Source organism: Pseudophryne corroboree, chromosome 4 (genome assembly GCF_028390025.1).
Source record: "Pseudophryne corroboree isolate aPseCor3 chromosome 4, aPseCor3.hap2, whole genome shotgun sequence".
NCBI classification, from domain to species: domain Eukaryota; kingdom Metazoa; phylum Chordata; class Amphibia; order Anura; family Myobatrachidae; genus Pseudophryne; species Pseudophryne corroboree.
This window is the reverse complement of record NC_086447.1, coordinates 362084141-362228319: the sequence shown is the minus strand read 5'-3', so window position 1 is coordinate 362228319 and position 144179 is coordinate 362084141. Positions and strand designations below refer to the sequence as shown.

Sequence of the window (144179 nt, the reverse complement as noted above, 5' to 3'; positions counted from 1 at the left end):
CTTCCCCATGCTGGCGCTTTCCTGCATGTTTACGCCACTCCACAGACTTCCTTCTACATCTCAAACAATCCTGGCTTAACTATACCCTAGATAACGATAACCATAGTTCAGATCCACCACTGTTTTGGGGTGCTGCTAAGGCGGTACTTAGGGGACATGTTATGTCCTACACTCACTCCAAAAGGAAAAAAATTCACCTCACAACTGCGGACACAGAGTGCAGCACTCTCCTCCTCCTATAGACTATATAAACAACACGACACCCCTGCTCACAAGGATGCATATCTTTCAGCCAAGCTCATTTATGACACTTTTCTCGTTGAACGAGCTCAATTATCTTATGATTACCAGCAGAACAGGTTTCATAGGTGTGGCAATAAATCGGGCCAATTATTAGCTAATCTGATTAAAGGTCCCAGGTCTCGTACTTGGGTGAACGCCATTAATGTTTCAGGTAACATAATTTCGGATCCAGAAGCTATTTGCACCGAGTTTATGCGGTTCTATTGCTCCCTCTATACTAAGGGCCCGGATAATGCTGATGCTAGCCGCTCATTTCTTGAGGATGCCGATCTTCCCATCCTCTCCCAGGATGAAAGGGACCTCCTAGATAGCCCGATCACAGCTGAGGAAATTACTGAAAGTATCAAAAACCTGCCGAATAATAAGAGCCCCGGCCCTGATAGCTTTGGTGCGGAATTTTATAAGATGCTACGAGATGATTTAGCTCCTACCCTTGCATCCCTCTATAATCATATTCTCATCTCCAAACAGACCCCGATTAGGTTTAATGAAGCTAAGATTGGCGAAACCCGGTAAAGAGCCTTCCCTGCCTAGCTCTTACAGGCCGATATCCCTCCTTAATCAGGATTTCAAAATTCTGACCAAACTAATGGCTAACCGCCTACAACCGTGTCTCTCTCGCATTATCTGACCTGCACAGTTGGGATTCATTAAACATAGACAATCGGTGCTTGGCATTAGAGCTGTTTTGGCTGCTATCACCTACTCTCGCACGCACAAGCTTACGAACACCATTCTCATAAATCTGGACACTGAAAAGGCCTTCGACAAGATTGCATGGTCTCATCTTGACAAGAGTCCTACATTATCAGTGTTTCGTAGATAAATTCTGCAACCTTGTCACTTCCCTATATATTGTCCCTTCTGCGCAGGTGTTGGTTAACAATATATCCTCGGCTCCCTTTACTTTGGAAAATACGATTTTACTCACCGGTAAATCTATTTCTCGTAGTCCGTAGTGGATGCTGGGAACTCCGTAAGGACCATGGGGAATAGCGGCTCCGCAGGAGACTGGGCACAACTAAAGAAAGCTTTAGGACTACCTGGTGTGCACTGGCTCCTCCCTCTATGACCCTCCTCCAGACCTCAGTTAGGATACTGTGCCCGGAAGAGCTGACACAATAAGGAAAGGATTTTGAATCCCGGGTAAGACTCATACCAGCCACACCAATCACACCGTATAACTCGTGATACTATACCCAGTTAACAGTATGAAATATAACTGAGCCTCTCAACAGATGGCTCAACAATAACCCTTTAGTTAAACAATAACTATATACAAGTATTGCAGACAATCCGCGCTTGGGACGGGCGCCCAGCATCCACTACGGACTACGAGAAATAGATTTACCGGTGAGTAAAATCTTATTTTCTCTGACGTCCTAGTGGATGCTGGGGACTCCGTAAGGACCATGGGGATTATACCAAAGCTCCCAAGCGGGCGGGAGAGTGCGGATGACTCTGCAGCACCGAATGAGCGAACTCTAGGTCCTCCTCAGCCAGGGTATCAAACTTGTAGAATTTAGCAAATGTGTTTGACCCCGACCAAGTAGCTGCTCGGCAAAGTTGTAAAGCCGAGACCCCTCGGGCAGCCGCCCAAGAAGAGCCCACCTTCCTCGTGGAATGGGCTTTTACAGATTTAGGATGCGGCAGTCCAGCCGCAGAATGTGCAAGTTGAATCGTGCTACAGATCCAGCGAGCAATAGTCTGCTTTGAAGCAGGCGCACCCAACTTGTTGGGCGCATGCAGGATAAATAGCGAGTCAGTCTTTCTGACTCCAGCTGTCCTGGAAACATAGATTTTTAGGGCCCGGAGTACGTCCAGCAACTTGGAGTCCTCCAAATCACGAGTAGCCGCAGGCACCACAATAGGCTGGTTCAAATGAAACGCTGAAACCACCTTTGGGAGAAATTGGGGACGAGTCCTCAATTCCGCCCTATCCATATGGAAAATCAGATAAGGGCTTTTACAAGACAAAGCCGCCAATTCTGACACACGCCTGGCCGAAGCCAAGGCCAACAGCATGACCACTTTCCACGTGAGATATTTTAGTTCCACGGTTTTAAGTGGTTCAAACCAATGCGACTTTAGGAAATCCAACACCACGTTGAGATCCCAAGGTGCCACTGGGGGCACAAAAGGGGGCTGAATATGCAGCACTCCCTTAACAAATGTCTGAACTTCAGGTAGTGATGCCAGTTTTTTTTGGAAGAAAATCGATAGAGCCGAAATCTGGACCTTAATGGAACCCAATTTTAGGCCCATAGTCACCCCTGATTGTAGGAAGTGCAGAAATCGACCTAGCTGAAATTCCTCCGTTGGGGCCTTCCTGGCCTCACACCACGCAACATATTTCCGCCATATGCGGTGATAATGGTTTGCGGTCACTTCTTTCCAAGCTTTAATAAGCGTAGGGATAACTTCCTCCGGAATGCCCTTTTCCTTCAGGATCCGGCGTTCAACCGCCATGCCGTCAAACGCAGCCGCGGTAAGTCTTGGAACAGACAGGGCCCCTGCTGCAGCAGGTCCTGTCTGAGCGGCAGAGGCCATGGGTCCTCTGAGATCATTTCTTGAAGTTCTGGGTACCAAGCTCTTCTTGGCCAATCCGGAACAATGAGTATAGTTCTTACTCCTCTCCTTCTTATTAGTCTCAGTACCTTGGGTATGAGAGGCAGAGGAGGGAACACATACACCGACCGGTACACCCACGGTGTTACCAGAGCGTCCACAGCTATCGCCTGAGGGTCCCTTGACCTGGCGCAATATCTTTTTAGCTTTTTGTTGAGGCGGGACGCCATCATGTCCACCTGTGGCCTTTCCCACCGGTGTACAATCATTTGGAAGACTTCTGGATGAAGTCCCCACTCTCCCGGGTGGAGGTCGTGTCTGCTGAGAAAGTCTGCTTCCCAGTTGTCCACTCCGGGAATGAACACTGCTGACAGTGCTAACACATGATTTTCCGCCCATCGGAGAATCCTTGTGGCTTCTGCCATTGCCATCCTGCTTCTTGTGCCGCCCTGTCGGTTTACATGGGCGACCGCCGTGATGTTGTCTGACTGGATCAGCACCGGCTGGTGTTGAAGCAGGGGTTCTTGCCTGACTTAGGGCATTGTAAATGGCCCTTAGTTCCAGAATATTTATGTGTAGGGAAGTCTCCTGACTTGTCCATAGTCCCTGGAAGTTTCTTCCCTGTGTGACTGCCCCCCAACCTCGAATGCTGGCATCCGTGGTCACCAGGACCCAGTCCTGTATGCCGAATCTGCGGCCCTCTAGAAGATGAGCACTCTGCAGCCACCACAACAGCGACACCCTGGTCCTTGGAGACAGGGTTATCAGCCGATGCATCTGAAGATGCGATCCGGACCACTTGTCCAACAGATCCCACTGAAAGATCCTTGAATGGAACCTTCCGAATGGAATTGCTTCGTAAGAAGCCACCATCTTTCCCAGGACTCGCGTGCAGTGGTGCACCGACACCTGTTTTGATTTTAGGAGGTCTCTGACTAGAGATGACAACTCCTTGGCCTTCTCCTCCGGGAGAAACACTTTTTTCTGTTCTGTGTCCAGAACCATCCCCAGGAACAGTAGACGCGTTGTAGTAACCAGCTGCGACTTTGGAATATTCAGGATCCAGCCGTGCTGTTGTAGCACTTCCCGAGCTAGTGCTACACCGATCAACAACTGTTCCCTGGACCTCGCCTTTATAAGGAGATCGTCCAAGTACGGGATAATTAAAACTCCCTTTCTCCGAAGGAGTATCATCATTTCGGCCATTATCTTGGTAAATACCCTCGGTTCCGTGGACAGACCAAACGGCAACGTCTGGAATTGGTAATGACAGTCCTGTACCAGAAATCTGAGGTACTCCTGGTGAGGAGGGTAAATGGGGACATGCAGGTAAGCATCCTTGATGTCCAGTGATACCATGGAATCCCACTCGTCCAGGCTTGCAATCACCACCCTGAGCGATTCCATCTTGAACTTGAACCTTCTTATATAAGTGTTCAAGGATTTTAAATTTAAAATGGGTCTCACCGAACCGTCCGGTTTCGGTACCACAAACATTGTGGAATAGTAACCCCGTCCTTGTTGAAGGAGGGGTACCTTGATTATCACCTGCTGAGAATACAGCTTGTGAATCGCCTCCAGCACTACCTCCCTGTCCGGGGGAGCTGTCGGCAAGGCATATTTGAGGAAAGGGCGAGGGGGAGACGTCTCGAATTCCAGCTTGTACCCCTGAGATACTACTTGTATAATCCAGGGATCCACCCATGAGCGGGCCCACTGGTCGCTGAAGTTCTTGAGACGGGCCCCCACCGTACCTGGCTCCGCCTGTGGAGCCCCAGCGTCATGCGGTGGACTTAGAGGAAGCGGGGGAGGACTTTTGTTCCTGGGAACTGGCTGTATGTTGCAGCTTTTTCCCTCTACCTCTGCCTCTGGGCAGAAAGGACGCGCCTCTAACCCGCTTGCCTTTCTGGGGCCGAAAGGACTGTACCTGATAATACGGTGCTTTCTTTGGCTGTGAGGGAACATGGGGTAAAAATGCTGACTTCCCAGCTGTCGCTGTGGAAACGAGGTCCGAGAGGCCATCCCCAAACAACTCCTCACCCTTGTAAGGCAATACTTCCATGTGCCTTTTAGAATCTGCATCTCCTGTCCACTGCCGAGTACGGTTAGCAATATAGTGTCCCTGTCTAGGGTATCAATGTTTTCCGACAGGGAATCTGACCACGCAGCTGCAGCACTGCACATCCATGCTGAAGCAATAGCCGGTCTCAGTATAATACATGAGTGTGTATATACAGACTTCAGGATAGCCTCCTGCTTTCTATCCGCAGGCTCCTTTAGGGCGGCCGTGTCCGGAGACGGTAGTGCCACCTTTTTTGACAGACGTGTGAGCGCTTTATCCACCCTAGGGGATGTCTCCCAACGTGACCTGTCCTCTGGCGGGAAAGGGTACGCCATTAGTAACCTTTTAGAAATTACCAGTTTCTTATCGGGGGAAGCCCACGCTTCTTCACACACTTCATTTAATTCATCAGATGGGGGAAAAACCACCGCACACACACAGGGAATGCTCTGACTGAGGACAGGACCCCACAAAGCCCTTTGGGGAGACAGAGAGAGAGTATGCCAGCACACACCAACAGCGCTATATAACACAGGGATTTACACTATAACTGAGTGATTTTTCCCAATAGCTGCTTATATACACAATATTGCGCCTAAATTTAGTGCCCCCCTCTCTTTTTTAACCTATGTAGTCTGGAAACTGCAGGGGAGAGCCTGGGAGCGATCCTTCCAGCGGAGCTGTGAGGGAAAATGGCGCCAGTGTGCTGAGGGAGATAGCCCCGCCCCTTTTTCGGCTGACTTCTCCCGCTTTTTTCTATGTATATCTGGCAGGGGTATTTTACACATATATAGTCTCTATGACTATATTATGTGTTATTTGCCAGCCAAGGTACTCAATATTGCAGCCCAGGGCGCCCCCCCAGCGCCCTGCACCCATCAGTGACCGGAGTGTGAGGTGTGCATGGGAAGCAATGGCGCACAGCTGCAGTGCTGTGCGCTACCTTGATGAAGACCGAAGTCTTCTGCCGCCGATTTCCAGGACCCTCTTCTTGCTTCTGGCTCTGTAAGGGGGACGGCGGCGCGGCTCCGGGACCGGACGACCGAGGCTGGGCCTGTGTTCGATCCCTCTGGAGCTAATGGTGTCCAGTAGCCTAGAAGCCCAAGCTAGCTGCAAGCAGGTAGGTTCGCTTCTCTCCCCTTAGTCCCTCGTAGCAGTGAGTCTGTTGCCAGCAGATCTCACTGAAAATAAAAAACCTAAAATAAACTTTCTTTTTCTAAGAGCTCAGGAGAGCCCCTAGTGTGCATCCAGCTCAGCCGGGCACAAAATTCTAACTGAGGTCTGGAGGAGGGTCATAGAGGGAGGAGCCAGTGCACTCCAGGTAGTCCTAAAGCTTTCTTTAGTTGTGCCCAGTCTCCTGCGGAGCCGCTATTCCCCATGGTCCTAACGGAGTTCCCAGCATCCACTAGGACGTCAGAGAAAGAGGGACTAGACAGGGATGCCCTTTATCCCCCCGTCTCTTCAACTCAGCTTTAGAGCCCTTTTTGCGTTATATTACTAATCTATGTTTTTCGAGGTATATTAATAGGCACCCAGGAATTAAAAATCATAGCGTTTGCGGATGACATTCTCCTCTTTATCTCTAACCCTAAGCAATCTGTTCCAGCATTACAAGACGCTATAACGCGCTTCTCTTCCTTTGCTGGCTTTTCCATTAATGACGATAAATCAGAAGCCCTCGCTATATTCCGTAAAGCCACTTTAGGGTGGAACACCCCTTTTCCATTTCGATGGGCTTCTACCCACATCACATATCTAGGGGTCTTCTTACCTTCTGATCCTTCCCTTCTCTATTCCTTCTCCTTCTCTATTCCTACAACGTCCACCCTGTTCTCACGAAAATTCAAACTGAACTTTGTCTTTGGCGAAATTTACCGATCAATCTCCTAGGTCACTGCAACCTTATTAAGATGGCCAGTTTCCCGAAATTGCTTTATGTCCTCCAGATGGTCCCCATTATGCTTACAAAATCCGATATTTACCTCCTTAACTCGCACATCTCTAAATTCATATGGTCTAATAAACGGCCTAGAATTAGCTTTCTTAAATTGTCCCAGGCAGTGCAGAATGGAGGGATGAATCTGCCGGACATAGAGCAATATAATAGGGCGTGTCTCCTCCGCTTTGCCATGGACTGGCTCCAAGACACGAATGTTTTCACTGACTTGACATTGGACTCCCACTTTTGCGCTCCTCTATCCCTTAGCTATATTCTACATGCTAACAATGCTACACTGAAATTGTCTCACCTTGATAATCTACTTCTGACGTCCACAATCAAAGCATGGCGTATGTCTAGGAAATCATTGAGTCTACACTACTCTCATTCCCCATTCCTCCCTTTTACTGGCAATTAGAATTTTCAGAATGGACAGGCTTCCTTTCCCTTCACTATTTGGCGCTCTGCAGGAATTACACATATTCGCAATCTCCTGAACCTCCTTCATAAACCAATAACCAAATATAATATTAGCCCCCTTCATGGAGTTTACTATTTCCAGCCTCTCACTACGTACAATCTGTTCTGTCAAATTTACATAAATCAGACTTTCTTAGCCCTTTAGACACTCTTTTACATTCCGGCACATATTCTATCTCCACCATCTATGCCCGCATCAGCACAGATTTTACCTGTCACCGACTTAGCTCCCGTTCAAAAATGGTCTTCCTAGATACCTTCCATGTCCCCTGAAATGGTGATGGATAGTTTTACTGCCTCTCTGAAACTTATTCTAGCAAGTACCTACCAAGAAATGTCATACATGGTTCTACACAGGGCTTAAATATCTCCAAAAAGAAGCCATCTAATGGGTCTTTCCGACTCGGCAAAATGCACTAAATGCTCTGCACCAGTAGCTGATATTATGCATTGTTTCTGGCATTGACCTCACATACAAACCTTTTGGAGTGAGATACAGGTATATAGTTCTTCCGAGCTGGGTATACACTTTAATTGTACTGCCTCTTGGGCTCTCTTTGGACATATTCTTGACCAAACAACCATCCCTTCTTCGGATAAAAAACTGGTAGTTACAAGAGGTAGCACAATCCCAAAAAAGTTATCTCCGAGACACAATGCACATATTACAGGTACTGAAAGAAATTCAATGGGAAAATCATTTAATTCTTTGCACAAGTGATGTCAGATCATTGTATACATGCATTCCCCACACAAAGGGGTGTGAAGCAATAAGATTCTTCCTTTCTACAGAGACGTCGCTACCTAATGCACAAGTTAATTTTTTGGTGACCTGCATCAACTTTATTTTACATCACAATTTTTTTTGGAACAATGGAATTTACTATAACCAGATACAGGGGACCGCAATGGGTAGTTCTTTCGCACCGGGGTATGCGAATTTATATGTGTCAAAATGGGAAGAAGACCATATCTGGAACAATAACCCCTATTTACAGTATATACAAACCTGGAAGAGATACATAGATGACCTGTTTTTCATCTGGAATGGTCCACAACAAGAACTTCACAATTTTTTACAATATATTAATAACAACTCTTACAAATTGGAGTTTTCATCAGTCACCAGTGACACCATGGTCATATACCTCGACTTGGAGATTTTCATACAAAATGACACTATTCAAACAAGAACTCATACAAAGAACGTTAGTGGCAACAATACCATCTCTACGTGTAGTAATCATCACATCAATTGGATAAAGAACATCCCAGGCGGGCAATTTCGACAATTGAAAAGAAACTGTTTGCAGTTAGAAACCTTTAAGGAACAAGCAACACAGATGAAAAAGAAATTTCTCCACAGTGGATACAAAGAGGAAGCATTAAAGAAACAACTTGACAGGATTGCCAATTTAGACAGAAATGAGACTTTAAAGTATAAACACAGAGCACAAAAAGACTTTCAATTATCATTCATTACCCAGTTCAACAGCCAACATCTAGCATTTGAAAAAATATTAAACAGACATTGGCATATTTTAACACTGGACAAGGAACTAGCACCCATAATACAAGAGAAACCACGCATCATTTATAAAAAAGCAATCTCAATCAAACAGGAATTAGTAAAAAGCTTTATTCCCGAAGAGATCAGACAAAGAGAAGAAATTAAAGGCTTTTTCTCATGCTTAAAATGTTTACCATGCAGAGTGAAAAAACCATCAACTAAATCTGAAACAACGTTTACCTGCAATGCAACAAATAAAACCTATAAAGTAAAAGACAGAATAACTTGTGAAACAGAGGGAGTAATTTATCTCCTGCAATGCCCTTGTGGCCTACAATACGTTGGTCAAACTAAAAGAAAGCTCAAAATCCGTTTAGCAGAGCACATTTATAATATCAAAACAGGACTGCAAACTCATAGTGTATCTAAACACTTTGCAGACAAACACAATAAAGATCCCAGATTTTTATCATTTTTGGGGATACAACGAATCACATCTAATTGGAGAGGAGGAGACATAGTGGACAAGCTCAAAAGAGCAGAAGCGAAATGGACTTTTATTTTACAAACTCTGGAACCCACCGGTCTCAATATAGATTTTGATCTAAATTCCTTTTTATAATCTTTCTCATAATTGATTCATTAAAAATATTTCTCATAACAGATTATTTATTTTATATATTCACTTTTATTTTTACTTGCAAACACCTGTGTCTAATGAGTGAGAGAAAAGAATCTGATAATTTTATTCAGTTGTTTTTAACTTAACGAGCCTTCTCCAATCAAGCCAATTAAACAATAAAGCTATATAAAGAGATCCTATTGGGAAGTGTCTCTATCAGCCAGGATTAAGGACCAGCAAGTCCGAAACGCATTGGCAAAGAATTAATGAGTGAAGCCCTGACGTCATCTCGCCTGCGCCAAACAGGTGTGAAGACGGGCGCGCGTGTGCCAGCATCGGGACCAGCCGGCAGGACGTGATCCGCAAGAAAGAAGCACAGTCTGGACGTGACTAAAGGTAGGCAGCAATAGGGATAGCTAGTTAGACTTTCCCACTGCAGCCGCAGTACGGACCGAAGTGCCGGCATCTATAAAAAGGACTCCCGCACAGGACTCACATAAGCACGAAAGTGCTGTAAACATTTCTTTTTTTTTTTATCAATGTTTTTTATTTATTTTTTAATCACAAACATACAAAGCCAGATATGACAGCACATGTGAAGTCCAACATGAGTAGGAGTCAGGGCCGGCTCGAGGCATGTTCGACTCGAGCGGCCGCGCACGGCGCCACCCTTAAAGGGCGCCGCGCGCTGGAGCCGGCCCTGATCTCCCCTGCTGTCCTCCCTCCCGCTGTGTGCGCTGTGTGCGCTATGCGGCGCCGGCGTCTGATGTCAGACACCGGCGCCGCACAGCGCGCACAGTTCTGTGTCGGTCAGCGGCGCGCACAGCAGCACTCCCCCTCCCTCGGCACAGCAGGTACTGGGGGCATATGTGGCACTGTGGGGGGCATTTATCTGGCACTGTGGGGGGCATTTATCTGGCACTGTGGGGGGCATTTATCTGGCACTGTGGGGGCATTAATTTATCTGGCACTGTGGGGGGGGCATTTATCTGGCACTGTGGGGGCATTTATCTGTGCACTGTGAGGGGGCATTAATGTATCTGGCACTGTGGGGGCATTTCTGGCACTGTGGGGTCATGTATCTATCTGGGTCTGTGGGGGCATATCTGGCACTGGGGGGGGGGCATTGATGTATCTGGCACTGTGGCGGCATTTATCTGGCACTGTGAGGGGGCATTAATGTATCTGGCACTGTGGGGGCATTTCTGGCACTGTGGGGTCATGTATCTATCTGGGTCTGTGGGGGCATATCTGGCACTGGAGGGGGGGCATTGATGTATCTGGCACTGTGGCGGCATTTATCTGGCACTGTGAGGGGGCATTAATGTATCTGGCACTGTGGGGGCATTTCTGGCACTGTGGGGTCATGTATCTATCTGGGTCTGTGGGGGCATATCTGGCACTGGGGGGGGCATTGATGTATCTGGCACTGTGGCGGCATTTATCTGGCACTGTGAGGGGGCATTAATGTATCTGGCACTGTGGGGGCATTTCTGGAACTGTGGGGTCATGTATCTATCTGGGTCTGTGGGGGCATATCTGGCACTGGGGGGGGGCATTGATGTATCTGGCACTGTGGCGGCATTTATCTGGCACTGTGAGGGGGCATTAATGTATCTGGCACTGTGGGGGCATTTCTGGCACTGTGGGGTCATGTATCTATCTGGGTCTGTGGGGGCATATCTGGCACTGGAGGGGGGGCATTGATGTATCTGGCACTGTGGCGGCATTTATCTGGCACTGTGAGGGGGCATTAATGTATCTGGCACTGTGGGGGCATTTCTGGCACTGTGGGGTCATGTATCTATCTGGGTCTGTGGGGGCATATCTGGCACTGGGGGGGGCATTGATGTATCTGGCACTGTGGCGGCATTTATCTGGCACTGTGAGGGGGCATTAATGTATCTGGCACTGTGGGGGCATTTCTGGAACTGTGGGGTCATGTATCTATCTGGGTCTGTGGGGGCATATCTGGCACTGGGGGGGCATTGATGTATCTGGCACTGTGGCGGCATTTATCTGGCACTGTGAGGGGGCATTAATGTATCTGGCACTGTGGGGGCATTTCTGGCACTGTGGGGCCATGTATCTATCTGGGTCTGTGGGGGCATATCTGGCACTGGGGGGGGGGGGGGCATTGATGTATCTGGCAATGTGGCGGCATTTATCTGGCACTGTGACGGGGCATTAATGTATCTGGCACTGTGGGGGCATTTATCTGGCACTGTGAGGGGGCATTAATGTATCTGGCACTGTGGGGTCATTTATCTATCTGGGACTGTGGGGGCATATCTGGCACTGTGGGGGGCATTTATATATCTGGCACTGTGGGGGTATTTATGTATCTGGCACTGTGGGGGGCATTTATGTATCTGGCACTGTGGGGGGCATTTATATATCTGGCACTGTGGGGGGCATTTATGTATCTGGCACTGTGGGGGGCATTTATGTATCTGGCACTGTGGGGGCAATTATGTTTCTCGCACTGCTGGGGGGGCATGTCATGTGCATTTGGCACTGCTGGGGGGGCATGTCATGTGCATTTGGCACTGCTGGGGGGGCATGTCATGTGCATTTGGCACTGCTGGGGGGCATGTCATGTGCATCTGGCACGGCTGGGGGGCATGTTGTGTCTAGCTGGCACGGCTGGGGGGCATATCATGTAGTGTTCCCATGTCTCAGTGCAATACCTGGCGCAAAGTGTCTAACGTGCTCTGCCTGGCGCAAAGTGTCTAACGTGCTCTGCCTGGCGCAAAGTGTCTAACGTGCTCTGCCTGGCGCAAAGTGTCTAACGTGCTCTGCCTGGCGCAAAGTGTCTAACGTGCTCTGCCTGGCGCAAAGTGTCTAACGTGCTCTGCCTGGCGCAAAGTGTCTTAACGTGCTCTGCCTGGCGCAGTGTGTATAGGAGGTTCTACCTGGTGCAATGTGTATTAGCTGCACTACTGTGTGGTGTAATGCGAATTGCCACTATTATGTGGCCACGCCCCTTCCCCACGAAGCAACACCCCTAAATTTTTGATGCGTGATTTTGAACAAAGCAACAAGCATTACAGTATGTACATCATTTTGCCCTTCTAACTTAAATATGTGCCCTCCCAAATGCAAAATGTGCCCTCCCCGTGATCAGCACCCCTACCCTAAAAAAATCCTAGAGTGAACACTATCATGTGTAGCTGGCACTGCTGGGGGGCATATCATGTGTAGCTGGCACTGCAGCAGGGCATGTCCTGTCTATCTGGCACTGCTGGGGGGTATATCATGTCTATCTGGCACTGCTGGGGGGCATGTCGTGTAGCTGGCACTGCTGGGGGCATGTCATGTGTAGCTGGCACTGCTGCGGAGCATGTCATGTCTATCTGGCATTGCACTACTGTAGACATTATGGGTAGCTGGCACTATACTGGAGACATTGTGTGTAAGGAACACTACTGTAGCTGTTATGTGTAATGCTGCTAATTGTGTGCGTAGAGGGGGTGTGAAAATATATTTATTTATTTATAGTGTGATAATATGAAGTTGTGAGGCCCCGCCCACTTTTTTAGAGGCCATGTGCCCACTTTTCCAGAAGCGCACGCGCCGAAGGCGCGCGCATAGAGTATGGGGGGGGGGGGGGGGGGGGGCGCTTTTACATTTTCTCGCACAGGGTGCTAGTAGGCCTGGAGCCGGCCCTGGTAGGAGTTGACTGAATTAGATGTCAAGCAGAAATATAATGATGCATTAACAGTGCAACAGTGTATACAATGTCCTAATCATGTACTGCGGAATCCGGCAATGGACAAATATAAAATTAATAACCAACAGATAGAGGAAGAAGTAAAGTAGAACAAGAAGAGAGACAACACATTGAGACACATAGGGGATAACAAAGACACGGGTCAAGTTCCACTAATGGGAACGTTCCCAACACATCTGATTGACTATCGATCTACAGTAGAAATGATATATCCTATATATAGCAATAATACTCAGGCAGCCTCAGATTGTGGAGAGTGTAACTGCGACAATTCTATAGGGTTAGTAGTAACCATAGGCAGCCCTGTCCGCTCCCGAAATTTTTTCCACTTCAACCAAGAGTTCAGTACCGAGGGTGGTGAGGTAGTATAGTCACCTCCAGACGTTTCAAATAGAAAATGTTTATGTGTGCTGATAACAATGGCATGGAGAGTGGGTACATTTGGTGTTTTCCAAAGCTGTCCAATTGCAGCCTTAGTAGATATGAGGATATGGCCAGCAATATATCTATCACAACGCAATAGGTCAGGTGAAGTATAATGGAATAGGGCGAACATAGGAGTCATAGGGACCTCAACCCCCAACACCTCCCGGAGAAGAGAGAACACTTCGGTCCACAGCGACCTCAGAACAGGGCATTCCCAGAAAACGTGTAGAATGTTACCCACGTGACCACAATTCCTCCAGCACAACCGGGAGACCGAGGGCCAAATGGTATGGAGTCGCTGTGGAGTAAAGTACGCCCTTTGGCACAATTTAAAGTACATCTCAGAATGCTGAAGGCATCTCGAGATCCCAAAGCACCTCGAGGAGATGGAATCCCACTCTTCCTCCCGCAGGTCTATGGAGAGATCCCTCTCCCACTTCAGCTGCGAGGGAATCTTACCCCTTTTAGAGAGGAGAATTATATATTGGTACCATTTAGATATCCCACCGCCATGATCCGGGGAGGACAGTCTGAGACGAAGGGAGGCCGGAAGGGGGACGGGAGCCACCCCATCCCTCCCACATGACTGCAGCCAATGTCGGATCTGCAAGTATTTGAAGAAGTCGTGCCTCGGGATACCCGAGTTACTTAATAACCTAGAGAAGGGCACCAACCCTCCCTCTGAGCATAGGTCCCCTAAGTGCACAACCCCAGCCTCGATCCAAGTGTCCAATCCCAGGTTGGGTATGAGACTGGCAATAGTCCTAGTTTGTAAATCAGCCGAGGGCAACACGATTTTCGGATCAGACGCAGCTACCGTATGCCAGAGCTTCAGGGTACATCTAACCGACTCCCCCGGGCCCAGCCGCTTAGGGACACAGTAGGCGGGCAGTAGAAACATATCTCTCAAGTCGATCGAACCTAAGAAGGACCGTTCTATAAGGACCCATGGCTTGGGGCTGTGCACATCAAACCAATCTCGAGCCTGACTGAGAAGGCAGGCGGAGTGGTACGCCTCCAAATTAGGGTATGCCACCCCCCCGACCCCTTTAGGCAACATCAGGACCTGTCTAGCTATGCGGGGCCTAGACCCCTTCCATATATACTGAGAGATGATCATGTTAGCTTTCACCAGGAGAGGTCTGGGGAAGCTACGAGGTATAGCCCGGAACAAATACAGAAGTTTAGGGAGTAGTATCATCTTGGTCGCGGAGATTCGTCCTAGCCAAGATATTTCATGAAGGGACCATTCTTTTATCAATTTTTCAAAGGCGCTAAAGAGGGGTACATAGTTACAGTCATACAGGTCTCTGTCTAGGGAGAGGTGAATTCCTAAGTACTTAATGGATCTGACCTGCCAGGCATATCGGTATAGGTCTTTAAGTCGGGTCACAGTACGCGGCTGTATGTGAAGCGGTAGGGCTTCGGTTTTGGTTGTGTTCAACTTGTAGTATGAAATTCTGGAATATCGGTCCAGGATGGCATGGAGCGCAGTTAATGAGGCATCTGGGCGAGTTAAGCAGAGCAAGATGTCATCAGCAAATAAACTGATCTTGTGGGTCAAACCACCTATTTCTGGGCCTGTAATTGTTGGTTCAGTCCTAATTGTCTCAGCCAGCGGCTCAATAGCTAGAGCGAATATAAGGGGTGACAGGGGGTAGCCCTGTCTGGTTCCATTAGTGATATTAAAAACCCCTGACAAACAACCGTTAACAAACACCCTTGCAGAGGGGGCAGAGTACAGAGCAAAAACGGAATCCAAGAACCTCCCAACGAACCCAAATTTATCTAGAACAGCTCTCAGATATCCCCAGTGGAGTCTATCAAACGCCTTTTCGGCATCTAAAGAAAGTATAAGGAGGGGTGTTTTATGCGCATCACAGTGTTCAAGTATGTTAAACACCCTCCGGGTGTTGTCCGGGGCCTGCCTGCCCGGGACAAAGCCCACCTGGTCAGCAGCTATGAGGGAAGGAAGCAGAGGGGAAAGACGATTAGCGATTAACTTTGCAAAGAGCTTAACGTCTGTGTTCAACAAGGCTATAGGACGGTAATTTTGTACTGCTGTGGGGGGCTTGCCAGGTTTTGGAATGGCAACTATCTGCGCCTCAAGCATTTCTTTGGGAAACTTTCCCATGCCCGATGCCTCGTTGAAAACAGACAGCAGTAGGGGGGCCAATTCATTCTTATATGATTTATAGAAATTGGAAGGGAAGCCATCAGGGCCAGGGGCCTTGTCTTTCGGGAGACCAGAGATAGCTGCATCTAGTTATTCTAATGTCCAAGGGGAGCTAAGGGACAGGCCGGCCGCGGAGTCCAACGTCGGGAGGGAAATCTCTTTCAGGAACGACTGAATATCAACCTCTCTGGGTTGGGGGGTGGTCGGGTCAGACCTTAAATCATAGAGGTGGGAGTAGTACTCTGCAAAGGTGTTTGCTATATCATAGGGGTCAGATACCCTAGATCCCGTAGCGGAACAGACATAGTGTATCCTGGCCCTAGCTCGTTTGCTCTGCAGCTTCCGAGCCAAAATACGTCCCGCTTTATTGCCCAGTACATAGAACCTCTGGTTTAGTCTAGCAATATTGTGCTGCACATCCCTAAGTGAGAAAACGTTTACTCTTTCCCGGGCGGCTAATAAAAGCTTGTGGGTAGATTTATTGAGCGGGTTCGCTTTATGCAACGATTCCAGTCTGGCAGCCTCCTTATCAGCAAACAGGCGTTCCGCCTGTTGAGTGCATTTAAGTCTGGCAGCAGTCTGGATGGCTGAGCCTCGAATCACCGCTTTAAAAGAGCACCAGTTATTGAAGATCGAGGTATCTTCCGATTTGTTAGTGTCAAGATATAATTGTATAGATTGTCGAATAGTGCTAAGGGCATCAGGGTGATTGAGCAAAAACCTCCCCAGTCTCCAGGGCCCTGGGGGGATCCCACCTGCCTCCAACTCCCATATTACAATTACCGGGGAATGATCAGACCAGGTCATAGGCAATATTTTAATTTCTCGGATGGCCGTCAGGGTCTCCTTGTTCGTCAGGGCAAGGTCTATCCTGGAGTATGTGCAGTGTACATGCGAGTAGAAAGAATAATCCCGCTCTGTGGGGTGTTTAGTTCTCCAAGCATCGTATAGATCGAATTCCCCCAGTAACTGGCGGAGGCTAGGCCTCCCGTCCCGAGCATTCCGACCTCCCAACAGAGTGCTTCTAGTAGTACTAGATCTATCTAGCAGAGGGTCAACCACTAGATTAAAATCCCCCAAGATCATAACCGACCCCTTAGTGTGCTTTTGTATCAGGGAACAGAGTTTCCTACAGAAAGTGAGCTGACCAGAATTAGGGGCATAGCATGAGACTAGAGTGACCATAGTGTTTTCTAGTAACCCTATTAATATGAGATATCGACCCTCAGGATCTACTATCTGGGACTCTAATGTGAAAGTGCAGTTCAGGGAAAAGAGTATCGCTACTCCAGCCTTTTTTGTAGGGCCATTGGCCATATAGCAAGTAGGAAAACGGTTATCATGAAATTTAGGGGGATCCGATTTTTTGAAGTGGGTTTCTTGAACCGCAACAACATTCGCCTTCATTTTATAGAAGGAGGACAGCGCTAGTTTACGTTTCTGTGGGGAATTTAATCCCTTAACATTGAGTATAACTAACCTGACCATAACTGATTAGTACAGGAACAAATCAATTGCTGAATCCAACATCTAGGAACATAACCCTGAGGAAGACAAGACACATAGGGGAAACAAACAGGGGTAGACAAAAGAGATTTATGAAAAAGAGAAAGGAAACGGACCCCATAAAGATATGGGGCCATAGTAAGGCGCCAAAACATCCAGCGCCTCACCCTATGAAATAGAGAGGTTGGTGGCCAACCTCCCCGCAACCTAACAGTCGAGGATTGTATATCTCGGCGTATGTACACCCACACGGCCTACAACTCACATAGCCTAAGGGTTCAGGGCCGCAGAGACACACAATGCTGGTCAAATATATGAGAGCTATTACGATTAGATTACCAAACAGAGAATTAGTAGGAAAAAGACAAAAAATTAACTCTGTACTTCTCATACATAAGTACCTACTAGAATGCAATAGCTAACAAGCAGAGTAAAACAATACCTGTGGCAGTAGCCGACTTAAACCTCAAATGTAACAGTCTCTGCAGTTAACCTCCAGGCCCGGAACGGCAATCCAGGTAAAGGCACTTATGGCAAGTGAATGTGATCAGTATACCATTACTTCTCAACCGTCGACCAGTCCTGCTGGAGTCGATGGTCAGGAGAACTGGGCCCGGGGTCTCCCCCCAAATTCCATTTACGTAGAAGCTTCAGACCCTCATCAGCTGACGAGATGGCTATAGTAGAACCGTCTCTGGAGATCAACAGACGAGTGGGGAAGCCCCATCTATAAAGGATGCCAGCCTTCCGAAGAACAATAGTAACCGGGTGGAAGGAACGTCTTTTATTGAGAGTGTACTGCGACAAGTCTCCATATAGTTGAAGATTTCCCAAGGCTTCTGCCGTATCAGAGGATGGTCTAGCCGCCTTAAGCAAAGAATCTTTAATATGAAAGAAGTGAACCCGCATCAGAACATCTCTAGACGATCCCTCTGGGGCACCTCGGGCCTTAGGGATTCGATGAATTCGATCCAATAAAAGATCTGAGGAGCTGGCGGTAGGCAACAGTTTTTTGAAGATCTCCATAGTATAATCGTGGAGACTGCTATTAGAGATCGAGTCGGGGACCCCTCTGAGTTTCAGATTGTTCCTGCGCGAGCGATCTTCCAAATCCGCCACTTTATCGCGCAAGAAATTCACTTCACCCTCCAGGGTATCATGGGAGTCTATCAGCGAATTATGTGAGCCGACTACCTCGCTCATCTTAGTTTCCAACTGGTCTGTCCTCTCACCCAGGTCATCAATGGAGCTCTGGCAGGATTTCAACATGGCTCTGAACTCAGATGTCACGTCGTCCTTAAACTGATGTTGCAAAAGCTTCATACTGCCGACTGTTAAGGCTTCACCGTCCTCGAGGCGCGTTGAAGAGGATGCGTCACTGGAAGGGGGCTCAGAGGACAAAAGAGAGGACCGCTTGGTCTGAGGAGAGGGGCCCACCACAGGGGTTCCAGCTTCTGGGGGTTTGTTACGGAAAGGAGAGGGTTTAAAAAAGGCGACTTGATTGACCTGTTTGGAGGCTTTATGCTTCTTTGGAGGCATGGTTTCTGTTTTCACAGAGAATTGACGAATGCGGTATAGGGGGGGTACAGCTTTCTTCAATCCAGCAGTATAACGACCCGGTGTAGGTATGTATTAGCTAAAATGGTTGCGGGGAGGTATTAGGAGGACATTATGAGCGAAAAAATCACATCTCAGCGCCGCACGGGCAGGGCAATTGCACTAGATCAAGCAGCAATTATCGCCCCTATCCGGGAGTTATCAGCCGTAAAGATCAGCTCCTTAGTCTCAGGTGTGTAGATATGTATTGTAATGCGGAGCTATCCCTAGGAGCCCGGCTACGAATGGCCCAGTCAGCAGATTCACAGCAATGGACTACAGAGAGCCGTGGTTTCAGGGCTTCAGGGCCCCCACGCTGCCTCCGGGTTGGCACAGGGAGACTCAGGCAAGCAATCTGGGTTAGTAAATATAGTGCAGCTCCAGACACCAGCCCCAGGGTAAGGCTGCTAATGTGGTAGTATTGTGTCCCCCCCGGCGTCTCACTTAGGGCCACCTGCTGCGGCCGTCCGCCGATGGTGAATGCGGGCTGCGGTGGAGGGGATCAGGCCAGGGAAGCCGCTCACCTAGTCAGACGTCGCCGGGCTTCACGTCCTGCGCGCTGCTCCGTGGGTCCCGAGACCTAAGACGGCCGCCGCCCTGGGAGCTCCAGGTGTTCAGTGTTCGCGCTCCGTCCGTTGTCCCTTTCCCCCGCAGCGCAGCAGATCTCTGCAGCCCGGAGAGGGGGTCCAGTACCAGGGGATCCAAGCAGGGGCTCCTGGGTACGCTTCGGGAATCGGTGCGCCGCACGGCCCGCAGCGTGATGTTTAAAATTGAGGCCCCGGCTTCAGAGTGGTGGCTAGGCCGCAATCCGCGGGAGCCAGTATACCGGCTCCCCGATTCCGCAGCTCTAGACCACCGCAATGGGGGGTTCCCACCGTCACAGGGGCTGACTTTAGAGAGCACTTAAGGGGCAGGGAAGCGAATACAGGGGTTTAATTTCCACAAGTACAGAGGAGCTCCCTGTCCGTGCTTCCTCACAGTTCAGCCTCCAGGCCACGCCCCCGCTGTAAACATTTCTAATTAACCATTTCTTCTTTTTCCACAGGTGTTTGCAAAAAAATCTTTTATTATTTTTAATAATTCAATTCATTTTATATATTTAAGCGCTCCTGTCATTCCGTTTTAGTGCTTCTCTCAGCCATTGGAAGAAAATCCATTCTTCAGCAATGGATCCATGACACCCTTCCTACCCTGCCGATGGCTACTTCTCGACTGCTTTTCCTATTCACTATGGACTGGTTGGAAACGTCTCTTGATAAAGAGACTCTGACCCCAGCCTTGTTTCAATGTTGGGGGAAATTTATCCATAAATTGCCCACCACTAGGAAACTGGCCATTCAACGAAGCTTTCATTGCACTACATGTTACTGCCATCAATTATTGGATAATAGACCCCCAATCTCCCTTTCCTGAGTTTCCAACACCTTATGTCTCTTCCCCCTCTACCTCTTATCTTATTCTCTAGATTTTCTATATATTCTCTCTGATCTCTTTCTAAACTCCGTCTGCTACATTTACTACTGCTTTGATGGCTACTCCATGGATGGGTTGGCGGTCCTCCGGCTGTGGCAGGTATTGTTTCTTTTAGTTTTTTGTTTATGTTATGTTAAGCGCTCCCCACATGGGTGAATGGCTTTATATGTTTAACGTTAAATCAGACCATTCACAGATTACTTCGTGTTTGTTATTATCCCTATGATGGTCCGGTTTCTAATTTCTGTATTCTATGTTGGAAAATGGAAAATTTGAGGTTTTTGATAAGACTAGGCCTTTTGTATATTTCATGTTTCTATGACTGCATGTCATCTTTTTTCTTTGTACGGCTCTGTCTTATTTCATTCTGTATCTTGCATTAATATTTGTTCCTTACCTCAATAAAATATATATTGGGAAAAAAAAAGAAAAAGTGTATGGGTATCTGGTCCAAAGTGGTGACTCCCATGGTAGAAGGTGAAGCTCTGAGTCAGTGGGGCCCAACAGGGATTACCTGGGCCAAGGCTGGGCCCGTCAGACTCTGTTTACGTCCTACTCTAAATCAGGACCTGTGGACGGAATGTAATATGATGTAAATCACTATGCATTTATGTAGATTTTGCCTTCCAAAAAGATTTGTAGGTTAAAAACTTAAACTTACCATTACATGAATAAGAAAAAAAAGCAAAAGAGTTTGCAGTACCCCCGACCTTGAGAAAAAAGGCCCTGGGCTGTGGGTACCAGCCAGGTAAATAATAATTCAAATACTGCCTCTTTTTTAAATTAATATCATCTGATGTCTTAATTAAGTACAGTGCCATAGTTAAGTATGAGCGACCAGTGATGTCGCCAAGGGCACAGGACCCTGGGGGCAGCACTGTTGCTATCTCATCACTGCTGCATTTGGCTATGTAGGGTGCCTGGAATGGCACTCTGTGAGCAGTAGCGCTGCTGCAGTGCTGCACTGAACATTCTAAGGTCACTCCAGGCATGCACCCAGGTCATCCGAGTAGCTCTACACCTTCTTCTGCTGGCGGGCCCACTCTCTCACATGACATCATGTAATAATAGAGTAAGTATGTAATAGTAGCTTAGTAATGCCACCAAATAAAATACATCAAATATTGCCCCCTCATAAATAAATATTGTAGTGTCTTATAAACAGAGCCGGCCTTAACCAATATGCCCCCTAGCACCACTGGTGGTTCCACCTCTGACCTTGCATCTCTATCCCAGCACCATCACCCCTCACCCATAGCAGTCCTTATTTTGGTGTTTGTTCCCCCTGTATTTTAAATAAGAACAGTTTGCACATTTGGTGCACAGCCCAAAAAGGGGTGTGGTTTTGCTGCCAATTCCAATTACGCCACACAGTACTGCAACTTCATTCACAGTTGATCATGCGATAATGTTCATAATTCATATTACATCCCATAGTAGTATCACTTTACCTTATAAACGTTACTACTCACAGTAGAGCCTCTTATTCACATTACATCACACCCTATTGCTCTTTATTCACACAAGACGACACAGTAGTGCCCTTTCTATATGCAACGCCACATAGTAGAGCACCTTACACACATAATGCCACACATTAGTAATGCATTTATACACATAATTCCACACAGTAATGCCCCTTACACATATGAGACACATTATTAATGTCCTTATAAACATAATGCGCCTTACACATTATGACAACCTTTATTAATGCCCTTTTACACATAATGTCCCTTACACATAAGCCGCACATTATTAATGCCCTTATACACATAATGACACACATAGTGCCCCCTACAGATTTGCTGCACATTATTAGTGCCCCTATACACATAATGACACACATACAGTAGTACCCTGTAACGCATATGCCGCACATTATTAATGTCTTTATACACATAATGACACATATAGTGCCCCTTACACATATGTTACACATTATTAATGCATTTTTACACGACACACATAATGCTCCTTACACATATTCCGAACACTACTGCACAACCAACCCACTCACATGCACACAGCACTCACACTGCCGCTAACACTGTGACTTCTGCCTCTGCTTGGATACAGATGTGTCCTCATAAATATTGCCTCAATGCTAACATCTGGAACCTTTTTTTTAATGAAAATGCATCTTATTTGCATTGCTATGTGGCTAGGATGCACAAGCAGCTTCTGCTGATTAAAATGATATGCAGCATGCCTATATACTGTGACAGACTGTGGCTGTATCTGCATAAAAAATGCTACACACAGAATATAGGCATGCCGCATATCATTTTAATCAGCAGAAGCTGATGATGCCCCTAGGCATATCAAATGCCCTAGGCAATTGCCTAGTTTGCCTATGCCTATGGCCGGCTCTGCTTATAAATACAATATTAAAATAGTGGCCCCATTTGTAATAACAAACAAAAAATTCCCTAATTTAATACTTACAGGTTCCTCATTCCTGACTCCAGCTATCCATACTGTTACTACATTCCAGCAACACTGCGACAATGTCAACATTCTCATGTCGTCATGATGCATGTCGATCTAACATACCACACCCATTCCAAGATAAGACACAACCAATCAGAAGTTCAGCAGGTGATTGCAGTTATCTCAATGGCTTGAGGTCCCACTATTGATCACTGATTTATTTCTGTCCAGTGTGTTTAATGGTGACTATTATTACATCTGCCAATTTTTATCCAGAACTTTGGAAAATCGGAACAGCAAATTGTGGCAACTCATGTTTGATAATGGTGCTTTTTCTGCAGATTTAGCCTCTATTACAGGCCTGGCCAACCCGTGGCTCTCCAGTTGTTGTGAAACTACATGTCCCAGCGTAGACTCCCTCTGATCAGCAGGTAAATCATTCTGGGACTTGTAGTTTCACAACAACTTGAGAGCCACAGGTTGCCCGGGCCTATTACCTACAATATGCAACTCAATGGAAAATTTACAGAAAATGCTGTTGTTGTTTTTTAAATAGAGGCTAATAAATCTCCACCTGTGTGTTTCTCTGGAAAGTTGTCTATCACTGTCTTTCCCATATTATTCCCTGCCATGTCATTAAATACAAAATATATATGTGTAATACATGTGATCCAGATGTGTTCACTTTATGGAAAAGTCTCTGTACAAATTGCCAGATACAGGGTTGAGTATCCCTTAGCAAATACATTTTGGTTTTGGTGGCTCTTCCATATGGAAAGGATTACTATCACCCCTAAAGCCAAATAATAAGTATGAACTAATTTGGTTGCCAGGGATTTTTAAAATGCCATTACGTTCTTAAAATAAAACTGTCTGCTCTGTTTTTTTCATTCAATTTCAGTTTTAGGTGAATGCCACTGCAGTATTATATAGCAAACATCTGATGGTAGATTTTGATCAAAACTACCACTAACCGCAGTGACGTGACTAACCGCACTTTAGAAAAGGAAAAGGTGTCTTCACTACAGTATGAAAAAGTTTATCTACATGGAAGATAAGGTGTGGTGGGCTAAGGGGCCTGTAGAAAAATGCTGGATGAGGATGAATAATGGACCCTGATGTGCCATTGACTATCCTGGGCTGCAGAAGCTAATCACCACCTCAGAATCCAGCAGGTATGTCCACAATGGCACTTGGAATTCCCTGAGGGATGCTAAAATAATGCTGATCCACAGCTATGTAACTAGGCTGTTGGGTGATGCTTAGGTTTCGCTGCCCTGTACAGACTATGTTGATCCTGAATCTGGAAATATTCAGGACCTGTAAACCATGAAAAATCAGCGTGGTAAGTTCTCAATATTGTTGTGTCAAGCCAATCCGGGCTTGCTTTGTCATTGCATTGCTCCTGACACCACCCGCCACTGACCAACTGAAGACTGAGGCCAAAAGAGAACAAAGCCGTGAGGGTGCAGAGGTTCCTGCATCTTATTTGAATAGAGAAGAGATATCTGTACTGGCTGAGGTGGTTCCCGTGGGAGAAGAGACAGGTGCAGAGCCGGCGCTACCCGCTCAGCAAGGGGATGCAGTGCAGGGAGGCGCCGTGCTGAAGGGAGGCGCCGTCCTGCTCTGCAACCCCGCTGATGCTGGCAGCGTGTAGCGCGGCTCTCTCCCTGCATCCTTCCCCAGAGAGCGGCCTCAGGCCGACGGGTATCATTTTGGGGGCGTGGCCTAATCGCGGGAGGCGTTGCCACGCCCCCTTGTGAAAAAAGTTGTTGTTTTTTTATAACTTTGGCGTGTCGAGCAGGGTGTAGGGGTTCGGGGGGGGGGGGGGGGAGGAGTCCTGAGCCCTGAGCCAATTTGAGGGGGGAGTGTGATCACTTCCCCCCACTACCCAAATAGGCATTGGCTCAGCAGTAGCAGCAGCCTCACAGCACACTGCAGCATGTGCTGTGCTGCCAAGATGCGTGCTTATGCTGCTGTCCAGTAAGAAGGGAGGGGGTAGGGAGTGCGGTGGACCAGGGCCCCACCGGGCCCTCCATCAGTCCGTGGCCCGAGAAATTAGTACCCGTTCCCTCCCTCTCGGCATAACTGCCGACATCCTACAGAGCCGCTGCTGCGGGGGTAACGGCGCCTCCGAGAGACATGAGGAGAAGGCAGAGGAGGAGCAGCGCCGGAGTCGGGGACCTCCTGCAGGTACTGGGGCAGTGCTGTGGAGGGAATGAAGGATGTACCTGGCATAATATGTATAATAGGCTCTACCTGGCCGCATGTGTATAAGGTGCTCTCCTGTGTGGGTACTACTGTGCAGTGTAATGTGACTAACGGACACTACTGTGCAGTGTAATGTGACTAGTGGACACTACTATGCTGTGTAATGTGACTAGCGAACACTACTGTGCAGTGTAATGTGACTAAAGGGCATACTATGCGGTGTAATGTGACGAGTGAACAACACTGAGCTGTGTAATGTGACTAGCGAACACTACTATGGGGTGTAATGTGACTAACGGACACTACTGTGCAGTGTAATGTGACTAATGGACACTGCTATGAGGTGTAATGTGACTAGCGAACACTACTGTGCAGTGTAATGTGAATTGGTACTATTCTGTGGCCCCTATATTTTTGGCACTTCCCCCTGCTGGGGGAAGTGGCATGTGTAAAAGGGTGCTCTACCTGGCGCAAAGTGTAGAAGGGTGCTCTACCTGGAATAAGGTGTGACTGGCTCAACCTGGTGCAATATGTAAAAGGGGGCTGTATCTGGCGTAATGTATATAAGGGGCACTACCTGGCGTAATGTATATAAGTGGTAATACTGTGTGGCCTAATTTTGAATAATGTTGACTACTATGTGTCATAATTATTTTACGCCCCTATATTTTATGTCATTTTTTTATGACCCTATATTTATGGATCTTGAGGGGAGGGGGGGGCACCAAAATGTCTTGTTACAGCTCTGAGGGTAAGATCGGTCACATTTGTATATGTAGAAAGGCGCAAAATTGATAGTTTGCAGGAGGGCGCCGAACACCCTAGCACCGGCCCTGGACAGGTGCCTTCATTTCTGACCCTAGGAAGGATCAGCTGAAGCCATCTGAACAGGTGGGAGCCCCTCATAATTAAGCCCCCTTAGACCACCAGAGATCATCTGCACTAGCGGATACTAGGCCGCAGGCATAGTCAGGCCATAGGCCGGTGGGCTGCAAGCTTGTGCCCCATATAAGTGTCCTTGGGTACTAGGCCCAGGTCACTTTGTGTTATTAGCTAGGCAGGCATTAGGCCTGAGCAATATAAGTGACCCTGGGCATTAGGCACAGGTAGGTAGGCACTAGTCTGAGCCCATGAATAAGTGACTCTGGGCATTAGCATACCTCGCAACCTCTTTTGCCCATACATCGCAACCCAAAAAGGGGGTGTAGCATTAGGTGGAGGGGGTGTGACCTTCAGTGAGTGGCTACAGCCTTGCGGCATGGACCTCTCTCCTTCATTTTGGGGACATGCCAGTGATCCCCCGAGCAGCTGAGCAGCCCCCAGCTCACCTCCCTGCACGTGCATGTGGCATCTATTGCTTTGTAGAGCAGCAGGTGATCAAATGCTCCTTAAACTCCCCCCACAAACACACACACACCCGTGGGACACTGAGGCCTGCGAGTAGGACAAAGGAACAGTGTCCGAATAACGGGACTGTCCCACTAAAATCAGGACAGTTCGTCCCAGGTCAGTCAGCAATAATTAGTTAAGTGCGCATCAGGCCCATGCCCCCAGCATTAACTTGGGCATTAGGCCTTGGTTATTTACCCCTTAACGTCCTGGACAGTCAGAGCCCTCCACCAACCACCCCAGTAACTGTACTTGGACGTGGACAAGAAAGAAATATAAGTGAATTGAGTGCGGGTACGTGCGTATGTTCACAGCCACAAATCTCGGGAGAAGGCAGTCATACTGCATACAGTACGCTGCAAGGCTGTAACAGGACACACCTGTATGTATGAATTACATATGAAAACTATTCATTCCACACATTTCCACAGTACATTTATATACTTAAATATGTATTTTTTTGTTCTATCTTTATGATTTAATTAGATAAGGAATATTTATTTAAAGTATGTCCAATACAGTTTTGTTTTAAAGAAAAACACACACACAAAAAATAATTGATGGGCGGAACATCATTACCATTGATGATTGGAGCATCACGACTATCGCAACTTCAGTTTACCGACACGTTATCCACTCTGCAGCCTTTGCAGTTCCTCAGGGAATGTGAGGGTGCTTATTTACATCTCTCCAGCGGTAGCTAATGTCTGCAGCCGTGGGGTGGGAGCAGTGATTGACAGCACGGCAGGGACTGGAGGGGGATGGTACAAGAAAGCAGAGGGACTGTAGGTCACACTGAGAGCTGCAATTGAAGGAAGCTTCTCTTCCTGCAGCTGCACAATGAAGCTTTCTGACAGGTCACATCAGATGTGACCATGTCAAGAAAAGCCCAGCCTGGTGTGGTCACATCTGATGCAACCATGCAGGCAAATGGTTAATGGCCATATTCCTTGCGCAATACATATATATGGTATGCCATCACACCCTGTGTGTAACTGCAGATTCAGCACTCTCACAGAGTGAGATTGCTGTCACTCACAAAATAGTGGAGCTGCTAATTTACAGATTTGTGTGCTCATTAGAATACACACATGCAGTCTATGCAGCTGAAGGTCTGAGCAGTTATGTGGCACACCCATCCCACTCAGTGCCCACACCCATCCCACTGGGTTCCAACAGCTATCTCATTCCTTATTGTTAGGATTACTAGGTTTCTCTGTGTGTGCATACCTGAAATGAGGTCAGCTGAAGCCAGGTGAAAATTAAAACAAGGTTTATTGTAGAAAAGAACCAGTAAAATATCAGCACACAGAAACTGGATCCTTGATTAACATGGAACAGAACACAATGGCCCTCATTCCGAGTTGATCGGTCGCAAGGCGAATTTAGCAGAGTTACACACGCTAAGCCGCCGCCTACTGGGAGTGAATCTTAGCTTCTTAAAATTGCGAACGATGTATTCGCAATATTGCGATTACTAACTACTTAGCAGTTTCAGAGTAGCTCCAGACTTACTCTGCCTGTGCGATCATTTCAGTGCTTGTCGTTCCTGGTTGACGTCACAAACACACCCAGCGTTCGCCCAGGCACTCCCACCGTTTCTCCGGCCACTCCTGCGTTTTTTCCGGAAACGGTAGCGTTTTCAGCCACACGCCCCTGAAACGCCGTGTTTCCGCCCAGTAACACCCATTTCCTGTCAATCACATTACGATCGCCGGAGCGAAGAAAAAGCCGTGAGTAAAAATACTTTCATCATAGTAAAGTTACTTGGCGCAGTCGCAGTGCGAACATTGCGCATGCGTACTAAGCGGATTTTCACTGCGATGCGATGAAAAATACCGAGCGAACAACTCGGAATGAGGGCCAATATTCCCAGATAATTGTAATGGCTTGTTATAGAAACAGGGAGGATGATTATGCTCGAATATAGGTATAGTCCAGGTTAATTACAGAGGTGAAATAAACATGAAGAAATCCGGGTTTAAACCAAACAGGGGGAAAATAACATACCAAAACATAGTAATCAGGCAGGGGTGGAAACAGACTGCAAATAATAATAATACAGGAATGCAGATGTTGATCCAGCAGGGTTAGAAGTCTTGTTGCAAGGCATGTGTAACGGCAAACTGCAGGAAATGTCTCCAAAATGTAGGTATGGCAGAAGCAAGACAGGATAACTGGGGAGAGCCTAGTCACACTCCAGACGGAACCACAATGATCTGCACATGAATGCTGGTGAGCTGGAGCTAAATAGCAGCACAAGGTGTTGGCCACAGCTGCTCACAATCAGGTAATCAACCTGCAGGGACAGAGTGTGCAACTGCCATTCAGACCTAAGGCAGCAAGTGAGACCCCTAGAGGCAGGAATGAGATAATGCAAGGCAACACAAACACACAGACATTCCTAACATTATCCCCCCCTTAAACAGGCGGATTCCAGACGCCTAAAAGTTCACCTTCTCTTCTTTTTTCCTCTCCTCTTTTTGGGTTGCCTAGACCTATTTGAAGGTGTCACAAAGACACTACTCGGCAGTACAGGTCCATCAATTATAAGTCTAGGATCCTCCAGAAGCTCGCTCTCAGAATCAGAGCCACAACCCAACGGCAGTAGTGACCCCTTATTTTCTTGGATCGTATCAAGAGCGGATGGTAAATTTGTAGAAGCCAAACTTGCCGAGCAATCTGCGTGAACACCTAAAGACACGTGCCCACATCTCAAAAACTGAGGGTGCTGCCCACACTGCAAAGGCAGGTTCTCAGACGGGCACACTTTAACAGATTCATCCAGGAGAGCGAGGACAGTTGGTGGACTGAATCTTTCGGACACTGCCTTGAGGAAAGCGGGCAAATCTTGTAAAACTGGATCTTCCGCATCTATAAGACCATTTACCGACTTCAAGGCCCTCCCTCTGAACCTCATACATATGTTAGCAATGATATCAATAGGGGAAAAGTCATCAAAACTCAGATAATACTTGAAGAGAGCTAAACAGTGAGAGATATTTCCATAAAAGTAAGGCAGTTCCTCAACGACTCGGCTTTCCAAATTAGATGTTACATCAGGGAGGATAGACAACCGTGGCCTCTCAGACAAGATGGACTCTTCCTGCACCTTAGACAGGGAAGTCTCAGATGGCCCCGGCTGGGCAGACACCTCGGGCGAATCTTGGATCTCGGGCATGGCAGGCACCTCTATCTGGTGCTGGACAGGCAGAGCCCCCTCCTGGGGCTGGACAGGCAGAGCCCCCTCCTGGGGCTGGACAGGCAGAGCCCCCTCCTGGGGCTGGATAGGCCTTGGCACAACCTCTGGCAAGGCGGACACCTCTCGGACCTCTGGCAAGGCGGACACCTCTCGGACCTCTGGCAAGGCGGACACCTCTCGGACCTCTGGCAAGGCGGACACCTCTCGGACCTCTGGCAAGGCGGACACCTCTCGGACCTCTGGCAAGGCGGACACCTCTCGGACCTCTGGCAAGGCAGACTTGGATGACTGAGTGACCCTGAAAGACAAAATAACATTTGGACTGACCATTGACGCGGCCATCCTAATTTGCCCAATAGACGGAAAAACAGCATCCTCATGCCATGAGGCAAGGGCAGACAGGTCCTCATGCCGTGAGGCAAGGGCAACAGAGACCTCATGCCGTGAGGCAAGGGCAACAGAGACCTCATGCCGTGAGGCAAGGGCAACAGAGACCTCATGCCGTGAGGCAAGGGCAACAGAGACCTCATGCCGTGAGGCAAGGGCAACAGAGACCTCATGCCGTGAGGCAAGGGCAGCAGGGACCTCATGCCCGAAGGCAAGGGCAGCAGGGACCTCATGCCCAAAGGCAAGGGCAGCAGGGACCTCATGCCCGAAGGCAAGGGCAGCAGGGACCTCATGCCCGAAGGCAAGGGCAGCAGAGTCCTCATGCCCAAAGGCAAGGGCAGCAGAGTCCTCATGCCCAAAGGCAAGGGCAGCAGAGTCCTCATGCCCAAAGGCAAGGGCAGCAGAGTCCTCATGCCCAAAGGCAAGGGCAGCAGAGTCCTCATGCCCAAAGGCAAGGGCAGTAGAGTCCTTATCCCCTCCTGGGGTCGCTGGGCCGGACACCCCTCCCGGGGTCGCTGGGCCGGACACCCCTCCCGGGGTCGCTGGGCCGGACACCCCTCCCGGGGTCGCTGGGCCGGACACCCCTCCCGGGGTCGCTGGGCCGGACACCCCTCCCGGGGTCGCTGGGCCGGACACCCCTCCCGGGGTCGCTTGGCCGGACACCCCTCCTTTTGAAAATTGAGCACCACAGTGGCATAACGGAGCAGAATTAGGCACTATGGCAGAATGAGGAAAGCTCTTTTTAGGTTTGCGAGCAGGACATAATTGAATAAAATGTCCAGACCTGCCGCAATAAAAACAAAGTTTTTTATCCCTTCTGTGTCTTTTTTCTACCTCAGAGAGGCTGGGTCGTGGAGAGCTCCAGAACTTGCCTTTGCTTGGGATTGGAAAACAGCGGCCAGAATTGAGAGCACCAGACTCATTTTTCCCTTTTCCCCTGCGTCTCCTTAAAGGGAACTGGTAATCTTATTGAATATTCAGGCAGAGCAGACAATATCTCTGAAGACAGGGTTTGAATATTCTCCAGTTTCTCTCTGAAATCCAGTAGCAATGTAGAACCCACGAACGGCATAAACTCGAGAGGCAGGGAATTTTTTTTAAATGAAGCCATTTTATGGAATTCAGCTATACCTCAAACTCCTGCACACGTTTATTTGGGCAGATCATTCTGTTAGGATTACTAGGTTTCTCTGTGTGTGCATACCTGAAATGAGGTCAGCTGAAGCCAGGTGAAAATTAAAACAAGGTTTATTATAGAAAAGAACCAGTAAAATATCAGCATACAGAAACTGGATCCTTGATTAACATGGAACAGAACACAATATTCCCAGATAATTGTAACGGCTTGTTATAGAAACAGGGAGGATGATTATGCTCGAATATAGGTATAGTCCAGGTTAATTACAGAGGTGAAATAAACATGAAGAAATCCGGGTTTAAACCAAGCAGGGGGAAAATAACATACCAAAACGTAGTAATCAGGCAGGGGTGGAAACAGACTGCAAATAATAATAATACAGGAATGCAGATGTTGATCCAGCAGGGTTAGAAGTCTTGTAGCAAGGCATGTGTAACGGCAAACTGCAGGAAATGTCTCCAAGATGTAGGTATGGCAGAAGCAAGACAGGATAACTGGGGAGAGCCTAGTCACACTCCAGACGGAACCACAATGATCTGCACATGAATGCTGGTGAGCTGGAGCTAAATAGCAGCACAAGGTGTTGGCCACAGCTGCTCACAATCAGGTAATCAACCTGCAGGGACAGAGTGTGCAACTGCCATTCAGACCTAAGGCAGCAAGTGAGACCCCTAGAGGCAGGAATGAGATAATGCAAGGCAACACAAACACACAGACATTCCTAACACTTATATCCAGGAGGAGAGAAATAAGGTGGAATATTTAAATAATAGAATGGCAGGTGTCCACATTATTCAACAAGAACTGTTAAGCTAGGTACACACTGGTAGATTTTTCTTTTGGTCAGCCCGACAATCGGACGATTTTTCAGGAAATTGTAGGCATCAATATCTGAGCTACACACTTAAAGATTTTTTTTCCCAGTTACCAATTTTCTGCCACATTACGCAGCATTTGCATATGTCTGCCCACAAGTTGGATGATGTAGTGAGAGGAAAACATAGGAAATATGGGCAGATTATTGAGATTGTACACATACTGCTAGATATCGGGAGATGGTGGCAGATATTCTTGGTCTGGGCTGATAGATCAGAAAATCAATCGTTCATGTGTGTGGGCAATATTTTCCCGAATTATTGGCGAACGCCAACACGATCGTTCATACACACTATACAATAACTTTGGTCGTTCTTCCAATTATTGGCAAATCGGACCAATAATTGTATAGAGTGTACCTAGCTTTACTGCCTCACAGTGTATACCTGTATCACTATCTATATGTGTGACTGTGACAGAGTCCCCCTTCTCAAGTATTGCCCTGGAGAGCTAGCCTGGGGCAATGGGAGGCGTATCACTCAAAGTGCACCTTGCATCACAATGTATACTGATGGAGGGGGGTGGGGGGATACATTTATAGGAGTTGTGAGCAAGAGAACTGTATAAGTTTTGTTTGTTACTGAAATGTAAAAAATATATTATACAAATACAAATTGGAGATACAAAATATAAGTGAAAAATTTTTTACTGAACAACTATGCACCTCCGCTTTTCCTCACAGATAATTTCCATAGCCATGATTGCATGTTGACTAAAGCATCATGGCACTGCTTGGAAAATTGGCAAACAGGCAAATAATTTGGAGGGAGGCACCACATACAACTATAACATTTATTGAATGGTAATGCTTCCTGTTTTGATAAATATGCTCATTCCTGCTAGCCTGACACAGCTCTTATCACCTGACACAGCTCTTTCCTCACACATCTTATACTTGAATGGCTTTACCCTCTGACACAGCTTTACCTCCTGACACAGCTTTACCCCGACACAGCTCTTCCTTCACACATCTTATACCTGACATGGCTAATACCCCCGACACGGTTATACAACCTTACTAGGGACGTGCGATGAGGTTAATGGTTCAGGAGGCACTAGCTTGTACCAGACTCAGATTTACACACAATATACAGTATGAGCCCAAGTGTTCATGTGGTGCAGGTCCAGCATTATATACTGCTGGAAATTTGGTGAGTATTGATCAGAGATGTGCGGAAAAGATAGGCAGTGCCTCACCTCTCATAGACTTGTTACTCCAGAGTTTTGACTATAAAAATTATTAGAATATTACAAAGATACTTATAATATATTATTTGTGTTTTTCATATACTTAGATAGTAAAAACTCTGGCTTATACTGGAGTTTAACAGGAAAGGCTCTGCTTCACCTCACTGCACGTTACTGAACCTGACACGGCTTTGCCCCCTGACACAGCTCTATCCCTCACGCATCTTATGCAGTACCTGACATGGCTTTACCCCCTGACACATCTTATACCTGACACAGCTTTATTTTATAGTGAGGCAAATATGTTATATTTTCATCTTTACATTTCACAACTGCATTGTGCTGCATTTATAACATCCAGAATTGGAATAAAGCAGATCAGTGCAATTAAGCAATCAGTAGTTGCACACCTCCCAACTGTTCCTATTTGGACACTGCCCCACTGTCCCACCCTCGGGCCACAGTGTCCTGGTGGCGGGGCGGAGGGCAGTTGGGGTATCCTTTGAATGTCTGTTGCTCTGCAAAGTAGCAAGTGATTTCTGAATAGGTGCCATACGCATGCACACGGCATCTATACAGTACATGGGGATGAGTTGGGGACAGCCCAGCTGCCCATGGAGCACTGGGCATGCCCCTAAAATGCCGAAAAATGGGTCTGTGCTGCGAGTACATGCCTACTAGGCAGAGTCCACGCCACTCCCATTCCTGGGTTGCGGATCCCGAATTTCTACACTAAAAAGTTGTGAGGTATGGTTTATGCAATCAATAGTTTATGCCAATATTGGAAGTACTACATATGAAACGTAGTTGTGCCCTTTAGTAGAAGAGCAGCACACCATTATGGCACTAATAAATGGATGCATGAGACTGATGTCTTACCCATTTATTCGCTAGGTCAGTTTTAATTGTATTGTAATTAGCAGGAAATGCTGCATTCCCCTCCCCCCCCACCTCCCCCCAGCTTTGTCCTACCACTCTCTTGGGCTACTTGTCCTGCTCGGCACTCCTCCTCCGCCAAGTTTGGGTCCTCTCAGGGGCCGGGAGAGTCCTCCGATCGTGGCAGGAGAGACAGAAGATGTCACTGCGTCCTCTCCTTCCCGCCACCAGCGCTGTAGAAGTGAGACTGGTCGAGGCAGGCTAAGTATGTCACTCACTGCCTAGTGATATGGGAGGTGCAGTGATGGGCGGCGCTGCGCACAGAGGGGGTAATTCAGACCTGAATTGTGCATTGAGAGTTAGATTTGGGTGGGGTGTGTTCAAACTGAAATCTAAATTGCAGTGTAAAAATAAAGCAGCCAGTATTTACCCTGCACAGAAACAATATAACCCACCCAAATCTAACTCTCTCTGCAAATGTTTTATCTGCCATACCTGCAGTGCACATGGTTTTGCCCAACTACTAACAAATTTGCTGCTACGATCAGGTCTGAATTACCCCCAGAGTGCTGTGGCCAGGCAAGGTGACCCAGCTGGTGTGAGGTGGTGCCCGACATTAGGCTGTGCCTGTGCACATGAGGCACCCCCTGTACGCAGGCCTATCTGTTCAATAGATGCATTTACTTGGACTCCGGCATTGGTGTTTTTGAGGATGAAGAGAAGGGTAGGGATCAAGCACATGTCTTATATAAATTAGAGAAGGAGAATACTGCATATGTGCAAAAAAAGTCTAATAAAATAGACTTTTAGGGGTATATTCAATTAAAGTCGGATCCATTCCGACATGCGCCGTAGAAGTGAGACTACCCCTATTCAATCCCATCTTAATTCGACTTTTTCAAGTCGAATTGAGATGGGATGCAGAGGAGGAGAAGGGGGGCGAGCCGCGGGGAGACCAGCGGAGGGACAGCCGGCGGGCATACAGGGAAGATCAGCGCTACAGTAGCGCTGCAGCAGGATGTCACTCAGCCGCCCGACCTCACGGCAGCTTCCACCCAGCTCCAGAACGCTGCTGGAGCCGGGTGGAAGCTGCCGTGAGGTCGGGCAGCTGAGTGACATCCTGCTGCAGCGCTACTGCAGCGCTGATCTTCCCTGTATTCCCGCCGGCTGTCCCCCCGTCTAAACCCCCCACCCCCACCCTTCCTCCTCTGGGTCCGCATCTCAGTTCGACATCTTTTTGATGTCGGACTTAGATGGTCAAAAGGGGCCCCGTTTTGGACACAAGCACAGGGATCGCAGCTATTCCACCGATCCACGTGCTTCTCGACATGTCGAATTCATCGACTTGTCGAAAAATGTAGGGATATACTGAATAGGCCGAATCAGGATTCGACCTTAAAAAGTCGAAAACTGACGTCTTTTTGACAGACGGCAGTTTTCTACTTCAACTGAATATACCGCAAAAAAAAAAAGTCTGCTTCACATGACTATACACAGATATGGCAGAGCTAAGCATACATTATATCAAAATACCTGGGAAAGGCCCAACATGATACAATATTGGCAACCAATATCTGTGAATGGAGGCTCAGAAACAAAATTTGAGAATTAAAAAAAATATTCAAAGAACAAAAAATAGAAAATAATCCAAAAAGCAAACACTGCAAGAAAGGAAGAGTGACATGAGACCCTGCTCTGCCCACTCATCAAAGAGAATTAAAGACACTTAAAACACTCACCTCTTAAAAATAAAAATTGTTTAATATTTTGTTTTGGACACATACTGATTTTTTCCCCTCTCCTTCAACACCCACTGGAAAGGATTTTTGACACCTAGAAAAAATAAGAATTTACTCACCGGTAATTCTATTTCTCGTAGTCCGTAGTGGATGCTGGGGACTCCGTAAGGACCATGGGGAATAGACGGCTCCGCAGGAGACTGGGCACATCTAAGAAAGATTTAGGACTATCTGGTGTGCACTGGCTCTTCCCCCTATGACCCTCCTCCAAGCCTCAGTTAGGAACTGTGCCCGGAAGAGCTGACACAATAAGGAAGGATTTTTGAATCCCGGGTAAGACTCATACCAGCCACACCAATCACACCATATAACACGTGATAGGAACCCCGGTTAACAGTATGATAACAAATGGAGCCTCTGAAGAGATAGCTCACAACAAAACCCGATTTTTGTAACAATAACTATGTACAGGTATTGCAGACAATCCGCACTTGGGATGGGCGCCCAGCATCCACTACGGACTACGAGAAATAGAATTACCGGTGAGTAAATTCTTATTTTCTCTGACGTCCTAGTGGATGCTGGGGACTCCGTAAGGACCATGGGGATTATACCAAAGCTCCCAAACGGGCGGGAGAGTGCGGATGACTCTGCAGCACCGAATGAGAGAATTCCAGGTCCTCCTCAGCTAGGGTATCAAATTTGTAGAATTTTGCAAACGTGTTTGCCCCCGACCAAGTAGCTGCTCGGCAAAGTTGTAAAGCCGAGACCCCTCGGGTAGCCGCCCAAGATGAGCCCACCTTCCGTGTGGAATGGGCTTTTACAGATTTAGGCTGCGGTAAGCCTACCGCAGAATGCGCCAGCTGAATAGTGCTACAAATCCAGCGCGCAATAGACTGCTTAGAAGCAGGAGCACCCAGCTTAGCGGGTGCATACAGGATAAACAGCGAGTCAGTCTTTCTGACTCCAGCCGTCCTGGAAATATAAATTTTTAGGGCCCTGACTACGTCCAGCAACTTGGAATCCTCCAAGTCCCTAGTAGCCGCAGGCACCACAATAGGTTGGTTCAAGTGAAAAACTGAGACCACCTTTGGGAGAAACTGAGGACGAGTCCTCAATTCTGCCCTATCCATAAGGAAAATCAGATAAGGGCTTTTACAAGACAAAGCCGCCAATTCTGAAATCCGCCTGGCCGACGCCAAGGCCAACAGCATGACCACTTTCCACGTGAGATATTTTAAATCCACAGTCTTAAGTGGTTCGAACCAATGTGATTTCAGGAATGCCAAAACTACATTGAGATCCCAAGGTGCCACTGGGGGCACAAAAGGAGGCTGAATATGCAGTACTCCTTTGACAAAAGTCTGAACTTCGGGTAGTGAAGCCAGTTCTTTTTGGAAGAAAATCGACAGAGCCGAAATTTGGACCTTTATGGACCCCAATTTGAGGCCCAACGTCACCCCTGCTTGCAGGAAGTGCAGGAATCGACCCAGTTGAAATTCCTCCGTCGGGGCCTTCATGGCCTCACACCAAGCAACATATTTTCGCCAAATGCGGTGATAATGTCTTGCGGTGACATCCTTCCTGGCTTTGATCAGGGTAGGGATGACTTCCTCCGGAATACCCTTTTCCTTCAGGATCCGGTGTTCAACCGCCATGCCGTCAAACGCAGCCGCGGTAAGTCTTGGAACAGACAGGGTCCCTACTGCAGCAGGTCTTGTCTGAGCGGCAGAGGCCAAGGGTCCTCTGTAAGCATCTCTTGAAGTTCCGGGTACCAAGCTCTTCTTGGCCAATCCGGAACCACGAGTATGGTTTTCACTCCTCGCCTTCTTATTATTCTCAGTACCTTGGGTATGAGAGGTAGAGGAGGAAACACATAAACCGACTGGTACACCCATGGTGTCACTAGAGCGTCCACCGCTATCGCCTGAGGGTCTCTTGACCGGGCGCAATATCTTTTCAACTTCTTGTTGAGGCGGGACGCCATCATGTCTACCTGTGGTTTTTCCCACCGGTTGACCAGCATTTGGAAGACTTCTGGATGAAGTCCCCATTCTCCCGGGTGGAGGTCGTGCCTGCTGAGGAAGTCTGCTTCCCAGTTGTCCACTCCCGGAATGAACACTGCCGTCAGTGCTAACACATGATTCTCTGCCCATCTGAGAATCCTTGTGGCTTCTGCCATCGCCATCCTGCTTCTCGTGCCGCCCTGTCTGTTTACATGGGCGACCGCCGTGATGTTGTCTGACTGGATCAGTACCGGCTGGTTTTGAAGCAGGGGTCTTGCCTGGCTTAGGGCATTGTAAATGGCTCTTAGCCCCAGGATATTTATGTGAAGAGAAATCTCCTGATTTGACCACAGTCCTTGGAAATTTCTTCCCTTTGTGACTGCCCCCCAGCCCCGAAGGCTGGCATCCGTGGTCACCAGGACCCAGTCCTGTATTCCGAATCTGCGGCCCTCTAGTAGATGAGCCCTCTGCAGCCACCACAGCAGCGACACCCTGGTTCTGGCCGATAGGGTTATCCGCTGTTGCATCTGGAGATGGGACCCGGACCATTTGTCCAACAGGTCCCACTGGAACGTCCTTGCGTGGAACCTTCCGAATGGAATTGCTTCGTACGAAGCTACCATTTTTCCCAGGACTCATGTGCATTGATGTACCGACACTTTTCCCGGTTTTAGGATGTCTCTGAACAGAGATGACAATTCCTCTGCTTTTTCCAGTGGAAGAAACACTCTTTTCTGGTCTGTGTCCATAATCATTCCCAGGAACAGAAGACGTGTCGTCGGGACCAGCTGTGACTTTGGAATGTTTAGAATCCAGCCGTGCTGTTGTAGCACTTCCTGAGAAAGTGCCACCCCCACTATCAACTGTTCTTTGGACCTCGCCTTTATCAGGAGATCGTCCAAGTACGGGATAATCAAAACTCCCTTCTTGTGAAGGAGTATCATCATTTCGGCCATTACCTTGGTAAAGACCCTCGGTGCCGTGGATAACCCGAACGGCAGCGTCTGGAACTGATAGTGACAGTCCTGTACCACAAATCTGAGGTACTCCTGGTGCGGAGGGTAAATGGGGACATGCAGGTACGCATCCTTGATGTCCAGGGATACCATGTAATCCCCCTCCTCCAGGCTCGCAATAACCGCCCTGAGCGATTCCATCTTGAACTTGAACCTTTTGATATAAGTGTTCAAGGTTTTTAAATTTAAGATGGGTCTCACCGAACCGTCCGGTTTCGGTACCACAAACATTGTGGAGTAGTAACCCTTTCCTTGCTGAAGGAGGGGTACCTTGACGATCACTTTCTGTGAATACAGTTTTTGAATAGCCACCAACACTGCCTCCCTGGCAGAGGGAGTTGCCGGCAAGGCAGATTTTAGGAAACGGCGGGGGGGAGACGTCTCGAATTCCAGCCTGTACCCCTGAGATACTACTTGAAGGACCCAGGGATCCACTTGTGAGAGAGCCCACTGTGCGCTGAAAAACCTGAGACGTGCCCCCACCGTTCCCGATTCCGCCTGAGCAGCCCCAGTGTCATGCTGTGGACTTACCGGACGCAGGGGAGGACTTCTGCTCCTGGGAACTAGCTGTGTGCTGCAGCTTTTTCTCCCTTCCTCTGCCCCTCGGCAGAAAGGATGAGCCTCTAGCCCGCTTATTTTTCTGGGGCCGAAAGGACTGTACCTGATAATACGGTGCTTTCTTTTGCTGTGGGGTAGCCTGTGGCAAAAAAGTCGATTTCCCAGCAGTAGCTGTGGAAACGAGGTCTGAAAGACCTTCCCCAAAAAGTTCCACCCCTTTATAGGGTAAAACTTCCATGTGCCGCTTGGAGTCGGCATCACCTGACCATTGCCTAGTCCATAACCCCCGTCTGGCGGCAATGGACATAGCGCTTATTTTTGATGCCAGCCGGCAAATATCCCTCTGTGCATCACGCATGTATAAGACCGCGTCTTTTATATGGTCAATCGTAAGCAAAATATTGTCCCTATCCATGGTATCAATGTTTTCCGACAGGGAGTCTGACCACGCAGCAGCAGCACTGCACATCCAAGCTGATGCAATAGCGGGTCTCAATATAATGCCAGTGTGTGTGTATATAGCTTTTAGGGTACTTTCCAGCTTTCTATCAGCAGGTTCTTTTAGGGCGGCCGTATCCGGAGACGGTAGTGCCACCTTCTTTGATAAGCGTGTCAATGCTTTATCTACCCTAGGGGGTGTTTCCCAGCGTGACCTATCCTCTGGCGGGAAAGGGTACGCAGCCATTAACCGTTTAGAAATGATCAATTTCTTATCTGGGGAAGTCCATGCTTCCTCACACACCTCATTTAATTCGTCAGATGCAGGAAAAACTACTGGTAGTTTTTTCTCACCAAACATAATACCCTTTTTTGTGGTACCTGGGGTATCATCAGAAATGTGTAAAACATTTTTCATAGCCTCAATCATATAACGGGTGGATCTATTGGAGGGTACACTCATCTCATCATCGTCGACACTGGAGTCGGTATCCGTGTCGACATCTGTATCTGTCATCTGAGGTAGCGGGCGTTTTATAGCCCCTGATGACATTTGAGACGCTTGAACAGGCACAAGCTGAGTAGCCGGCTGTCCTATGTCGTCAAACCTTTTATGTAAGGAGCTGACACTGTCACGTAATTCCTTCCATAAGTCCATCCACACTGGTGTCGACCCCGCAGGGGGTGACATCACATTCACAGGCATTTGCTCCGCCTCCACATCATTATCCTCATCATACATGTCGACACAGCAGTACCGACACACAGCAGACACACAGGGAATGCTCCCTCAGAGGACAGGACCCCACAAAGCCCTTTGGGGAGACAGAGGGAGAGTATGCCAGCACACACCAGGGCGCTATCTACCACAGGGATATCACTATACAGAGTGTTTTCCCCTATAGCTGCCTATAATATATATATACTGCGCCTAAATTGTGCCCCCCCTCTCTTTTTTACCCTTTCTGTAGTGCAGGACTGTAGGGGAGAGCCAGGGAGCTTCCTTCCAGCGAAGCTGTGAGGGAATAATGGCGCCAGTGTGCTGAGGGAGTTGGCTCCGCCCCTTTTTCGGCGGGCTTTCTCCCGCTATTTTATCGTTTCTGGCAGGGGTTAATATACACCTATATAGCCTCTGGGGCTATATATGGTGTTAGTTTTGCCAGCCAAGGTGTTATTATTGCTGCTCAGGGCGCCCCCCCCCCCCGCGCCCTGCACCCATCAGTGACCGCAGTGTGTGGTGTGCATGAGGAGCAATGGCGCACAGCTGCAGTGCTGTGCGCTACCTTGGAGAAGACAGAAGTCTTCAGCCGCCGATTTTCCGGACCACCTTCTTGTTTCTGGCTCTGTAAGGGGGACGGCGGCGCGGCTCCGGGAACGGACGACGAGGTCGGGTCCTGTGTTCGATCCCTCTGGAGCTAATGGTGTCCAGTAGCCTAAGAAGCCCAAGCTACCACCACTTATGTAGGTTCGCTTCTTCTCCCCTTAGTCCTTCGTTGCAGTGAGCCTGTTGCCAGCAGGTCTCACTGAAAATAAAAAACCTAAACAATACTTTCTTCTAGGAGCTCAGGAGAGCCCCTAGTGTGCATCCAGCTCAGCCGGGCACAGAAATCTAACTGAGGCTTGGAGGAGGGTCATAGGGGGAGGAGCCAGTGCACACCAGATAGTCCTAAATCTTTCTTAGATGTGCCCAGTCTCCTGCGGAGCCGTCTATTCCCCATGGTCCTTACGGAGTCCCCAGCATCCACTAGGACGTCAGAGAAAGGGCCTTATAAAGCTAATATCTCCTCCCAATGCAGAACCCGTCTTTGCATGAGTATGCATGCAATCATGTTCATATGTGTGTGTACACACGTAAATGCGGGTCTAAAGCCTAGAGGGCGCTCAATCACACATTCCATACATGAATGTCTCTGTGTACCCAGATATGCAATTTTTGGGACATGCTAAGAAATGGATACTTGCTGATAATGCAGCAGAGGAGGCTCGTAATAGTATTCCAGCACCTACTCCAGGTGACCAAGCTACCATACCAACTAGTTCAGGGCCCAGCTAATAACAATGAGACTCCAGGACCTAGCCATATTACCACTCCTGAGCCATGTAGGGCTCATGGCAAACAAATACAGCAACATTTCAGTGCCAAGTAGCTAGACATCCATGTGACACAAGCTATGGAGAGACAAACACAACACTCCAAGACAACACAGACAGAAGTAAAAAAGAAAACAAAAACAAACAAACAAACCTGTTTAGCATAAAATAATATACTTAATAGAAATGCCTGAGTCCCTAACATCTGAACAACGTCAGCTGTTAGTATGTAACTGTATACAATATAAAGGACACCATTTGAAGGGGTGAAAGTGGTGTGTGTGCCCCAAAACATGTTATCCAACATAGGATGCGGTTAGCCGACCAGCGCTCGGGATCCCGGCGGTTAGCATGCCGATGCTGGGATCCCGAACGCTATAAATCACAGTCTCTATTCCCACTTGTGGGTGTCCACAACACCCATAGAGTGGGAATAGAACCTGTGGCGAGCGCAGCAAGCCACCGAGCCCGCTGCGTGGCGAGCACGCTACAGCCTCAGTTGCGCTGCCTCCCCCCCCCCCCCATTCTGCTGCCGGGATCCCGGGGTCAGTAACGCAGCCCCAGCCCATCCAACAACACAGACTGAGAGATCAGCATAATTCGCTGGCAGTGAGGGCTATGCATTGTGGCCAGGTTATATAAGTTTGATAAAACAAAAAGTGATAGGGATGAATGTAATAGGGAGTGAGAAGCCAGAAAGCCATCATTTACAAGGTAAAACCAGGTTGGTTTTGCCTCCTCTCCTGCTAGATCCATTTAGTGGCTAAAGCCAACAATTGCATGTTTGCAGTTTCTCCGGAGTCACAAATATGATGAGCTTCTCGGTGAAATGTGGCTAATGTCATTTTGTTTTGGGCTCATCTTGGCCCAGGAATTGCCATGTGGATTGGCCCTAATGTGTCCTATTCATTTATGTTCTGATTCCTGGTTTGGCAGCATTTAGAGTCCGTGCTTAATGAGCATTGCAAGTCTCATGCTTACGCTGGGTACACTGAGCGATATGCCGTCCGATTGGGCAGACCGGACCAGCATATCACCTAAAACGCTTAGTGTGTACGCTCGATATGCAGACTGGACCCGCCAGTATTTACTGCATTTACTGCATGGAAACAAAATAACTCACCCAAATGGGTAGATACGATTTATGTCAGTGGTGCTGAATTGTGCACAGTTCAGCCCACACATCTCCTGGTATCGTATTTACCCATTTGGGGTTACATTTGCTTGAAATAATTCTGTTTATTACTATAAATTTGTTGTGAGATTGGTATACATATATGAATCTGTGCTACCTTAGACAGATCATTATTCTTCAAAGGTCTTAACTATTATACAAACCATAGCTGTACCGCACATCCTGCAACACACAGACAGTGAATGAATTAGTAACTGTCACACCATTACTGCTGCCATTCTAGTATATATACTTGATATACAACTCATAAAAATTGTATCTATTATTGGCAACTGTGCTTCAGATCCTTGTTAACATAGGCCAGCACAAGGACGTTAAAAGGGTTTCATAACTGTCATACAGAGTTTATTTTCTAAAATCTGACATGTCTGTTAAGCTAACTTATTGCTGTTAATAGATGTCACAATCATTGCTATATATATATCTGAACAGTGTCCTCTGTGTAAATGTGCAGTGATTATTTCAGCTTCATATATACCAACCTATAATTTTAATTATAAAGTCAAAGAAACCCAAGACTATTCTATCACATTCTATGGGCCTAAGCCAGCCCGCCTATCTCATAGAAACATAGAATTTGACGGCAGATAAGAACCACTTGGCCCATCTAGTCTGCCCCTTTCTTTTATCCTTTAGGCAATCTCAACCCTTTTTGAACCTTAATTCTTTGTAAGGATATTCATATGCCTATCCCAAGCATGTTTAAATTGCTCTACAGTCTTAGCCTCTACCACCTCTGATGGGAGGCTAGTCCACTTATCCACTACCCTTTCTGTGAAGTAATTTTTCCTTAAATTTCCCCTGAACCTCCCCCCCTCCAGTCTCAGTGTATGTCCTCGAGTTCTAATACTTCTCTTCCTTTGAAGAATGTTTCCCTCCTGAACTTTAAGACCCTTGATATATTTGAAAGTTTCTATCATGTCCCCCCTTTCCCTTCTCTCCTCCAAACTATACATGTTAAGATCTTTCAGCCTTTCCGGGTAAGTTGTGTGATGTAGGCCATGCACCATTTTAGTTGCCCTTCTTTGTACACTCTCTAATGTATTTATATATTTCTGGAGATATGGTCTCCAGAACTGGACACAGTATTCCAGATGGGGACGCACCAATGACCTATACAGTGGCATTATCACTTCTTTTTTCCTGCTACTGATTCCTCTCCCTATGCAACCAAGCATCTGACTTGCCTTCCTCATTGCTTTGTTGCATTGCTTTCCTGCCTTCAAGTCACTTGAAATAGTGACTCCTAAATCCCTTTCCTCCTCAGTAGTTTCCATTATAGTACCCTTGATACTATATTTAGCCTTTGGGTTTTTGAGACCCAAGTGCATGATTTTGCATTTTTTAGCATTAAACTGTAGTTGCCACGTTCTTGACCATTTCTCAAGCCTACCTAGGTCCTCAATCATTTGTTTTACACCTCGCGGTGTGTCTACCCTGTTGCATATCTTTGTATCATCTGCAAAAAGGCATACCTTCCCTTCAATACCATCAGCAATGTCATCAACAAAGATATTAAAGAGAACTAGACTAAGTACAGATCCCTGGGGTACTCCACTGGTAACATTTCCCTCCATAGATTGAACTCCATTCACTACAACTGTCTGTTTCCTATCCTGCAACCAGGTTCTTATTCATTTAACCGTTTTATAATCCACCCCCACGCTTTCAAGTTTATTTAGCAGTCTGCGATGTGGGACAGTGTCAAATGCCTTACTAAAGTCTAGATATGCTACATCTACAGCTCCCCCTTGATCTATTATTTTTGTCACAGAGTCAAAAAAGTCAGTAAGATTTGTTTGGCATGATCTCCCACCAGTAAATCCATGCTGTTTTGGATCCTGTAAATTGTTTGATTTAAGATATTCCACAACTCTTTCTTTTAATAGTTTTTCCATTACTTTCCCTACTACTGATGTAAGGCTTACTGGTCTGTAGTTATTTGCTTCTTCCTTGCTTCCACTTTTGTGCAGTGGAACTACATTTGCTCTTTTCCAGTCCTCTGGAATAGCACCTGTATTTAGTGACTGGTTAAATAATTCTGTTAAAGGTGTAACCAGCACATCTTTTAGCTCTTTGAGTATCCTTGGGTGTATCCCATCTGGTCCCATTGATTTATCCACTTTTAGTTTTGAAAGTTCTGTTAGGACCTTCTCCTCTGTAAATGTACTTTCATCTGCCTTATTTTTATGAATGTCCTTGCAACTTAACTGTGGCCCCATCCCTTCCTCTGTAGTAAATACTGAGCAAAAATAATTATTTAGGTGATCTGCTATTGCAGCGGTGGCCAACCTGTGGCTCTTGAGCCACATGCGGCTCTTTCTTTCTTCAAATGTGGCTCCTAACACACAGTCACATGACCACAACAGATCCGGTAACTACTGCTCTCCAGAAAAACACGCAGCAGCACTATGGGGACATAGAACTGAGGGAGCCAGATACTAGAGATGAGACACCCACCAGCAAACAGAGTACACATAAGGGGCTGCTGCAATGGCATGAATTGGGGGAAGCTGAAGTGACATATGAGGGTGCTGGCTGAAGTGACAGGAGGGTGCTGGTTGGAGTGACAAGAGGGTGCTGATTGGAGTGACACATGGGGGAGCTGAAGTGTATTATGTGAATCTGGATTTTTCAATATATTTTATGTGGATCTGGCTTTTACAATTATTTTATGTGGAAGTGGCTTTTTCAATGTATTTTATAACAGGGGTGTGGCCTAGAAGGCACAAGGCCACACCCCATTTTTGCATGTGCGCCTTCGGCTCGATGTCGGCTCTTTGACGTACCTTACACATTTTTTTTTAGGCTCTTTGTCTCTGAATGGTTGGCCACCCCTGTGCTATTGCCTTGTCTCCCTCCACCAAATGCTCACTCTCTGTCTTAAGTCTTATTATTCCTCCATTTGATTTTCTCCTTTCGCTTATATACTTAAAAAAAAGTTTTGCCCCCTTTATCTACTGACTGGGCCATTTTCTCCTCAGCTTCTGCCTTTGCACGTCTGATCACTTTCTTAGCATCCTTCCGTCTGTCAAGATACCTCTTTGTCATTATTATTTTGAGTCTGTTTGTATTCCCTAAAAGCCATCTTTTTTGCTTTCACACTAGTTGCTACTTCTTTTGTGAACCACACTGGCTTTCTTTTCCTCTCATCCTATGTCCGCTATAAATTATTATATGACATTGGACAGTAGAAGGTGAGGCCCTTAACCCATACTATCTCAATTTCCCCTATAAATTTCCAGTACTCTCTCATCCAAATGCCAGGTATTTTCTTCTCTGCAATACTGTAGTAACAGAGAAACTGTGCAATCACTTGGAAAGCAGAAGTACTTCTATTCTCAGTTTTTGTCATCAACCATACACTCTCTCATTTGTGATCACGGACCATTTACTGCCATATTTCACTAGCTACGCCCAAACTCATCTGATCTTGGAAGCAAAGCAGTGAAAAGCCGAATCAGTACCTAGATGGGAGACCACTGAGGAATAATGGGGGTCATTCCGAGGTGATAACTTGCTGGTTAGTTTTAGCAGCCGTGCAAACGCTATGCCGCCGCCTACTGGAGTGTATTTTAGCTTAGCAGAAGTGCGAACGCATGTGCAGCCGAGCTCTGCAAAAACAGTTTGTGCAGTTTCTGAGTAGCGCTGAACCTACTCAGTGCTTGCGATCATTTCAGCCTATTCGTGTCCGGATTTGACGTCATACACCCGCCCAGCGAACGCCCAGCCACGCCTGTGTTTTTGCAAACCCTCCCTGAAAACGGTCAGTTAACACCCAGAAACGCCCCCTTCCTGTCAATCTTCTTGCGCCCGTCAGTGCGACTGAAAACTTAGCTAGAACCTGTGCACAACCACAACGGGCTTTGTACCCATACGTCGCGCGTGCGCATTGCGGGGCATATGCATGCGCAGAAATGCCATTTTTTTAGCCTGATCGCTGCGCTGCGAACAACAGCTAGCGATCAATTCGAAATGACCCCCATTGGGTGCAGTAATTGAACAGTCCCTGTTCAACACAAAAAGCAGAAGTGTGGGAGCAACCTTTGACTCTTACCACTCCTGTCACAGATTAGTTCCAGCTTATACCTTTTTGGATCTGCAACCTATTAAACAGATACTCTATCCTTACCAGGAGAACCTTTCACAGAAGGCGATACATTATTGATTATAATTAAATCTATATTATTAAATATCGCCTCCTTTTTCCACTCTCTGGATATCGGCGGATACTCTAGTTTTAACATTTTCACCTCAGGTACATCATAAAGATTATTTTGTTAACCTTGATTTTTCTGATTGTTGTTATTTCACATTAGAACAAGGGCATACTTGCCTACTCTCCCGGAATGGCCGGGAGGCTCACGAAAATCGGGTGACCCTCCCGGCCCCCCGGAAGAGCAGGCAAGTCTCCCGATTCGCGGGGTCCCCCCTGCCCGTCCGCCCACTTAGTGTGTAAAGTGGGCGGTCCGGGCAGTCGATGACGCGATTCTTGCTGAATCGCGTCATCATAGCCACGCCCCCTGCCGTGTAATGCCGGTGATCGCGGCATTAGAGCGGGGGCGTGGCTTAAGGGTTGCGTCATCGTGACCACACCCTTGCTCCGCCCCGCCTACAGCCCACCCACTCCCCTACGTCACAGCCTCCCCTGCCCGCCCTCTGAGCCGACCTGGCTGCTCTCTCCCGCAGAGAGCAGCCAGAATGTCGGTAACTATGAACAAGGGTTCACACTACCGCATGTAGAGGTGACTATTTTCTTATATGTTTTTGTCTGTGTATATCAAATAATTTTAAACTTACTAGATTAAAAGTTAAGTTTTAAATAATTTCATCATATCAAGTGTGCCCCAACACAGAGTCTCTCTTTCCCCTCTTTTCATACTCGTATATCCTATTGACTCTTGGGAGTACCCCCAAACTCAGAGATTTGATACCCATCTCAGGGATCCTTAAAAACTCCTGTATTATTGGTTTCATAGGGGCCATATATAACAGAGCCCATTTTCCTTTAATATCTATTTTAGTCCTATGCGGTACCAAACAACAGGGGCGTATCTACCTATTGGCCAGGATGGCACTCGCCAGGGGCGCCAGCCAAGGAGGGGCGCCGCCCAGCGGTGCCACCCGCGGCCAGTAGGTAGATTTAATATTAATGTCAGCAACTGTCCACTCCGGCCCCCCAAGGTGTGTCTCCCCCCACTCCCTGGTAGTTCGTCTCCCCGAACTGACACCTGGCAGGCTGGCCGCACTGAAGACCATAGCAGGAAGCCGCAGCAGTGGCAGTCACTGTAATTGGCGCCGGGGTCCGCCACCGCGCTACAATCAAGAAACTACAGCTCCCAGCAGCCCTTGCTGCCGGGAGGTCACTGCAGAAAGGGCTGCTGGTAAGGTGTAGTTTCTTGATTGTAGCGCGGTGTCGGACCCCGGCGCCAATTACAGTGACTGCCGGTGCTGTGGCTTCCTGCTATGGTCCAGGGCGTCAGTGCGGGTGAGGAACTAACGGGGGAGGGGAGGGGAGGGGGGGGGGGGAGTGCTCGGGGTATAATTATATTCTACAAAGTTGTGCCTTCACAATTAAACTGAACATGCACATTGTTCCAGAGTTGCCACGAAACATACAGATTGAGTATAATAAAGTCAGCATGTAATGCTCCCATACAGAGAACTGCCAGCAATACCTCACTTGTTGAATGGAGCTATCCTTATCGCCCTAGCACACATTTACCAGAGACTAAACAGATGTGTTAACATTTACAACTTTCTATATTTACAACTTTCTATATTCTATATTATATGCTTAAAGCATTGAAACGTTGCTAACTTCTTGCTGTCTAAAGTCTGCTTATTGAAAGTCGCCGTGAGTGCCGCACACACCTGCCTATCTATTGAAACCTTCACATGCGGGCACCCGGTGCGTTATTAGGAGCTTATGGGAGAGCCGGCACCTGCTGAGTTGTGTGTGTGTGTGTATATATATATGTATATATATATATATATATATATATTTCAAATGGTGATGCCGTGGTCATAGGGACCGAAGACCATCTCCACAGAGCCGCTGCCCCGGGCTTCCTCCTCTTCACCGCTGCTGCCCATGTCCTCCGCCGCTGCCCATGTCATCCTCCGCTATACCACCCGGGGCCTTCTCCTGGTCACCACCACTGCCCAGGGCCTCCTCCTCACCACCGCTGACTTCAGCCTCTGCACCGCCGCTGACCACAGCCCCATCAGCTGCTCAGGTACTCACTCTTTCTGTTCCTGTCACTGCTGTCACTCTCTCTGTCACTGCTGTCACTCTCTCTGCCCCTGCTGTCACTCTCTCTGCCCCTGCTGTCACTCTCTCTGCCCCTGCTGTCACTCTCTCTTTCACTATCCCTGCTGTCACTCTCTCTGTCACTGTCCCTGCTGGCTCTCTGTCACTATCCCTGCTGTCACTCTCCCTGTCCCTATGTCCCTGCTGTCACTATCCCTGAATTTTGGATCATACTGTGTGGGGTAATGTGAATTTTGGATCATACTGTGTGGGGTAATGTGAATTTTGGCTCATACTGTGTGGGGTAATGTGGGTGGGGTAATGTGAATTTTAACTCATACTGTGTGGGGTAATGTGGGTGGGGTAATGTGAATTTTGGCTCATACTATGTGCGGAAATGTGAATTTTGGCTCATACTGTGTGGGGTATTGTGAATTTTGGCTCATTCTGTGTGGGGTAATGTGGGTGGGGTAATGTGAATTTTGGCTCATACTATGTGCGGAAATGTGAATTTTGGCTCATACTGTGTGGGGTAATGTGAACTTTGGCTCATACTATGTGGGGTATTGTGAAATTTGGCTCATTCTGTGTGGGGTAATGTGAATTTTGGCTCATACTGTGTGGGGTAATGTGAATTTTGGCTCATACTGCGTCGGATACTGTGAATTTTGGCTCATACTGTGTGGGGTAATGTGGGTGGGGTAATGTGAATTTTGGATCATACTGTGTGGGGTAATGTGAATTTTGGCTCATACTGGGTGGGGTAATGTGGGTGGGGTAATGTGAATTTTGGCTCATACTGTGTGGGGTAATGTGGGTGGGGTAATGTGAATTTTGGCTCATACTATGTGCGGAAATGTGAATTTTGGCTCATACTGTGTGGGGTAATGTGAATTTTGGCTCATACTATGTGGGGTATTGTGAAATTTGGCTCATTCTGTGTGGGGTAATGTGAATTTTGGCTCATACTGTGTGGGGTAATGTGAATTTTGGCTCATACTGCGTCGGATACTGTGAATTTTGGCTCATACTGTGTGGGGTAATGTGGGTGGGGTAATGTGAATTTTGGCTCATACTGTGTGCGGAAATGTGAATTTTGGCTCATACTGTGAGCGGAAATGTGAATTTTGGCTCATTCTGTGTGGGGTAATGTGAATTTTGGCTCATACTGTGTGGGGTAATGTGAATTTTGGCTCATTCCATGTTGCATAATGTGAATTTTGGCTAATTCCGTGTTGCATAATGTGAATTTTGGCTCATGCAGTGTGGCATAATGTGTATGGGGCACCAGTACTAGATTGTATAAGGGGTCCTACTATTGTGGTGCATAATGTGTATAAGGGGTATATGATGTGGTACACTACACTTAAGGACAACAGTGGGCATTACTGTGCTGTGTTATGTTAGTAAGGAATGCTACTGAGTGGTGTAATTCGTATTTGAGTATTATTGAGTGGCCACGCCCCCTTTTTGGCACATGCGTCTTCGATATTTAAAATATGGGTGGGTGTGGGGCGCCAGTCCTTTACTTTGCCAGGGGCGCTCAGACCCCTAGATACACCCCTGCCAAACAATCCTACTTTTCTAACAGTCTTGACACGCCTGTGTTTCCCGTGCCACTCCCCCCAATACCGCCACCTGTGAATCGCTATCCAATCGTATTCTTACAGGATGTGATCGCATAGTGAAAGTCCGCACATGTGCAATCAAAAAACACCTGTTCGCGAATTTTCTAATTTGTGTCCATCTCTGAATAGCACCCTATGTACTAAGCCTTGGAGAGAGGTAAAATACCAGCCAATCAGCTCCTTTAATTTTACTGCCTTTAACATGGCAGTTAGGAGCTGATTGGCTTGTACTTTATCTCTCTCCAAAGCTTAGTACATAGACCATACCTCCCAACATGACCCTCTCCAGGAGGGACAGAATGCTCTGCTTCTGGACTTTTCTTTTAATTTATGATTGCCAGCACCTGTGTTGGACAGGTTACTGGATAAGAAAGGTGTTTCAGCACAGGTGATGGCAATCTTAAATTAGTAGAAAAGTCCAGAAGTAGAGCATTCTGTCCCTCCTGGAGAGGGTCATGTTGGGAGGTATGACATAGACCTATATGTCACATAAAAACACTGTTTTAAAAACAAACAAGTGCCCTGTGACAGTGGGAGCCGTGGAGCACAGAGCCGCTGCTGCTGAACTCGCACTAGTACAGACACGGGGCCGCGACGATACCCCGCCAGCTTTTCCTCAATCTACTTGCATCTTGCGCATGTGTGTTCCGGAACTCGGAGCGCTCGCCCGTTGTTTCCGGGGGAAGGTGCTCACAACGGACCGGCGCTGTCATGGCTGCCTGACAACTGCACGGTGAAGCCGGACTGAGAGTGGCCTGTCCATAGCACTAAGGTCGTCAGGTACTGGGAATTCATGCTACGGTGTTATGAGGGAGGAGTGAGGACTGTGGGTGCGAGGTCATTAGGGGGAAGTATGTCACTGCGACCCGGGCAATGGGCTGGGCCCGGTCCTGCTCCTTCAAGGGTGACTGGGTGAGAAGTGCAGGGCCTTGTACCAGTGCGGGGCTGGGGTCCGGTAATCGGTGCCAGTATGTGAGCAGACGGAATTGTGGTTCTGCTATTCCATATGATTGGCAGGTGTGTGTGTGTGTGTATGTATATGTATGTATCTATCTATGTGTGTGTGTGTGTATGTATGTATGTATGTATGTATGTATGTATGTATGTATATATATATATATATATATATATATATATATATATATATATATTATATATATATAAACTTTATGTGGGTCACATCCCACTGTGCACACCTTTTTTTTTATAAGGCGGTATCTGTATAGACGTAGGGCTCCTGGCTATTGTCTTGATTTTTGTGTCAATGGATAAGGACACAAAACTGCTTAGCCTACAGTATATGAATTAAATAGTTACCTGTCATCAGCTAATTACATCATCTGAACCAATGCAGCTGACAGGACTTGCAGGGAACATAGGGGGTAATTCAGATCTGATTGTAGATGTGCTAAATTAAATAGATTAGTAGATGTGCACTGCGGCGATGCTTTTGCACCCGCCAAGTAGCTCCCTGCCTGCGCAGCCTAGCTGCGCTGGCAGGCGGCTACCCGTCGCGTTCCGGGTTGCTGCAGCTGCGTGTGACATTACGCAGCCGCCTCGGCCTGCCCCCGCAACAGTCCAGATACGTCGTGCCCCACCAACAGCATTCTAACGCAACTCAGGCAGAGGCGATCGCAGCCCTGAGTTGCTTTTAGCATCTCACTGGGCCATCCCGGGATTGGAAACTCCAGTCCTGGGTATTGAGGGATCAGGCGGCCCTTTAATGCTGGGCAGCGTTGAGAGGACGCTCAACTCTGCCCGGCTCCCAGCTCCCCCAGCTCAGCTGCAGCGTGACCTCTGAACACTGTTTGGCTCTCTCCTCCCCCTGCGTAGCATGACCTCTGACTCGGAGGTCGCGCTGCGCATTCACCCGCCGGCCGCTGCCGAGACCGATGGTGCGCCGGCTGTCACCCGCCGGCTTCCCCCGGCTCCCCCTGCAGACAATACAGCGCCCGCTGCCCTCAGCATCGTCTGGAGGAAGTGTCTCACTCACCCGCCCCAGCAGTTTGGTGAGTTGTTTTGTCTGCGGGCGGGTGGGGAGAGGCGGGGTGGGCAGACACACAGTGAAGAAAGCCAGTCCCGGGATTGACCATTTTTCAATCCCGATACCTATGATTGAAAAAATGGCCCAGGATTGGCCACCCTACCTACTGGGGTGCGTTAGCGCACTCCCCCCGAAGGGCTGCAGACTGCGATCGCTGCAGCGTCTGAATTAGGCTCATGGTCCGTTTCCTAAAGGATAAGGTTCTCTGCACACATTGGGGTCAATTCTATTCTCCGACAGTTGAATAGTGACCCTCAATTGTCGGGAATTCTTCTCTCATCCCCGGGGGATGAGAGAAGAAACCCGACAAAAGTGCGCCGTAGCGGGGCTGATTCTGTCGGGAATCAGCCTCGCGCAGGGGAGTTAAGTCGGAGAATGCCCGTTCTCCTGACAATTTAACCTGTTTAGTCATCGAGAACGGGCCATCGCCGACTTAACTGGAGCTGAATTGAATAGCGACGGGAGCTAACTCCTGGTGCTATTCAACTGTCGGAGAATAGAATTGACCCCATTGAGAGCTCTTTACATGGGGAAAGCCTGTGATAGTTCTTGTATTTTGTTTCAGACCCTAATGTAGTAGTATTATTATTATTATTATTATTATTATTATTATAGTTTGGGTTGTTTTTTTGTTTTGTTTTTTACAGATCTTAGGTTTATAGCTGTAGTATGGCAGGAGAACAGAAGCCATCCAGTAGCCTTCTGGAGCAGTTCATTTTACTAGCCAAAGGCACTAAAGGTTCAGCTCTTCCAGCTCTCATTAACCAAGTATTAGAAGCTCCTGGAGTTTATGTATTTGGAGAACTTTTAGATTTACAGACAGTACAAGAGGTAAGCAAACATGAATAAAGATGGTTACACTGCATTGGTGTGAAACATGAATGTCCGTTTTGCAAAGCTTTAAGCTGGATACTCACTTGTGCAATCTATGAACCGATATCGGGTGAATGAGCAGATGATTGTACTATAGGTGTGTATGCTGTACCACTGCAGGAGCATTAGCTGATAAACTGCTTTTAACGCTCCCAATGGGTACACGCAATGGGCATGATCAGGAGGCGGCATCTTATGTGCTGTTTACTATTTGTCGGGTCGGCCTCTCGATCCTATAGAATCCCGTACACACGGAGGCTGGCAACAGGGCAAGCCGGGGCACACAGCTCTGCTGATCGGGAGTGTTTAACCCTATCAGCTGGAGGTTGAATAAGTGTGTACCCAACTTTATAGCTCATTTACCATTTGTATTAGTTACCATATTAAATCTGTCAATGGCTTTAACAGCCCGCTGGCTAGTAAACATACCCTTCCTCATGTTCTATTTTCGTGTTCCCACTTGTAAAGTACAAAGGTATATGCTAGTGCTATATAAATAAATGTTAATAATAATACTTTGTGAATATACTGGATTAGACTTCCATTAATTGCTATTATGACTAATGAATGAGTTGGCAGCTACAGTGGGACATACTAGTACAGTAGCTAGTAAGGAATAATTGTAAGTAAAATATGTGTCCTTTATTTAGTCAGTTTAAGAGAGAAATGTTATATATAAAATGTACATGTACATTTGTGTTGCTGAAACAAAAATATGACTTTTTATATAAAATGCTAGCCAGTCATTTGTTAAAGAGATATTCTATTAATAATAATGGTTGGCAGCGCCTTTACCATATTTTATATTGCCTTTCAAATTGCTTACAGTCCAGGCATGTCCAAACTGCGGCCCTCCAGCTGTTGTGAAACTACATATCCCAGCATGCCCTGACACAGTTTTGCTGTCAGAGAATGCTAAAGCTGTGTCAGGGCATGCTGGGATTTGTAGTTTCTCAACAGCTGGAGGGCCGCAGTTTGTACATGCCTGGCTTACACTATAAACATTTATTTTGTATCCTCTATCGTCAGCAACTATTTGAGATACTTGCGTAAGCACATGATGGGTAGAGTTTGATGTGGAGTTGAACATTACTGAATAGATAATGAAAAGCTATTGGGGGAAAAAAAATAAAAAAAATAAAAAAAAATATATATTTATATATTGTGTGTGTGTGTGTATAAATGAAATAATTAATTTACACTCTGTTTATTGTTTCTTTGATAAGTTGGCAGATGGTCCCCATTCTGGTTACCTGCAGCTACTGAATTTGTTTGCATATGGAACATATCCTGATTACATTGGTAAGCATCTCTTTACATCGTGTCAGAAAATATCCCTGTATATTGGGCAAGATTCTCTTGTATTTCATTCTTCCATGTAAACCTCAAAACTAAACCACTGATTTCACAGCCTGTATCCCACGTTTAAACTGTTGCTGAAAGTTATATCAGTACTTTGCTAATGATGTGACTGTACAATTGTTTCTAATTTTCCTATATTTCATGTTTTTATTTCCTCAGCAATAAAAGATAGTTTGCCAGAGCTCTCATCTGCACAGAAGAACAAACTTAAACACCTGACGATTGTAAGCCTCGCTTCCCGGATGAAGGTACATAAAAATTGATAGTGCATTCACTGTATGAATGGATAGTCTATACCAGTGTTTCCCAACCTCGGTCTTCAAGTCCCCCCAACCGTTCATGTTTTCCAGGTCTCCTCACAGGATTGCAAGTGAAATAATTTGCTCCACCTGTGGGTCTTTTAAAATGTGTCTGTGAGTAATGCATACACCTGTTCAACTGCTAGGTGACCTGGAAAACATGAACTGTTGGGGGTACTTGAGGACCGAGGTTGGGAACCACTGGTCTATACTATAACAAACCCTCCACTACTACATAGATTTTTCCTGTAAAGCACAATCTCAAGGACTAATCCAATAAAATGGTAGGCGTGTAAAAGCGACAGAAAAGGATGTGTGTAGTAAGGTCTGCATACAACCTACGGCCCTTCTCTTAGCAGTTTCTGATTATGGCATCAGTCACCTTTTCTATCTCTTCCATTAGCTAGATTTTTTTTGGTCATTTTTCTTTCTCCCACTCCAGTAAATGAGGTCATATAGTCCAGATGAATAAGTGATGGAGATGTTGCATACAATTTACAGGGATCAAATTATTAGGATTGTTCTTTCTTCAGTAGCCTCATGCTTCCCTGGTTTACATAAAAAGTTATTTCTCATCTTGTCAAGTGTTACCCCATTCATGTGACTTAGTCACACGTTTGCTGAATCAAAATTAAACATTGCATGTGACTGTTTCATTGATGAAACGCCAATAATGCTAAGAAATGTCAAAATCTGGTTTGGCATATAATAGATTGGGTAATAATAGTAAATAATCTTTAATGCTTGACTTCCTTTACTTAGTGCATTCCATACTCTGTGCTGCTGAAAGATTTGGACATGAGGAATCTCAGAGAGCTAGAGGATTTAATCATAGAAGCAGTTTACACGGACATCATTCAGGGCAAACTGGATCAACGCAACCATGTGCTAGAAGTGGATTTCTGCATTGGACGGGACATTCCTAAGAAGGACATAAGTAGTATTGTGAAAACGCTTCAGGAATGGTGAGGATAGTCTCTGTGAACCACATTAATACATCGTTCTCCATCTGATCACTGAAGCGCTTTAAGGAATTCTTTCTTGCCAGTTATTAGTACAGGTTGACAAAGCATAAATGTAGCCACAAACTCTGCTTTCATGTGGCTTTGGTAACTTGGCTGATACACAGGATACACACGATCCTATTGTATTGGCAAAAAAAAGCAAATTCTCTCTGATTTACTGATTTAGATCTAATCTTATATAGAGGATGATTGTTTTGGGGCCCACGCTGTGTCCAGTCATCTGACATGTTTGATGGTAGTTTAAATCTAATCTCCATTCACAGTAAGTGTGCCGTACAGTGGGAAAGATTTGTGAGAGTTTGTGCAAATAACGGAAGTCAAAGGGCAATGCCTCAATGTGACCAATTCACACACATCTGATTTACAATGGGTTACAGTACCTGTTTTGCACTGTTATCAATGCACTAATATTCGGAAAAGACCCTCCGTGTACTTCCACTTTTTACATGACCATATACAGTAGGTTGGCTTTAGCAAAGATATTTTTACTAACCTAAAATAAATGTTGACATTTCAATAATTAATCTTACCTGGAGCTCTTGGCTGTGTAGTACATACATGAATTATTTATTTATTACCAGTTATTTATATAGCGCACACATATTCCGCAGCGCTTTACAGAGAATATTTCGCCCTTCACATCAGTCCCTGCCCCAGTGGAGCTTACAATCTATATTCCCTACCACATGCACACACATTCATGCTAGGGTTAATTTTGTCAGGAGCCAATTAACCTACCAGTATATCTTTGGATTGTGGGAGGAAACTGGAGTACCCAGAGGAAACCCACGCAAGTACGGGGAGAATATACAAACTCCACACAGTTAGGGCCATGGTGAGAATTGAGCCCTTGACCTCGAAGCTGTGAGGCAGTAATGCTAACCATTACACCATCCGTACTGCCCATGATTTGACATTTACCTCAGAAAGCCAGGCTACATGTTGCAGCTTTACCTTCAAATGCTGATATACAGGTAGCTAAATACATGTTGGCATAGAAATAAAATTTCTCTAACGTCCTAAGTGGATGCTGGGGACTCCGAAAGGACCATGGGGAATAGCAGCTCCGCAGGAGACTGGGCACAAAAGTAAAAGCTTTAGGACTACCTGGTGTGCACTGGCTCCTCCCCCTATGACCCTCCTCCAAGCCTCAGTTAGATTTTTGTGCCCGAACGAGAAGGGTGCATACTAAGGGGCTCTCCTGAGCTGCTTAGAGTAAAAGTTTAAAGTAGGTTTTTTTATTTTCAGTGAGACCTGCTGGCAACAGGCTCACTGCACCGAGGGACTAAGGGGAGAAGAAGCGAACTCACCTGCGTGCAGAGTGGATTGGGCTTCTTAGGCTACTGGACATTAGCTCCAGAGGGACGATCACAGGCCCAGCCATGGATGGGTCCCAGAGCCGCGCCGCCGGCCCCCTTACAGAGCCAGAAGACTGAAGAGGTCCGGAAAATCGGCGGCAGAAGACGTCCTGTCTTCAATAAGGTAGCGCACAGCACCGCAGCTGTGCGCCATTGCTCTCAGCACACTTCACACTCCGGTCACTGAGGGTGCAGGGCGCTGGGGGGGGCGCCCTGAGACGCAATAAAAATACCTTTTTTGGCAAAAAATACATCACATGTAGCTCCTGGGCAATATGGATGCATTTAACCCCTGCCAATTTTTCCATAAAAAAGCGGGAGAAAGGCTGCCGAGAAGGGGGCGGAGCCTATCTCCTCAGCACACTGGCGCCATTTTTTCCTCACAGCTCCGTTGGAGGAAGGCTCCCTGACTCTCCCCTGCAGTCCTGCACTACAGAAACAGGGTAAAACAAGAGAGGGGGGGCACTAATTTGGCAGATAAATATATACAGCAGCTATATAAGGGAAAAACACTTATATGAGGTTATCCCTATATATATATATATATATATATATATATATATATATATAGCGCTCTGGTGTGTGCTGGCAAACTCTCCCTCTGTCTCCCCAAAGGGCTAGTGGGGTCCTGTCCTCTATCAGAGCATTCCCTGTGTGTGTGCTGTGTGTCGGTACGTTGTGTCGACATGTATGAGGAGGAAAATGGTGTGGAGGCGAAGCAATTGCCTGTGTTAGTGATGTCACCCCCTAGGGAGTCGACACCTGACTGGATGGTCTTATGGAAAGAATTACGTGATAGTGTCAGCACTTTACAAAAGACTGTTGACGACATGAGCCAGCCGGCAAATCAGTTAATACCTGTACAGGCGTCTCAAATACCGTCAGGGGCTATAAAACGCCCGTTACCTCAGGTCGATACAGACACTGACATGGACACTGACTCCAGTGTCGACGGTGAGGAAACAAGCGTATTTTCCAGTAGGGCCACACGTTACATGATCACGGCAATGAAGGAGGTTTTGAACATTTCTGATACTACAAGTACCACAAAAAAGGGTATTATGTGGGGTGTGAAAAAACTACCCGTAGTTTTTCCTGAATCAGATGAATTAAATGAGGTGTGTGATGAAGCGTGGGTTTCCCCCGATAAAAAACTGCTAATTTCTAAAAAATTAATGGCATTATACCCTTTCCCGCCAGAGGTTAGGGCACGTTGGGAAACACCCCCTAGGGTAGATAAGGCGCTCACACGCTTATCAAAACAAGTGGCGTTACCGTCTCCTGATACGGCCGCCCTCAAGGAACCAGCTGATAGGAAGCTGGAAAATATCCTAAAAAGTATATACACACATACTGGTATTATACTGCGACCAGCAATCGCCTCAGCCTGGATGTGCAGTGCTGGGGTGGCTTGGTCGGATTCCCTGACTGAAAATATTGATACCCTGGACAGGGACAATATATTATTGACTATAGAGCATTTAAAGGATGCATTTCTATATATGCGTGATGCACAGAGGGATATTTGCACTCTGGCATCAAGAGTAAGTGCGATGTCCATTTCTGCCAGAAGAGGGTTATGGACGCGACAGTGGTCAGGTGATGCGGATTCCAAACGGCATATGGAAGTATTGCCGTATAAAGGGGAGGAGTTATTTGGGGTCGGTCTATCGGACCTGGTGGCCACGGCAACGGCTGGAAAATCCACCTTTTTACCCCAGGTCACCTCTCAGCAGAAAAAGATACCGTCATATCAGGCTCAGTCCTTTCGTCCCCATAAGGGCAAGCGGGCAAAAGGCCACTCATATCTGCCCCGGGGCAGAGGAAGGGGAAAAAGACTGCAGCAGACAGCCTCTTCCCACGAACAGAAGCCCTCCCCCGCTTCTGCCAAGTCCTCAGCATGACGCTGGGGCCTTACAAGCGGACTCAGGCACGGTGGGGGCCCGTCTCAAGAATTTCAGCGCGCAGTGGGCTCACTCGCAAGTGGACCCCTGGATCCTGCAGGTAGTATCTCAGGGGTACAAATTGGAATTCGAGACGTCTCCCCCTCGCCGGTTCCTGAAGTCTGCTTTACCAACGTCTCCCCCCGACAGGGAGGCGGTATTGGAAGCCATTCACAAGCTGTATTCCCAGCAGGTGATAATCAAGGTACCCCTCCTACAACAGGGAAAGGGGTATTATTCCACGCTGTTTGTGGTACCGAAGCCGGACGGCTCGGTGAGACCCATTTTAAATCTGAAATCCTTGAACACTTGCATAAAAAGGTTCAAGTTCAAGATGGAGTCACTCAGAGCAGTGATAGCGAACCTGGAAGAAGGGGACTATATGGTGTCTCTGGACATCAAGGATGCTTACCTCCATGTCCCAATTTGCCCTTCTCACCAAGGGTACCTCAGGTTTGTGGTACAGAACTGTCACTATCAGTTTCAGACGCTGCCGTTTGGATTGTCCACGGCACCCCGGGTCTTGGCCGAAATGATGATTCTTCTTCGAAGAAAAGGCGTCTTAATTATCCCTTACTTGGACGATCTCCTGATAAGGGCAAGGTCCAGAGAACAGTTAGAGGTCGGAGTAGCACTATCTCAAGTAGTACTACGACCGCACGGATGGATTCTAAATATTCCAAAATCGCAGCTGATTCCGACGACACGTCTGCTGTTCCTAGGGATGATTCTGGACACAGTACAGAAAAAGGTGTTTCTCCCGGAGGAGAAAGCCAGGGAGTTATCCGACCTAGTCAGGAACCTCCTAAGACCAGGCCAAGTGTCAGTGCATCAATGCACAAGGGTCCTGGGAAAGATGGTGGCTTCTTACGAAGCGATTCCATTCGGCAGATTCCACACAAGAACTTTTCAGTGGGATCTGCTGGACAAATGGTCCGGATCGCATCTTCAAATGCATCAGCGGATAACCCTGTCTCCAAGGACAAGGGTGTCTCTCCTGTGGTGGTTACAGAGTGCTCATCTCCTAGAGGGCCGCAGATTCGGCATTCAGGATTGGGTCCTGGTGACCACGGATGCCAGCCTGAGAGGCTGGGGAGCAGTCACACAGGGAAAAAATTTCCAGGGCTTGTGGTCAAGCATGGAAACGTCACTTCACATAAATATCCTGGAACTAAGGGCCATTTACAATGCCCTAAGTCAGGCAAGGCCTCTGCTTCAGGGTCAGCCGGTGTTGATCCAGTCGGACAACATCACGGCAGTCGCCCACGTAAACAGACAGGGCGGCACAAGAAGCAGGAGGGCAATGACGGAAGTTGCAAGGATTCTTCGCTGGGCGGAAAATCATGTGATAGCACTGTCAGCAGTGTTCATTCCGGGAGTGGACAACTGGGAAGCAGACTTCCTCAGCAGACACGACCTCCACCCGGGGGAGTGGGGACTTCACCCAGAAGTCTTCCACATGATTGTGAACCGTTGGGAAAAACCAAAGGTGGACATGATGGCGTCCCGCCTCAACAAAAAACTGGACAGATATTGCGCCAGGTCAAGGGACCCTCAGGCAATAGCTGTGGACGCTCTGGTAACACCGTGGGTGTACCAGTCAGTGTATGTGTTCCCCCCTCTGCCTCTCATACCCAAGGTACTGAGAATCATAAGAAGGAGAGGAGTAAGAACTATACTCGTAGCTCCGGATTGGCCAAGAAGGACTTGGTACCCGGAACTTCAAGAGATGCTCACGGAGGACCCGTGGCCTCTACCTCTAAGAAAGGACCTGCTCCAGCAGGGACCCTGTCTGTTCCAAGACTTACCGCGACTGCGTTTGACGGCATGGCGGTTGAACGCCGGATCCTGAAGGAAAAAGGCATTCCGGATGAAGTCATCCCTACCCTGATCAAAGCCAGGAAGGATGTATCTGTGCAACATTATCACCGTATTTGGCGTAAATATGTTGCGTGGTGTGAGGCCAGGAAGGCCCCTACAGAGGAATTTCAACTGGGTCGTTTCCTGCATTTCCTGCAAACAGGACTTTCTATGGGCCTAAAATTAGGGTCCATTAAGGTTCAAATTTCGGCCCTGTCGATATTCTTCCAGAAAGAACTAGCTTCAGTTCCTGAAGTTCAGACGTTTGTCAAGGGGGTACTGCATATACAGCCTCCTTTTGTGCCTCCAGTGGCACCTTGGGATCTCAATGTAGTTTTGGGGTTCCTAAAATCACATTGGTTTGAACCACTCACCACTGTGGACTTAAAATATCTCACATGGAAAGTGGTAATGCTGTTAGCCCTGGCTTCAGCCAGGCGTGTCTCAGAATTGGCGGCTTTATCCTATAAAATCCCTTACCTAATTTTTCATACGGACAGGGCAGAATTGAGGACTCGTCCTCAATTTCTCCCTAAGGTGGTTTCAGCGTTTCACTTAAACCAGCCTATTGTGGTACCTGCGGCTACTATGGACTTGGAGGATTCCAAGTTACTGGACGTAGTCAGGGCCCTGAAAATATGTTTCCAGGACGGCTGGAGTCAGAAAATCTGACTCGCTGTTTATCCTGTATGCACCCAACAAGCTGGGTGCTCCTGCTTCTAAGCAGACTATTGCTCGTTGGATTTGTAGTACAATTCAGCTTGCACATTCTGTGGCAGGCTTGCCACAGCCAAAATCTGTAAAAGCCCATTCCACAAGGAAGGTGGGCTCATCTTGGGCGGCTGCCCGAGGGGTCTCGGCTTTACAACTTTGCCGAGCAGCTACTTGGTCAGGGGCAAACACGTTTGCTAAATTCTACAAATTTGATACCCTGGCTGAGGAGGACCTGGAGTTCTCTCATTCGGTGCTACAGAGTCATCCGCACTCTCCCGCCCGTTTGGGAGCTTTGGTATAATCCCCATGGTCCTTACGGAGTCCCCAGCATCCACTTAGGACGTTAGAGAAAATAAGAATTTACTTACCGATAATTCTATTTCTCATAGTCCGTAGTGGATGCTGGGCGCCCATCCCAAGTGCGGATTGTCTGCAATACTTGTACATAGTTATTGTTACAAAAATCGGGTTATTATTGTTGTGAGCCATCTTTCAGAGGCTCCTCTGTTATCATGCTGTTAACTGGGTTCAGATCACAAGTTGTACGGTGTGATTGGTGTGGCTGGTATGAGTCTTACCTGGGATTCAAAATCCTTCCTTATTGTGTACGCTCGTCCGGGCACAGTATCCTAACTGAGGCTTGGAGGAGGGTCATAGGGGGAGGAGCCAGTGCACACCAGGTAGTCCTAAAGCTTTTACTTTTGTGCCCAGTCTCCTGCGGAGCCGCTATTCCCCATGGTCCTTTCGGAGTCCCCAGCATCCACTACGGACTATGAGAAATAGAATTATCGGTAAGTAAATTCTTATTATAATTCCCAAAATCGTGTCACAGGCAGTTCAGCGTATACATTCATTTTTTTTTAGATTTTTTTTTTTACTTTTGTTTTTTACTACAACAAAAGACTTTAGTGCATTTTCCATCAAACACATTAGAGCATACACCGTAATAATTTAATGGCCTTGCAAGACTTTAGCACTGGTGCTCTTTAACTTTTTTGTGTCTAGATAGTCAGGGAGTCAGCTTTGTAGGCTAAAAGCTAACACAAAATTGAGACCATCATTTTTATCATCTGTGAAGCCCTGGTGTGATATGATGTGGGATTAGTGGGGACAGGCTGTCAATTTCAATCTGTGAAGCCCTGAGCCGGGATGTAATTTAATCCAAGTTCGGCGGCTGTGCGGGATGCCGGCCGAACGTGGAGGTTTTTTTAAAGGGGCAATCATGTACAAGGCTAATCCATACCTTGTACATGATTGCCTCTTTTTAAAAAACGTCCGAGTTTGGCCAGCATCCCGCACGGCAGCCGAGCTTGGACTTCATTACATCCCAGCCCTGGTGTGATATGGTAATGGGACTGGTAGGTATGGGCTGTCTATTCTGTTAAGCCCTGGTGTGATGGGCTGACATTTCATGCAGTGAACCTCTAGAATAATATGTTATGTGACTGGTGGGTATGAGTTGACCATTTTAGGCTGTGAATCCCTGGTGTAATGATATTATTCATTTTATTTTTACTATCCTTTATATGGCGCCATAAGGGTTCCGCAGCGCCCAATAAAATAGTACATAAACAAATAATCAAAACAGTAAAACAGTGACTTACAGTTGAAGACAATATAGGACAAGTACAGGGTAAATAAACATAACTACATCAGCAGATGACACTGAAATAAGTGTCAGGGTGGCAGAAAACTGCAGGATTTGGTGCAGTGGAAGATTATTAAAGTAAGAAAAGGATAATCCCATGAGGGAAGAGGGTCCTACTCGTGAGAGCTTACTTTCTAAAGGGAAGGGGCAGACAGACAGAGGTGACACAGATGGGGTCAGAGAGCGTGGAACAGAGGGTTAGGATGACATTTGGCTGGGTTTGGTGAAGAAGTGGGTCTTGAGAGCCCGTGTCAAGTTCTGTAGAGAGGTGGAGAGTCTGAGGGGAGAGATAGAAAATTCAAAATAAAGGCAGCAGCACGTGAAAAATCTTGGAGGTAGGAGGAAGAAATCAATAGGCAGGAGAGTCGGCGTGCATTAGCAGAGCGAAGAGGACGGTTAGGAGTGTAAAGGGAGATAAGGTCAGAGATGTAAATGGGAGAGGAGTGGGTGAGGGCTTTGTGCGTGAGTGTGAGAAGCTTGAATTGGATTCTGAAAGGGAAGGCAAGCCAGCGAAGGACTTGAAGGTGAGGGGAGGTGGACGCGTTTGGTGAGGAAGATAAGCCTGGCTGCAGCATTGAGGATAGATATGTTATGTGACTTGTGAGAATGGGCTGTCTTGTTTCATGTTGTGAAGCCCTGGCATGATAAGATATGGGACTGGTGTCTACGGGCTAGTATTTCATGCAGTGAAGCCCTAGCATTTTGTAATGTGACTGGTGGGTAGGGTCTGGTCATTTCACGCTGTGAAGCCCTAGCGTTATGTTATGTGACGGAGTATATTCTGATCATTTCACACTGTGAAGCCCTAGCATTCTGTTATGTGACGGGTGGGTAGGGTCTGATCATTTCATGCTGTGAAGCCCTAGCGTTATGTTGTGTGATGGGTGGGTAGGGGCTGACCATTTCACTTTCTGAAGCCCTAGCGTTCTGTTATGTAACTGGATATGGTCTGATAATTTCACGCTGTGATGCCCTAGCTTTATGATATGTGACTGGTGGGTAGGGTCTGTTCATTTCACGCTGTGAAGCCCAAGCGTTATGTTGTATGTTGGGTTGGTAGGGGCTGACCATTTCACACTGTGAAGCCCTAGCGTTCTGTTATGTGACTGGTGAGTAGGGTCTTACCATATAGCGCTGTGAAGTCCAAGCATTCTTTTATGGGTCTGATCATTTCACACTGTGAAGCCCCAGCTTTCTGTTATGTGACTGCTGGGTAGGGTCTGACCATATATAGCGCTGTGAAGCCCAAGCGTTCCGTTATGTGACTGGTGGGTAGGGTCTGATCATTTCACGCTATGAAGCCCTAGTGTTCTGTTATGTGACTGGTGGGTAGGGTCTGATAATTTCACGCTGTGAAGCCCAAGTGTTATGTTGTATGTTGGGTGGGTAGGGTCTGATCATTTCACGCTGTGAAGCCCTAGCGTTCTGTTATGTGACTGGTGGGTAGGGTCTGACCACATTGCGCTGTAAAACTATGGTTTGAATGGCTTATATTTCTTTTTCATCCACTAGGGGTCACTGAAGTACTCTTTGGGATATGGACGGGCGTTAGCAGGGATAGGCACATTTAAATATTTAAATTAGTAACCCTCCACCCCCTCCATACTCCCAAGATGCTCCATTGTTTTTTTCTGTGCTCAGTCGAGAGAGAGCACAAGTGGAGAGGTCTCCACAGTTACTTCTATTTTTTTACTTTTGTGTTGAAGAATTTTGCATTTTTTTTATGTTTTCTTTTTACACTTCATCCCTTCCCAGCTTAAGAAGCTTGGGTCCGGGATTGTTTGTGCTGCGGCTGCAGCAGGTGGCTTGTCGGCGCTCAAGAGAGGAGCACTGCCATAGACCACAATCAGCAGAGAGCTGATTGCAGCCTGGAGCTGCAAAAGAGCTTGACAGAGAGAAGCCCCGTCATAGCCTCCATTGATTGCAGGTAATGAGCGGTGAGGCAGCTCACACTGCTGCCGCTCACTTGTTATAGCTTGTTGGGGTTGGGGACTGTATGTTTTATTTTATATTACTGGTGGCCTCCCTGCCTAACAGCCGCCCTGCTCCCGAGCCTCTGGCTCCACGCGCTCCCCATCTGTCTGCTTCACTTCCGCCGCTGCTCTGCCCCCCCCCCCCCCCCCTCCCTCCCATGGTATGCTTCTGCTAGCCGCTACCCGCTAGAGCTGGATAGCGCGGCTCTGTATGCAGAAGGGGGGAGGCTGACAGCGGACAGCTCTCACTGCTGCCGCGTCCTGACACAGAAGGGGGAGATCGCGGGGGAGAGGGGAGGATTATGCCCGCATAGAGAACAGCGGGAGGCCTCATAACTAAGCTGCATTTCTCTAACGTCCTAGTGGATGCTGGGGACTCCGTAAGGACCATGGGGAATAGACGGGCTCCGCAGGAGACTGGGCACTCTAAGAAAGATTTAGTACTACTGGTGTGCACTGGCTCCTCCCTCTATGCCCCTCCTCCAGACCTCAGTTAAGGAAACTGTGCCCGGACAGAGCTGGGTGCATTTTAGTGAGCTCTCCTGAGCTTGCTAATGGGACTGAGGGGAGAGAAGCAAACCTACTAACTGCGGCTAGGTTGCGCTTCTTAGGCTACTGGACACCATTAGCTCCAGAGGGATCGAACACAGGACCTGACCTTGTCGTCCGTTCCCGGAGCCGCGCCGCCGTCCCCCTCGCAGAGCCAGAAGTCAGAAGCTGGCGGGTTGAAGAAAGAAGACGTCAAAATATGAGGTAGCGCACAGCATTGCGCCCACACTAACCCACACACTACGGTCACTGTAGGGTGCAGGGGGGGGCGCCCTGGGCAGCAATTAGATACCTCCTGGCAAAAGCAGCATATATACAGTTGGACACTGTTATATGCATGAGCCCCCGCCATTAATTTTACACAAAATCGCGGGACAGAAGCCCGCCGCTGAGGGGGCGGGGCCTTCTTCCTCAGCACTCACCAGCGCCATTTTCTCTCCACAGCTCCGCTGAGAGGAAGCTCCCCAGGCTCTCCCCTGCAGACTCACGGTAGAAAGGGTAAAAAGAGAGGGGGGGGCACATAAATTTAGCGCATTTAATATATATACAGCAGCTACTGGGTAAACACTAAGTTACTGTGTGATTCCTGGGTCATATAGCGCTGGGGTGTGTGCTGGCATACTCTCTCTCTGTCTCTCCAAAAGGCCTGGTGGGGGTCCTGTCCTCATATAGAGCATCCCCTGTGTGTGTGGTGTGTCGGTACGCGTGTGTCGACATGTTTGACGAAGAGGGCTATGTGGAGGCAGAGCAAGTACAGATGAATGACGTGTCTCCGCCGACGACACCTGATTGGATGGATATGTGGAAGGTGTTAAATGATAATGTAAACTCCTTACATAAAAGGTTAGATAAAGCTGATGCCTTGGGACAGTCGGGGTCTCAGCCCATGCCTGATCCTACAGTGCAGAGGCCGTCAGGGTCTCAGAAGCGCCCACTATCCAAAATGGTTGACACAGATATCGACACGGATTCTGACTCCAGTGTCGATGACGATGATGCAAAATTGCAACCTAAAATGGCTAAAGCCATCCGCTACATGATTATAGCAATGAAGGATGTATTGCACATATCAGAGGTAAACCCTGTCCCTGACAAAAGGGTGTATATGTATGGGGAGAAAAAGCAAGAGGTGACTTTTCCCCCTTCACATGAGTTAAATGAATTATGTGAAAAAGCATGGGATTCCCCCGATAAGAAAGTGCTGATTTCCAAAAGGTTACTTATGGCGTACCCTTTCCCGCCAACGGACAGGATGCGCTGGGAATCCTCCCCTAGGGTAGATAAAGCTCTGACACGCTTATCTAAAAAGGTGGCCCTGCCGTCACAGGATACGGCCGCCCTAAAGGATCCTGCAGATAGGAAGCAGGAAAGTATCCTGAAGTCTGTTTATACACACTCGGGTACTATACTGAGGCCGGCAATTGCGTCGGCCTGGATGTGTAGTGCTGTAGCAGCATGGACAGGTAATCTGTCTGAGGAAATGGATACCTTAGACAAGGATACCATTTTACTGACCCTGGGGCATATAAAAGACGCTGTCCTATATATGAGGTATGTATGCCCAGAGGAACATTTGCCTACTGGGCTCTAGAATAAATGCAATGTCAATTTCTGCCAGAAGGGTCCTGTGGACTCGGCAATGGACAGGTGATGCCGACTCCAAAAAGCACATGGAGGTGTTACCTTACAAGGGTGAGGAATTGTTTGGGGACGGTCTCTCGGACCTAGTTTCCACAGCTACGGCTGGGAAGTCAAACTTTTTGCCATATATTCCCTCACAGCCTAAGAAAGCACCGTATTACCAAATGCAGTCCTTTCGATCACAGAGAAGCAAGAAGGTCAGAGGTGCGTCCTTTCTTGCCAGAGGCAGGGGTAGAGGAAAGAAGCTGCACCATACAGCTAGTTCCCAGGAACAGAAGTCCTCCCCGGCTTCCACTAAATCCACCGCTTGACGCTGGGGCTCCACAGGAGCCAGGAGCGGTGGAGGCGCGTCTCCGAAATTTCAGCCACCAGTGGGTTCGCTCACAGGTGGATCCCTGGGCTATACAGATTGTGTCTCAGGGATACAAGCTGGAATTCGAAGTGATGCCCCCTCACCGTTACCTCAAATCAGCCCTGCCAGCTTCCCCCATAGAAAGGGAAGTAGTGTTAGCGGCAATTCACAAGTTATATCTCCAGCAGGTGGTGGTAAAGGTTCCCCTCCTTCAACAAGGAAGAGGATACTATTCCACAATGTTTGTGGTACCGAAACCGGACACTTCGGTCAGACCCATATTGAATTTAAAATCCCTGAACATTTATCTGAAAAGATTCAAGTTCAAAATGGAATCGCTCAGAGCGGTCATTGCAAGCCTGGAAGAGGGGGATTTTATGGTGTCTCTGGACATCAAGGATGCTTACCTACATGTCCCCATTTATCCACCTCATCAGGAGTACCTCAGATTTGTGGTACAGGACTGTCATTACCAATTCCAGACTTTGCCGTTTGGTCTCCCCACGGCACCGAGAATATTTACTAAGGTAATGGCAGAAATGATGGTGCTCCTTCGAAAGCAAGGAGTCACAATTATCCCATACTTGGACGATCTTCTCATAAAGGCGAGGTCCAGAGAACAGTTGCTAATCAGCTTAGCACACTCTCAGGAAGTGTTGCAACAGCACGGCTGGATTCTGAATATTCCAAAGTCGCAGCTGATTCCTACTACGCGTCTGCCTTTTCTGGGCATGATTCTGGACACGGACCAGAAGAAGGTGTTTCTCCCGGCGGAGAAGGCTCAAGAGCTCGTGACTCTAGTCAGAGACCTCTTGAAACCGAAACAGGTGTCGGTGCATCGCTGCACGCGAGTCCTGGGAAAGATGGTGGCATCATACGAAGCCATTCCCTTCGGCAGGTTCCATGCGAGGATCTTTCAGTGGGATCTGTTGGACAAGTGGTCCGGATCGCATCTTCAGATGCATCGGCTGATCACCCTGTCCCCGAGGGCCAGGGTGTCTCTTCTGTGGTGGCTGCAGAGTGCTCACCTTCTCGAGGGCCGCAGGTTTGGCATACAGGACTGGGTCCTGGTGACCACGGATGCGAGCCTCCGAGGATGGGGGGCAGTCACTCAGGGAAGAAACTTCCAAGGGTTGTGGACAAGTCAGGAGGCTTGTCTGCACATAAATATCCTGGAACTAAGGGTCATATACAACTCCCTGAGTCAAGCGGAGCCTCTGCTTCGCAACCAACCGGTGCTGATTCAGTCAGACAACATCACCGCAGTGAATCATGTAAACCGCTAGGGCGGCACAAGAAGCAGAGTGGCGATGGCAGAAGCCACCAGGATTCTTCGTTGGGCGGAGAATCACGTGCAAGCACTGTCAGCAGTGTTCATTCCGGGAGTGGACAACTGGGAAGCAGACTTCCTCAGCAGGCACGACCTCCACCCGGGAGAGTGGGGACTTCATCACGAAGTCTTCACTCAGATTACAAATCGATGGGAACTGCCACGGGTGGACATGATGGCGTCCCGTCTCAACAACAAAAAGCTACAAAGGTATTGCGCCAGGTCAAGAGATCCTCAGGCGATAGCTGTGGACGCCCTGGTAACACCGTGGGTGTTCCAGTCGGTCTATGCGTTTCCTCCTCTTCCTCTCATACCCAAGGTGCTGAGAATCGTAAGAAAAAGAGGAGTGAGAACAATACTCATTGTTCCGGATTGGCCAAGAAGGACTTGGTACCCGGAACTGCACGAAATGCTCACAGAGGACCCATGGCCTCTGCCTCTCAGACAGGACCTGTTGCAACAGGGGCCCTGTCTGTTCCAAGACTTACCGCGGCTGCGTTTGACGGCATGGCGGTTGAACGCAGGATCCTAGCGGAAAAAGGCATTCTGGATGAAGTTATTCCTACGCTGATAAAGGCTAGGAAGGACGTGACAGCGAAGCACTATCACCGTATATGGCGAAAATATGTTGCCTGGTGTGAGGCCAGGAAGGCCCCTACAGAGGAATTCCAGCTGGGCCGGTTCCTGCACTTCCTACAGTCTGGAGTGACTATGGGCCTGAAGTTGAGGTCCATAAAGGTCCAGATTTCGGCCCTATCCATTTTCTTTCAAAAGGAACTGGCTTCTCTTCCTGAAGTTCAGACGTTTGTTAAGGGAGTGCTGCATATTCAGCCCCCTTTTGTGCCACCAGTGGCACCTTGGGATCTCAACGTGGTGTTTGGTTTCCTGAAATCCCACTGGTTTGAGCCACTTAAGACCGTGGAGCTAAAGTATCTCACGTGGAAGGTTGTCATGCTATTGGCCTTAGCTTCGGCTAGGCGTGTGTCAGAATTGGCGGCTTTGTCATGTAAAAGCCCCTATCTAGTTTTCCATATGGACAGGGCAGAATTACGGACTCGTCCGCAATTTCTGCCGAAGGTGGTGTCATCTTTTCATTTGAACCAACCTATTGTGGTGCCTGCGGCTACTCGTGACTTGGAGGATTCTAAGTTGCTTGATGTAGTCAGGGCTTTGAAGATCTATGTAGCCAGGACGGCTGGAGTCGGGAAGACTGACTCGCTGTTTATCCTGTATGCATCCAACAAGCTGGGTGCTCCTGCTTCAAAGCAAACTATTGCTCGCTGGATCTGTAGCACGATTCAGCAGGCTCATTCTGCGGCTGGATTGCCACATCCAAAATCCGTAAAAGCCCATTCCACAAGGAAAGTGGGCTGCTCTTGGGCGGCTGCCCGAGGGGTCTCGGCATTACAGCTTTGCCGAGCAGCTACTTGGTCGGGTTCAAACACATTTGCTAAGTTCTACAAGTTTGATACCCTGGCTGAGGAGGACCTTGTGTTTGCCCATTCGGTGCTGCAGAGTCATCCGCACTCTTCTGCCCGTTTTGGGAGCTTTGGTATAATCCCCATGGTCCTTACGGAGTCCCCAGCATCCACTAGGACGTGAGAGAAAATAAGATTTTACTCACCGGTAAATCTATTTCTCGTAGTTCGTAGTGGATGCTGGGCGCCCGTCCCAAGTGCGGACTTTCTGCAATACGTGTATATAGTTATTGCTTAATAAAGGGTTACTTTATGTTGGCATCCATTGTTGATGCTCTGTTGTTGTTCATACTGTTGACTGGGTAAGTTTATCACAAGTTATACGGTGTGATTGGTGTGGCTGGTATGAGTCTTACCCTGGATTCCAAAATCCTTTCCTTGTAATGTCAGCTCTTCCGGGCACAGTTTCCTTAACTGAGGTCTGGAGGAGGGACACAGAGGGAGGAGCCAGAGCACACCAGTATCCAAATTCTTTCTTAAAGTGCCCTGTCTCCTGCGGAGGCCGTCTATTCCCCATGGTCCTTACGGAGTCCCCAGCATCCACTACGGACTACGAGAAATATATTTACCGGTGAGTAAAATCTTATTTTTTATGCAGCAAGCACAGCACAGGTTTCACTCAGGCTATTAAGCCTGTGTGAGGGGGTCTTAGTCAGTTTAATGTCTGCGGGGCAACTACACAATCAGGCTCTTAAGCCCGTGCTGCATGTTATATATGTCTGTGGGTGAGTGTTCGTGTGTGTGTGTATGTAATATGTGTGTGTGTTGTGATATATATGTATTTACATATATCAGTTAAGCCTGTAATAAGTCTCATCTTGAATATACTTTATAGACAAGCACATGGCTGGACGCCATTTTAACCTTACTCCCTGGTTCTTCTTGCAGGAAGTGTGTTCCTGGTACTACTACACTCGGCCACCGGTGGAGTAGGGGTGTTAGTAGGAATTCTGTACAGCACAGGTTTCACTGATTGTACTGTGTCCCACGTGTACTGCGCTTCGGGCTTATACACACTTTAGTTATATTTTACGGAGTTGTGGGACTTGTCTGTCTTTGTCTACTTGTCTGTCTGTGTACATAATGAGTAAGGCAAATGCTAAAGCAAAAAAGCAGCTTAGCTGCAATGTCTGTGAGAGTGTGTTACCGGATGGAACTACCACATGCACAGTGTGTCTTGCTAATACGACTACAAATACAAATCCTCAGCCTGATCCTCCTTGGGCAATGCTGGCGGATGTATTGACTGGTTTACAATCTGAATTGGCCGCTGCACGAAAGGCGTGTGAGGTGCCTAGATCTGAGGTGACGGTAATACCTCCTGAGATACCAGAAGGGTCTCAGGACAGGTCTAGGACTTTGGAAAAATCCAAGTCTAGCTCAATTCCTAAAAATAGTTATAATTTCTCTTATAATTTGACAGTTTCAGCTATGTTGCATTCTGACGATTCAATGCCAGACCTGATATCTCAAGAACATGAGGAAGGTGAAGTGGTCCAGGAGTCAGATAGTGAGGTTACTGATAGCCCGGCCATTGATAATCTCATCAGGGCAGTACGTCAGGTTCTAAATTTTACAGAAACTGAAGAACCTGATAAGGTGTTATTTGCTAAAAGATTCTCTTAATAAGCAGTGAACAGAAGCATGGAAGAATCCGGATAAACTGTTTACTATGCCTCTGCGTTTCTGTCTAGCTACCCGTTCCCAGATTCTGTGACGGACAAATGGGAAAATCCACCGGCCGTGGATTCCTGTGTGTCAAAACTTTCTAAGACGTTAACCATTCCAGTACCAGCTGCTACGACGCTTAAAGATCCGTCAGAGCGTAAACTGGAAGCTATGCTAAAGTCAATGTATACAGCAGTAGGGCTATTGCTTAGACCTGCTTTTGTTGAAGTTTGGGTTAACAAGGCTGTAGTTGCATCTGTGAATCTGCCGAGTGTCTAGGTACGGCTTCTATGGATGTCGGCCAGGTTAGTTCTCGCCTTTCAGCTTCACTAGTTGTGGCACGACGTGCACTTTGGACTCAGCCTCCGCCTGCCAAGAATGCAGCCAAACGAGGAATAGAAACGTTGCCTTAAACTAGCGAGATGTTGTTTGGTCCTGATTTAGACAAATTGATTTCACAGGCCACTGGGGGAAAGTCCTGTTTTCCTTCCATCGTCAGGACACAAAGACCGCAGACAAGCCAGTGGCATGACGGGCTTCCAGCCCATCTAGGATCTTCAGTTGTGGGAGCACGCATTCAGACGTTTCACTTGGTGTGGTTTCAGACATCCACAGACGGTTTGGAGTCTGGAATTGGATAATTCTGACATACTGGTGGCGCCTCATTGGCCTCGGAGAGCGTGGTTCTCTGATCTCCGCGGTCTATTCACAGATGATCCTTGGCCGCTCCCGCTATGGTATGAACTGCAACAACAGGGCGTGTTCCTTTGCCCCGATTTAGCGCGGCTGCGTTTGACGGGATGGCTGTTGAAACCGCCCTCTTAAGAGGGCATTCCAGAATCTGTTATACCCAGAGCCGGATAAAGGGGGGGGCCGGGGGGTATGTACCCCGGGCCCCCCTTCCTAAAAGGGCCCCCCGCCACAGATCGGAGCTCTTACCGATCTGCGGCGCTGCACTGCATTCCCGGCTCCCGTTTGGTTGCCCTGGCAACCTAACACATGAGCCGTGGCGCCGGCGCCGCCTATCAGTACAGGACAGCTGAGCGACTGTAGAGTGTAATGTAACAGCCTGCGGCTCATTTACAGTTAGGCTGTATGAGAGAAGAGAGAATGTAGTGTAGGGAATGGCAGCAGTACGGAGCGGTGTTTGGAGGAGAAGGAGAGGAACGAACACTCACTCTCCTGTCTCCTGTGCCACAGCAGCCTGCCAGCAAAAGTAAGGCTGGCTGGCTGTATTATTATGGCTCACTTCACGTTTGTGTCTATACATATGTGCATAAATGTTTGTTAATATATATATATATCTCTGTGCATATACAGTATATGTAAACACACTGTATATGCGTGTGTATATGTGTATGTAAGTATGTATACGTGTGTGTATATGTGTGTGTGTGTGTATATATATATATATATATATATATATATATATATATATATATATATATAATATAATCTCTCAGCTGCCTGCCTTTTAATTAGGGGCCTCGCTCTCTAAAGTGCCCCGGGCCCCCCAGAGCCTTAATCCGGCTCTGGTTATACCAACCATGTTATGTGCTAGAAAGCCAGTTACGGCAGCTCATTATCACAGGGTTTGGCGTGCCTATATAGAGTGGTTTGAAGCTCGGAAGTTTCCGACATCATCTTTCAGGTTATCCCGTCTTTTGCTATTTTTACAGACTGGGTTAGATGGAGGACTACGGTTATCTACACTAAAGGTGCAGGTCTCTGCCTTGTCAATTTACTTTCAAAGGCGTTTGGCCCTTTTGCTAACAGTACACACTTTCTTACAAGGTGTTCTCCGAGTACAACCTCCATTTATACCACCTACAGCTCTATGGGATTTGAATCTGGTTTTAGATTTTTTTACAGTCTTCACTTTTTGAACCCTTACAGCAAGTGGATGTTAAGTTTCTCACTTGGAAAACAGTTCTTGTACTAGCCTTAGCTTTGGCAAGGCATGTTTCAGAATTGGGTGCCTTGTCATGCAAGCCACCGTATTTGGTGTTTCATGATGATAGGGCGGAGCTTTGGACGAATCCCACTTTCCTACCAAAGGTGGTATCATCCTTTCACATCAATCAACCAATCGTAGTTCCTGTGTTATCAGAAGGTTCAGGAACTCCCGCTACTTTGTATGTGGTACGCGCGCTTCGCGTTTATGTGGCCCGAACATCAACTGTACGAAATACGGATACATTGTTCTCTATGATGCAGTCAAGATAGGTTGGCCAGCTTCCAAGCAGACCTTGTCCAGATGGATTAAACTGACCATACATCAGGCGTACCTTCATGCTAGGCTACTACCGCCTACATCAGTTTCAGCTCATTCCACACGTTCTGTGGGAAATTTGTGGGCAGCAGGTCGTGGAGCTTCTACGACGCAACTCTGCCGTGCGGCTACATGGTCATCAGTGCACACGTTTGTGCGCTTTTACAAGTTTGATACGTTTGCGGCATCAGCATCTAGCTTTGGCCGTCTAGTGTTACAGGTGCCAAACAGCTCTCCCGCTCAAGGGGGAAACTTTGGTACGTCCCAAGAGTACTCCAGTGATCCCTAGTGGATGAAAAAGAAAACAGGTTTTGGTACTTGCCAGGGGGCACTGGACGCCCACCCAGAGCAGTTTCACCTGTCTTGTGGTATTTCAGTAGATCTTATGGTAACACATTCTCACAGATTTGTTCAAATGGTAAGGTGATTGTTATCTATTGTCGTGTCAACTTTATAGTTGTCCGTTATGTTACAATGTTATACGTAATTCTCCATTGTTCCTTCTTTCTATCGCTCCTATTCGGCTCAGTAAAAAACACTGAAGCATCTTGGGAGTATGGAGGGGGTGGAGGGTTACTAATTTAAATATTTAAATGTGCCTATCCCTGCTAACGCCCGTCCATATCCCCAAGAGTACTCCAGTGCCCCCTGTGGATTCAAAGAAAAGGATTTATCTGGTAAGTACCAAAATCCTATTATTGCAGTCAGCTTTTGGACACATTGTTTACTTATTTATTATGTATTTTCTCCGGCAGGGTCCACAGGTTATCCACAGGATAACACTGGGATATGAGGTTGCGACAGCGGATTGGCACCAAACGATCAAAGCTGTCGGCCTCCCAGCATGCAACGGGCCAGTCACTATATCCTCGCCTTCTGGCTCAGGCAAATCAGTTTTTTGTTTGGTGCAGCAGGAGCCAGACCATAGTCAATAGGGCTGCTGGTTTTTAGCAGCCATAAGCTTTTTTATTTTATTTTTATAGTCTTACTATGTTTTTTGAGAGAACTTTCTAAAAAGTATCTTATATGTACCTTGGAAAGAGTCGCTCCAACAACTCCCTGGCAAGTCGTGACAACGCTTACCCACGTGTACAGTGCTTTTTCAGCGGGTGTCTGTGTAGGATGTACTAGCAAGTCCAGCAGACGTTACCAGGCTGTGGCCAGAGCACGGGGAGAAGGTAAGGCATCAGTTCCGCTTAGTAGGGAAAACGCGAAACACAGCCGCTCTGTTTCGTGGTGGAGACTACCGAACAGTCGCTGACGCAGCTGCCACCTCGGGTGCACCAGCGCTAGGCCTCAGGGATCATAGGCTCCAGGGGTAGTATGAGGCCACGATCCCTAGGGTTGATGTCAGCAGTGGGGAGTAAGACGCTCCCTTGGTCGCATCGCCCCTCCCCCCGGTTCATGACCAGTTTCCTCCAAGTTTCCCGCCATGACCTGAGTTCCTGCTTCCATCTGAGACGCTGTGTATCTTAAGGGCCCAGTCGCAGCATAGGCGGCTGTGTGGCTGGGGCATATGTGTTCACTGTAGGTTCACGGGGAATTTGTGTACACTAATAGCGTCTGGATCCACTCAGCGTTCAGTAACGTATTGATCGATCCTGGAAGCAGGGTGAAGTCTCCTTGTATCCCACTCTCCTGAGCCGGATACAGCTCTAAGTCTCTATCTACCTTTGTGTACGAATAGTTGGATAAGTGCCTGATGCATATGAGTCTGTAAACTATTACTGCTGTTTCTTTCGCTGTGCGACTGAATACGTTTAAACTCCTATATAAGGTAACACAATAATGTTTCTCCTACATACTTGAAATGTATCTGTAGTTGATTATGTGCTCATATTGCTTATTATACTGATGTATAACCTGTGACTGATTGCTAGTGTGATTGTTGACTTTATTAATAATTCTGTCAGTCTTCTGTGTATTCCGATCCTCAATGCTGGTGCAAAGCAGGGAGGGATCGGATTGTATGTCACTTTAACAAAATTTAAAGTGATTGTTACTACACAATTTGTGATTGCACTGTACAGATGTGTGATTTATTTATCATGTCTAAGAGAGGCAAGGGTGAGGAGGATACACTCTCCACAGCAGCATCAACACTCATTTTATGTTTGTCTTGCAAAGCTGGGTTAACCTCTCAGGATCTGGTTCAAAATGGATTATGTGCAAAATGGATTATGTGCAAAAGCAGGCTGAAAGGCCAGTGGTAAGTAAATCACATAGACATGAAACAACATCTTAACAGACTACACATGTTTCAGATGAGGACTCGTTGTACTCCGGGTCTGCATACAGAGACTAGGAGGAAGGCCTCAGCTCAGAGGACATACCTGAGCTAATTAGTGCTATGAGAGCCATTTTATCCTTAGATGAGGCAGCAGAGCCTTTGTTAAAATCTAAGGCACCTGTGTTTAAACATCCCAAAACAGTTAGGACTGAGTTTCCTGGGTCAGATCAGCTGACGGAAATTATGCAAGAGACCCGAGTTACGCCCAGTAAGAAGTTTAGGATTCCAAAGAAATGGAATTCCCATTATCCTCTTCCGGGTGGGGACTGTTTTTAAAAAGGGAGGTGGCTCCCAAAGTAGATTTGCATGTCATTCAATTGGTGCGAAAGTCTACATTACCTCTGCCTTCAACATCATTTAATGATGTCACGGATAGGAAAATAGATGGTTTTCTAAAAACCATATTCTCTTTGTCTGGGGCAATCATAAGACCAGCCATGGCTTCAGCCTGGATGGCAAAAGCAGTGGCAGCCTGGGCTGATGCATTGGAGGATGATCTTTCAATGGCATCAAGAGAGCAGAAGTCCCATATTGCACATATCAAACAGATGGCTATTTTTATGGAAGAAGCAGCTTTGGATATGGGTACAATTGCCTTTCAGGTATCAGCCTCAGCAGTAGCAACTCGCAGAGCAGTTTGGCTACGTTCAGAATCCAAGAAGGTTCTGGAGTCTTTGCCTTTTACTGGAGATATTCTATTTGGTAAAGAATGAAACCGTATTTTGGAGTCAGAAGCAGATTCCAAGAAAGTAAAGTTTTCTTCCACACACTAGGCTTCACAAGCCTTGATTTCCAGCTTTTTTGCCCTTTCGGTCTCAAGGAAAAGGCAAACCGTCTCAATCTGACAAGTCTGGTTATACTAAAAAGCATTGGGCTACCAGGGGACTGGCTTCCAAATCAGAAGATAAGCCATCAGCCTGATGGTGCTGGCCTCCACCTGGGGGACCCCAGGGTTGGAGGCCGATTTCTTCAGTTTGCACAGATCTGGCAGCAGTCTGCCACAGATGCCTGGGTGCAAGAAGAGGTATCTCACGGTTATGCGTTTGCTTTCAAGAAACACCCTCCTCAAAGGTTTTTTTGTACCAGCCCGTATTCAGTGGAAACGAAGACCAGGGCTTTGCAAGAGGCAGTCCAGAAGTTGCTTCAGTCAGGAGTGATAATTCCAGTTCCTCCTGCACAACAAGGACAAGGTTTTTATTCCAACCCGTTTCTAGTCAGGAAGCCAAATGGGTCTTTCCGGCCCATACTCAGTCTCAAAGTGCTGAACAAGTACATTTGGGTGCCTCGATTTCATATGGAGACTTTACGTTCCTTTATTTTGGCCATGGAGCCGGAGGATTTTATGGTATCCCTGGATATCCAGGATGCTTACCTACATGTTCCTATAGCACTGTCTCATCAGCGCTCTCTCAGGTTTGCTGTCCTCCAGCATCATTTTCAGTTTCAGGCTCTACCATTTGGACTTGCCACAGCTCCCAGAGTATTCACCAAAATGATGGTGGTAATGGCATCTTATCTCCGTCAGAGGGGATAAGGATTTTTCCATACCTTGATGACTTATTAATCCTGGCACAGTCTCAGGAATTGCGTCAGTGTCATCAGACAATAAAAATGCAAACTATGGTCCTTCCTTTGGAAGTAAGGAGGTCATTAGCCTGGTGGCTACAGACATCCGATCTGGACAAAAGGGTAACCCTTGTGGATATCAGAATGGGAATTTCTGACAACGGAGGCCAGCCTTCAGGGCTGGGGAGCGGTGTCAGGAAGGAATTGCTTCCAGGGGCAGTGGACCAAGGAAGAAAGTTGCCTGCCAATAAATATATTGGAACTTCGGGCCATATATATGGCACTTATTCAGGCAAAGGACATCCTTCCTGGGAAACAGTCCAAATCCACTCGGACAATGCAATGGCAGTAGTGTACCTCAACAATCAGGGAGGAACTCGCAGCCAGAATGCAATGAAAGAGGTAAGTCGCACGTTAAAGTGGGAAGAACTCCATTATCCAGCCTTGTCCGCAGTGTTCAGTCCGGGATTCCTAAACTGGGAATCGGATTTTCTCAGTCGACACGCTATTCATGCAAACGAACGGGCTTTACACCCAGAGGTTTTCCAAATTCTGGTAGACAAATGGGGGTTACCAGAGAGAGATCTCGTGGCGTCACGTCAGAACAACAAAGTTCCCGCATACGGGTCAAAAACAAAGGATCACAAAGCGATCTTTGTGGATGCCCTGTCAGTGAGATGGAACTTTCGTCTGACCTATGTGTTCCCACCAATCGCCCTGTTACCCAGGGTGATGCGAAAGGCAAAACAAGGAAGGGGCGCCGTGATACTAATAGCTCCGGCTTGGCCCAGAAGACATTGGTACACAGATCTGCAGAGGATGTCGATGGATGCTCCATTCCTACTCAGTCATATCTACTGTCTCAGGGTCCTTGCTATCACAAGCACCTGGATCGGGTTCACTACGGCTGGCCGGCGGTCGGGCTCCCGGCGACCAGCATCCCGCCGGCTTACCGACAGCTTGGCGAGCGCAAATGAGCCCCTTGCGCTCATTTGCGGCACGGTGGCGCGCTACGCGCGCCACACTATTTTATTCTCCCTCTATGGGGGTCGTGGACCCCCACGAGGGAAAATAATTGTCGGTATTCCGGCTGTCGGGCTCCCGGCGCCGGTATACTGAGCGCCGGGAGCCCGACCGCCGGCAAACAGAAGACCACCCCCTGGATCGACTGTCTTTGATTGCGTGGCTCTTGAGACTTCCATCCTGAAAGCAAGAGGATTCTCACAACAGTTAATTCAAACAATGCTCAGAGCAAGGAAACCTTCCTCATCTCGCATTTATCACCGAATATGGCAAGCCTATATTCAGTGGTGCAGTGACCGGAAATTTGACCCTAGGTCAGAGTTTCCAGAGTCTTGGCATTCCTTCAGGGAGGAATGGACAAAGGGTGTCTTCCTTGAGAGTGCAAGTGTCAGCATTTACTGTATGGTTCCAAAAGAAAATTGGTAACCTACAGGATGTGCGCACTTTTTTCCAGGGAATGCTGCACATTCATCCTCCTTTTGTTCCTCCTACAGAGCCTTGGGACTGAAGTTTAGTCCTAAAGGCCCTTCAGGTTGACCCATTTGAACCACTAAAACGAGTGGATCTTAAATGATTGACAGCTAAAGTTCTCTTTCTACTGGCTATTGCTTCATCTATAAGAGTTTCAGATTTAGGGGCTTTGTTATGTTGCCCTCCTTTTCTTTTTTTTTTTTTTTTTTTTTTATCCAGATAGACCGGTTCTCAGAACCAAATCTGGGTATCTTCCTAAGGTGGTGTCTAAATTGCACCTTAACGAAGAAATTGTATTCCCGGCCTTCCAGGCCCGGACCTTTCTACGAGAGATGCATCGTTAGACGTAGTCCGTGCTTTAAGGATCTACGTGGATCTTACAAGTGCCATCAGAAAAACAGACACACTCTTCGTTCTCTGCGGATTTCATAAGAGAGGATGGCCTGCTGATAAGCAGACACTGGCGAGGTGGCTTTGGATGACTATTTCAGAAGCATATTCTCAAGCTAATCTTCCTGTTCCAGCTAATGTATCTGCTCACTCTACTCGTAAGGTAGGTCCATCATGGGCAGCACAACGTGGTGCTTTAGCAGAACAGATATGTAAGGCAGCCACATAGTCTTCCATTAGGCACATTCATTAGACATTGAGGTATATGCAATTGCGGTCGAATTGCTGCAAATGTCGAAAAACGGGGCATTTTCGACACAAAAAAAAAAATTTCGACAATGCAATACAGTACTTTTCGACAAAAAAACGGACGTTTCAGATTCGACTTTTTGAAATTCGACAGTTGTCAAATTCTATATGTCTGCAACGGTAAAAATGCGGCTTTTCGACAAGTATATTCAATTGAAGAATGTCGATTCGACAGTGCTTTTCGGCGGAATATAATAAATTTAAAAAACATGTTTTTTTCTGTGTTTTTTTTTTTTTATTGCTAATAGCATATCTATTTATATTAGAAGGGATTATGTACTTGGTTTGTCTATTAGGAGACACAAGTATTATTTATATATTTTTTAAAAGAATGTTTTGTTTTTTTACTGACTAAAATAATATGGAGAGATCAGAGCATGGTTTTTTAGTGGGAAGGGGTGGGAATGGGTTAAAAATCACGAAATAAAATGCGTGAGGTCCCCCCTCCTAAGCCTAACCAGCCTCGGGCTCTTCGAGCCGGTCCTGGTTGTAAAAATACGGGGAAAAAATTGACAGGGGATCCCCCGTATTTTTACAACCAGCACCGGGCTCTGCGTCCGGTCCCGGTACAAACAATACGGGGGACAAAAGACATAGGGGTCCCCCGTATTTTCAGCACCGGGCTCCTGGGTGGGCCAGGGGTGAAGCCCAAGGCTGTCCCCCCCCCCCCCCCCCCCCCCTCCCATCCAAGGGCTGCGGATGGGGGGCTGATAGCCTTGTGTCAAATAAGAGTATTGTTTTTTGTAGCAGAACTACAAGTCCCAGCAAGCCACCCCCGCAAGCTGGTACTTGGATAACCACAAGTACCAGCATGCAGGGGGGAAACGGGCCCGCTGGTACCTGTAGTTCTACTGCAAAAAAAATTCCCAAATAAAAACAGTACACGCACACCGTGAAAGTAAAACTTTATTGCATACATGCACACCAACATGCATACATACTTACCTATGTTCACACGAGGTTCGGTCCACTTCTCCAAGTAGAATCCACGGTGTACCTGAAAATAAAATTATACTCCCCAAAATCCAGTGTAGATCGGTCCTCTTCTTTTTTGTAATCCACGTACTTAGCAAAAAAAGAAAACGCATTTACCCGGACCACGCACTGAAAGGGGTCCCATGTTTTACACATGGGACCCCTTTCCCCAAATGCCGGGACCCCACGTGACTCCTGTCACAGAGGGTCCCTTCAGCCAATCAGGGAGCGCCACGTCGTGGCACTCTCCTGATTGGCTGTGCGCGTCTGAGCTGTCAGACGGCACATCGCACAGCCGCTCCATTATCTTCAATGGTGGGAACTTTGCGGTCAGCGGTGAGGTTATGTTGGTGTGCATGTATGTAATAAAGTTTTACTTTCACGGTGTCTGTGTACTGTTTTTATTTGGGTTTCTTTTTTGCAGTAGAACTACAGGTACCAGCGGGCCCGTTTTCCCCCTGCATGCTGGTACTTGTGGTTCTCCAAGTACCAGCTTGCGGGGAGGCTTGCTGGGACTTGTAGTTCTGCTACAAAAAACAATACTCTTTTATTTGACACAAGGCTATCAGCCCCCCATACGCAGCCCTTGGATGGGGGGGGACAGCCTTGGACTTCACCCCTGGCCCTTGGGTGGCTGGAGGGGGGGGACCCCTTGATTTAAGAGGTCCCCACTCCTCCAGGGTACCCCGGCCAGGGGTTGACTAGTTGGGGATTTAATGCCACGGCCGCAGGGACCGGTATAAAAGTGTCCCCCGGCTGTGGCATTCTCTCCAGCTAGTGGAGCCCGGTGCTGGTGTTAAAAATACGGGGAAACCCTACGCTTTTTGTCCCCCGTATTTTTTTGCACCAGGACCGGACGCAGAGCCCGGTGCTGGTTGTAAAAATACGGGGGATCCCCTGTCAATTTTCCCCCCGTATTTTTACAACCAGGACCGGCTCGAAGAGCCCGAGGCTGGTTATGCTTAGGAGGGGGGACCCCACGCAATTTTTTTTTGTTTTTTTTTAAACACTTTTGTGCCGTCCAAAAAGTCGAATCCAGGACGCACACTATCTGTCAATTGGTCCCTTTTTTCGACAGCGGGACTGTCGAATCCGTTTTTTATTGAATATGTCGAATTCGGGTCCCGGCGGGAGGTTATGTGACTGTCGAATTTAAAAAAGGTCGAATTCCAGCCGGAATTCGACCGCAATTGCATATACCCCTATGCCTTTGATAACTTTGCCTCTAGGGACGCTGAATTCGGGCGAAGGATTCTCCTGTCCAACCAGAAGCGTTCCCACCACTAAATTGCTTTGGGACTTCTCAATGTTATCCTGTGTATAACCTATGGACCCTGCCGGAGAAATAATCGTTATGGTATGGTTTGATAACGCTATTTCTCCTAAGTTCACAGGGATCCCACCCTGACACACCTGATTTGAGGATCCTTTCACTTACTAACCTCTTCCTTCTTGTACAGAAGGGTGTGCATGTGTGTTCATCTCACCTGATTAGGGCTCTTTGTGATGCTCCTGCCTTGAGCTTTGGAAAAATAACTGACTTGCCTGAGCCGGAAGGTGGGGATATAGGGACGGGCCCGTTGCATTTTGGGAGGCCGAAAGCATTGATCGTTTGGTGCCAATCTGTTGTCGCTACCTCATATCCCAATGTTATTCTGTGGACTTAGGAGAAATACCGTTATCAACAATAAGTCTACCATAACGATTATTTAATAATGTTACCCTTCAAATGATTTACTGTTGTCTACAAAATACAGATTTCTTTTACTGAAGTACTGTCCATATACTGTGTAATTACAAAGGTAGCAGAGTGTGTTAACTGACATTCATGCTCCCTTAGTAATGCTAATTATCAGTTGTGGTTCAGAATGTCGACATGTTGACATTGTGAATATCATTAGTTGATATAGCATTTTTATCGTATTTGAGTCATATCCCATTACGCACATGTAGACTTTGTCTACATAATGACTGAATATCTATTAATCTGTCTTGCTTAGTGACTTAAGCCATGTAAGCCTTTCAAAGTCAAGCTATCACTTGTATTGCCATATATTATTTTTAGTTTTCTGTAGTGTGCAAATAAACTCCCTAGGGAATTAGGTCTAAGTAAAATAATGTAAAGTACGGTACTGTGCCAGCAAATTGTAGTCCACAGTACATTATTAATAGTAAGAAATTGTGAAACTGGATGGGAAACCTCAGCAGCGTTTATACCATTCTTTAACGTATAACATTTTTTTTTATTAATGCATCACTTCACATTACAATGGAAGTTGTATTATCAGTACAAGGTGATTGATCTATATAGATAGCATAGCGAGTTGGGTATAAAAGCAAGTGTATCGATTAGACATGAACTCATAATCCACAGTAGGTCACTTCAAGGAACAATGCTATATACATGCAGTATTGTCGTCCACATGTATCATTGAAATTAGATATAGTACAATTCTTATTACAAGAACCTGCATCTTAGTTGATACGAAGACATGAGGAGGCTGGGGCCCCACAACACCATCAACGAGGGTCCCCCATTGCTATTCTTGTCTCATACCACTCAGTGGTTTTAAAAGAGTGTTTAATTCTGGCTTGAAAGTCTACAGGAAGAGTTGCAATATAATTCTCCCAGGAATCGAATAATCTTCCCACCAATTTATCTTTCTGTAACAGTTTCTAACCATTGCATCTGAAACAAATGATGGAGTTTTCCCTTAAACAAAACTAGAGTAGGCGGATCTCTATAGATTCAAAGTTTGTGTTACATATTAGACTGGCTGGGAGATATGGACACTGGTTTTAGAGACTGAACCACAGTGTCCATATCTCCCAGCCAGTCTAATATGTAACAGACTAACCAGAACAAATTTTTATTTTACCAATATTATTGTAATTTTTCACTTTGCGTATTGATCCTACGGTGGATTGGTTGGTGTTTGTGTATGTATGTATGTATGTATGTATGTGTGTATATATATATATATATATATATATATATATAATATTAACCTTAATCAATAAAAGTTACGTTTTAACTTATCTTATCTTACTAAACACAATAAGCGTGCACCCACACAATAGTCTTCTGTAACACAAACTTTGATTCTATTTCTTCCTGACTCTGGGTGCACCACCAGGTGTCTTATGAGAGATTTACTCTTTAGATGAACTTAATTCTGGTACAGCAAATAAATACTACTTGAATTTAATAGGACTGGTGCGGAATCATATTTCTCGCGTTTCAGGATCTCTATAGATCCAAGATTGCAAAATTGCTTTACGTGCAGCCGCACTAATCGCCATTAACAACCTATTACATCCCTTCGTTACCCTTTGTCCAGCCGGAGTTATCCCAAAGATCGCCCATTCTGCCGTGAAGGGAATAAAATTTCTCTGACGTCCTAGTGGATGCTGGGAACTCCGTAAGGACCATGGGGAATAGCGGCTCCGCAGGAGACAGGGCACATCTAAAGAAAGCTTTAGGATCACCTGGTGTGCACTGGCTCCTCCCCCTATGACCCTCCTCCAAGCCTCAGTTAGATTTTCTGTGCCCGACGAGAAGGGTGCACACTAGGGGCTCTCCTGAGCTCTTTGTGAAAGTTTTAGTTTAGGTTTAAATGAGGTGTGTGATGATGCGTGGGTTTCCCCCCGATAACAATTGATAATTTCTAAAAAGTTATTGGCAGTATACCTTTTCCCGCCAGAGGTTAGGGTGCGTTAGGACACACCCCCTAGGAGGGATAAGGCGCTCACACGCTTGTAAGAACAAGGGCTCTACCCTCTCTTGAGATGGCCGCCCTTAGGGATCCTGCTGATAGAAAGCAGGAGGGTATCCTAAAATGTATTTACACACATACTGGTGTTATACTGCGACCAGCAATCGCCTCAGCCTGGAGGTGCAGTGCTGGGTTGGCGTGGTCGGATTCCCTGACTGGAAATTTGATATCCTAGATAAGGACAGTATATTATTGCCTATAGAGCAATTAAAAGATGCATTTCTATATATGCATGATGCACAGCGGAATATTTGCCGACTGGCATCAAGTATAAGTGCGTTGTCCAATTATACCAGTAAAGTGGTCAGGTGATGCGGATTCCAAACGGCATTTGGAAGTATTGCCTTAAAAAAGGGGATGTACCCCAGGTCGCCTCTCAAAATAAGACGCCGTATTATCAGGCGCAGTCCTGGTTGGCAAGCGGACAAAAGGGTTCCTCTTTTCTGCTCGTGACAGAGGGAGAGGAAAATGGCTGCAGAGATAAGCCAGTTCCCAGGAACAGAAACCCTTTTCCGCCTCTGCCAAGCTCTCAGTATGACGCTAGGGCTTTACAAGTTCAGGCACGGTGGGGGCCCGTTCTCAATGAATTTCAGTGCGCAGTGGGCTCACTCGCAAGTAGACCCCTGGATCCTTCAGGTAATATTTCAGGGGTACAAATTGGAATTCGAGACGTATTCCCCTCGCCGTTTCCAAAAGTCTGTTTTACCGACGTCTCCCGCTGACAGGGAGGCAGTTTTGGAAGTCATTCACAAGCTGTATTCCCAGCAGGTGATAATTAAGGTACCCCTCCTGCAACAGGGAACGGGGTATTATTCCACACTATTGTGGTACCGAAGCCAGACGGCTCGATGAGACCGATTTTAAAATCTAAAATCTTTGAACACTTACATACAGAGGTTCAAATTCAAAATTGAGTCACTCAGAGCAGTGATTGCAAACCTGGAAGAAGGGGACTACATGATGTCTCGGGACATCAAGAATGCTTACCTTCATGTCAAAATTTACCCTTCTCACCAAGGGTATCTCAGGTTATGGTACAGAACTGTCACTATCAGTTCAGACGCTGCCGTAGGGATGGTCCACGGCACCCCGGGTCTTTACTGAAGTAATGACCGTAATGATGATATTCCTTCGAAGGAAGGGAATTTTAGTTATCCCTTACTTGGACGATTCCCTGATAAGGGTGAGATCCAGGGAACAGTTGGAGATCGGTGTAGCACTATCTCGGGTAGTGTTGCGGCAGCACGATTAGATTCTCAATATTCCAAAATCGCAGCTGGTTCCGACGACTTGTCTTCTGTTCCTAGGGATGATCCTGGACACAGTCCAGAAAGAAGGTGTTTCTCCCGGAGGAGAAAGCCAGGGAGTTATCCGAGCTAGTCAGGAACCTCCTAAAACCGAACCAAGTCTCAGTGCATCAATGCACAAGGGTTCTGGGTAAAAATGGTGGCTTCCTACGAAGCAATCCCATTCGGCAGATTCCACGCAAGACTTTCCAGTGGAACCTACTGGACAAATGGTCCGGGTCGCATCTTCAGATGCTTCAGCGGATAACCCTGTCACCAGGGACAAGGGTATCCCTCCTGTGGTGGTTGCAGAGTGCTCATCTTCTAGAGGGCCGCAGATTCGGCATTCGGGACTGGGTCCTGGTGGCCACGGATGCCAGCCTGCGAGGCTGGGGAGCAGTCACACAGGGAAGGAATATCCAGGGCTTATGGTCAAGCCTGGAGACATCACTTCACATAAATGTCCTGAAGCTAAGGGCCATTTACAATGCTCTAAGCTTAGCAAGACCTCTGCTTCAAGGTCAGCCGGTGTTGATCCAGTCACACAACATTACGGCAGTCACCCACGTAAACAGACAGGGTGCCACAAGAAGCAGGAGGGCAATGGCAGAAGCTGCAAGGATTCTTCGCGGGGCGAAAAACCATGTGATAGTACTGTCAGCAGTTTTCATTCCGGGAGTGGACAACTGGGAAGCAGTTTTCCTCAGCACGACCTCCACCCGGGAGAGTAAGGACTTCACCCAGAAGTCTTCCACATGATTATAAACCGTTGGGAAAAACTCGACAGGTATTGCGCCACGTCAAGGGACCCTCAGGCAATAGCTGTAGATGCTCTAGTAACACCGTGGGTGTACCAATCATTGTATGGGTTCCCTCCTCTGCCTCTCATACCCAAGGTACTGAGATTGATAAGATGGAGAGGAGTAAGCACTATATTAGTGGCTCCGGATTGGCCAAAAAGGAATTGGTAACCGGAACTTCAAGAGATGCTCACGGAGGATCCGTAGCCTCTACCTCTAAGAAGGGACCTGCTCCAGCAAGGACCTTATCTGTTCCAAGACTTACCGCGGCTGCGTTGACGGCATGGCGGTTGAACGCCGGATCCTGAAGGAAAAAGGCATTCCGGATGAAGTCATCCCTATCCTGATCAAAGCCAGGAAGGATGTAACCGCAAAACATTATCACCGCATTTGGCGAAAATGTTGCGTGGTGCGAGGCCAGTAAGGCTCGACGGAGGAAATTCAACTGGGTCGATTCCTACATTTCCTGCAAACAGGAGTATCTATGGGCCTGAAATTGGGGTCCATTAAGGTTCAAATTTCGGCTCTGTCAATTTTCTTCCAAAAAAGAACTAGCTTCAGTCCCTGAAGTTCAGACATTTGTTAAAGGGGTACTGCATATACAGCCTCCTTTTGTGCCTTCAGTGGCACTTTTGGGATCTCCAGGTGGTTTTTGGGTTCCAAAAGTCACATTGGTTTGACCCACTTAAATCTGTGGAGTTAAAATATCTCACAGAAAAAGTGGTCCTGCTGTTGGCTCTGGCCTGGGCCAGGCGCGTGTCAGAATTGGTGGCTTTATCCTGTAAAAGCCCTTATCTGATTTTCCATTCGGACAGGGCGGAATTGAGGACTCGTCCTTAGTTTCTCCCTAAGGTGGTTTCAGCGTTCACCTGAACCAAACCTATTGTGGTGCCTGCGGCTACTAGGGACTTGGAGGACTCCAAGTTGCTAGACGTTGTCAGGACCCAAAAAATATATGTTTCCAGGACGACTGGAGTCAGGAAATCTGACTCGCTGTTTATCCTCTATGCACCCAACTAGCTGGGTGCTCCTGCTTCTAAGCAGACTATTGCTCGTTGGATTTGTAGTACAATTCAGCTTGCACATTCTGTGGCAGGCCTGCCACAGCCAAAAATCTGTAAATGCCCACTCCACAAGGAAGGTGGGCTCATCTTGGGCAGCTGCCCGAGGGGGCTCGGCTTTACAACTTTGCCGAGCAGTTACTTGGTCAGGAGCAAATACGTTTGTAAAATTCTACAAATTTGATACCCTGGCTGAGGAGGACCGGGAGTTCTCTCATTGGGTGCTGCAGAGTCATCCGCACTCTCCCGCCCGTTTGGGAGCTTTGGTATAATCCCCATGGTCCTTACGGAGTTCCCAGCATCCACTAGGACGTCAGAGAAAATAAGAATTTACTTACCGATAATTCTATTTCTCGTAGTCCGTAGTGGATGCTGGGCGCCCATCCCAAGTGCGGATTGTCTGCAATACTGGTACATAATTATTGTTACCAAAAAATTCGGGTTATTGTTGTATTGAGCCATCTTTTCTAGAGGCTTCTCTATTATCATGCTGTTAACTGGGTTCAGATCACAAGTTGTACAGTGTGATTGGTGTGGCTGGTATGAGTCTTACCCGGGATTCAAAATCCTTCCTTATTGTGTACGCTCGTCCGGGCACAGTATCCCAACTGAGGCTTGGAGGAGGGTCATAGGGGGAGGAGCCAGTGCACACCAGGTGATCCTAAAGCTTTCTTTAGATGTGCCCTGTCTCCTGCGGAGCCGCTATTCCCCATGGTCCTTAAGGAGTTCCCAGCATCCACTACGGACTACGAGAAATAGAATTATCGGTAAGTAAATTCTTATTTTATCAACTGCTCTGTGACAAATAGCCTCACCTGGAGCCAAAAGCGACGGAGCATCGGACACCGTTTATACCATTCTAATGTGCAACATAATCAAAATAGTGTGGTCAAAAAGGGGATTTTTTTTTTCTTAGAGCCTTGAATGGACCATCAGGTCCATGTGCATACTGACAGTGTATGAGGGAGCATTAATACCTTTCCTGGTCTCTGAACTCGTGAGTTTAGTTATGTACATCCCAGAGGGAGGGCAATTTTTGTCACTTAGCCAGTAGTGGTTTGTTCCCTATGGATTGCCCGTGCAACCAAAGTGCAATAGAACATGACACATGGTAAGTTCTGTTGGATGACCACTATTGTAACGTGGCAAATCCATAATGTACCTGAATTCATGCATTGAACATTTAACAATCCCATATTTCAGGTGTGATGGCTGTGAAGCAGTTTTAATGGGAATTGAACAGCAAGTGCTGCGGGCTAACCAGTACAAGGAGACCCACAACCGTACACAGCAGCAGATAGAGACAGAAGTGAGTATAATCATGTTAAAAGTTTAAATGGAGCCCAAAGCGTAAGCTTACCCAGAAATGTTAAACTGCAATGATAAATTATAAAAACACTGCTTGTTTTATTTTTAATATAATTTGCCATTTTATATTTCAGGGTTAAATATTCCCAGGTCTCTGACACAGCACATAATTCGATGCTGAATATTAATAACTAGCAAACATTTTGTAATTCTTCCTTTAGCTATAAGAACTACATTATTTCATCTTGATGGCTTCTTTTAACATCTGTGGATTATGTAGTGATTTATAAACTAAATAAGAGAACTGGTGTTTAGCAGTATGATATAATTTAAGAACACCCATTTTTATTTAACAATAAGGTATACAGGTGTTGGTAGGAGTTTGGGCACTTTAATAAAAAATAAAAAAAAATAATTCCAGTCTATCTTCCCCCATTATAGCTCCCAGCCAGGGAAACCTACAGTGTGTTTCAGGTGGCTGAATGAGCATGGTGATTTTTTTTTTAACAATGTTGGTGTAATTTTTAATGTATGGATTTCTTGTTTACCACCGTGCTGATCTGACTGCTATTGCAGTCAGGCAGCTTCTCTTGCATGAGAGCATAGGCTAAACTGCTCTTAATGCTGCTGGTTCCATTCTTTCAAGCTCTGCAGGGGAACTTGGGGGCTAATTCAAACCTGATCGCTAGGCTGTGATTTTGCACAGCGGGCGATCAGATTTAAACTGCACATGCGTATGCACCGCACTGGCACGTCGCACGGGTACAAAGCGGATCGCCACTCAGCGATAGGTTTGTGCGTAGGATCCATTTGCTCGGGCGTTCGCAAGGAGATTGACAGGAAGAAGGCACTTGTGGGTGTCTACTGACCGTTTTCTGGGAGTGTTTGGAAAAACACAGGCGTTCCCAAGCATTTACAGGGCGGGTGTCTGACGTCAATTCCGGTCCTGAACAGGATGAAGCAATCGCAGCGGCTGAGTAAGTCCTGGGCTACTCAGAGACTGCACAAAATCAGTTTGTGCAGCTCTGCACAGCTAAAATACACTCCCCCTGTAGGCGGCGACTATCTGATTGCAGCAGTGCAAAAATCGCCTGAATTAGCCCCCTGGTAACTACCATTCCAGGTAGTTATAGAATACCTGTCAAGCTACTGCTGGTAAATCAGGAGCAGCTGCTTATTATCGGACTGCAAATTTGGAGATGCAGCTGTATCACGTGAGACCGTTTTCCACCTACAATGCTCAATTAAATTACATAAATCCTTTTTTCTTTTTTTTATTCATTTGTATTAAGTAAATAAAGATAAAAAAAATCCTCCAGCTACGGGGGTGGGGTGAGGGGGGGATGCTACAATATAATAGTGCACACTAGTTTTACCACTGTAAAACCACTTGTATTCCAAAATCATCACACACAGATGATAGGGGAAAACCTGTGTCCTATTGTGTGACGTTTAATGTGTATTTTTTAAATTTATTTTTTATTAGAACAATATTCTGCCCATATTGTGACAAAACCGCTTCTACATGTGTGAAAGCATGCTCTTACCTATCTACAGCCATTTACTTAGAATATTATTTATTTATATGGGCGAATACAAGTTATGCATGAGACTGGTCTGTGTGTTCATTGATAAAGCCACTAGAGGGCACAAGCTATCCATTATTATTTTTATTTTTACCTTTTAACTTAATTACCAAACTTTGCATTTAACTGTTCAGTTGTCTAACTTCTTTTACAATTCCAAACCAGATATGTGCTATTTGTCATCTAAAGTTATTTTCCGTACTTTGAAAGTAAAGGGTCAGTCTGTTAATGTCCAACAAATAGGGGATTGCTTGTACTGTAATAGTCTGCAATTTTTCCATCCAAATGGCCAAATTCCATTGTTACTAGTGAAATCTTAACTCATTTGTGTAGGGAAATTCTAGCAAGTAGTCTGGTCCATTTGGTCAGGGTTTTTGTTTTCATTTTTTTTTTTTTTTTTTTTGTCTTTTTAGGGGGGTCGGGATGTGTCATATAATTTTTTTTTCGACCCCTTTTTACCAATTACACTACAAAAAAAATAAACAATGAAAATAAATAGACATGGATATAGATATATAGAATTTTTTTTTTTAATTAGATTTTATTATGAAGGTGGAATGAATACTTGTTACATTTCTTTTATTTTTTTAATTTTAATATTAAATGCAGCAATAATAGATTAAATTACCAGAAAGGGGGACACAGGTAATTTTATTATATGAGGTAGCACATGATAGTTTAATAAACAATAGAGGATCACTGTTATTGCTTTCTTTTTTTAAACCCGGTTACCAGCAAGCATGGCTACTAGGAAGGGGCTATCCTTTGTCCTTTGCAAGTTACCAGCTGCGGGAAGGGTTTCTGTCTTGTAGCTTTAGCATTGGGCTTGCACTATTCGGTGTTGGACTTGCTCTTACAGTTGTGTTTTTTTTTTTTTCCCTCTTACGTCCTAGAGGATGCTGGAGACTCCGTAAGGACCATGGGGTATAGACGGGCTCCGCAGGAGACATGGGCACTATAAAGAACTTTTAGTATGGGTGTCCACTGGCTCCTCCCTCTATGCCCCTCCTCCAGACCTCCGTTAGATTTTGTGCCCAGAGGAGATAGGGTGCATTACAGGGGATCTCTCCAGAGTTTCTCTGAAAAAGTATTTTGTTAGGTTTTTTATTTTCAGGGAGCACTGCTGGCAACAGGCTCCCTGCATCGTGGGACTGAGGAGAGAGAAGCAGACCTACTTAACTGATAGGCTCTGCTTCTTAGGCTACTGGACACCATTAGCTCCAGAGGGAGTCGGAACGCAGGTTTCACCCCGCCGTTCGTCCCAGAGCCGCGCCGGTTCTCCTCGCAGAGCTGGAAGATAGAAGCCGGGTGAGTATAAGAAGAAAAGAAGACTTCAAGGCGGCAGAAGACTTCAGATCTTCACTGAGGTAAGCGCGCAGCGTTATTGCTCCCACACACTACACACACGGAACAGGCACTGATAGGTGCAGGGCGCAGGGGGGGCGCCCTGGGCAGCAATAAACCTCTGGACTGGCATATAAGGGCACATTAGGCTGCGGAGGCTGTAAATGGAGAGATCCCCCGCCATTTTTTTGAATATTGAAGTGGGACCGAAGCCCGCCGCTGGAGGGGGCGGAGCTTGATCCCTCAGCAATAACAGCGCCATTTTCTCCACAGAAGCTGCAGAGAACTCGGACTCTCCCCTGCTGAACTCTGTGACAGAGGGCTGAAAAGAGGGGGGGCACATTTTTTAAGCGCAGTGAGTGTGTATACACATTGATTATATATAAAAAGCACTATCTGGGTGTGTTCCAGTGTCAGTTGGCGCTGGGTGTGTGCTGGCATACGCTCTCTCTGTCTCTCCAAAGGGCCTTGTTGGGGAATTGTCCCCTTTTATAGATATATCCCTGTGTGTGGGGGGGTGTCGGTACGTGCGTGTCGGCATGTCTGAAGCGGAAGGCTCGTCCAAGGAGGAGGTGGAGCAGATGAGTGGTGTGTCTGGTGTGTCTCCGTCGGCAACGCCGACTCATGATTGGATGGACATGTGGCATATGTTGAATGCAAGTGTGGCCTCATTACATAAGAGACTGGACAAAGCAGAGTCCAAGGAGAAAGCAGGGAGTCAATCCACGGATTGGACTGGGTCACAGGGCCCTTCTGGGTCTCAAAAACGTCCCCTGTCCCAAATAGTAGACACTGATACCGACACGGATTCTGATTCCAGTGTCGACTACGATGATGCAAGATTGCACCCAAGGGTGGCAAAAAGTATTCAGTGTATGATTATTGCAATAAAAGATGTTTTGCATATCACAGATGACCCCTCTGTCCCTGACACGAGGGTGCGCATGTATAAGGAAAAGAAACCTGAGATAACCTTTCCCCCATCTCATGAGTTTAACGAGTTATTTGAAAAAGCTTGGGAAACTCCAGATAAAAAACTGCAGATTCCCAAAAGGGTTCTTATGGCGTATCCTTTCCCTGCACAGGACAGGGTACGTTGGGAATCCTCTCTCAGGGTGGACAAGGCTTTAACACGCCTGTCCAAGAAGGTGGCGCTACCGTCTCTGGACACGGCAGCCCTCAAGGATCCTGCTGATCGCAGGCAGGAGACTACTTTAAAGTCTATCTATGCGCATACAGGTGCTTTGCTCAGACTGGCAATAGCATCGGCATGGGTGTGTAACGCAGTTGCAGCATGGACAGATACTTTGTCAGCTGACCTTGATACCCTAGACAGGGATACCATTTTATTAACCTTAGCCCACATTAAAGACGCAGTCTTATATGTGAGGGACGCTCAAAGAGACGTTGGGCTGCTAGGTTCCAGAGCCAATGCCATGGCTATTTCTGCGAGACAAGTTCTATGGACCCGCCAATGGACGGGTGATGCATACTCAAAGAAGCATATGGAGGTTTTACCTTACAAGGGTGAAGTGTTGTTTGGGGAGGGGCTCGCGGACCTGTTTGCCACAGCTACCGTGGGTAAATCTACCTTTTTACCTTTTGTTCCCCAACAGCAAAAGAAAACTCCGCAGTATCAGATGCAGTCCTTTCGGTCGCATAAGTCCAGAAGAGGTCGGGGCTACTCCTTCCTTGCCAGAGATAAGGGTAGAGGAAAGAGAACACCTGCTTCGGCTAGTTCCCAGGAGCAGAAGTCCTCCTCTGCTTCTACAAAATCCACCGCATGACGCTGGGGCTCCCCTAAGGGAGTCCGCACCGGTGGGGGCACGCCTTCGACTTTTCAGCCAGATCTGGATTCTTTCAGACGTGGATCCTTGGGCGATGGAAATTGTTTCCCAAGGCTACAAGCTGGAATTCGAAGAGGTGCCCACTCGCCGATTTTTTAAGTCAGCCTTGCCAGCTTCACCCTCGGAGAGGGAAGTGGTGTTAGCTGCAATTCAAAAGCTGTGTCAATAGCAAGTGGTGGTCAAGGTTCCCCTGGTCCAACAGGGAAAAAGGGTATTACTCGACCCTGTTTGTGGTCCCGAAGCCGAATGGTTCGGTCAGACCCATTTTAAATCTAAAATCCCTAAACCTGTACTTGAAAAAGTTCAAATTCAAGATGGAATCGCTCCGAGCTGTAATATCCAGCCTGGAAGGGGGGGATTTGATGGTGTCACTAGACATAAAGGATGCATACCTTCATGTTGCCATTTACCCCCCTCATCAGGAGTACCTGAGATTCGCTGTACAGGACTGTCATTACCAGTTTCAGATGTTGCCGTTTGGGCTTTCCACGGCCCCGAGGATTTTCACCAAGGTATTGGCGGAGATGATGGTGCTCCTGCGCAAGCAGGGAGTCACAATTATCCCATACTTGGACGATCTCCTGATAAAGGCGAGATCGAGAGACCAATTGCTGAAGAGCGTGTCGCTCTCCCTGAAAGTGCTCCAACAGCATGTTTGGATTCTCAATCTGCCAAAGTCACAATTGGTTCCAACGACTCGGCTATCATTCCTGGGCATGATTCTGGACATGGAACAAAAGAGGGTTTCTCTAACGTCCTAGTGGATGCTGGGGACTCCGTAAGGACCATGGGGAATAGACGGGCTCCGCAGGAGACTGGGCACTCTAAGAAAGAATTAGTACTACTGGTGTGCACTGGCTCCTCACTCTATGCCCCTCCTCCAGACCTCAGTTAGAATCTATGCCCGGAAGGAGCTGGGTGCACTTTAGTGAGCTCTCCTGAGCTTGCTATTAAAGTATTTTAGTTAGGTTTTTTTATTTTCAGAGAGCTTCTGCTGGCAACAGACTCTGCTACGTGGGACTGAGGGGAGAGAAGCAAACCTACTAACTGCGGCTAGGTTGCGCTTCTTAGGCTATTGGACACCATTAGCGCCAGAGGATTCGAACACAGGAACTTAACCTTGGTCGTCCGTTCCCGGAGCCGCGCCGCCGTCCCCCTCGCAGAGCCAGAAGACAGAAGCCGGCGGATGAAGCAAGAAGACGTCAAAATCGGCGGCAGAAGACTCATGTCTTCACATGAGGTAGCGCACAGCACTGCAGCTGTGCGCCATTGCGCCCACACTAACCCACACACTCCGGTCACTGTAGGGTGCAGGGCGCAGGGGGGGGGGCGCCCTGGGCAGCAATTGAGTACCTCCTGGCAAAAGCAGCATATATACAGCTGGGCACTGTATATATGCATGAGCCCCCGCCATTTTTTACACCAAATCGCGGGACAGAAGCCCGCCGCTGAGGGGAAGCTCCCCAGGCTCTCCCCTGCAGACTCACGGTAGAAAGAGGGTAAAAAGAGAGGGGGGGCACATAAATTTAGCGCAATAATCATATATACAGCAGCTACTGGGTAAACACTAAGTTACTGTGTGATTCCTGGGTCATATAGCGCTGGGGTGTGTGCTGGCATACTCTCTCTCTGTCTCTCCAAAAGGCCTTGTGGGGGTCCTGTCCTCATATAGAGCATTCCCTGTGTGTGTGGTGTCGGTACGCTTGTGTCGACATGTTTGACGAGGGCTATGTGGAGGCAGAGCAGGTGCAGATGAATGAGGTGTCCCCACCGACGGCGCCGACACCTGATTGGATGGATATGTGGAAGGTGTTAAATGATAATGTAAACTCCTTGCATAAAAGGTTGGATAAAGCTGAAGCCTTGGGACAGTCGGTCTCAGCCCATGCCTGATCCTACAGCGCAGAGGCCGTCAGGGTCTCAGAAGCGCCCACTATCCCATATTGTTGACACAGATATCGACACGGATTCTGACTCCAGTGTCGATGGCGATGATGCAAAATTGCAGCCTAAAATGGCTAAAGCCATCCGCTACATGATTGTAGCTATGAAGGATGTATTGCACACATCAGAGGTAAACCCTGTCCCTGACAAGAGGGTTTATATGTTTGGGGAGAAAAAGCAAGAGGTGACTTTTCCCCCTTCACATGAGTTAAATGAGTTATGTGAAAAAGCTTGGGATTCTCCTGATAGGAAAGTGCTGATTTCCAATAGGTTACTTATGGCATACCCCTTCCCGCCAACGGACAGGATGCGCTGGGAATCCTCCCCTAGGGTAGACCAAGCTCTGACACGCTTATCTAAGAAGGTGGCCCTGCCGTCACAGGATACGGCCTCCCTAAAGGATCCTGCAGATAGGAAGCAGGAAGGTATCCTGAAGTCTGTTTATACACATTCAGGTACCATACTGCGGCCGGCAATTGCGTCGGCCTGGATGTGTAGTGCTGTAGCAGCATGGACAGATACACTGTCTGAGGAACTGGATACCTTGGACAAGGATACTATTTTACTGACCCTGGGGCATATAAAAGACGCTGTCCTATATATGAGGGATGCCCAGAGGGACATTTGCCTACTGGGCTCTAGAATAAATGCAATGTCGATTTCTGCCAGAAGGGTCCTGTGGACTCGGCAATGGAGAGGTGATGCCGACTCTAAAAAGCACATGGAGGTTTTACCCTACAAGGGTGAGGAATTGTTTGGGGACGGTCTCTCTGACCTAGTTTCCACAGCTACAGCTGGGAAGTCAAATTTTTTGCCATATATTCCCTCACAGCCTAAGAAAGCACCGTATTACCAAATGCAGTCCTTTCGATCACAAAAAGGCAAGAAAGTCAGAGGTGCGTCCTTTCTTGCCAGGGGCAGGGGTAGAGGAAAGAAGCTGCACCATATAGCTAGTTCTCAGGAACAGAAGTCCTCCCCGGCTTCCACTAAATCCACCGCATGACGCTGGGGCTCCACAGGTGGAGCCGGGAGCGGTGGGGGCGCATCTCCGAAAATTCAACCACCAGTGGGTTCGCTCACAGGTGGATCCCTGGGCTATACAGATTGTGTCTCAGGGATACAAGCTGGAATTCGAAGTGATGCCCCCTCACCGTTACCTAAAATCAGCCCTGCCTGCTTACCCCATAGAAAGGGAAGTAGTGTTAGCGGCAATTCACAAATTATATCTCCAGCAGGTGGTGGTACAGGTTCCCCTCCCTCAACAGGGAAGGGGTTACTATTCCACAATGTTTGTGGTTCCGAAACCGGACGGTTCGGTCAGACCCACATTGAATTTAAAATCCCTGAACATTTACCTGAAAAGGTTCAAGTTCAAGATGGAATCGCTCAGAGCGGTCATTGCAAGCCTGGAAGAGGGGGATTTTATGGTGTCTCTGGACATAAAGGATGCTTACCTGCATGTCCCCATTTATCCACCTCATCAGGAGTACCTCAGATTTGTGGTACAGGACTGTCATTACCAATTCAAGACGTTGCCGTTTGGTCTCTCCATGGCACCGAGAATATTTACCAAGGTAATGGCAGAAATGATGGTGCTCCTTCGAAAGCAGGGTGTCAGTTATCCCATACTTGGACGATCTCCTCATAAAGGCGAGGTCCAGAGAGCAGTTGCTGATCAGCGTAGCACACTCTCGGGAAGTGTTGCAACAGCACGGCTGGATTTTGAATATTCCAAAGTCGCAGCTGATCCCTACGACTCGTCTGCCCTTCCTGGGCATGATTCTGGACACTGACCAGAAAAAGGTGTTTCTCCCGGCGGAGAAGGCTCAGGAGCTCGTGACTCTGGTCAGAGAACTCTTAAAACCAAAACAGGTGTCGGTGCATCACTGCACGTGAGTCCTGGGAAAGATGGTGGCGTCATACGAAGCCATTCCCTTCGTCAGGTTCCATGCGAGGACCTTTCAGTGGGATCTGTTGGACAAGTGGTCCGGATCGCATCTTCAGATGCATCGGCTGATCACCCTATCCCCCAGGGCCAGGGTGTCTCTTCTGTGGTGGCTGCAGAGTGCTCACCTTCTCGAGGGCCGCAGGTTCGGCATACAGGACTGGGTCCTGGTGACCACGGATGCAAGCCTCCGAGAATGGGGAGCAGTCACTCAGGGAAGAAACTTCCAAGGGCTGTGGTCAAGTCAGGAGGCTTGTCTGCACATCAATATCCTGGAACTAAGGGCCATATACAACGCCCTGAGTCAAGCGGAGCCTCTGCTTCGCAACCAACCGGTGCTGATTCAGTCAGACAACATCACCGCAGTGGCTCATGTAAACCGCCAGGGCGGCACAAGAAGCAGGGTAGCGATGGCGAAAGCCACCAGGATTCTTCGTTGGGCGGAGAATCGCGTGCAAGCACTGTCAGCAGTGTTCATTCCAGGAGTGGACAACTGGGAAGCAGACTTCCTCAGCAGGCACGACCTCCACCCGGGAGAGTGGGGACTTCATCAAGAAGTCTTCACACAGATTACATATCGATGGGAACTGCCACAGGTGGACATGATGGCATCCCGCCTCAACAAAAAGCTACAAAGGTATTGCGCCAGGTCAAGAGACCCTCAGGCGATAGCTGTGGACGCACTAGTAACACCGTGGGTGTTCCAGTCGGTCTATGTGTTTCCTCCTCTTCCTCTCATACCCAAGGTGCTGAGAATCGTAAGAAAGAGGAGTGAGAACAATACTCATTGTTCCGGATTGGCCAAGAAGGACTTGGTACCCGGAACTGCAAGAAATGCTCACAGAGGACCCATGGCCTCTGCCTCTCAGACAGGATCTGTTGCAACAGGGGCCCTGTCTGTTCCAAGACTTACCGCGGCTGCGTTTGACGGCATGGCGGTTGAACGCATGATCCTAGCGGAGAAAGGCATTCCGGATGAAGTTATTCCTACGCTGATAAAGGCTAGGAAGGACGTGACAGCAAAACATTATCACCGTATATGGCGAAAATATGTTGCTTGGTGTGAGGCCAGGAAGGCCCCTACAGAGGAATTCCAGCTGGGTCGGTTCCTGCACTTCCTGCAGTCAGGAGTGACTATGGGCTTAAAATTAGGGTCCATAAAGGTCCAGATTTCGGCCCTATCCATTTTCTTTCAAAAGGAACTGGCTTCGCTTCCTGAAGTTCAGACGTTTGTAAAGGGAGTGCTGCATATTTAGCCCCCTTTTGTGCCACCAGTGGCACCTTGGGATCTTAACGTGGTGTTGGGTTTCCTGAAATCTCACTGGTTTGAGCCACTTAAGACTGTGGAGCTAAAGTATCTCACGTGGAAAGTGGTCATGCTATTGGCCTTGGCTTCGGCTAGGCGTGTGTCAGAATTGGCGGCTTTGTCATGTAAAAGCCCCTATCTGGTTTTCCATATGGACAGGGCAGAATTATGGACTCGTCCGCAATTTCTGCCGAAGGTGGTGTCATCTTTTCATTTGAACCAACCTATTGTGGTGCCTGCGGCTACTCGTGACTTGGAGGACTCCAAGTTGCTTGATGTAGTCAGGGCTTTGAAGATTTATGTAGCCAGGACGGCTGGAGTCAGGAAAACTGACTCGCTGTTTATCCTGTATGCATCCAACAAGCTGGGTGCTCCTGCTTCAAAGCAGACTACTGCTCGCTGGATCTGTAACACGATTCAGCAGGCTCATTCTGCGGCTGGTTTGCCGCATCCAAAATCAGTGAAAGCCCATTACACTAGGAAAGTGGGCTCTTCTTGGGCGGCTGCCCGAGGGGTCTCGGCATTACAACTTTGCCGAGCAGCTACTTGGTCGGGTTCAAACACCTTTGCAAAGTTCTATAAGTTTGATACCCTGGCTGAGGAGGACCTTGTGTTTGCCCATTCGGTGCTGCAGAGTCATCCGCACTCTCCCGCCCGTTTGGGAGCTTTGGTATAATCCCCATGGTCCTTACGGAGTCCCCAGCATCCACTAGGACGTTAGAGAAAATAAGATTTTACTCACCGGTAAATCTATTTCTCGTAGTCCGTAGTGGATGCTGGGCGCCCGTCCCAAGTGCGGACTTTCTGCAATACGTGTATATAGTTATTGCTTAATAAAAGGGTTATGTTATGTTGGCATTTGTTTGATGTTCTGTTGTTGTTCATACTGTTAACTGGGTATGTTATCACGAGTTATACGGTGTGATTGGTGTGGCTGGTATGAGTCTTACCCTGGATTCCAAAATCCTTTCCTTGTAATGTCAGCTCTTCCGGGCACAGTTTCCTTAACTGAGGTCTGGAGGAGGGGCATAGAGGGAGGAGCCAGTGCACACCAGTAGTACTAAATCTTTCTTTAGAGTGCCCAGTCTCCTGCGGAGCCCGTCTATTCCCCATGGTCCTTATGGAGTCCCCAGCATCCACTACGGACTACGAGAAATAGATTTACCGGTGAGTAAAATCTTATTTTTTTCTTCCATTGGAAAAAGCCCAGGATCTCCAGAACATGGTCAGAGACCTGCTAAAACCAAAAAGAGTGTCTGTTCATCAATGCACTCGAGTTCTGGGAAAAATGGTGGCAGCCTACGAGGCCATCCCCTTCGGCAGGTTTGATGCGAGGAGTTTTCAGTGGGACCTTCTGGACAAGTGGTCCGTGTCCCATCTACTTATACATCAGAAAATAACCCTGTCCCCCAGGGCCAGGGTGTCTCTCCTGTGGTGGCTGCAGAGTGCTCACCTTCTAGAGGATCGCAGGTTCGGCATTCAAGACTGGGTTCTGGTGACCACGGACGCGAGCCTCAGAGGATGGGGTGCAGTCACACAAGGAAGAAATTTTCAGGGACTATGGTCAAGCCAGGAGGCTTGTCTACACATCAACATACTGGAATTGAGGGCCATATACAACGGCCTACGACAAGCGGAGAATCTTCTTCGTGACATACCGGTTCTGATTCAATCAGACAACGTCACAGCCGTGGCTCATGTAAACCGCCAAGGCGGGACAAGGAGCAGAGTGGCGATGGCAGAAGCCACCAGGATTCTTCGCTGGGCGGAAAATCACGTAAGCGCTCTGTCAGCTGTCTTTATTCCGGGGGGGACAACTGGGAAGCAGACTTCCTCAGCAGACACGATCTCCATCCGGGAGAGTGGGGACTTCATCAAGAAGTTTTTGCAGAAATAACAAGTCTTTGGGGAATTCCTCAAATAGACATGATGGCGTCACGCCTCAACAAGAAGCTTCGGAGGTATTGTGCCAGGTCACGAGACCCTCAGGCAGTAGCAGTAGACGCCCTAGTGACACCATGGGTGTTTCAGTCGGTCTACGTATTTCCTCCTCTTCCTCTCATCTCAAAAATATTGAGAATCATAAGACAAAGAAGAGTGCAGACTACTCATTGTTCCAGATTGGCCTTGAAGGGCCTGGTACTCAGATCTTCAGGAAATGCTCACAGAAGATCTGTGGCCTCTTCCTCTCAGGGAGGACCTGTTACAGCAGGGGCCATGTGTGTTCCAAGACTTACCGCGGTTACGTTTGACGGCATGGCGGTTGAACACCGAATCCTAGCTGGGAAAGGTATTCCGGAGGAAGTCATCCCTACTCTGATAAAGGCTAGGAAGGAGGTGACGGCAAAGCATTATCACCGTATCTGGAGGAAGTATGTATCTTGGTGTGAAGCCAAGTATGCTCCTAAGGAAGATTTCCATCTGGGCCGGTTTCTCCACTTTCTCCACTTTCTACAGACAGGAGTGGATATGGGCCTAAAGTTAGGCTCCATTAAGGTACAGATTTCGGCCCTATCTATATTCTTCAGAGGGAATTGGCTTCTCTCCCAGAAGTCCAGATGTTTGTGAAGGGAGTGCTGCACATCCAGCCCCCCTTTGTGCCCCCAGTGGCACCGTGGGACCTTAACGTGGTGTTAAGTTTCCTGAAATCTCACTGGTTTGAACCTCTTCAAACAGTTGAATAAAAATTTCTCACGTGGAAGGTGGTCATGTTATTGGCCTTGGCATCTGCAAGGCGGGTGTCCGAATTGGCGGCCTTGTCCCATAAGAGCCCATGTTTGATTTTCCATGTGGATAGAGCAGAGTTGAGGACGCGTCCTCAATTTTTGCCTAAGGTGGTTTCTTCATTTCATATGAACCAACCTATTGTGGTGCCTGTGGCTACAGGGGACTGGGAGGACTCCCAGTCCCTGGATGTAGTCAGGGCCTTAAAGATTTATGTAGCCAGGACGGCTAGGGTTAGGAAAACAGAGGCTCTGTTTGTCCTGTATGCAGCCAACAAGGTTGGCGCTCCTGCTTCTAAGCAGACTATTGCTCGCTGGATCTGTAACACGATTCAGCAGGCTCATTCTACGGCTGGGTTGCCGTTCTCAAATTCAGTAAAGGCCCATTCCACTAGGAAGGTGGGCTCTTCTTGGGCGGCTGCCCGAGGTGTCTCGGCATTACAGCTTTGCCGAGCAGCTACTTGGTCGGGTTGAAACATTTTTGCTAAATTTTACAAGTTTGATACCCTGGCTGATGAGGACCTTGCGTTTGCTCAGTCGGTGCTGCAGAGTCACCCGCACTCTCCCGCCCGGTTGGGAGCTTTGGTATAAACCCCATGGTCCTTACGGAGTCCCCAGCATCCTCTAGGACATAAGAGAAAATAAGATTTTAAACCTACCGGTAAATCTTTTTCTCCTAGTTCGTAGAGCATGCTGGGCGCCCGTCCCAGTGCGGACTAAATCTGCAAGACTTGTAGATAGTTGTTGCTTACATAAGGGTTATGTTACAGTTGGAATCGGTCTTTGACTGATACTGTTTTTTGTTCATACTGTTAACTGGTTGCGTATATTCTAGGTTATATGGTATGATTGGTGTGGGCTGTTATGAATCTTGCCCTTAGATTAACAAAATCCTTTCCTCATATTGTCCATCTCCTCTGGGCACAGTTCTCTAACTGAGGTCTGGAGGAGGGGCATAGAGGGAGGAGCCAGTGCACACCCATACTAAAAGTTCTTTATAGTGCCCGTGTCTCCTGCGGAGCCTGTCTATACCCCATGGTCCTTACGGAGTCCCCAGCATCCTCTACGGACTAGGAGAAAAAGATTTACCGGTAGGTTTAAAAATCTTATTTTCTCTTGCGTCCTAGAGGATGCTGGGGTCCACATTAGAACCATGGGCTGTAGACAGGTCCACTTGGAGCCATTGGCACTTTAAGAGTTTGAGAGTGTGGGCTGGCTCCTCCCTCTATGCCCCTCCTGCCAGTCTCAGTTTAGAAAATGTGCCAGGAGGAGCCGATCACAGTTAGGGGAGCTCTACAGAGCTTCTCTGGTAAAAGTTTATTTTCTCTGACGTCCTAGTGGATGCTGGGGACTCCGTAAGGACCATGGGGAATAGACGGCTCCGCAGGAGACTGGGCACATCTAAAGAAAGATTTAGGTCTATCTGGTGTGCACTGGCTCCTCCCCCTATGACCCTCCTCCAAGCCTCAGTTAGATTTCTGTGCCCGGCCGAGCTGGATGCACACTAGGGGCTCTCCTGAGCTCCTAGAAAGAAAGTATAGTTTAGGTTTTTTATTTTACAGTGAGACCTGCTGGCAACAGGCTCACTGCAGGTGTCAGCTCCTTACATAAAAGGTTTGACGACATAGGACAGCCGGCTACTCAGCTTGTGACTGTTCCAGCGTCTCAAATGTCATCAGGGGCTTTAAAACGCCCGCTACCTCAGATGGCAGACACATGTCGACACGGATACCGACTCCAGTGTCGACGACGATGAGACTAGTGTACCCTCCAATAGGTCCACCCGTTACATGATTGAGGCAATGAAAAATGTATTACACATTTCTGATAGTACCCCAGGTACCACAAAAAAGGGTATTATGTTCGGTGAGAAAAAACTACCAGTAGTTTTTCCTGCATCTGAGGAATTAAATGAGGTTTGTGAGGAAGCCTGAAATTCCCCCGATAAGAAATTGATAATTTCTAAACAGTTATTGGCAACGTACCCTTTCCCGCCAGAGGATAGGTCACGTTGGGAAACGTCCCCTAGGGTAGATAAAGCGCTTACACGTTTATCAAAACAGGTGGCACTACCGTCTCCGGATACGGCTGCCCTAAAGGATCCTGCTGATAGAAAGCAGGAGGCTACCCTAAAAGCTATATATACACACACGGGCATTATATTGCGACCAGCGATTGCATCAGCATGGATGTGCAGTGCTGCTGCTGAGTGGTCAGATTCCCTGTCGGATAATATTGATACCCTGGCTAGGGACACTAGTTTGCTGACAGTAGAGCATATAAAGGACGCTGTCTTATACATGCGTGATGCACAGAGGGATATTTGCCGGCTGGCATCAAAAATAAGCGCGATGTCCATTGCCGCCAGAAGGGGGTTATGGACTCGGCAGTGGTCAGGTGATGCCGATTCAAAAAGGCACATGGAAGTTTTGCCTTATAAGGGGGTGGAACTGTTTGGGGATGGTCTTTCAGACCTCGTTTCCACAGCTACGGCTGGGAAATCGACATTTTTGCCACAGGCTACCCCACAGCAAAAGAAGGCACCGTATTATCAAGTACAGTCCTTTCGGCCCCATAAACACAAGAGGGCTCGAGGCGCATCCTTTCTGCCGAGAGGCAAAGGTAGAGGGAAAAAGCTGCAGCATACAGCCAGTTCCCAAGAGCAAAAGTCCTCCCCCGCGTCCGGTAAGTCCACAGCATGACGCTGGGGCTTCACAGGCGGATCCGGGTACGGTGGGGGCCCGTCTCAGAAATTTCAGCACACAGTGGGCTCTCTCACAGGTGGATCCCTGGGCCCTTCAAGTAGTATCTCAGGGGTACAGGCTGGAATTCGAGACGCCCCCCCCCCCCGCCGTTTTCTAAAATCTGCCTTACCAGCAACTCCCTCTGCCAGGGAGGCAGTGTTGGTGGCTATCCAAAAACTGTATTCACAGCAAGTGATTGTCAAGGTACCCCTCCTTCAGCAAGGGAAGGGTTACTATTCCACAATGTTTGTGGTACCGAAACCGGACGGTTCGGTGAGACCCATCTTAAATTTAAAATCCTTGAACACTTATATCAAAAGGTTCAAGATGGAATCGCTCAGGGCGGTTATTGCGAGCCTGGACGAGGGGGATTACATGGTCTCCCTGGACATCAAGGATGCGTACCTGCATGTCCCCATTTACCCTCCTCACCAGGTGTACCTCAGATTTGTGGTACAGGACTGTCACTATCAGTTCCAGACGCTGCCGTTTAGGTTATCCACGGCACCGAGGGTCTTGACCAAGGTAATGGCCGAAATGATGATACTCCTTCGCAAGAAGGGAGTTTTAATTATCCCGTACTTGGACGATCTCCTGATAAAGGCGAGGTCCAAGGAACAGTTGGTAGTGGGGGTAGCACTTTCTCGGGAAGTGCTACAACAGCACGGCTGGATTCTCAATATTCCAAAGTCGCAGCTGGTCCCGACGACACGTCTTCTGTTCCTGGGAATGATTCTGGACACAGACCAGAAAAAAGTGTTTCTTCCAGTGGAAAAAGCCGAGGAGTTGTCATCTCTAGTCAGAGACCTCCTAAAACCGGGACAGGTGTCGGTACATCAATGCACACGAGTCCTGGGAAAAATGGTAGCTTCGTACGAAGCAATTCCATTCGGAAGGTTCCACGCAAGGACTTTCCAGTGGGACCTGTTGGACAAATGGTCCGGGTCCCATCTCCAGATGCAACAGCGGATAACCCTGTCGGCAAGGACCAGGGTGTCGCTGCTGTGGTGGCTGCAGAGGGCTCATCTACTAGAGGGCCGCAGATTCGGAATACAGGACTGGGTCCTGGTGACCACGGATGCCAGCCTTCGGGGCTGGGGCGCAGTCACACAGGGAAGAAATTTCCAAGGACTGTGGTCAAATCAGGAGATTTCGCTTCACATAAATATTCTAGAGCTAAGGGCCATTTACAATGCCCTAAGCCAGGCAAGGCCCCTGCTTCAGAACCAGCCGGTACTGATCCAATCAGACAACATCACGGCGGTCGCCCATGTAAACAGACAGGGCGGCACAAGAAGCAGGAGGGCAATGGCAGAAGCCACAAGGATTCTCCGATGGGCGGAAAATCATGTGTTAGCACTGACAGCAGTGTTCATTCCGGGAGTGGACAACTGGGAAGCAGACTTCCTCAGCAGGCACGACCTCCACCCGGGAGAATGGGGACTTCATCCAGAAGTCTTCCAAATGCTGATAAACCGGTGGGAAAGACCACAGGTGGACATGATGGCGTCCCGCCTCAACAAAAAGCTAAAAAGATATTGCGCCAGGTCAAGGGACCCTCAGGCGATCGCTGTGGACGCTCTAGTAACACCGTGGGTGTACCAGTCGGTTTATGTGTTTCCTCCTCTGCCTCTCATTCCCAAGGTACTGAGAATAATACGAAGGCGAGGAGTGAAAATTATACTCGTGGTTCCGGATTGGCCAAGAAGAGCTTGGTACCCGGAACTTCAAGAGATGCTTTCAGAGGACCCTTGCCCTCTGCCGCTCAGACAGGACCTGCTGCAGCAGGGGCCCTGTCTGTTCCAAGACTTACCGCGGCTACGTTTGACGGCATGGCGGTTGAACACCGGATCCTGAAGGAAAAGGGTATTCCGGAGGAAGTCATCCCTACCCTGATCAAAGCCAGGAAGGATGTCACCGCAAAACATTATCACCGCATTTGGCGGAAATATGTTGCTTGGTGTGAGGCCAGGAAGGCCCCAACGGAGGAATTTCAACTGGGTCGATTCCTGCATTTCCTGCAAGCAGGGGTGACGTTGGGCCTCAAATTGGGGTCCATTAAGGTCCAGATTTCGGCCCTGTCGATTTTCTTCCAGAAAGAACTGGCTTCACTGCCTGAAGTTCAGACTTTTGTCAAAGGAGTTCTGCGTATTCAGCCTCCTTTTGTGCCCCCAGTGGCACCTTGGGATCTCAATGTGGTTTTGGAGTTCCTGAAATCACATTGGTTTGAACCACTTAAGACTGTGGATTTGAAATATCTCACGTGGAAAGTGGTCATGCGGTTGGCTCTGGCTTCGGCCAGGTGTGTGTCAGAATTGGCGGCTTTGTCCTATAAAAGCCCTTATCTGATTTTCCATATGGATAGGGCAGAGTTGAGGACTCGTCCTCAGTTTCTCCCGAAGGTGGTATCAGCGTTTCACTTGAACCAGCCTATTGTGGTGCCTGCGGCTACTAGGAACTTGGAGGATTCCAAGTTACTGGACGTAGTCAGGGCCCTGAAAATTTATGTGCGCTGGATTTGTAGCACTATTCAGCTGGCGCATTCTGCGGTGGGACTACCGCAGCCTAAATCTGTAAAAGCCCATTCCACAAGGAAGGTGGGCTCATCTTGGGCGGTTGCCCGAGGGGTCTCGGCTTTACAACTTTGCCGAGCTGCTACTTGGTCAGGGGCAAACACGTTTGTAAAATTCTACAAATTTGATACACTGGCTGAGGAGGACCTGGAGTTCTCTCATTCGGTGTTGCAGAGTCATCCGCACTCTCCCGCCCGTTTGGGAGCTTTGGTATAATCCCCATGGTCCTTACGGAGTCCCCAGCATCTACTAGGACGTCAGAGAAAATAAGAATTTACTCACCGGTAATTCTATTTCTTGTAGTCCGTAGTGGATGCTGGGCGCCCATCCCAAGTGCGGATTGTCAGCAATACTTGTAAATAGTTATTGTTACACAAATCGGGTTGTTATTGCGAGCCATCTGTTCAGAGGCTCCGTTGTTCTCATACTGTTAACCGGGGTTCCTATCACGAGTTATACGGTGTGATTGGTGTGGCTGGTATGAGTCTTACCCGGGATTCAAAATCCTTCCTTATTGTGTCAGCTCTTCCGGGCACAGTGTCCTAACTGAGGCTTGGAGGAGGGTCATAGGGGGAGGAGCCAGTGCACACCAGATAGACCTAAATCTTTCTTTAGATGTGCCCAGTCTCCTGCGGAGCCGTCTATTCCCCATGGTCCTTACGGAGTCCCTAGCATCCACTACGGACTACGAGAAATAGAATTACCGGTGAGTAAATTCTTATTTTTAGAGTTTTATTTTACAGGGAGGCTGCTGGCAACAGCCTTCCTGCTTCGTGGGACTAAGGGGGGGGGAGTAGTGTCCGCCTTGCGGGGTCTGAACCAGTATCTCCGCTGACAGGACACTGAGCTCCTGAGGTGATCGAAAGTTCCCCACCAGAGGGGATCGCTCACCCCGGCAGCATGCCGCCACCCTCTTACAGAGCCAGAAGATCAGTGGCGAGTCAGTCACCGGCCCCCTAGCAAGCGAGGAGCCAGTGTGAAGATGGCGGCAACAGGGTATGGAGCGCAGTACTAACTGCGCTCCGGGGCTCAGCGGTACATAGTGCGTCGCTTTGAGAGGCGCCCTGAGCCAGCGCCTACACCCTACACTGACCTCTAAGCCTGTCAAGGTCCCAGGATCGCTGCCAGCATGATTCCTCAAGCCAGTATAATCTCCAGAAGAGCGGGAAGCCAGCGCCATTAAGGGGGCGGAGCTTCTCAGAGCGGACCCAGCAGCATTCAGCGCCATTTTCATGCCTGCAGAAATGCTGTCAGTGAAGAGCAGTCCCTCCATATCAACTCCAGCTATCTCTTACAGTACCAGGGGGTTGTAGAAGTGGGGGGGAGGCTGTGTACAGACTGTGTAACCTATTAAGATGCACAGTCAGTGCTGGTTGGGGGGGTCTCCCTATACCTTAAAAGCGCTGTGTGCAGGTTGGCTCCAATCTCTGTCTCTCGTGCCATTCTTGGGGGTGAAACTCTCTGTCCTCCCCTGTGTGTGTGTGTGTGTGTGTGTGTGTGTGTGTGTGTGTGTGTGTGTGTGTGTGGAGTGTTTGGGGTCTCCATTTAGCTATGTCCAGGGACTCTGTTTCATATGCTGCAGAGGATATGTCCTCTGAGGATGATCTCATTCCATGTAATCAGGATTGCACTGTTTTAGCGCAGATACCATCAAGGGAGCCTGAATGGTTAACCTCTATCAAATCTATGATTTCTACTAGGGTCGCACAGAATGAATTTGCAACTCAACTTTTACAGCACTCTATGGCAGTTTGGTCCGGTTCTGTTATCTCAGGGCCCCCCTATGTAGTTTTCTACAAATGTGCTCTTGCCCACATTGTGCAAGATGACACTGATACCGATTCTGACACGGCAGACGGTGATGGGGATGATGATGGGGGGGGGGGGGGGGGGGGGCGCGCATCTCTTGCTAAAGGGGTGCAGTTGATGCTAGAGGCTATTAGGGATGTGTTGAATATTGCTGATACAACACCTGAGCAGGTTGAGGAGGCTTACTTCACTGACGATAAGAAAGCCTCGCTAACCTTCCCTGCGTCCAAAGATTTAAATGCTATTTATGAGAAAGCATGGGAAAACACGGAGAAAAAATTCCAGATCCCTAAAAGGGGTTCTGGTTACTTTCCCCTTCCCTGAGGATAGGAAAAAATGGGAAAACCCACCCATCGCGGACGCGTCTATATCCAGACTCTCGAAAAAGGTGGTTTTACCTGTTCCAGAATCTACCAGTATCGCAAAATTGATACTACGCTCAAATCCATATGCACGGCTTCAGGGGCGATTCTACGTCCCACTATTGCCTGTGCATGTTTTTCCAAAGCTATAGTAAAGTGGTCAGGCACGTTACTTGAGGATTTGAATACAATGGATAAAAGTGATGTTGACTTGTTTTTACGTAACATTCAGGATTCTGCAGGATTTATGGTGGAATCTATGAAAGACCTGGGTTCTATGGCTGCAGGGATATCTTCCATGTCTGTCTCAGCTCGTAGGGGACTTTGGCTGCGCCAGTGGTCTGCCGACGCGGAATCCAGGAGAGGTGTGGAGACCCTACCCTACACAGGTCAGGCTCTCTTTGGGGAAGCATTGAATGCGTGGATCTCCACGGCTACAGCAGGTAAGTAACTCTTTCTTCCCTCAGCTGCACCTGCTACGTAGAAACCTTTTTCTTCAGCTGCGTCGTAGTCCTTTCGGGTTGCTAAAACAAGAAAGTCCAAACCGTCGAACACTTTCCTTAGAGGAGGTCGACCAAAATCCAAGTAACCTGCTGCGGGTTCTCTGGAACAGAAGCCTGCTTCAGGTACGCCAAAGTCCTCAGCATAATGGTGGACCGCGCGGCCTGGAGGTAGGGCCGGTGGGGGCGAGACTCGGACATTTCAGTCACGTCTGGGTGTCGTCCGGCCTGGATCCCTGGGTACAAGATAGTGTCCCAGGGGTACCGGCTGGAATTTCAAGATCTCCCTCCTCACCGGTTCTGCAAATCAGGCTTGCCAGCTTTGCCGGCAGACAGGGTTATCCTAGAGGGAGCCATCCAGAAGTTGGTGGAGGCACAGGTTATTGTACCAGTTACTCCCCAGATGCAAAACAAGGGTTACTATTCAAACCTTTTCGTGGTACCGAAACCGGATGGTTCGGTCAGGCCCATTCTGAACTTAAAATCACTAAAACCCTTTCTGAAGGAGTTCAAGTTCAAAATGGAGTCTCTAAGGGTGGTGATATCAGGTCTGGAGGAGGGGGAATTCCTGGTATCCCTGGATATAAAGGATGCGTACCTCCACATTCCAGTTTGGCCGCCGCATCAAACTTATCTCCGATTCGCACTGTTGGACTGTCTCTTTCAATTCCAGGCCCTGCCATTCGGCCTCTCCACAGCACCGAGGGTATTCACCAAGGTGATTGCAGAAATGATGGTTCTCAGACAGGGGGTGAAAATAATTCCATATCTGGACGATCTGCTGATAAAGGCATCGTCCAAGGAGAAGCTGTTACAGTCCATAGCTCTCGCGACCCAGCTTTTCGGGGAACATGGTTGGATACGGAGTCTTCCAAAATCACATTTGGAACCAACCAGGAGGTTGTCATTTCTGGGAATGATCCTCGACACGGAAGTGCAGAGGGTGTTTCTTCCAGAGGAAAAAGCGTTGGTGATACAATCAATGGTCCAGGATGTCCTGAAGCCTGCCCAGGTTTTGGTTAATCAGTGCATTCGCCTTATGGGGAAGATGGTGGCCTCTTACGAGGCTCTGCAGTACGGGAGATTTCATACTCTGTCCTTCCAACTGGATCTCCTGGACAAATGGTCGGGATCTCATCTACACATGCACCAGAGAATACGTCTGTTGCCGAAGGTCCAGGATCTCGCTCCTCTGGTAGCTGCAATTACCTCACCTTCTGGAAGGCTGCAGGTTCGGGATTCAGGACTGGATCCTTCTAACCACAGATTCAAGTCACTCAAGGGGAAACTGGGGCGCAGTCACTCAAGGGGAAACCTTCCAAGGAAGGTGGTCAAGTCTGGAAGCCGGCCTGCCGATAAACATTCTGGAATTAAGAGGCGTCTACAACGGTCTTCTCCAAGCGGCCCATTTTCTGAGAAATCGGCCCATTCAAGTGCAGTCGGACAATGTAATGACAGTGGCGTACATAAACCGACAGGGCGGAACGAAGAGCAGAGCTGCAATGTCAGAGGTAATGAGAATCATTCTCTGGACGGAAAAATATGCATTGGCGCTGTCGGCAATCTTCATTCCGGGAGTAGACAACTGGGAAGCGGACTTCCTCAGCAGACACGATCTCCATCCAGGAGAGTGGGGCCTCCATCCGGAGATGTTCACGGAGGTGACAAATCTTGGGGTGTATCTCAAATAGACATGATGGCCTCTCGTCTCAACAAGAAGCTTTGGCGGTATTGTTCCAGGTCGAGGGACCCGCAAGCCGTGGCAGTGGACACCCTAGTGACTCCGTGGGTGTTCCAGTCGGTGTACGTGTTTCCTCCTCTTCCACTCAATCCAAGGGTTCTAAAACTCATAAGGAGAACAAGAGTTCAGGCAATACTCATTGCTCCGGACTGGCCAAGAAGGGCTTTGTACGCGGATCTTCTGGATCTACTGCTAGAAGAGCAGAGTCCTCTTCGGGAGGACCTGCTACAGCAGGGGACGTTCGCTTATCAAGACTTACCACGGCCTGAGATTAGGTTCCGTAAAGGTCCAGATTTCGGCCCTATCCATTTTCTTCCAGAAACAGTTGGCTGCCCTCCCTGAGGTTCAGACCTTTTTTGAAGGGAGTTCTGCACATCCAGTCTCCCTTTGTGCCGCCTACGGCGCCCTGGGATCTTAACGACGTGTTTCAGTTCCTCCAGTCGGACTGGTTTGAGCCTCTACAGGAGGTTGATGTCAAGTTTCTCACGTGGAAGGCTGTCACTTTGTTGGCCTTGGCTTCTGCTAGACGTGTGTCGGAGTTGGGGGCTTTGTCATGTAAAAGGCCCTACTTGATTTTCCATGAAGATAGAGCTGAGCCCCAGACACGTCCGCAGTTCCTTCCGAAGGTTGTGTCGGCATTTCATATCAACCAACCCATTGTGGTGCCAGTTGCTACTGACTCTTCAGTTTCATCCAAGTCCTTGGATGTTGTAAGGGCTCTGAAAATCTATGTGAAGAGTACTGCTCATCACAGAAAATCGGACTCTGTTTGTCCTGTATGATCCCAAGAAACTTGGGTGTCCTGCTTCTAAGCAGACAATCTCTCACTGGATCAGGTTCACTATCCAGCATGCGTATTCTACGGCATGTTGGCCATGTCCTACGTCTGTTAAGGCACACTCTACTCGTAAGATGGGTTCTTCCAGGGCGGTTGCCCGGGGTGTCTCGGCTTTACAGCTTTGCTGAGTGGCTACTTGGTCTGGGTCGAACACGTTTGCAAAGTTCTACTAGTTCGATACATTGTCGATCGGTTCTGCAGGAGCCTCCGTGCTCTCCCTCCTGTTCTGGGAGCTTTGGTACATCCCCATGGTACTAATGTGGACCCCAGCATCCTCTAGGAAGTAAGAGAAAATAGTATTTTCTCTGACGTCCTAGTGGATGCTGGGAACTCCGTAAGGACCATGGGGAATAGCGGCTCCGCAGGAGACTGGGCACAAAAGTAAAAGCTTTAGGACTACCTGGTGTGCACTGGCTCCTCCCCCTATGACCCTCCTCCAAGCCTCAGTTAGATTTTTGTGCCCGGCCGAGAAGGGTGCACACTAGGGGCTCTCCTGAGCTTCTTAGTGAAAGTTTTAGTTTTAGGTTTTTTATTTTCAGTGAGACCTGCTGGCAACAGGCTCACTGCATCGAGGGACTAAGGGGAGAAGAAGCGAACTCACCTAAAGTGCAGAGTGGATTGGGCTTCTTAGGCTACTGGACACCATTAGCTCCAGAGGGACCGAACACAGGCCCAGCCTCGGAGCTCGGTCCCAGAGCCGCGCCGCCGGCCCCCTTACAGAGCCAGAAGCAAGAAGAGGTCCGAAAAAATCGGCGGCAGAAGACATCAGTCTTCAACAAGGTAGCGCACAGCACTGCAGCTGTGCGCCATTGTTACTCGGGCACACTTCACACTCTGGTCACTGAGGGTGCAGGGCGCTAGGGGGGGGCGCCCTGAGCAGCAATGTAAAACACCTTGGCTGGCATAAATACACCACATATAACCCCCAGGGCTATATGGATGTATTTTAACCCCTGCCAGAACTTACAAAAAAGCGGGAGAAAAGGCCGCCGTGAAGGGGGCGGAGCCTATCTCCTCAGCACACAGGCGCCATTTTCCATCACAGCTCCGCTGCAAGGACGTCTCCCTGACTCTCCCCTGCAGTCCTGCACTACAGAAAAGGGTAAAAAAGAGAGGGGGGGCACTAATTTGGCGCAGTTTTGATACTAACAGCAGCTATAAAGGGAAAAGCACATTTTATAGTGGTATTCCTGTTTATATATAGCGCTCTGGTGTGTGCTGGCATACTCTCCCTCTGTCTCCCCAAAGGGCTAGTGGGGTCCTGTCCTCTATCAGAGCATTCCCTGTGTGTGTGCGGTGTGTCGGTACGATTGTGTCGACATGTTTGAGGAGGAAAATGAGATGGAGGCGGAGCAATTGCCTATTATACAGTTGTCACCCTCTGGGGAGTCGACACCTGAGTGGATGAGCTTATGGAAGGAATTGCGTGACAGTGTCAGCTCGTTACGACAGACAGTTGACGACATGAGACAGCCGGCTACTCAGCTTGTGCCTGTCCAGGGGTCTCAAACGCCATCAGGGGCTATAAAACGCCCGTTACCTCAAATGGCAGACACAGACACGGATACTGACTCCAGTGTCGACGATGATGAGACAAACGTGACTTCCACTAGGGCCACACGTTACATGATTGAAGCAATTAAAAATGTATTGCATATCTCTGATAATACAAGTACCACTAAAAAGGATATTATGTTTGGTGAGAAAAAACTGCCTGTAGTTTTTCCTATATCCGAGGAATTAAATGAAGTGTGTGATGAGGCGTGGTTTTCCCCCGATAAAAAAACTGATAATTCCTAAAAGGTTATTGGCATCGTACCCTTTCCCGCCAGAGGATAGGGCACGTTGGGAAACACCCACTAGGGTGGATAAAGCGCTCACACGTTTGTCAAAACAGGTAGCACTACCCTCTCCTGATACGGCCGCCCTAAAGGAACCTGCCGATAGAAAGCTGGAGAATATCCTAAAATGTATATACTCTCACACGGGTGTTATACTGCGACCAGCAATCGCCTCAGCCTGGATGTGCAGTGCGGGCCTGGCGTGGTCGGATTCCCTGACTGAAAATATTGATACCCTAGATAGGGACAGTATATTACTGACTATAGAGCATTTGAAGGATGCATTTCTATATATGCGTGATGCACAGAGGGATATTTGCCGACTGGCATCAAGAGTTAGCGCGCTGTCCATTTCTGCTAGAAGAGGTTTATGGACGCGGCAGTGGTCAGGTGATGCGGATTCTAAAAGGCACATGGAAGTATTGCCTTATAAGGGGGAGGAGTTATTTGGGGTAGGTCTATCAGACCTGGTAGCCACGGCAACTGCTGGAAAATCCACATTTTTACCCCAGGTAGCTTCTCAACCTAAGAAGACGCCGTATTATCAGGCGCAGTCCTTTCGGCCCCATAAGGGCAAGCGGGCAAAAGGCGCCTCATTTATGCCCCGTGGCAGAGGGAGAGGAAAAAGGCTGCAACAAACAGCCAGTTCCCAGGAACAAAAGCCCTCTCCCGCCTCCGCAAAGTCCTCAGCATGACGCTGGGGCTTTACAGGCAGACACGGTGGGGGCCCGTCTCAAGAAGTTCAGTGCGCAGTGGGCCCACTAGCAAGTGGACCCCTGGATCCTTCAAGTGGTATCTCAGGGGTACAAATTGGAATTCGAGACGTCTCCCCCTCGCCGTTTTCTAAAGTCTGCCTTACCGACGTCTCCCTCAGACAGGGAGGCAGTATTGGATGCCATTCACAAGCTGTATTCCCAGCAGGTGATAATCAAGGTACCCCTCCTACAACAGGGAAAGGGGTACTATTCCACACTATTTGTGGTACCGAAGCCGGACGGCTCGGTGAGACCAATTTTAAACCTAAAATCCTTGAACACTTACATACAAAGGTTCAAATTCAAGATGGAGTCACTCAGAGCAGTGATTGCAAACCTGGAAGAAGGGGACTATATGGTGTCTCTGGACATCAAAGATGCTTACCTACATGTCCCAATGTACCCTTCTCACCAAGGGCACCTCAGGTTTGTGGTACAGAACTGTCACTATCAGTTTCAGACGCTGCCGTTTGGATTGTCCACGGCACCCCGGGTCTTTACCAAGGTAATGGCCGAAATGATGATACTCCTTCGAAGGAAGGGAGTTTTAGTTATCCCTTACTTGGACGATCTCCTGATAAGGGCAAGATCCAGGGAACAGTTGGAAGTCGGGGTAGCACTATCTCAGATAGTGCTGCGCCAGCACGGTTGGATTCTCAATATTCCAAAATCTCAGCTGATCCCGACTACCCGACTCCTATTCCTAGGGATGATCCTGGACACAGTCCAGAAAAAGGTGTTTCTCCCGGAGGAGAAAGCCAGGGAGTTATCCGAACTAGTCAGAAATCTCCTAAAACCAGGCCAAGTCTCAGTGCATCAATGCACAAGGGTCCTGGGAAAGATGGTGGCTTCTTACGAAGCAATCCCATTCGGCAGATTCCACGCAAGAACCTTCCAGTGGGATCTGCTAGACAAATGGTCCGGGTCGCATCTTCAGATGCATCAGCGGATAATCTTGTCACCAAGGACAAGGGTGTCTCTCCTGTGGTGGTTGCAGAGTGCTCATCTTCTAGAGGGCCGCAGATTCGGCATTCCAGCCTGAGAGGCTGGGGAGCAGTCACACAGGGAAGAAATTTCCAGGGCTTGTGGTCAAGCCTGGAGACATCACTTCACATAAATATCCTGGAGCTAAGGGCCATCTACAATGCTCTAAGCCTAGCAAGACCTCTGCTTCAAGGTCAGCCGGTGCTGATCCAGTCAGACAACATCACGGCAGTCGCCCACGTAAACAGACAGGGCGGCACATGAAGCAGGAGGGCAATGACAGAAGTTGCAAGGATTCTTCGCTGGGCGGAAAATCATGTGATAGCACTGTCAGCAGTGTTCATTCCGGGAGTGGACAACTGGGAAGCAGACTTCCTCAGCAGACACGACCTCCATCCGGGGGAGTGGGGACTTCACCCAGAAGTCTTCCACATGATTGTGAACCGTTGGGAAAAACCAAAGGTGGACATGATGGCGTCCCGCCTCAACAAAAAACTGGACAGGTATTGCGCCAGGTCAAGGGACCCTCAGGCAATAGCTGTGGACGCTCTGGTAACACCGTGGGTGTACCAGTCAGTGTATGTGTTCCCTCCTCTGCCTCTCATACCCAAGGTACTGAGGATCATAAGAAGGAGAGGAGTAAGGACTATACTCGTGGCTCCGGATTGGCCAAGAAGGACTTGGTACCCGGAACTTCAAGAGATGCTCACAGAGGACCCGTGGCCTCTACCTCTAAGAAAGGACCTGCTTCAGCAGGGACCCTGTCTGTTCCAAGACTTACCGCGGCTGCGTTTGACGGCATGGCGGTTGAACGCCGGATCCTGAAGGAAAAAGGCATTCCGGATGAAGTCATCCCTACCCTGATCAAAGCCAGGAAGGATGTAACCGTGCAACATTATCACCGGATTTGGCGTAAATATGTTGCGTGGTGCGAGGCCAGGAAGGCCCCTACAGAGGAATTTCAACTGGGTCGTTTCCTACATTTCCTGCAAACAGGACTGTCTATGGGCCTAAAATTAGGGTCCATTAAGGTTCAAATTTCGGCCCTGTCGATTTTCTTCCAGAAAGAACTGGCTTCAGTTCCTGAAGTTCAGACGTTTGTCAAGGGGGTACTGCATATACAGCCTCCTTTTGTGCCTCCAGTGGCACCTTGGGATCTCAATGTAGTTTTGGGGTTCCTAAAATCACATTGGTTTGAACCACTCTCCACTGTGGACTTAAAATATCTCACTTGGAAAGTGGTAATGTTGTTAGCCCTGGCTTCAGCCAGGCGTGTCTCAGAATTGGCGGCTTTATCCTATAAAAGCCCTTACCTAATTTTTCATACGGACAGGGCAGAATTGAGGACTCGTCCTCAATTTCTCCCTAAGGTGGTTTCAGCATTTCACTTGAACCAGCCTATTGTGGTGCCTGCGGCTACTAGGGACTTGGAGGACTCCAAGTTGCTGGACGTAGTCAGGGCCCTGAAAATATATGTTTCCAGGACGGCTGGAGTCAGGAAATCTGACTCGCTGTTTATCCTGTATGCACCCAATAAGCTGGGTGCTCCTGCTTCTAAGCAGACTATTGCTCGTTGGATTTGTAGTACAATTCAGCTTGCACATTCTGTGGCAGGCCTGCCACAGCCAAAATCTGTAAAAGCCCATTCCACAAGGAAGGTGGGCTCATCTTGGGCGGCTGCCCGAGGGGTCTCGGCTTTACAACTTTGCCGAGCAGCTACTTGGTCGGGGGCAAACACGTTTGCTAAATTCTACAAATTTGATACCCTGGCTGAGGAGGACCTGGAGTTCTCTCATTCGGTGCTGCAGAGTCATCCGCACTCTCCCGCCCGTTTGGGAGCTTTGGTATAATCCCCATGGTCCTTACGGAGTTCCCAGCATCCACTAGGACGTCAGAGAAAATAAGAATTTACTTACCGATAATTCTATTTCTCATAGTCCGTAGTGGATGCTGGGCGCCCATCCCAAGTGCGGATTGTCTGCAATACTTGTACATAGTTATTGTTACAAAAATCGGGTTATTATTGTTGTGAGCCATCTTTCAGAGGCTCCTCTGTTATCATGCTGCTAACTGGGTTCAGATCACAGGTTGTACGGTGTGATTGGTGTGACTGGTATGAGTCTTACCCGGGATTCAAAATCCTTCCTTATTGTGTACGCTCGTCCGGGCACAGTATCCTAACTGAGGCTTGGAGGAGGGTCATAGGGGGAGGAGCCAGTGCACACCAGGTAGTCCTAAAGCTTTTACTTTTGTGCCCAGTCTCCTGCGGAGCCGCTATTCCCCATGGTCCTTACGGAGTTCCCAGCATCCACTACGGACTATGAGAAATAGAATTATCGGTAAGTAAATTCTTATTTTAATTACCTACTGGTAAATCCATTTCTCGTAGTCCGTAGAGGATGCTGGGCGCCCGCCCAGTGCTTCGTGATCCTGCAGTGGTTACTTGGTTCAGTACTGCTTAGTTCTTGGTTAAGTACTGTTTTGTTACTTGGTAAGTAATATTGTTCAGCTGTTGCTGATGTTTCAAGCTAGTTAGCTTGATTTGCCTTGTGTGTGATCTGATGTGAATCTCGCCACCATATGTGTAAAATCCTTCTCTCGAAGATGTCTGTCTCCTTGGGCACATTTTCTAAACTGAGTCTGGTAGGAGGGGCATAGAGGGAGGAGCCAGCCAACACTCAAACTCTTAAAGTGCCAATGGTTCCTAGTGGACCCGTCTATACTCCATGGTACTAATGTGGACCCCAGCATCCTTTACGGACTACGAGAAAAGGATTTACCGGTAGGTAATTAAAATCTTATTTTTTGGTGAATCTTAATAACTTGGTCACTCATTTCTAAAATTATATGTATTAAGTAATTTTCAGATTTAATTCTTAATAGTCTTACAATGTAAAATACATATTTTTGCGTTTTGTCTACTAGGTCACAAATATAAAGAAAACTCTGAAAGCCACAGCTTCCTCAACTGCTCAGGACACTGACCAGCACCTTGCAGAGCGGGAAGGGCCACCCCTTACTGAGCAGCGACAGCCAACCAAGAAGATGTCGAAGGTTAAAGGTCTAGTCTCCAGTCGCCACTAGTGGAGCTGCGAATTGGGAAGAGGCTCCAGGTGGCACACAACTGCTCCTGGATTGTTTACAGACTTAACCACACACCATCATTGTATCAGCCTCTTTCCATCCAAACCCTTTGGAGACCCTGTCTGCTAGGAGGGACAATAAACCCATTAGCGCTAATACTGCTGTGGTCCAGCTTGGTTTGCAAATTGTTGTCCTCTTGCAGATCAGGACACTTTGCCTCAAAAGTTTATGGGTCCATCTCCCTGCTGGAGAGGTCTGCTGTGGGAGTCACTGCAATACACAGTAGCCTTCTCTGTCAGAGAGAGGATTGTAGAAGTGGCTGCTAATTGCTGCGTGGTTATAGAATCCCAGGTGACTTTGGTCCTGTCATCTCTCTGGAGATTTAAAATGTGCAGTAGGGACAGACCTGTACAGTAAGTTTTCCTATTTTCTTAAATACACCCCGTTAAAAGCATTATTTTTTCAGGAGATTGTATTTTCTTTCCTCCTATGTCAGACATTAAGCCTAATACTGTCATGTAATTTGTTGGCGGACAGCAACTCATTTTGTCATGCATAAGAGATGTGAGAATACTATTAAGGGCATCTGGGCAAGATAAGTTTAGAGAGACTATTTTTGAAAGCACTTTTTCCCCCATATGATAAAAAAAAATAAAGTGCAGTAGGTTAATCTATATCTAGGCAAATCTCCAGCATGATTAGAAGGGAGAGTCATAAAGTGTGAAAACTCAGCATAAATAATTGTGGCTCTTATCTCTGATTGCTGCCTTATTGAGACAGGTCATAAAAAGGTCCAGAGAAAGTGTAACATGACACTGGCAGATAGTAACATACTCCCCAGCTACTCTCCCAAGAAATCCCTTTCCTTTAAATGTTATTTGGGGATGCCAGCCATGTGTCTCACCTTTGAGGAACCACATCTTTGCAGTGTCCCGTATCTGCCTTCCGGTTCGGGTGATGTGGAGCCGCTATGTTGATGATACATTGTTTCCCTTTCTGTGCTTCTAAATCTCCATATTATTAAAAAAGTTACAAATCTGCATGTTTTAGTTTATTGTATTGTATCTATATTTCATCCTCCCATATTAACACTTGTAACTGGGAGTTACCACTTTTTTGAGAGTTACATGAGGACCAACCAAAATACTGTAGCTTTCATTTGATATACATATAACAGGAAACACTAATACCACTATCAGATCGCAATGCCGGGTCCTACCCAGGAATTGGGAACGGGTCCTTCCCGGGTGGGACCTGGCATTGGACCCTTCCCACCGCAATCCACACTGCATATTGCTGGGTCGGGTTGCTATCCGGGGACAGAACCGGCATCGGGGAAGGATGCGGAGGCGGCGCTGGAAATAAGATCATCTCCCCGCCGCCTCTCCCTATTCTGTGAATGGGTACCGAGTCGCATCGACCCAGTTAACCCATTCACACTGCGCCTGACCCGGTAGTTACCTGGGAATAACCCTTCTTATAACCCAGGTTGAATTACCGGGTCAGGCGACCCGAGAATTCATCCATGGCCCCTTTCACACCGCACAGCGACCAGTGTCGAAACCAGGTTATTTGTGCGGTGTGAAAGGGGTATTAATCGCAATAATGTACTCCAAAATGTAACCGAGTCCCTCAAAAGATGTCGCTGCCACTTACAGTATTGAAGAGCTGCACTATATTACTTTGGGTTACTCAAAATGGTTACCTTCACCCCCCACACCCAAACTATAGTATCACTTACCTAAGGGCACATTGAATATACCATGAAAACCTTCCAGAAACATGCACTGAAACAGACAGTGAGAAGGGTCCTGCTCAGCAAGAACTGAAGGAAACCGTGCAAATTCCAACATTACTAAAGTCCTCCAGTTTACCATACTTTGTTTTAAATGTGCCTTACCTGTCATAACTCCCCTGCAGCTTCCATTCCCACCCATAATACCCATGTGCTGGCAGTGCATTTACCAGTCTGAGCATCCAGGATAAGCTTCTGATGTTCTGAGAGGTCATTACTGCATGTTCCCAGGTCTCTGAAGATGATGTAAATCATTGTTACATTGGAAGTAGTCTGCTGTCATCCATGGCACTGCACTACGTTATGTAATGCACTGGTCTACCATACACTATTAATTTAGACACTACAGAAAGTATTTCCCTTGTTGCGCTACATGATGCCTCACTCAATTAGCTTCTTTTAACAAAACTCTCCTTAAAATCTCCCTTATGGAGACATTTACCTGGAATATATTGAAGAAAGATTAGCTAAAAAAATATGCGTCCATTAAAGGAAATATTGGAAAGTCCCAATTAAGCACTTTATTTCCCATCCTTTCATCATGAACATAGTGCCTTAAGGGATGTGTCCTAGCAGTAAAACAGTATGGGGGAAGAGACAAAATGCTTTTACTCAGAAATGCACATTTTAGATCGCTGAAATTGGTCTCATTAAAAAAGTTTGAGAATGTACTGCAGGCCAGGCCAACCTGTGGCTCTCCAGGTGTTGTGAAACTACACATCCCAGCATGCCCTGCCACAGTTTTGGCATTCTCTAATAGCAAAACTTTGGCAAGGCGTGATGGGACTTGTAGTTTTACAACAGCTGGAGAGCCACAGGTTAGCCAGGCCTGATGTACCGTATGAGGACCAAACTGCTGCTTTACAGTCCTCTCTCCTTGTGACCTTTTCGCTTTGGTTACCCAGAAGTGGATATAACAGTAGTGGAGCGAGTCCTTAAGTCATCAGTTCTTAGACTGCTTTTTATTAGTTGGCTGCTTTTATACATCTAGTTATCCACCTGGCACTGGTTGCTTGGAGGCTTGTCCCACTTCGACCTCCAAACAACCGGATCAAACCATCTGTCTTTCTCATCGATTAGGTTCTTTGAAGGGACCTTCCTATGTATACTTCTCTTGCTCGTGAAGTGTGAGAATTTTCAACAAAGATGGCATTAGGCCACTCTGGCTAAGAGAGATACAAACGTGTTAAGACTATCATCTGCTGGTTTATTTTTGGACAAACATATGGTTTTGAGGCATTCTGTGCTTAGCTTTCTGGGTAGAAGTTACGTTTCAGCAAATCTGTTTTTATGGACTTTTTCCTAAGACTGCAGAAAACACAAGGTACTGTAGTTCTGACAGAGATTGCACTTTCAAGCATACGTAGGTCCCAAAAGAAGCTTTTAGGATATCTGATCATTGAGATGATTCACTACTTGAATAGCTTTGTCCATAAAAAAAAAAAGGTTGTTTCGGTATCTTTTGTGATCAGGCTTTAATGTATAATAATAGCTACTGCGGCTCTTTATTGCCCCTAACACTTCTTCTTAGACCCACTGTATATTTTCTATTGAGGCTGCTTCTCACTTTACCTTTCTCCAATTGATGTACCCAGAAACTTGAACAAAGTGGCAGTCTTGGTGGATGACTCTACAGATCAGAGTCTTATGGAACTAGTATGATGATATTAAGCTGGGTACATTTTTTTAGGACCTAATTCAGACCTGATCGTAGCAGCAAAATTGTTCTCTAATGGGCAAAACCATGAGTGGGGAAAATATAACGTGCAGAGAGAGTTAAGGGCCTCATACACTAGAAATATAATGCCCGATTTCATCCAAATTCGGGCCGATATATCGGGTGAAATCGGGCAATTTGGATGCATTTCCGATCCGATGCGTGTTCCCGTGAGGGTCGGATCGGCTCCCCTAGATCGTTAGTGCTACACTTGTGATATGTCGGTTCCTGCAGGCATGGCTGGGATCGCATAAGATATATTGCATGCAAAATGTACCAGATCGTATGGAACCACTCAAGGGAAATCGCCTCCGACTTCAGCCTCAGGACATATCGTTGTAGTGTATAGGGCCCTTTAGATTTGGGTGGGGTGTGTTCAAACTGAAATCTAAATTGCAGTGTAAAAATAAAGCAGCCAGTATTTACCCTGCACAGAAACAAAATAACCCACCCAAACCTAACTCTCTCTGCATATGTTCTATCTGCCACACCTGCAGTGCACATGGTTTTGCCCATTAGAGAAGAATTTTGCTGCTGCGATCAGGTCTGAATTAGGCCCTAAGTCTGAAACCAAAGTGGAAGAACTCCCCATTTGGAGCAACTCCCATTTATGTTGCAGTTTGACTGAATTTCTCTCTGTTGTGGTCATAAAGTGCTTTACAGCTTGTGCTCTATAGTACTTTTTGGGTGTCTTCCTCCCTGTTTTATTAGAAAATCCAAAGTGATGCATCATTTTTCACCTCACTCAACGTGCTATTTGACTTTTCCCCTATTTACACACTAACCGATCCAGGGCCTTAATCAGGTTTGTTAGCAAAACAACAGAGCACACTTATGGACAAAACCATGTTGTACTGCAGGTGGGACAGATGTAACGTGCAGAGATTTAGATTTGGGTGGGGTGTGTTCAAACTGAAATCTAAATTGCAGTGTAAAAATAAGGCAGTATTTACTATGCACAGAAACAATATAACCCACCCAAATCTAAATCTCTGCACATGGTTTTGCCCATTAGTGTGCGTTTTTGGTTTGCTAACAAACCTGAATATCCCCCAATTCAAACTGCATTTAATAGCAGCTACCAGTAGTTTTTCTCTATATAAGGGAAATCTTACTCAAGCTTCGCTACCTCTCCTTTGACTCTAATCTCCTTAAGGAAACGCCAAACCTTTCACAATGTTTTAGTTATTTGTATATCTGAGAATCACGACCGTTTACATGTTATTGATAGCTGGTACATATAATATTTTTCAAATTGTTTGCTAGCACTTCCCTAGAGAGCTGCAAGACACTTCTCTTGTTCAAGCGACTCTCATATAATGTTCTGCAGTGTCGCATATGTAGAAACTAGAGTCTAAAATTGGAATTAGTATTTTGTTGATCATTTAAGTCTTTAGTGTGAAACGCTGCTCCAGCAAACAGTCATTTAGGTATAATTTGTGCTTGATTTCCCAGAAAGGTGACCACCGCCACTTCCCTTACATACTGCCGTTAGGGGATGAGCAATAGATGCCGCTCTGCATTGGGCCTCAGCATCCCTTTTTCTGTCACCCAGCTGCATTAGGAGTAGGAATGTATGTGCATTTATATGAAGGGAAATAGATTTATATGTATGAAGTGCTGACATATTATGCAGTGCTCTACATTGAGAGGATCGTGCTACAAGCAAATTCTATGCAATGTCATAATGGAATTTATAACAGTGTATGAATTTGGAAAGACAACCCTTCCTATATGAGCTCACAGTCTAAGAGATGTGGGGAAAGTGCAGATGGTTATTATTCGGGGATCAGTATGGTATCCCGCCGCATGGGATGCCAAATGTCATTATACCGACATTGGCATCGCGAGCGGTGGAATGTCGGCAGAGGGGGTGAGCGTGTCGAAGCCCCTTGCAGGCTTGGTAGCGAGCTATGTCGCTACAGGTTGTTTTCTCCTATGGGTGTCATGGACACCCATAGAGGGGGAATCGCCTACCTCGCCATTATACCGGTGGCGGTATGGTAACCCAGTCTGAATCCCGGTGTCGGTATTGTGACAACCGGGAACCCAACGAGCAGTATGCTGACCGCATACCATTATTTGGCAGCAGCATTTTCTCTTATGTCCTAGAGGATGCTGGGGTCCATATTAGCACCATGGGGTTATAGACTGGTCCACCAGGAGCCATTGGCACTTTGAGAGTGTGGGCCTCAGACTCAGTTTAGAAAATGTGCCCGGAGGAGCTGGTCACAGCTAGTGGATCTCTCCAGAGTTTCCTTAGTAAAGTTTAGTTTTAGAGTTTATTATTTTACAGGGAGGCTGCTGACAGCAGCCTCCCGGTCACCGACCCCTCCCCCCCCCCCCCCCCCCCCCCCCAGCAAGCGAGGGGCCAGTGTAAAGATGGCGGCATCTGTGTAGGCGCTCCGGAGGCTCAGTGGTACATAGTGCAGCGCTGTGAGGGGCGCTCTGAGCCAGCGCCTATACCCTACACTGGTCACACAGCCTGTCGGGGTCCCCGGATCTCAGCCAGCATCAATCCTCAGGCTATTTTGGGGGCGGAGCTTCTACTCAGAGCGGACCCAACAGCGTTTCAGCGCCATTTTCCTGCCTGCACAGCGCTGTCAGTGAAGAGCAAGTCCCTCCACAGCAACTCCAGCTATATATCACGGTACCAGGGTGTTGTAGAAGGGGGGAGAGGCTGCAAAACGACTGTGTAACCTATTAAGGTAAACAGTCAGCGCTGATAGGGAGTCTCCCTTTATATTAAAAGCGCTGTGTGTGGGTTGGCTCCAACCTCTGTTTCTCTCTTGCCATTCTTGTGGGTGAAACGCTGCCTGCCCTCCCCTGTTTGTGTGTGTGTGTGTGTACAGATTCCAGCAAGGGAGCCTGAGTGGTTATCCTCTATCAAATCTATGATTTCTCAGATTTCTAACAGGGTTGCACAAAATGAATCTGCAACTCAGGCTGTTACAGAACTCTATGGCAGTCTGGCCCAGTTCTGGTACATCAGGGCTCCCCGCTGTATATTCCCATAAACGTGCTCTTGCTCAGATCATGCAGGATGATACCGATACTGACTGATGTTACAGACGGTGACGGGGATGTGTTGCGGGGGGCAGCATCTCTTGCTAAAGGGGTGCAGTTGATGATAGAGGCTATTAGGGATGTGTTGAATATTGCTGATACAACACCCGAGCAGGTTGAGGAGGCTTACTTCACTGAAAATAAGAAAGCCTCGCTAACCTTCCCTGCGTCAAAGGAATTAAATGCTATATTAGAAAAAGCTTGGGAAAACCCAGATAAAAAATTCCAGATACCTAAAAGGGTTCTGGTAGCGTTTCCTTTCCCGGTAGAGTATAGGAAAAAATGGGAAAACCCACCTATTGTTGACGCGTCAGTATCCAGACTCTAAAAAAAGGTGGTTTCTCATACGTCCTAGAGGATGCTGGGGATGCTTCAAGAACCATGGGGTATAGACGGGATCCGCAGGAGACATGGGCACTTTAAGACTTTAAAAGGGGTGTGAACTGGCTCCTCCCTCTATGACCCTCCTCCAGACTCCAGTTAGATTCTGTGCCCAAGGAGACTGGTCACACACAGGGGAGCTCTACTGAGTTTCTCTGAAAAAAGACTTATGTTAGGTTTTTTATGTTCAGGGAGCTCTGCTGGCAACAGGCTCCCTGGTTCGTGGGACTGAGGGGAGAGAAGCAGACCTACTTCTGTGAGTTCAAAGGCTCTGCTTCTTAGGCTACTGGACACCATTAGCTCCAGAGGGTTCGATCACTTGGTGCGCCTAGCTGCTTGTTCCCGGAGCCGCGCCGTCACCCCCCTTGCAGAGCCAGAAAAAAGAAGCTGGGTGAGTAAAAGAAGAATCGAAGACTTCAGGTCTTGAGGTACCGCGCAGCAGTCGCGCTGCGCGCCATACTCCCACACACACAGCGGCACTAACAGGGTGCAGGGCGCAGGGGGGGCGCCCTGGGCAGCATGTAGACCTGAAATAAACAGGTAAAAGCTATATGAAAAGTGCCTGGGCACTTAATATAGACCCCCACCAGCATAAATATGCTAAAATGAGCGGGACTGAAGCGCGCCGGTGAGGGGGCGTGGCTTAGCCCTCATAGCTCTAACCGGCGCCATTTTGAGGGGGCGTGGCTTAGCCCTCATAGCTCTAACCGGCGCCATTTTCTCTCACCAGAAGCTGTAGAGATGCTGGCCCTGACCTCCACACTGCTGTACAAGTAACAGGGTGCAAAACGGGGGGGGGCACTGTAAATTTGGTGCTATTATCGTTATTATAAAAGCGCTAACAGGTCTGAAGCATTGTATAGAAAGTTTCAGTACCAGGATAGGCGCTGGGTTTTGAGCTGGCAAACTCCCTCTGTGTCTCTCGAACAGGCTTTGCTGTGGGTCTGTCCCCTACAGCCCAATGTGATTGTAGGTGTCGGTACGTGTGTGTCGACATGTCTGAGGCTGAGTGGTCTTCCCAGGAGGAAACTGGAATGGGGACAGAAAAGGCGGTGGGAGTGACTCTGTCGGCACCGCCGACTGCTGAGTGGGTAAATATGTTGAGTGTGTTGAATGCAAATTTGGCTTTATTAAATAAGAGGCTGGATAAATCTGAATCTCAGAACCAGACATGGAGAAAATCCATGGAGGACGTATTGTCACAAGTCCAGACCCCCTCGGGGTCACAGAAGCGTTAATTTACCCAGATACCGACACGGACTCTGACTCCAGTGTCGACTATAGTGATGCCAGATTGAATCCTAAACTGGCTAAAAGCATTCAGTACATGATTGTGGCGATAAGACGTATTGCATATCACGGAAAACCCTGCTGTTCCTGATACAAGGGTCTGTATGTATAAAGGAAAGAAACCTGAGGTAACATTTCCTCCCTCTCATGAACTGAACGCTGTTTTTGAAAAGGCTTGGGAAAATCCTGACAAAAAGTTACAGGTTCCCAAAAGAATTCCAGTGGCATATCCATTTCCCTCTGGGAACAGGGAAATTATCGCGTCTGTCCAAAAAGGTGGTACTTCCGTCTCCTGACACGGCAGCCCTAAAGGATACTGCAGATCGTAAGCAGGAAAATACACTAAAATCCATTTATGTCACTACAGGTTCGCTACTCAGGCCTGCCGTTGCTTCAGCATGGGTGAGTAGCGCTATTGAAAAGTGGGCAGATAACTTGTCATCTGAGATAGATACCCTGGACAGGGATAGCGTGCTTTTGACTCTGGGTCATATCAGGGATGCTGCAGCATATTTAAAAGAAGCTGCAAGGGATATTGGCCTTTTGGGATCAAGGGCCAATGCCATGGCAGTCTCGGCTAGGAGGGCATTGTGGATTCATCAATGGAATGCTGATGCTGACTCTAAGAAGTCTATGGAGTCTCTACCGTTTAACGGTAGGGTCTTGTTTGGTGACGGCCTCACTGACCTGGTATCTACGGCTACTGCGGGTAAGTCATCATTTTTACCTTATGTTCATGCACAACAAAAGAAAATGCCCCACTATCAGATGCAGTCCTTTCGGCCCAATAAATAAAAAAAAGGACAAGGGTCCTCCTTCCTTGCTGGGAGAGAAAGAGGAATGGGAAAAAGGTCACAGGCTGTGGCAAGTTCCCAAGAGCAGAAGTCCTCTCTGGCTTCTACCAAATCCACCACATGACGCTGGGGCTCCTCTGCGGGAGTCAGCACCAGTGGGGGCACGTCTAAAACTCTTCAGTCAGGTCTGGGTGCACTCGGACCCGGATCCTTGGATATTAGAGATAGTAACCCAGGGGTACAAATTAGAGTTTCAAGACGTGCCCCCTCACCGATTTTTCAAATCTGCCTTGCCAGCTTCTCTTCTAGAAAGGCAGGTAGTATGCGCTGCAATACTAAAGCTGTGTCAAAATCAAGATTGTCACAGTACCCCCATCACAACAGGGGGAGGGTTTTTATTCGAGTCTGTTCGTGGTCCCGAAGCCGGATGGCTCAGTCAGACCGATTCTGAACTTAAAATCCCTCAATTTCTTTAAAAAAAAAATTCAAATTCAAGATGAAATCTCTCCGAGCAGTGATCTCCTGTCTGGAGGTGGGGGATTTTATGGTGTCGGTCGACATAAAGGATGCCTACTTACATGTTCCCATATATCCTCCACATCAGCATACCTGAGGTTTGCTGTTCAGGATTGTCATTACCAATTTCAGACGTTGCCGTTTCGTCTGTCCACGGCTCCGAGGATTTTCACCAAGGTTATGGCGGAAATTATGGTTCTCCTGCGCAAGCAGGGAATCACAATTATCCCGTACTTGGACGATCTCCTCATAAAGGCGAGATCCAGGGAGCAATTGCTGAAAAATGTTGCGCTCTCACTGACGATTCTGCAACAACATGGTTGGCTCCTAAACTTGTCAAAATCACAGTTGGTTCCGACGACACGGCTGTCGTTCCTGGGTATGATTCTGGACACAGAATTACAGAGAATTTTTCTTCCAGTGGAAAAGGCTCTGGAAATACAGAACATGGTAAAGCAGATTCTTAAACCGGCAAGTGTGTCAATTCTTCAATGCACTCGGTTGCTGGGGAAGATGGTGGCGGCCTATGAGGCCATTCCATATGGCAGGTTCCACGCCAGGATGTTTCAGTGGGACCTGTTGGACAAGTGGTCCGGGTCTCACCTGGACATGCATCGTAAAATAATCCTATTTTCCAGGACCAGGATCTCCCTTCTGTGGTGGCTGCACAGTTCTTACCTTCTGGAGGGGACAAAGGTTTGGGATTCAGGATTGGATCCTGGTGACCACAGATGCAAGTCTCCGAGGTTGGGGAGCAGTCACACAGGGGAGAAACTTTCGGGAAAAATGGTCAAGCCAGGAAGTTTGTCTGCACTTAAACATTCTGGAATTAAGGGCCATTTACAACGGCATTCTGCAAGCGGAACATCTTCTTCGCGGTCTGCCCGTCTTTATTCAGTCCGACAACATAACAGCAGTGGCGTACATAAACCGCCAGGGCGGAACAAAGAGCAGAGTGGCGATGGCCGAGGCCACGAAGGTTCTTCGCTGGGCGGACAGACATGCAAGCGCTCTGTCAGCAGTCTTCATTCCAGGAGTGGACAACTGGGAAGCAGACTTCCTCAGCAGACATGATCTCCATCCATGAGAGTGGGGTCTTCATCAAGAGGTCTTTGCAGAAGTGACTAGTCGTTGGGGAATTCCTCAAATAGACATGATGGCGTCCCGCCTCAACAAGAAACTTCAGAGATATTGTTCCCGGTCGAGGAACCCTCAAGCAATAGCGGTGGCCGCCCAAGTGACACTGTGGGTGTTCCCTCCACTCAGTGGCGTCAGAAGGCGGGTGCGGGGTGTGCGGCCCGCACCCAGGTATCACCCACGGAAGGGGTGACACCAAGTGCTGGCTCTTCTGCAGTGACATGAGCCGAGTGCTGCAGTGTGATAATCCTCTGCAGCACTAGGCTCCTGTCACAGAAAAGGAGCCAGCACTGCACGCTGCCTAGTCTCCGGGGGCAGCCAGCATTTCAGAGGAAGCTGGATACATGCACCCCCCGGAGTGAAGAAGAGGAGACACCCACGCCCCTTTTAATTAGACCACGCCCCCTTTCCATCCGCCCGCGGCTCCGGCGGGGTGAGTGTGGGAAGAGGGAGTGGGGGTGGGGGGTGTAGTGATGCAGAGTGCGCACCGGGTGTATCCACACCTGGTGACGCCTCTGCCTCCACTTCCACTCATTCTGAAGGTGATAAAGATTGTAAGAAGAACAAGGGTTCAGGCGATACTCATTGTTCCGGATTGGCCAAAGAGGGCCTGGTATCCAGATCTTCATGAGTTGCTCATAGAAGATCCCTGGCCTCTTCTTCTTTGGGAGGACCTGTTACAACAAGGACCGTGCATGTATCAAGACTTACCGCGGCTGCGTTTGACGGCATGTCGGTTGAACGCCAAATCCTAGCCCGTAAGGGTATTCCCAGTGAAGTCATTCCCACACTTCTTCAAGCTAGAAAAGAAGTAACGGCAAAGCATTACCACTGTATTTGGAGGAAATATGTGTCTTGGTGTGAATCCAAGAAGGCTCCTACGGAAGAATTTCAGCTGGGACGTTTGCTCCATTTTTTGCAAGCAGGTGTGGATGCGGGACTACAGTTAGGCTCTATTAAAGTACAGATTTAGGCCTTATCAATCTTCTTTCAGAAAGAATTGGCCTCCCAGAAGTTCAGACCTTCGTGAAAGGCGTGCTACACATCCAACATCCATTTGTGGCACCGTGGGATCTTAATGTGGTATTGCAGTTCCTGCAATCTCATTGGTTTGAACCTTTACGTAAGGTTGAGTTCAAATTCCTTACTTGGAAAGTAGTCATGTTGTTGGCCTTGGCATCCGCAAGGCGGGTTTCTGAGTTGGCGGCTTTGTCTCTCAAAAGCCCCCATTTAATCTTTCATGCTGATAGAGCGGAGTTGAGAACTCGTCAGCAATTTCTACCAAAAGTAGTTTCATCATTTCACGTAAACTAGCCTATTGTGGTGCCAGTGGCTACTGATTCCTTGGCGGAGTCGAAGTCTCTCAATGTGGTCAGAGCTTTGAAAATCTATGTCTCCAGAACAGCGCAGATTAGGAAAACAGAGGCTCTGTTTGTCCTGTGGGCTCCCAACAAGATTGAGGCTCCTGCTTCCAAGCAGACTATTGCGCGTTGGATCTGTAATACGATTCAGCAGGCTCATTCTACGGAGGATTGCCGTTAACGAAATCGGTAAAAGCCCATTCTACCAGAAAGGTGGGCTCATCCTGGGCGGCTGCCCGAGGGGTCTCGGCATTACAGCTTTGCCGAGCTGCTACTTGGTCGGGTTCAAACACCTTTGCGAAGTTTTACAAGTTTGATACCCTGGCTGAGGAGGACCTCTTGTTTGGTCAATCGGTGCTGCAGAGTCATCCGCACTCTCCCGCCCATTCTAGAGCTTTGGTATAAACCCCATGGTTCTTGAAGCAACCCCAGCATCCTCTAGGACAGGGGTAGCCAGACTTTTGGAGTTGGCGATCTACTTTGAAAGCTAAAAAGCTTTTGTGATCTACCTAGGAGGAATAATAGCGCGTGCAAAAAAGGGGTGTGGTATAACAGAAAGTGGGCGTGGTATAACAAAAAAAGGGACGTAGCCTTGCTGCACAGAGTGGAATGACTGCCTCACACGAAATAACACATTGGCCCCCACAGGTAAAAACCTCAAACACATATGCCCCCACAGTGCCAGATACACACATGCCCCCACAGTGCCATGTGCCCACAGTGCCAGATATGCCCCCACAGTGCCATGTGCCCACAGTGCCAGATATTCCCCCACAGTGCCAGATTACAGATATGCCCCCACAGTGCCATGTGCCCACAGTGCCAGATATGACCCCACAGTACCAGATACAGATATGACCCCACAGTGCCATGTGCCCACAGTGCTAGATATGCCCCCACAGTGCCAGATTACAGATATGCCCCCACAGTGCCATGTGCCCACAGTGCCAGATATGCCCCCAGAGTGCCAGATACAGATATGCCCCCACAGTGCCATGTGCCCACACTGCTAGATATGCCCCCACAGTGCCAGATTATAGATATGCCCCCCACAGTGCCAGATATGCCCCCCACAGTGCCAGATATGCCCCCCACAGTGCCAGATATGCCCCCACAGTGCCAGATAAGGCCCCACAGTGCCAGATAAGCCCCCACAGTGCCAGATAAGCCCCCACAGTGCCAGATAAGGCCCCACAGTGCCAGATAAGGCCCCACAGTGCCAGATAAGGCCCCACAGTGCCAGATAATAAGCCCCCACAGTGCCAGATAATAAGCCCCCACAGTGCCAGATAAGGCCCCACAGTGCCAGATAAGGCCCCACAGTGCCAGATAAGGCCCCACAGTGCCAGATAAGGCCCCACAGTGCCAGATAAGGCCCCACAGTGCCAGATAAGCCCCCACAGTGCCAGATAAGCCCCCACAGTGCCAGATACAGATATGACCCCACAGTGCCAGATACAGATATGACCCCACAGTGCCAGATTATAGATATGCCCCCACAGTGCCATGTGCCCACAGTGCTAGATATGCCACCACAGTGCCAGATGTGCCAGATACAGATATGCCCCCACAGTGCCAGATACAGATATGCCCCCACAGTGCCAGATACAGATATGCCCCCACAGTGCCAGATACAGATATGACCCCACAGTGCCAGATACAGATATGACCCCACAGTGCCAGATTATAGATATGCCTCCACAGTGCCAGATATGCCTCCACAGTGCCAGATATGCCCCCACAGTGCCATGTGCCCGCAGAGCCAGATATGCCCCCACAGTGCCACATATGACCCACATTGCCAGATATGCCCCCACTGAGCCATGTGCCCACAATGCCAGATATGCCCCCATAGTAGAGCTCACCGTTGCTGTGTGGTGAGCGCAGCGCAGCGCACGCTTCTCCTGCTTGCCGCCCTGCTTTTCAGTCTGATCTTCGGCGGTGACGGCAGCGTGTATAGCTCAAATCAGGCGCCGGTCCGCGAGCTCTCATTGGCTAACGAACCGGCACCTGATTTGAGCTATACACTCCGCTGTCACTGCCGGAGACCAGACAGAGGGGCAGGGCGGCAGGCAGGAGAGGCGTGGCTTTGGGTGGCTGGGCGGAGGATCGCGATCGACTGTTTGGCCACCCCTGCTCTAGGACGTATGAGAAAATAGGATTTTAATACCTACCGGTAAATCCTTTTCTCTTAGTCCGTAGAGGATGCTGGGCACCTGTCCCAGTGCGGGCTGTATCTGCAGTTTGGTTATGGTTACACTCATGTTAAGTTCAGTCAGTCTGTGGCTGATGTTGGTCATGCCGTTGCATGCGTTGTTGTTGAATGCCATGTTGTACGGCGTGTTTGAGGTGTGAGCTGGTATGTATCTCACCTTAGTTTAAAAATTAAATAAATCCTTTTCCTCGAAATGTCCGTCTCCCTGGGCACAGTTCCTATAACTGGAGTCTGGAGGAGGGGCATAGAGGGAGGAGCCAGTTCACACCCCTTTTAAAGTCTTAAAGTGCCCATGTCTCCTGCGGATCCAGTCTATACCCCATGGTTCTTGAAGCATTCCCAGCATCCTCTACGGACTAAGAGAAAAGGATTTACCGGTAGGTATTAAAATCCTATTTTTACCTGTTCCAGGATCTACCGCCTTGAAAGAGCCGGCTGATCGTAAAATTGACAATACGCTCAAATCCATGTACACTGCTTCTGGGGCAGTACTACGTCCCACTATTGCCAGTGCTTGGATTGCCAAAGCTATAGTAAAGTGGTCAGGTACGTTACTTGAGTATTTGGATACTATGGAAAAATGTGATGTTGAATTGTTTTTACGTAACATTCAGGATTCGGCAGGATTTCTGGTAGAATCCATGAAGGACCTGGGTTCCATGGCTGCGGGGATTTCCCCCATGTCAGTATCAGCTCGTCGAGGGCTGTGGTTGTGCCAGTGGTCTGCCGACGCGGAATCCAGGAGAAGTGTGGAGACCCTACCCTACACAGGTCAGGCTCTCTTTGGGGAAGCGTTAGATGCGTGGATGTCCACGGCTATGGCTGGTAAGTCACCCTTTCTTCCCTCAGCTACACCTGCTCCGAAGAAACCCTTTTCTTCAGTTACGTCACAATCCTTTCGGTCTAACAAGCACAGAAAGGCAAAGCCGTCCAACACCTTCTTTCGGGGAGGATGGCCCAAGTTCAAGAAACCTGCGGCTGCAGGTTCCCAGGAACAGAAACCTGCTTCAGGTACGCCAAAGTCCTCCGCATGACTGTGGACTGCATGCCACGGAGGTGGAGCCGATGGGAGCGAGACTCAGTCATGTCTGGGTGTTCTGCGGCCTGGACCCCTGGGTGCAAGATATTGTGTCCCAGGGGGTACAGGCTGGAATTTCAAAATCTCCATCCTCACTGATTTTTCAGATCAGGACTGTCCTGCAAGAAGCAGTCCAGAAGTTGGTGGAGGCACAGGTCATTGTGCTAGTACCACCTCACATGCAGAACAAAGGTTACTATTAAAACCTTTTCGTGGTACCAAAACCGGATGGTTCGGTCAGGCCCATTCTGAACTTAAAATCACTAAACCCCTTCCTGAGGGAGTTCAAGTTCAAAATGGAGTCCCTAAGGGCAGTGATTTCAGGTCTGGAGGAGGGGAATTCTTAGTATCCCTGGATATCAAGGATGCGTACCTCCACATTCCGATTTGGCTGCCGTATCAAGCTTATTTGCGATTTGTACTGTTGGACTGTCACTTTCAGTTCCAGGCCCTCCCATTCGGTCTCTCCACAGCACCGAGGGTATTCACCAAGGTGATGGCGGAAAGGATGATTCACCTCCGCAGACGGGGTGAACATAATTCCGTATCTGGATGATCTGCTGATAAAGGCATCGTCGAAAGAGAAGCTGTTATGGTCCATAACACTCACGACTCAGCTTCTCAGGAAGCATGGTTGGATCCTGAATCTTCCAAAGTCACATTTGGAACCAACCAGGAGGTTGTCCTTTCTGGGAATGATCCTCGACATGGAAGTGCAGAGGGTGTTTCTCCCAGTGGAAAAGGCGTTGGTGATTCAAACGATGGCCTGGGATGTCTTGAAGCCAGCCCGGGTGTCAAATCATCAGTGCATTCGCCTTCTGGGGAAGATGGTGGCCTCGTACGAAGCTCTGCAGTACGGGAGGTTTCACGCTCTGTCCTTCCAACTGGATCTCCTAGTGGTCGCGATCCCATCTACACATGCACCAGAGAATACGTCTGTCGCCAAAGGCCAGGATTTCGCTCCTCTGGTGGCTGCACTTATCTCACCTTCTGGAGGGCCGCAGGTTCGGGATTCAGGACTGGATCCTTCTAACCACGGATGCAAGTCCCGGGGCTGGGGCGCAGTCACTCAAGGGGAAACCTTCCAAGGAAGGTGGTCAAGTCTGGAAGCCAGCCTGCCGATATACATTCTGGAACGAAGAGCCGTCTACAGCGGTCTTCTCCAAGTGGCCCATCTTCTGAGAAATCGGGCCATTCAAGTGCAGTTGGACAATGTGACAACAGTGGCTTACATAAACCGACAGGGGCAGAACGAAGAGCAGAGCTGCGATGGCAGAGGTAACGAGAATCATCCTCTGGGCAGAAAAGCATGCGTTGGCGCTGTCGGCAATCTTCATTCCGGGAGTAGACAACTGGGAAGCGGACTTCCTCAGCAGACACGATCTCCATCCTGGGGAGTGGGCTCTCCATCCGGAGGTGTTGAAGGGGGTAACAGATCTTTGGGGCGTACCCCAGATCGACATGAGGGCATCTCGTCTCAACAAGAAGCTTCGGCGGTATTGTTCCAGGTTGAGGGACCCGCAAGCAGTGGCGGTGGACGCCCTAGTGACTTTGTGTGTGTTCCAGTCGGTGTACGTGTTTCCTCCACTTCCACTCATTCCAAGAGTTCTAAAGCTCATAAGGAGAACAAAGGTTCAAGCGATCCTCATTGCTCCAGACTGGCCAAGGGCTTGGTACGCGGCTCTTCTGGATCTACTGCAAGAAGAGCTGAGGCCTCTTCCTCTTCGGGAGGATCTGCTGCAGCAGGGGCCGTTCGCCTATCAAGACTTACCGCGGCTATGTTTGATGGCATGGGGGTTGAACGCCTGATACTAGCTCGGAAGGGCATTCCGAACAAGGTTATTCCTACCCTGATACTGGGTAGGAAAGGAGTAACGTCTAAACATTACCATCGAATTTGGAAAAAATATGTATCTTGGTGTGAGTCCAAGAAATTTCTTGCCGTGGGGTTTCAACTGGGGCGGTTTCTCCTCTTCTTACAAGCTGGTGTGGATATGGGCCTAAAGTTGGGATCTGTGAAGGTCCAGATTTCGGCCTTATCCGTTTTCTTCCAAAAATAATTGGCTGCCCTCTCTGAGGTTCAGACCTTTTGAAGGGAATTCTGCACATCCAACCTCCCTTTGTACCGCCTACGGCGCCTTGGGATCTTAACGTTGGCTTTAGCTTTTGCTAGACGTGTGTCGGAGTTGGGGACTTTATCGTGTAAAAGCCCATACTTGATCTTCCACGAAGATAGAGCTGAGCTCTGGACACGTCAGCAGTTTCTTCCGAAGGTTGTGTCGGCATTTCATATCAAACAACCTATTGTGGTGCCAGTGGCTACTGACTCCTCAATTTCATCAAAGTCCTTGGATGTTGTAAGGGCTCTGAAAATTTATGTGAAGAGGACTGCTCCTCACAGGAAATCGGACTCTGTCCTGTATGATCCCAAGAAAACTGGGTTTCCTGCTTCCAAGCAGACAATATCTCGCTGGATCAGGTTCACTATTCACTATCCAGCATGCGTATTCTACGGCAGGCTTGCCGTGTCCTACGTCTGTCAAGGCTCACTCTATATGTAAAGTGGGGTCTTCCTGGGCGGCTGCCCGGGGTGTCTCGGCGTTACAACTTTGCCGAGCAGCAACTTGGTCTGGGTCGAACACGTTTGCTAAGTTCTACAAGTTCAATACTTTGGCCTCTGATGATCTGAAGTTCAGTCAATCAGTTCTGCAGGAGCCTCCGTGCTCCTCCCTCCCATTCTGGGAGCTTTGGTACATCCCCATGGTACTAATATGGACCCCAGCATCCTCTAGGAGGTAAGAAAAAATAGGATTTTGGTTACCTACTGGTAAATCCTTTTCTCGTAGTTCGTAGAGGATGCTGGGCGCCTGCCCAGCGCTTCGTTTTCCTGCAATTGTTATATGGTTCAGTACAACTTTGTTTTTAGTTAAGTACTGGGTTGTTTACTTGGTAAGTAATGTTCTCAGCGGTTGCTGAGTTTTTAAGCTAATTTAGCTTGATGTGCCTTGCATGTGTGAGCTGGTATGAATCTCGCCACTATCTGTGTTAAATCCTTCTCTCGAAGATAGCCGTCTCCTCAGGCACAGTTTCTAGACTGAACAATATATAAACAGCGCTACCAGGTGCTAATATTCATATAAATATGTAAAGGACCTTTGATAAAGCTGCCAAACAGACAGTGAAACGCGTTAGGTTGCCAGCCTATGACCAGGACGTCGCTAAGGCCAGTGAGTTCATGGAACTGACTACCCATTGCTTTTTCTAAATTTGGATACAGATGTTTGGGATGACCCACAGTGGTCTTTAGAGCTCTGACCCATCTAACATTCATCTATCCGGAGACCGATCCATATATGTGGACATTTAACAAAAGGGGAGAACCACCATTCACATTTGCGCAGGACAGAATCATCATCACCGCGCTAGGTGGAATACCCTGCCTTCTTCCACTTGGGATCTGGTAATTATCATAAAGCATTGGAACATTTTCAACCATCACTTGGCCTTTATAAAGAGTCCATGGAAAGTCTATTTGGTCATACTACTGGCATATGAGGCTTGTTTTATTCATCTGATTTTTTAGATTTTAATTATATGTGTTTATGATATTGAATATCTTTTAATAAAATTTACATATTTATATGAATATTAGCACCTGGTAGCGCTGTTTATATATTGTTTTGTTTTGCCTCATGTGGTGACTGACTATCACCTTAATCAAACAGCTGCTCTAGGAAAACAGCCCTGTTAAAGCGCCCGGAAAGAATATACTAATTTATTAGTGTATTTTTATCTATATTTTTTACAGTTTCTAGACTGAGTCTGGTAGGAGGGGCATAGAGGAAGGAGCCAGCCCACACTCTCAAACTCTTAAAGTGCCAATGGCTCCTGGTGGACCCATCCATACCCCTATGGTACTAATATGGACCCCAGCATCCTCTACGGACTACGAGAAAAGGATTTACCGGTAGGTAACTAAAATCCTATTTTCTACCAACCATTTGTGAATGACACTTCTGTGCAGCTAGCTGTTGTGTAGTATGGTTGGAACGAGGTTAGAAAACAAAATATGCAGACATGAAAAATGATGCAGTCACTGTAGAAATTTTAAAACGGTAAGTTTCTGCCATCTGTAACGGCCCTTCTCCATTTCTCTTTACTAAACATCCTTCAGCTGCTGGATTTAAGAGGGATGAGTTCTCATACAGTGTTTCTGCAAACAGCCCCTCTCAGCGTGCCAAAACCCATGAGACTCTGCTAATGCGTGTGTCTTTGTTCACAGTGTTTTTACTTAAAAAGGCATCTGTGTCTGAATAAGTCTGAATCTGTATACGAAGTGCTAAGATGCAGCGACCATGGCTTTTTTTTGTGCCAAGTTCCATTATGCTTTGTATGCCGACTCAGTTGCACACAGATATACAAAGGTCACATATCAAATTAATCAGCAGTCTCCTGGTGCATCCTAGTCACATTGTATTGTCAGCAAAACAGACGTCCGATGTTAGCAGAGTTGCATGGTACCTGACAGCTTACACCGCGAGACGCCTGGCAGGTGTGTGTGTGCGCTATATTGAGGCTGGACATATGAGGACACATCTGTAAAGGAGACTCATAATAATACAGTAAAGATGTTTCTTCCCTTTCTTTATTAAATACGCACTCAGTGGCCAATTTATGAGGCACACATTTCTAGTACTGGGTAGAACCATACTTTGCCATCAGAACAGCCTGGATTCTTTGAAGCATGGAGTCAACAAAGTGCTGGATCAGTTCCATAGAGATTCTGGGTCATGGTGACATGATGGCATCATGCAGTTTCTGTGCAGACTCGTATACAGAGCTTCCTGTTTCTCCACATCCCAAAGGTGCTCTACTGGATTGGGTACACTGATGTCATGTTTGTGGAACTGGCTTGAGGTGACTTGTGCTTTGTGACTTGGCATATTATCCTGCTGAAAGGTACTATTACTAGATGGGTAGACTGTGGCAGTAAAGAGAAGCATCAATACTCAAGCAGACTGTGGCATTTAAATGATACTCAATTGGTATTAATGACAAGATAACCTGTCCGACGCCATTATAACACCACCAGAAGCCTGAACTGTTTACACAAGGCAGGGTGGATTCATAAATTAATTCTGTATATTAAATTTTGACCCTACCATCTGCATGTTTCAGCAGAAATCAAGATTCAACAGACCAGGCAACATTTTTCCAGTCTTCACCTGGTCCGTTTTTATGAACATGCACTCTGTAGCCTCAGTTTTGTGTATTTAGCTGTCAGGAGTGGAACACGGTGTGGTGTGCTGCTGTAGCTTATGCACTTCAACATGCTGTGTATTCAGAGATGCTCTGACAGCCATAGCTGGTCATTTTAGTGTCCTGGTTAGGGGAGAATAATGGTGCCCCCATCTTGGGAATATTTGCTTCCCCAAAAGCCCCCATCTTGGTGGAAATAAATGCTTCCTTATCCACTATGGTGTGGGAGTAGATGCTGCCCCCATCCTCCCAGTCCCCCTCCCCTACTGTCCTGTCACTTCTGATCTTCTTTCCTGATTCCATGGCTCTATTTCTAGCTGCTTCCTTTATGCTGCAGCTGACGGGATGAGTTCAGTCAGCAGGCAAAGCTACATGTAGCCAGATCCTGAACCACTCTCTCTTCGGGGGAAATGTACTAAGCCGTGGAGACAGATAAAGGGGGGAGATGTACTTAGCAGTGGCAACAGTGGAGCAACCAATCAGCATTGACGTAACATTTTATAATTTGCCTATTATAAAAATATACAGAGCAGCTGATTGGTTGCCAAGGGCAACTTCTCCACTGGCTCACTTCTCCGCTTTTATCACTGCTTAGTACATCTCCCCAAAAGTACCAGCCAGCTCCTAACTTCCATGTTATAGGCTGTTTGATAAATGACAGGAGCTAATTAGTTGGTACTTTATCTCTCTCCACTATATCACTCTCCTAGGCTTAGTACATATGCCCCTTTTTCTGCGGGCTGGATAAGTGCTGCCCTGTAACACCACATGTGCACTGGTCCGAATGGCAGGTGTGTGACCATGGCACTGCCTGTACCGTTCTTGTTACTACCACTATTGTAATGCCATCGTTATCTGAGTTACTGTTGTATTTCTGTCATCTTGAACCTGTCTGGCCAGTTCCCTCTAACCTCTCATTATAAAGGGATTTTCAAACACACAGACCTGCTGCTCACTGGATTTTTTTGTTTTTGTTTTGCGAACCACTGGAGACTAGCGCATGAAAATCCAGGGGCTCAGCAAGTTTGTGAGCGACTCAAGTCACTCTGTCTGGCACTAACAATCATTCCAAGATCAAAGTCACTTAGATTCCATATCTTCCCCCTCCTAGTGTTTACTTATATGCATTGAGTTGTTGCCACATGATTAGCTGATTAAATATTTCCATTAACAAGGTGTATTCAGTAACCCCTTCGCTGCTGACATTTTTCTCACCTCTGTGTGGAGGCGATTATTAATTAATTATATATATATATATATATATATATATATATATATATATATATATATATATATATATATATATATTATAATATTCCCACACAAATTATACCTTGTTTTCTTTCCCATCAGGTTTTGTATTTTGCAAAAATACCATTTGTCTTTTTGGTCAGTAGAACACATGAAATAACATGTAACTATAATGGCCAAACACTGTAAGTGAGCCAAAAGCAAATGTGATTATTATTTTTTCTATAGACCCCACAAATAAATACTTTGTGGTTCTTGCTTTGACATTAATTCATTGCTCTAAAAATAATTTACATTTAAAAATTACACTGTAAACGTTGTACACTATGTGTAGGTATAATATTGCAGTACAACGAGGACTACTATTTTTAGTACTAGGAGAAATACTGTAATAAATGAGGAGCCCCCTTTTTTTATTTGACACACTATGGGGGAGATCTAGGCTTTATATACTCTCACATTTTTTTGTACATTTTTTAAGCCATGGCGACCACCAGATAATAACTACTAAGGAGAGTGCTCTATTTCAAACATAAATCCCCTCCCCCTCCAAGAGTCTGTGGGTCTGAATGGGGGAGATAGGGCACAGTGGGCCCTCATTCATCTATTGAAAATGTAATCTTTATGTAACAGTTGGTGATACTGGGGGTTATTAAGGTTTGTTAGCAAGCCAAAAAAGTTAGCCATTGGCCAAAATCATTTTGCACTGCAGGTGTGGCAGATGTACAGTAACATGTGTAGAGAGAGTTAGATTTGGTTGGGTTGTATTGTTTCTGTGCACGGTCAGTGGCAAACGCAGGATTTGCATGGGGGGGTTTCCAGAACTGGGTGGAGCCAATCACGGGGGTGGGGACTGAGGTGACCCAGTATATGCTGGGTCCGTAAAACTAGTGTGTGTGTAGGTGTATGTATGTATGTATGTGTGTGTATATATAATATACACACAGCATATTAAACATGAATACATATATATATATATATATATATATACACACACATACAGTACACGTATATATACACATGTGTATATATATCATATGTGTGTTTATATGTATGTATATACATGTGCATAAATATATACACACATGGATATATATATATGTACTATAATTAAAATAAAGTGAACTTTTATTGCATTTACAAGTGCCACCAGGAAGACAGCAGGCTGCAGAGGACACTAGACAGCCATTAATAATACTCATGCAGCTAAAAAAAAAAAGATTTTTTTTTTTTTTTTTTTAGTGGAGGGGGGTTTCTGGGTGCTCGGAAACCCCCCCTGCGTGCGCCATTGACTGCTTAATTTCTACACTGCAATTTAGATTTCAGTTTGAACACACCCCATCCAAATCTAAATCTCTCTGCACATGTTATATCTGCCCCCTCCTGCAGTGCCACATGGTTTTGCTTACTTTTTTAGTGGGGAAGGCAGGTTTCTATACCCCAATCACGTAAATTTAGTTAAAAGATAGTCCTATAGCGGAAAATCAATACAGGCGCTTTAGTATATAAAACCACACTATTAGTAATTAATAAAATGCTGCTCTCAAAAGGTATTCTGTTATACCTAAAGTACCAAAATTATTTATAGACAACTCTAATAGAGAGCGCAAAAGTATATAATAATAATAATAATAATAACAATTTATTATTCTACACAACATGTATTTATATTTAATTAAACCTATACATCAGAGCTAGAGAGCCACAACCCAATCAAAATAAATTTTAGAT

The 144179-nt window shown here is 47.5% G+C and overlaps 1 protein-coding gene across 1 annotated transcript; it reads left to right on the top strand.

Annotated features, from left to right (window-relative positions):
* Positions 1 to 51469: 51469 nt before the first annotated feature.
* COPS7B (COP9 signalosome subunit 7B) lies at positions 51470 to 121628 on the top strand. The gene is made up of 7 exons (XM_063916546.1): positions 51470 to 51798; positions 53710 to 53893; positions 55162 to 55237; positions 55457 to 55545; positions 56359 to 56561; positions 90558 to 90663; positions 120430 to 121628. Exons 2-7 carry the CDS (start codon positions 53732 to 53734, stop codon positions 120586 to 120588), a joined length of 795 nt encoding a protein of 264 aa, XP_063772616.1. The 5' UTR covers positions 51470 to 51798; positions 53710 to 53731; the 3' UTR covers positions 120589 to 121628.
* The last annotated feature ends 22551 nt before the right edge of the window (positions 121629 to 144179 follow it).

Excerpts from the sequence above, each read along its gene's own strand:
- COPS7B (XM_063916546.1), top strand. The coding sequence starts at position 53,732 with ATGGCAGGAGAACAGAAGCCATCCAGTAGCCTTCTGGAGCAGTTCATT. Across the intron at positions 55,546-56,358 it reads GCCTCGCTTCCCGGATGAAG|TGCATTCCATACTCTGTGCT; the intron begins GTACATAAAAAT and ends TCCTTTACTTAG. Across the intron at positions 90,664-120,429 it reads AGCAGCAGATAGAGACAGAA|GTCACAAATATAAAGAAAAC; the intron begins GTGAGTATAATC and ends TTTGTCTACTAG.